The sequence below is a fragment of the Tinamus guttatus genome, unplaced genomic scaffold (genome assembly GCF_059628265.1).
Source record: "Tinamus guttatus ecotype Peru unplaced genomic scaffold, ASM5962826v1 Tinamus_guttatus_pri_ptg000446l, whole genome shotgun sequence".
In the NCBI taxonomy this organism is placed as follows: domain Eukaryota; kingdom Metazoa; phylum Chordata; class Aves; order Tinamiformes; family Tinamidae; genus Tinamus; species Tinamus guttatus.
Window position 1 is genome coordinate 722,784 of NW_028288980.1, and position 139,306 is coordinate 862,089.

Genomic DNA, 139,306 nt, shown 5'->3' on the forward strand with positions numbered 1-139,306 from the left:
GTTAATATGAGCAAGAGTCCGTGGCTTCTTATCGCTGCTAGTGGACCTTGTGCCTGAGCTGAACACCTGTCTGCAGCAGAACGGGGGACAGCTCCGGCACCCTCGCTGCGGGTAGCAGCGTCTCGTCCTCCCCTTACTGCTGTGGAAAGCTCTGCTCTCCACACAGAGCAGCCGAGCAGAAGGTGCACGGGGCTGTTCTCAACGCTTCTTTTTCTCAAGAGCAGCCCGCAGCCTCTCGTTGAGCTCCGCGGGGCGGGTGAAGCTGCCTCGGCGCTGCCACCGTGGCCCTGCATTAACCTGGCACACGCAGGTTGCTTTCTGCATCCAAAATTTCCTGAGCCAGTGTCGTGCAGAGGGGCTCTGGACACGGAGCAGTGGGCAGCTCCAGTGTGGAGGGAGCTCTCCCTCCGGAGCAAGGCGGCAGGCAGAGCCCACACGAGGCCTTAGGTCTGAAAGGTGGATGCTTGGCACCAAGCAAGGAAAAGCTCAGCCTGAGGGCAGCTCCTGCAGCACGGGGGAGTCTACCCCTGTGTAGTCAGTGCTGGTCACTCAGCCCTGTCCTTTCCACTCACCAGTGGGAGAGAAGCCAGTGCTCGGGATAAACATTAACCCACCGCACTGAACAACCTTCCCGGGAATGCCTCTTCCTGGGGCTGCATGCCTGGATGCAGGAGTGCCGGGAGTGGCTTTGCATTCTTGTGTTGAAGGGCTTAGCTGCAGGACACGAAGACGGTTTTTAGTGAGGTTATAACCATTGCTTGTAGTTGCTGGGATGGTTATGAAGGCCCTTCCAGCCCAATATCCGGTGCCCAGGAAACAAGCAAACTAAGCCATCCTCTTCAGCATCAGGCCTGGGATCTCACAGCTTAGGCTAATGCAGATAAGGCTGCATCTAAAAAGCAACATGATGCATGCAGCAGAACTCACCAAGGGTTTCTTCCAGGCTGGAAAGACACCCCTTCTATTCACGTGTGCTACCCCAGCAGAGAGAGCTGTTGGGCTCTGCAAGCGGGTCGAGCTCTGCCTTCCACCAAGTGACAGTTTTCAGAATTTCCCACTGGAGAAAACCTCCACTTCAGCAACTCAGCTATGTCTTGGAAAAGTCTCATTTATTTTTTAACAGGTCATTATATAACACATCTAGACCCATGCATATATTTATATGCTGCTTGGGTATGTCAGATTATGGCTTGGTCAGGTAGTGGATGCTTAAAGTGTCTCTTAAAAAAAAAAAAAAAAAAAAGGAAGCTTTTTAGCTGTTGCAAAAGGCTCTAAGAAAAAATATGCTTCAAACACACTTCTAATTTTCATTGCCTTCCTTTAAAAAATAATGCTTTTTGAATGTCCACAACAGGAACAAAAAAATTCTTTATACACGTACACAAACGTACATTATAGTATGAGTAAGTTAGATTAGCAGTATCGTCTTGTAAAAGCCTGCTGCCCTTCAGGCTTTTCTTTTTAGAGAATATCGCCAGTCTCCAGAGATGTTTTCATCTCCTGCACTTCCAGCGTGTGCAGCTCTCAGTGACAGGCAAGGGATCCACCTTGCTTTTGCCCAGGTAGCCTTCTGCAGGGCTTCCGCTCCTCCCCAAACCTAATTTCAGCTTTGATACTTGGCCTCCCTGTTTCTCAGCTCCAATTTCCTTGACCCCTTGAAATTGCCTGACTTACAGATGGCAGCCAAGGCAGAGCTCAGGCACACCTGCACCCACCAGCTGTGTGATTTCAGAGGCTGTTCCCCTGCCCGAGAACAGCGCAGCGGTCCATGTTCCTCCTCCCTCTCTGTGTCACAGGCGGTTTAAAGGGTATCAACCAGCAGTGGGGTCTCACTTCCAGCTGAGTCTAAAAACGTAGAGGCTTCCCTTACAGCGGGAGGTGCTGCACACTCCACGTGCCAGCATCACAACCACATGTGGAACAGAGCACCACTTCATAGGGCAGCAGAACCTTTTTGGGGAAAGGACGCTGTGTTGGTCAGAAGCACTAGCACTGCCTAGATCTGGGAAGCAGTGAGCTGCAAGCAGGGAAACCCTCCAGCCCAGGGAACGGGAAGAGCAGGTCTAGGGGAGACAGATATCCAATTCCTCTGGCAGAATGAGACCCCTCTGTGTACACGACACCCCTGGATGCAGCTGCCAGCCCCAGCAATATTAGCAGGGTTGGGTTTTTTTTTGTTTGTTTGTTTTGTTTTTAAGAACCTGAAGCTAAGTGTTTTGTTTTACAAGTGTCTTACTGTCCATTAGCACAAATCCCCATAACATGAGGCTCTGCCAATCAAGCGGGCTGCAGTTTCACATCAAGATGAGAGTTTCTTTCTAGAGCAAACTTGTCTCTGGATGGTGGAGGGCTGCCAGGGTCAAGCTAACCCATGGATGGCTCTGCTAGAAGCACAACAGAGAGGACAGGCAGCTCCAAGGATTTCCCACCCCAACAGGGAGTCATACCTAGTGCTCAATGCTCAGAGACCAGACTCCCTGGGAAACAAATTAACTAGGGAGGCAGCTCTTCCCTCCCACAACCATTTCACTTGTCCCAGCCTGAGTTACACAGGCAGACGTCTTTCAGCTCCTGCGCCTCCCTCAGGGTTCACTATCACCTGGAGAAGGTGGCATGACTCAGACACCTACTACAGTGTTACACACACACTGTCCTGGAAGTCTAGCCAAAGAGGTCAGCGTGCGCTCAGATAACATGTTCTCCCCCTAACCAGTTCAGAAGCTTTAGGCACTAGTGAGTGAGTGCTCTTGGTTCAGGTTTTAGTGATTTTACTTGTGCAAAAAGTTCTATTTCAACTCTCCATCAGAGAAAGTGGAAAAGACCTGCACTGTGAGTCATTTGCATCATGTGCACTTCTGACACACTACCACAATTAACACTTCCTATGGGTCTTCACCCGGAGTTATGGACTGCACAGGTCAAAGTGCACTTGGTGGGGGAGGTGTGAAAGAGGATTAAATCCCTCTGAAACCTTCCCATCCATTACAAGCCTGGCTAGGTCCCTAGGTCTCTACCACCTTCCCTTCAGGGGCCAGTGAACTCCTCCTGTGATCACCTCCCTCCATCTGCTGCTTCCCTCACAGAGGGCTGCTCCTGATGACCTTCTGCGAGGTGGGAGAGGAGCGATGAGGAATTTTGCTATATTTCTTCTTCCTCTTCACTGACAACTTCTTTCACATCTTGAGGTCCCTGCTCTGCTCTCTCTTTTACATAGGCTGCCTTGATCTGTTCCAGCTCACACAGCTCTGTCTCCATCTCTTCCCTGTGCATTGTCCGACGGTTCCTCAGCAGTTTCATGGGGAAGGGATTTAAGTCATTGAAGGCAATGTTCATCAGTTTCCTAAGATGGGAAAACAAACAAACAAACAAAAGGTATACTGAATCCATTTACTGCCAGAGTTAATCCATTTACTGTCAGAGATGGTACCAGATACCCACATGTTTTATGGGAATGCGTTTTCCCACACCATCCTGCTCCAGTGAAGCTTGCTATTCCCTACCACAGGATGCTGCATACCATCATCTCAGATGTAAGCTTTCTAAATTCAAGACTCACCAAGCAGCTGTGGTCCAAGTGAACCACAGGCAATTCCTTCTTATACTAAACATTGTCCCAAGCAGCATTTACAACAGCCCCACCACCCCATCTCCTAACAACAGGTACATCACTGTGCAGAGATCACCAGTCTGACAGGAGACGGAAGATTGGAAGCCAATTCTGATACATTGTGGTAAGGAAGATTCCCTATTTACAGCTCCTCTGGCAAAAGAAACTTTTCTCTCAAGTGCATGTTGACATTAAAGCCTGCGAGTGCTGTGGTCCTGCATTTCCCCAGAGCTAAAGCTGAGAGAAGCCCGAGAAACAGCAGTACAAGCTGCAGTTATTGCATAAAGGAAGGAGGCCTAGACCCTGTGACCTGCTCTGCTGCAACTTGCCTTCGACAATGCCAAACAGGCTTGAAGTAACAGCATGAAGGGAAAGTCAAGAGGAGGCATGTTGTTGCCTTCTGTTGAAGGTCTGGTTACAGTTCTCATTAGGCTGACATAACACACAGGCAAAATTAATCTAGGGGTAGGAATCTATTTACAAGCCACTGTCCTACCTGCCATCCACAATCATCCTTGTGAAAAAACGAAGGTACTGGTAGATCTCCACATTGTCATGAATCCTCAAGATTTCTTCCTCATTGTATTTGAAAATCGCAAGAGCATAGCGGAAAATCACCTGGAGGATTGAGAGGCATTTGAGTAAGCGGAGTATGTGGCAGTGGAGAGACTGGGCCCTCTTGGTGTAGAACAGAGGTGGGAGGAAACCACTGCAGCACAAGCTGGATGTAGGGCCCCTCCCACGATCTATAGCTGCTTGAGGGCATGCCTAAAAAACTAGGGAGTTGATTCCAAGGGAATGACCTTCAGAAAGCTGTTCTGTAACCCTGGAGTATAGCAGATGGCCCCAAATGACCACAAAGGGATTTTGCACAAGGTTCCTCCAGCTCTCTGTATGCACGGAAGCAGTAAAATACAAACATTTTGGGTAATGCTAACTGCCTGCCCATCTTATGTTCCCTGAATCTTTCACATTGAGGTGCATGTGGGTTGCAGAGCAGGGGACATCACGGTCTGTCACAGAGCAGTTCCATACTAAGTGGTGCCAGGCAGTGTGCATACGGTCAGCGACTATGTTTGCCTGCAGGCAGCAAGGACACACTCAACAGGGAGGACTGTATGTGGGGTATTGAGGCACCCCACTGAAAGGGGCAGAACAAGAGGCTCAGTGCCACATCTCTTGGACTCGTGTGCCTGACCATCATGCTGGTGTCATGTCATGGGGGTGATGCAGATGGTTTGAGAAAGGTCTAGACTTAGGTTTGCACCTTAGTTCCCTCATACAAGAAGGCATCCCACACTCGCAGGAGGATGTCGCTGACCAAGCTGTCCACGAAGGCCACCAGAAACCAATTGAAAGTGATGAGGGAGACATCAATCCGGTACTGTTCAAAATGAGCTGTGAGGCGAGGCAACTTCTCTGACAGGAAGTCTTTGAAGACTCTCTGATCTACCTAAAGTTGACAAAGAAGAAAACAAGGAAGAACCTGGCAAGTGCAGTCTTGGTTGGAGGAAAGGAGCAGTGCAATGGAAGAGTAGCCCACTCACATTGCAGTACTGACTGGTGTTGCCTTCTCCCTAAACAGACTCTAAGAAGGCCAGAGGATGCCTTGTCTCCCAACAGCTCTAAAGAACTGAGCGCTGCACAGGTACACTACAGGAATGCAAGAGTGTGGCACTAAAATAGGGTCTACATACATGCAGAGATGTGTTCCTCTCACCCAGAGAATTAATCATATACCTTAATGAGCTCAAAGGCAAGACCGAAAATGCTCCACATCTCCCCACATCAGCCTTATTGAGATTTGTTTGTAATGTCAGCAGTATCCATATGAATGACAGGGACTAAAAACCTATCTAGATCAGGATCTAGGATCCTTCTGTGACTTGGCAAGCAGGTGTTTATCTTCTCACTAGCTTCTCTTTGGGTGTTGGGCACTGCCTGCGCTTTACCTCTGGATGCATTGGCCAAGGTAAGGGAGGATCTTTGACTGGGTCATTGACTCAAGTTAATACAGGCTTTCTCTCCAGGAGACTGTGGTTTTATGAGGAGAAGTAAAGCAAGACTAGGGTTACTGCCTTTTCCCTACAGTGTGCAACTCTACTGCTCCAGCTCTGACAGCCTTTATAGCTGTGCCACTGCTTTCCAAGCCAGAGGACATGCTGGTTTTGCTCTTTAAAACCTGGGAGAACCAAACCTTAATTTTCTCAGCCAGCTCAGTACTTTGACTTGAGCAAGCCAAACCCACAAAGCATTTTCCATTTTCTCTTTGACCACCACTACGCGCTAAGCATTCATCATCGCTTTCTAAATCCCACTGCTAACACTACCTGCTCCACATCACTGCATCATACACATTTTGCTATATGCACAGTGATTTGGCTGCCTCCTAGGTCTTAGTGAGTTGGCCTGTGCACCATCACATCGATGTCCCAGTAAACATCAGTCAATACAGTGGCTCAGTCATTTATTTTGAGCCCAGAATTGTAATACTTTTCTCTATAAAAAGTAATAATGCTAAAGTTAGGGGCAGGTGCAGCAGACCGGGCACTGATGGTTGTTGGTAGTATAGTACACAATTACAGTTCCACTGAAGTATAGGAATTTATCTTGACTTGACAGTACATGGAATATCTGATACAACATTACACCCCTTGAAAACTATTAGAGTGAGTCAGAACCAGGAAGCCGAGTTTTCCTACTCAGATGGCTTTGTGATCTGGGGCAACCCCAAAGCCAGAGTAACACTGCATTTTATCATGAACTGAGGCAAGAACAACAAAGACAAAAGTTTCAGTATTTTCTTCTATCTGTCCATGACACTCAAGAGTTGAGGTGCAGTTTCTAAAGACAAGCCTGAAGACTAGCCTGAAGACTACCAGGTTCATACTCAGTTCTACACTGTACACATCAGTTTGTTGCTTCACATTTACTGGGCTCTCCTCACAGTTTATAACTATGCAATTAATTTGTACCTTCCTTCAGACTAACCTGACCCTCAAGTGGCAATTCAGTACTGGTGCCCAGTATCCTAGTGGTGTGGATCAGTTTCACTGCTGCTCTGTGCACAATGACTGTGTTCTCTAAGAAACCTCCACATTTTGATAATGAGAGGGACTGCAAGGTGAGTTCATCTGACCTGTGAGAAATCAGACACACTGCAAGCTGACTGTGTGCTTCTAAATCTTTAGTGTAAATCACTGCATCAAAGCCCAAGCAGATATGGGGGTGCCTGGCTTACCTGTGATGTTATCAGAGTGTTACTGTAGTAGTCTGCAGGCATTAGGTTCTCCACAATGTGGACCAGGCACCAAAATGCACTTTCCTCATCTTCAAGTACCAGGAGAGCAATAGCTGCCAATCTGTGATAAATGAGACATCATGAGCCAGTGACACTGCAGGAGGAGACATGAGCCACAGGAACAAAAGAATCCAAAATTCCTCTTGGCAAATCTCTAGCTCCAAAAGCATCCAAAATATCATGTTTGGCAGGACAGCTGCTCAGAGAGGCAGATGATCTGTTCTGCAAGTTTCTGAAGATACCTAGGGACTGTAATTTTCTTTCCTGTGCCATTAACATCTGTCATCAATCAATAAGCATCAAATGCAGAACACTGCAACAAAACAGATTATCTATCTGACACATAGCCCACAAATATGCTGTAGTTAGCAAAGTGTGCTGCCTTTTGCAATTTCATTACAGGAGGAGTATTTTACGTGACATGGGTCACCTTCTTCCCATTCATCCTTCTACAATTCTTGCCTTCTTTAGCTCTAACTGGCTGAAACTAGACCCCTCAAGCCTTTTCTTCTCCAGAACAAGCCCAGTATCCTCAGCCTCTCCTAATATGTCATATCCTCGAACACCCCACCTCTAGCACCTTTCAGCATTTTCTCCAAGTCTTCTGAGCAGAATGAATCATCAGGACATTCTTCTCCTGAGCGCATTAAACCTGTGAAATTTGCCCCAAGCTTCAGGTTATTGTTTCAGGACTGCCTCACCTTTCTCATTCTATCTTTTAACTGTGGGAATGCTGAGTAAGTGCATCCTATTGCTTGCCTGACCCCACCAACAACTTTGAGTGAAAAAGACAAAAACACCAAATGCGGAAGTCTGAAAGAAAGCACCCAGAGAAAGTGCAGATCTTTAGAGATACAGGAGCCTACATTGTAATTCAATCAATCCCAGAGTATATGTCTACCTCACTCCTTACCTGTTCAGTCCCTGGCAGTATCCAATAGCAGGATTGTGCCAGGAGAAAGCCAGCAGCACCCTGCGGAGTTTGGGGATGAGCGGGGAGGTAGGAGAAGAAAAGTGTTTGTTGTTGGTGAGTGTGCGGGGCAGGTCGAGCTCAATCTGCCGGCACGCAGGATGTTCGGTGCTCTCACTCTGCCTTAACAACCGCTGGTAGTGGTCAGGGGGGTGACTGCAGTGTCGGCTGACAATCCACCCCCAAACCCGCTGCCGGTGTTCTACAGGAATGCCGCTTCGGATCAGGCTCTTCAGCTCTGCAGAGGGGCTCAGCTCTCCAACACTATTCCACCTGTCACGGAGAGGCTTCTCCACTACCTCCTGGCTTCGCAGGTTGTTAGACTTTATCTCTAAGGCTTGGATTTTGGCCAGAAGTTTCCAGTCCTCAACTTCGTATTCAGGCACAGTCATAAATCCATACTCATCATACTCACTAGAGGGATACAAGGTAGAGGTTAATTCAAAAGACAGCTCTTGATTCCGCATCCGGGATCACTCAGTGCTTGGGGCCAGGCCAGCTGGAGCCTCCCTCTGTACTCCTGTCGCCCACCCCACAGCTCAGGTACTGCTCCTTTGCTTCTCCAGCAGTCACTGGTGAGAACCCGCCCACTGCCCCCAAGCCTTTGGGACAAATGGTTGCAAATAAGCTCATGTCCCCGATTACCTTACAGGATTCAGGTTAAGACCTTCCTCTGCTTCTTCCTTCACATCCCACTGGAGTGCTTCCTGGATGAGATTCCTCACCAACTCAGCATGGGAGCTGGGCAGAAGAGGCACAGCCTCTTGCAGCTTCCGCAAAACCATCAGGTATTTGCTCTCCATCTTACAATTTTGGGCTTGCAGGCAGGCACACTGATGAGGAAACAAGAGGGACTGAGCTGTCTCACTGATACCTGTATTGCTTCTGTGTCCTACTGAACTCCTGCACCAGTTCACAGCATCCAGCATACTGTTCAGGACAGTACCGCTGGTACTAAGGATGCTGACCCCAGATCCCCAAAAGTGACCACCCCTGACCAGCAAGGTACACGAAAGCACATTAACAGTTTTATTCACTTAGAGGAACCACAACCACAGATGAACCACCCTGTTCATTGAGCAAACACAAGCTGTAGTAGTTAGCATGCAAAAGAAGCTGCTTATGGCATGGGAAAGCTACTACAGCATCACACACAATAGTTATTACAATAGCGAGTGACCATATCTCAAACAGCACAAACAAACAGCGCTCATTCCAGCTGAGTTCTCTGCAGGTTTTCCCCCTTCTCCTCACACAAGTTCTCTACCCCATACTGAGCTCCACCATGTCAAAATACACTGTTGCTGGCACTGAACTGGGATCATGCCATTTCCAGGACACACAGTAGTACCAGAGACAACACAAGACACATGCCCCTAAACACCAATCGTATGGCCTTCGTGTACAACATTTCTTAGTGCAGGAGGCCCCAGTGAGCCACGTAATGTCCCTGTGCACACACTACCATACTCTTGGGATACACAAACCAAAGAAGCAGTGGGAAAGATTGAAAATCCCAATCACAACTGAGGCACTGCAGCCACCCAAGTGATAGGACTCACCCAGTGTCTCACAGGAAGCACAATGAAGACCCCTGCTCGGTGTGAAGCAACAGTTCAAAACAAAAACAAAAGAGAAACCACAGAAAGTATTAGGCTGCAGGAAATAAAAAGGATCATGGGATCCTGTAGCATGAGCACTTTGGTCAGCACTCGGCCTCACACTGAAGCATGTTGATCTAATTACTTCCCTTCTAAAGGTTACAGCAGCCATGGAATCAGAGCAGGATAGTAGGAAGCAAAGATACACAAGAACTGCAACACTATTTCAGAAGCAGCTATATGCCCTGGTCCAGAATCCAGAACAGTAGAGATATCGTCTGAAACCTTGGGACAGCTCAGGGAAAACCCACAGAACAAATGCCAGCATGCACCAGCAACCTAGGAAAGTGCTTCAGGACAAGAACACAGCACATCTGCCAGCAAGAGTTAGACAAGTCTAAGGGTAGCCAGGTTATCCACACACACAAAGTTGGAAGTAACACTAGAGCGTAACAAAATGTTTGAACTGTGAACTAGGTGCCTGTGAGTGCTGCTACCCTTCAGTGCCAGGCCTAGTAGAAAAATGTGGATTAGATGGAGCCAGCTCTTAAATCAATCTGGCAACTTCTAGGAAGCCTTTAGGATTTCCTAAGCATCGTATTGCTATTTTACTTTTATCCAAACCCACAGCTGAAATCCAGGAGGGCATGCTTCACCATACCTAAGAACGTGCTTTGCAGAAACTTTATTTTTACTTAAGAATTAAAATGATCATATCTAATTTGGGAGCAGAGAAACGGACATACTGAAAAGTAATCTTGTGAAGAAAGCTTCTTCCTGATGTGTTTCAGATCAAGGTCATTTTCAATGCCTGTTTGGACAGCATTAAATCAGAAACACATAGATTTTTCCAAGTGGAAAGAGTTACTCACCTTCATCAGAAGTGCTTTCTCATTCTCAGCAACACCTGTCCAGAGTCGAGTAACCTGGTGGATCTCCGAGTTCAGAAACTGATTCTGTGTTTTGTATGCATCAATATCATCCTGTCACAAAGCAAAATAGTGAAATAGGAGGAGTTCTTCAGGGGCTTGGAATTCCCTCTCAGTTTAGTTTTTATATAACAAGAAGGATGTCAGGCACGGAGTGCATTACGGACAAAAATATATCTCAGCAGAGAATACACGTCTCCAGGACAAATACGAAGGAAATCACTATATAGATGTGGCACATCTAAAGCATATATGTGGAATGTGTTTCACGCATCCCATAGGTATACACTTAGAAAACACAGAGTTTATATAGATATATGAAGCTACAGAAGCACATAAATAAAATGAAAAATATTTATGTTTTGTTCAATTTTCTAAGACAGCCATAGCTAGCAGTAAACAAGACTCTCCTATGACATGGTAAGGGGCTCCTCTGGCAATTCTCCACCTCATGCTGGTTGTCTATTATAACTGTGCCTACTCTGACACCATAACAGGCTGCATTTGAAAGAAACATGATGTTTTGGAAAACTGTTTACAAGTAGGAAAAACACGAGCACAGCCAGATAAGGCAGCAAGTGATACTGCAGCTGTGAAGCAAAAAACAGGAGTGAACAAAGAGGCAGGCACTGAGTGATGAGACCAAGTCTCATTTCAAGCAATTTGAAAATTGCTTGAAAAAATTCAAGCAAACAAAACAGACACTTGGCTTACGCTGAGACAGATGTAGATGCTTTTGAGCATCCCATAGGTATCAGGCCAGCAATCCAAGCTGCCTCTGCTTTGGAGACACATGGAACAACTAGCAGAGATATGTCCCACGCTTCCCAGAAGGAATATCCACTCACTGAACCAGGGAGTACAGAAATGGGAGCTGAGTGATGTGTGCCACACACCTTCAAGTGCTCAATCTCCTCCTGCTGTTTATACAACGTTTCTACAGTGATAGTGTTGGTTTCCTGCAGGGGATCAGAGAGCTCTCGGGCCATGTGCTCTGTCAAGGCCATGATGACTTGCTGTTTCGCATGGTTCTTTTCCATCAGAAGCTGCACATGATCTTTGAGTTCCTGGATATGGCTGTCTTTCAGGGTTAGTGTCTGCTCCAGCTCCATCTTTTCTTTCTCAAGAGCATCCAGTCGACTGGTTAGATCTGCAATTTGTCTCACTTTGTGGCGCACCAGCTCCAGCCTGTCCTTATCCTCTGCTGCAGTAAGGTACATGCTGGATACTCGCTTCTCCTGTTGGGCTGCCTCCAGAGCTTTGTGGAGAAGCTTAACCAGCTCCTGCGAAGGGAACGAGAAGTCATCACATCATAGTGGCACATGAGGCACTGGCAACACAGATTCCACTGATACTAAGCGAAAGAAAACAGCTGAAGATCCTCAGGATCTAGACACTGACTCCATTCAGAAGAAAAACTGAATTGTTGTACTTACCTCCTAGAGAAGCTCTGCTGCCAGAGCTAACTCTGAGAGGTCCTTGCAGTAGGCAACACGTGAGTTAACTTTAGGTGGATTGCTAAGAAGAAGCTTCTGCTCACACCGCTTGACTCCTGGCTTTCTAAAACCAGCTCTCCTGTGAGGCTCAGGAGAGATAAGAAAATCTGGAGATGTGATCAGCAGTCGGGCAGAATAGGAAGGAGGGGAATAATGAAGTCTGCATCTATCTGCGCTACCAGATAGAAACTGCTGTGTCTTTCAGAATCTTTCCTCACTCCTTCCCACACAAAAACTCAAAAACTTGCAGTAGCACCATGCTGCTTATTAATCTCAGCCACTTAAGGGAGCAAAATCAGGATGTAATTGATTACCCACCACAGCAATCTGGCTCTCCTGTTCCTTCTGCTGCAAGAGAAACCAACATCACTATTGGGGAGCCTTCTATTGCTACATGCAGCCAGAGAATAGCAACATGTATGAGAGACAACACTTAAGGCAACGTGTGGGATTTCTGTAGTCAAATTATCTCTTAATGGTGGCACACTGCTCGGAAACACAATTTGCTGCAACCTGAATAACTCAAAAAGGCATTTCTGACAGCACCACTGCAACAGTCAGCACTGTACCTCAGCCACACTCCCAGAAATAGAGCTGCACCAGCACAAAACTTGCAGAACGTCCTTGGATTTGCTCTTCCTCCCCTTTCCAGCCTATCTACTGCAGGTCATTCCTAGCAACAGCTGCTGTTTTCCCTTGTGTTGGACAGATAGCTTCACGTGCAATGGAGTAACACAGCAGCTTCAACTGCCCTTTCCCTCACCCCTGTGGCTGTGAGCTACACACTTCTTAACCTAATAACAAAATCTAGGGAGCCTCTGTGAGCAAGACTGTCTTTAGAAGCAGCAGATTCCTAGGCCACACTCACCTTCTGTGACTTGACTTCTTCCGTGAGTGTCAGCATCTGTTGCTGTAGGACACTGACTTTATCCACTGGGCTCCTCTCCCGGTGCGGCTCTTCAGCCAAGCCTGGGGAAGCACTGTTCCTCCACTTGGCCTTCCTAGCCCAGTTCAGTCTGGGTTCTATCCTCACGTCCTCCAGAGCCCCCTCCTTTGCTGAAGAAAATAAAAAAAATAAATAAGGCGATTTACATCAAAAAACGGGGCTGCTACTATGGACTCCTCTGTCTTGCTGTGGCAGGATTCACAACAACCTAGGCTAGAAAGCTGGCACACAAGACAAACAAAACTGACCTGATGGGATTCATAGGACCAGTGCACAGACAGTAGACAATAGACACAGGTACTCCCAAAATAAACAAAGTTATGGTCTTCTATGGCCCCTGCCTACCTAAACTGCACCCCACCTATCTGTCTTGCAGCAAGTACAAATTAGCACTAGTGGAGAGCAAAGGCTCACCAGCAGCTCCACTGTTTGCCTGGTAAGACAGGGTTAAAGAGGATGCAATTGTGCCTCAATTTAACTTCTGTTTCAAAGAAATATCAGTATGGACAGGGACCATGCTGCTACTTTTCCCTCAGGTATAGGTCCCAGAGCTAGGAGATACAACAGATCCAGCCTGAAGTAGAGTCAAAAGTGTCATTCCTGCATAAATGACACAGGAAGGGACCTGAGAAAATATGATAGGGGTTTCTATGTCCCAAGAGGGCTTGCTACCTGCTCCCTTTCTTTTCTGCTAGGCCCAGCACCCCACTACAAGGGTTTATTCTCCTAATACCTCACACAGAACAGTAATAGGCACCTGCACACCCTGCCTCCATTTCTGCCTCTTGTTCCTCATCCAGGTTCTCAGGATGCTCCTGGAATTCATCAAAATTAAAGACATTCCCATTGTTCCCCCACAGCTGCTTGGAGCCACAGATATTGTAGACAGTGTTTCTGAAACAAGAAATCAAAGACAACCTAGTGAACAGAAGTCACAATCACTTCAGCCAGCAACTTCAGGCTGTTCAGTGCCTCACTGAACTTTCTGCTTTGCCACGGGTCTGTGCTCAGTGGACCTGGACTATCTGTATGTTGTGACTGTGCCTATTTCTGTAACAAATTTTTCCCTTTCCCTCTAGTGTTGTCTATTGGCTAAAAGGAAACAAGCCTCTTGTTGTGATTTCTGGAAAGGGCTTGTTGTCAGCTACTTCCTAACTGTAAACAAGGATGGCGTTTAGATATTGCTCTCCTTTTCCGTTGTTACTGGGGGACTCTGCAGCAGAAGAGTAGCCATTTCTGACCACAGGGAAACTAATGGCACATAAAACCAGCAGATCTGAGTGGAATTGGCTGTGATCCTCTTCAGACCATGCAGGACATTTCTTCCTCTCAGCATCATCTCAAAGTCTTATCAGTGGCAGTGTAAGAGGAGAAAAACGACAAAAACTCCTCCAAAAATATTTGGCAGATATCTGTGACCACTTATAAGCTTACAGTTATTAAACAATTAGACAGAATAGAGTTATGAGATACTAAATGGGGTTGTCTTTGTGCATCTGAAAGTGTGACAGTCTTTAACTTGTAGCCTGAACTGTGTCACTCATTTCAAGTGCACACAGGGTGCCACTGGAGGCAGTGAGACTATTCGGTTGCTTGAAGCTCAACTTAAGCTAACAAGTTACACAGTAACAGGGTCATAGCTTTAGTCCTGCTGCTATGAGCTTAACCAAGCTCTAGTTCCGCTGTTATGACCGTTGTTAAGAGCACTAAACAACATGAAATGTATTGAAACATGGGGACAGAAGGCACAAAGAGACAGGCTATAATATCAGCTACACTGCAGTTTGCCCTGTGTACTTACTGTATCTCTGTCCAGGGGTGCTTAAGGGATATGTTCTGCAAAGCAGTGGATGTTTGGGGTGCAGGCAAAGAAGCTGCCTTTAAACCCACTGCTTCTGTTGGTGTTTTGACTGGAGGCAGAAAGTCTTCACTGTCAATGACATCTACATAAAAAATGAACCAGAACACAAAAGAAAGTGAGCAGGACAATCTTCCATTGGACTGAGACTCATTCATATGACTTAGAAACCACATTTTTCTTAGAAGTCAAAGTTCAGTGTACATAGGCCATTGGAAGAATGATAGAAAATCAGGTTTTCTTATCATTAGATCAAATAAAGCTCTATGCATAAGCACATGCATCTCTCCTGGGACAGTCAAGTCACCACAACTATTTGCATACTACAATAACTAACTCCAAACTTCAACCTTCAACTTTCAAAGGAATAAGGAAGAGAGCTGTTACTGCTCCTGCCCACCCTCCCAAGCAATATCTAATATTAGTAATGTGTAGACAGTAACACATTTTATTGACATATTATTGCCCACTACAATAAAGTGTCAAGATAATCAGAACTTTTTAAAGCAGCTACATTTTTGAGGGGGTGAAGGAGGCTTTTTTTAAAAAACAAAACCTGCATCTAAGTGGATGCCCTGTTTGTACCATGCACTCAACCACACCATGTGTGCTCACATTTCTAGCCACATACATCCTCATCCACCCATTCCCACAAATAACTTGTTTGCTGTAAGCTTAGCAGACCTGGCAAGAAGATATGCAGATTTGTCACATGTTGAAAATCAAAAGGGAACCCATGGAAAGATACCTGAGCATCCCAGGCATCATCCCGAGTGCATCTGCTGATCAGATATGGAGCAGTAGAAAGTCTGTTCCCCCTCACCCATAATAAGCCCAGAAATTCCATGTATCAGTCCATGCACTGATGACTGGCCCTTGCATGTAAAAACCCCTGCTCACTTACTGCCAAGGGACACCATTCACGATTAAGGGCTGAAAGCAAAAGAAAGGCGAACGTAGGTGACACCTACTTGTTCTGCCAAGCAGCGGTTCATTCACAAACTGGGAGCTGCCCACAGGAAATCTGGTCTGAGCATTGCAAAATTCCCAGCGTCTCATTTGTAGCTGCTGCAGCCAATACATCATTGCTTGCTTGCTGATTGCCTAATACAACACAAAACAGGAAGGGGGGAAGGAGGATCTTATCAGCACGAGGCACATCCTGAGGGTCTGATCATCACTGTGAGGCCTGAGTCAGCAGTTAATAAAGGTTTAGCTGTGTCATGCCTATGCTGCACCTTCTGATCCTAACCCTAATTTGGGAGAGAGGAGTAGATCCTCAGTATGGTCTCAGTCACAGGACCTCAGCAGGCAACTGATCTCATTTCAACACTTTTGTGGTTTACTATGCTCAAAGGCTAAGAGAAAACAGCAAGATTACTTTAGTTGAGAATCACTCATGGAGCTCCCTTAACAGTTACTTTCAAAGAAACAAATACACTGCAAGGGTTCCTGCTGGAGCAACCATTTGATAAAGGGAAATGCAGTTCTACTCAGAAAGATGTGTGTGGATTGCAGGACTCCTGACTGATTTTATTCACCTTTAATCCCACTGTGCCAAATAAAAACAAAACCCTTTTCACAGCAAATGGAGTACCAGTCTTGCAGAAGCAGTGCAAGCAATTCAGGACCAAAAGGTAAAAGTCTAGACTGGCACTAAAATGAAACTCAGGCAGTGTTATCTTAACACAGACTTGTCTATCCTAACTGGGACTGTTTCATAACAGCTTTCAAAAGAAGATATTGCCCTTTACCTTCAAAGTAAAAGCTCTGTTTGGTGTTCTGATCTCAAAAATCCCTTCCCCGTTTTCTAACTTGCAGTCAAGGCTGGCGCTGGAGATATCGATAGTCCCCAAAGGGTTGACATCCTGTGCCGTTCTGTAGTACAGTAAGTGACATTTGTTTTCATCGTAATAGAACCAGCGGGACTTCCAAGTCTTGATAGGCCCCTTGATGCCCAGTTTGTTTAAATAGCCGCAGAGTTTTTTCCTGAGTTTGTCTCTACTGGGTTTCAGCTGCATACTTTCCAGTTCTTCAGGAGAGGGCAGCATGTCTTTTTCTTTTGCTGAGGCTTCATTGCTCGTGTTACTGTCGGGATTTGACTCCACGAATTTGTCTGGAATTCCATCAAGGGAACATGATACACTTTCTGGTCCTTTATTCATCTCTTTCAGGAAGTATTTATATGCAAAACAGAAATGAAGCAGGAAACTCACTAGGCAAATGAGTAATAGAAGATTCCAACTATACCATCATTATTACAGAACCTGCAGCAGATAAAAAATGAGGAATAAGCTCAGGCTTGCTTTAGGAAAAAAAAAAAAAAAAAGAACACATTTCCTAGCTTTCAAACCACCCAGACAATATAATTGATTTTGTCATCACTCCATCCTTTCCTGAGCTCAGATGGCACCTATGCATCTCTTTTCTTCCTTTTCCATTCCTAAATCAGCTTGGAGTAGCAGCCAAGAAGCAGTATCACATCCTTCCAGGTGAAAAATTGACATGGTCTGTGGGCATAGCAAATAAATAGCCAAAATGGGGACATATGAAGCCAGGCAACAGAGTAAAGAGCTGCAAGAAACATGGCAAAGCAACAAGCTCTCAAGCTCTGTGGGCGACATACACACAGGTCAGAAAATTTAAGATGCAAATATCCTGACATTTCCCCACAGCGCAGCTGTATTTTAAATGATGTATTCCAGAGAAAATCAAGCCTAATGCAGCATCCTAATAAACCATTTGTGTCAGTTTAAGAATGCTGTTGGAAAGTATGGCTGTTATCTGATAGGGATCCATCCAGCAAGCCTCCCTTGCTGGATGGATCCACCCATCCCTTTGTAACATACATAATGCATAAGAAAGTCACAGAAAAGGGAGATATAGTGGTGGATACACCACTCAGGGAAGGGTAAATTTCAAAACTAGATCAGGCTCCTCTGGGCCACATTCAATTGGTTTTGAGCATATCCAAGGATAGAGACCCTGTGCTTAAACATGTGGCAGGAGTGATATTGCCCACAAAGCTGCCACCAGCGAAACCGGTGGCCCTTATAAAAAGAAAACAAACAAACAAACAAACAAAAAACCTAGCATTCAGACAGACACCTCAAAATGATTTTTTTTAAGTATAGTTTAAATCCCAGTAAACAAAATGATTATCAGAACCATCAGTTCTGATACTAACATAAGCAAATAAATTGTTCGAATAGTAAGTCGGCAAGAACCAAACTGCAGCCACAAAACCACTGAATAAGCTATGTTAAGACAACAGGTAAATGCAGAACACAGATAAGATTACAGACACACTGCCCAAGCTCCACTTTTAGCAATAACCTATCCTCATGACTGAAAGAACACTTATATTTCCTTGTGCACGTTAAACCTCATTAACTTTTACTGCTGCTTCCACTTGTTCCTCTTTTAGCTTCTAGAGAACTATAGATAATGCTCCCTTTTTTTGAAAGATACTGAAATGCCTTTAATCTATTCTTCTGAAATCCACCCATCCTCAACCCACCCTGGGGCTTTAATAGCAATATAAGCATAAAAACCTTCTGACTTCTTTGCCCATAGACTCCAGCAAGCATCCACCACCCACCAGCATGACAATCAAAGAACCATTTGGCTTCAAGTACCAGCTTTCTAGTCACAGCACCTGATGTGCATTGCGACTTACTGTAGAGACCTCCTTCAATTACCTCACCTCCTTCAGAGCAGCAGAGTCAAGACGCAGGCAGTGACAGTGACCAAAGCCTTGGAAACAAACCCAACAGCAGCACAAATAGGGACTTCTGCCTCAGGCTTGCCTATATCCGCCTGCTATTAGGGTACAGTTTAAAAAGGGGCGTTTTTAGCCCAAATCAGCACTGACGCAGGTCTAACAGCAAAAACGGAAGATGAGCATGGCTGGCACTGTCCCCAAGCCTGGCGCTGCGGAGGAGCCTCCCAGCCCAGCAATGCCCCACAGGGCGCTGGAGCCTGGCACCGAACAGCACCGGGGACACTGGCACCACTGTCCACTCAGCGTGGCAGGGGGGCCTAGTGCCAGGGAGGGCAGTGTGGGGGGGAACACGCTGCCAGGCTGGAGAATGGAGGACACACAGTGTCAGGAGGGACTGGGGGGGGGCATTCTCAGGCTGTTAGGGTGGAATATGGGGGACCCAGAATCTCTGACTGGGGAGAGGGGAGAAAAAGAGGTACACGGGGACCCATAGTCTCTGGCTTTTAGCAGGGAGAGTTTGGGGGACCCATATCCTCTGGTTTTTGGTGAGGAGGGTTGAGGGACCTACATCCTCTGGCTTTTTTTGGGGGGAGGGAATTGGGGACCCACAGATCTCTGACTGGGGAGTACACTGGGAGCCCATGGCCACCTAACCGGAGGGAGGACAAGAGGGAATCCACAACCTCCACTGCGGGTGGGACAAGGTGGTCGGGGGCAGCTGTGGTGCCTGGCTGGAGAGAGCGAGCCCCGGGGTAGAGGTACCTGCTCCAGCTGCACAGCAGGGGGCCGCGCCGGGGAGGGAGGGATGGACGGAGCGAGCACCCCTCTGCCGCCGGAGCCCTGGCAAAGCCCGTGGCGGTGCCGCTCCAGCCCGGAAAGGCTGCGGCTACGGCCGCGCTTGTACAAGGACCTCCCGCTTCCCGGAGCTTAGCTGCCCCTCCTCCCTCCACAGAGCCCGTCCGGGCGCCGGCCGCAGTCCGTGCGGGGCCGAGCACGCCGGGGCGGGGAGCCCCCTCCGCCCTGCGCAGACACGGGGGCGCCGGCCACAAAACCGCCGCCCTTGGCCACGGCGGGGCGGTCCGTCCCGGCCCCGTCCCGGAAAGGCTTTTACTATTCCAGGAGCCCTTTGAGCCCCTGTGGATGGGAGAGGAGACGCAGCAGGGCGGGGCGAGGCCGCCACCGTCAACGGCCACCAACAGCCGCCGCCCCGCGCATGCGCCGCCACCACCTTCGCCCCGCGCATGCGCGCGCGCTGCCCGCCCGCCATGGGGAAGATGGCGGCGCCGTGAGCGGCTTCAGCCCCCGCGCGCCGCGGCCATGAGGAATCTGCGGCTGGTGCGGGCGGCCGAGCGCCGCTTCGGACCCGTTGTCCCGGGCGCCCCCCAGTGCCTCTGCCTCGGCGCCGAGCCCGGTGCGCTCTTCGTGGGCTCGCAGCACGGCCTGGTGGAGCTGGGCCCCGGCGCGCGCACGGTGAGGGACTGCCAGGCCGGGCAGCGGCCTGCGTGTCGCGCTGCACGTGCCGCCGCCTCTGAGTGTCGCTGCATGTTGCTGCGAGCTGTTTTTTCTGGTCTCTTTTTTTTGGGTAGTCTTCTCAACTAATTTGCCTTTTTCTTTTTTTTCTTCTTTTTTTTTAATACAAAATTCACTTCCCCACACAGCACAAGTGCGTGTTTTTACCACAGGTTATTCCCAGGGTTTAATCTCCGGCATGGCCCAGCAAGCAGTCATGTCGTGGTCATGATTCACAGGACGGAAGCAAATGAGTGAAATGATGATGATGAAGGGAAGATGCAAGGGGCAATTTTTGAAACAACCTTCCTCAGTAGGGAGGATGGCACTGCTGAAATGTGCTCTGAATCCCATCTGGGGCTGGATTGCTGCCCTCTGCCTAGGAACAGACTGGGAAGCAATTGAGTCCCCTTGCTCTGTTCTGCTGCTAGTGTCAAAAATTAGCAGATAAAACAGAAATCACAGTATGACTGTTTATTGTTTGCTCCCCTGTGTGCGTTTTAGCTTCTTTAGCACATGAAGATCTTTGCAGTTTCCTGTGGGTAAATACGTTCTTGTACCTCAGCTGCTTCATGGGGCTATCCATGTCCTCACTTGTGCCACGCAATGTTTTATGCCTCTGCTATAGGCTGGGATGTGCCCTCACCCGTTATTCTGTTGCCTTTGCAGAAAGCCAAGTGAGTTGATAAACATTTAACCTTTCTGTGCCCAGGTGACCAGAGAAATCTCCTTGGTTGCGGAGGGTTTTTTGCCAGAGGATGGAAGTGGCTGCATCGTGGGCCTTGAAGAGCTTCCAGAGCAGGAATGTGTGTGTGTTGCTACAGCAGCTGGAGACATCCTGCTGTGCAACCTCAGCACAAAGGAGGTAAGCTGGCAAGGGAAGAGAGATCGGTACTGAGGTATTTCAAAGGAAAGGATGACTGTTTTAATTTCTGGGCCGTTCACAAGTTTATTGTATGTTGACTGTGGTTGGTCTCCATTCCCATCACAACAGATGAGCTGATTTCTCTTGGTGACGAGGGCATGATCAAGGGCAGAATATATACTCCATAAAATAACTGGAATCCAAATTAGCAGCCTAGTTCTGTATGTTTGCCCAGGGCAGGCTGGTGACACACGCAGCAGCAGGGGATCCACTGTATGAAGAGTCCCAAGGAACGGGATACGGCTGAGAGTAGGTACAGAGAAAAACTATGTATAGCTTGTAATTTAGCTACCTTTTTATGGCTTATTTTTATTATCAATTATTATGGAACGTTGTGCTGAAATATGGACTTAACTGCAGAGAGGAGAAGTTGTTGTATGTTATTTGAAGGCAGCAAGGAGAAACCAAAATATCTAAAAGTATGGCAGTAAGTGAGATATTTGCTTATTTGTACAATCTTCAGCAAGACCCTTTATGATCTCAGCAGCAATTTCTGAAATCTCTGTCAGCCCCCATTCCTGACACTCCCTGCGTGTGGGCCCAAGAGTGCCATTTACAGGGGGGTCTGAGAATAGTGGTCAGCATGGGCTAGCTATCAGGCTGTAATTATTTTCAGCTCACCCATGCTGAATTCTGCTTTGTGCAGATTCTTGGTTTGATTTGCCTACACCACTTAAATGTAAAATCAGAATTTGTCTGAAAAATATGCTCTGTATCTTGGCGTAATACATGTCACTACACTTGCACTGGCAGGTAGACTTGAGTTGGGATTTAACATCAGATCCTTTATTTCAAGACTTTTTGACTTGCTCTCAGCTTTAAATTTACATTATTTTGATGAAGACCGGGTACTGGGAAACAGCCCTGAAAGTTACTCAGCCTGTTCTGGAATTTTTTATGTGTGAGAGATGGTCATTCTGCCCAGTAGTGTCCAGGATGCCATTCTGTTTATCTGAATCATAGAATCACAGAATGCTGAAGGTTGGAAGGGACCTCTAGAGGTCATCTACTCCAACCCTCCTGCACACGCAGGGTCAGCTAGAGCACATGACACAGGACTGTGCCAGAGAAGGAGACTCTACAACCTCTCTGGGCAGCCTGTTCCAGTGCTCTGTCACCCTCACTGGTAAGAAATTTTTCCTTAAGTTCCTGTGGAACTTCTGGTGCTTCAGTTTGTGGCCGTTACCTCTAGTTCTGTCGATGGCCACCACTGAAAAGAGGCCAGCACCATCCTCCTCCCTCCCTCCCTTGAGGTACTTATAGACACTGATCAGGTCCCCTCTCAGCCTTCTCTTCTCCAGATTGAACAGGCCCAGCTCCCTCAGCCTCTGCTCGTAGGGCAGATGTTCCAGGCCCCTGACCATCCTTGTGGCCCTGCGCTGGACTCTCTCCAGCAGCTCCACATCCCTCTTGTACTGTGGAGCCCAGAACTGGACACAATACTCCAGATGCGGCCTCACCAGGGCTGAGTAGAGGGGCAGGATCACCTCCCTTGACCTGCTGGAGACGCTCTTCTTAACGCACCCCAGGATCCCATTGGCCATCTTGGCCACGAGGGCACACTGCTGCCTCATGGTCAACTTGTTGTCCACCACGACACCCAGGTCCCTCTCTGCAGAGCTGCTCTCCAGAAGGTCAGTCCCCAGCCTGTACTGGTGTCTGGGGTTATTCCTCCCCAGGTGCAGGACCCTGCACTTGGCCTTGTTGAATTGCATGAGGTTTCTCTCCACCCAGTTGTCCAGGTCCCTCTGAAAGGCAGCGCAGCCCTCTGGGGTATCTGAAGCGATTGGGAAAACCAAGCTTAATTCTTTGAACAGCTTCAAAGCTCATCTTCCTGCTTATACAGTTGCCCTCTGCCATGAGTGTCTGCAAATCAAGATTATGATGCATGGTAAAAGTCCTCTGCCCACTGCTGCTGCTTGACAGCTCAGTAACTTTTGAGTTGTCTTGTTTTTTTCCAAAACTTCACTGAGGCAAATGGAACAATATGCATTTTCCATGTTTAGCCTGCACAAGAAACTTGTGAGATCAGAACCTGAATGAATTTAGCATCCACTAGCTGCACGTTGTAGCTCTCAGGGCAAGACTTACTATGCCCATGTTATGTGGCACAAAGCTGATTGCCTGGTTGGATCTGTGGTTGCAGTGAGTATACTGATATTGAGAATGTATGTCCTAACATAAGACTGACTGCTGCAAAACAAAAGCTCTTTAGAACAAACGGTGTGAAGTCTGGCTTGTGGTTTTGCTAGGTATGAAAGTATTCCCCTGGCTTGGTGACTGATAGGTATCGTCCTGGGATGTTGCTGCCACTGGTGTTCCTGCTCAGCAGTGACCTTATTTCTGTCTTGTAGGTGGAATGTGTTGGCACTGTGGACAGTGGTCTGAGCACCATGAGCTGGAGTCCTGATCAAGAGCTTGTCTTGCTTGTAACAGGTACTAACAACAGTATGTAAGCCCTCTTACTTTAGGAGAGAGCTTACACTGGTGACTGAAATATAAAATACAGTTAACTTCAGGGTATTGACATCAAAATACAAGATACATCAGTCCTTCACATTCTCCAAGGATGTATACTTTGATTTTTGCATCTGAGAAATGAGGACTGGTGTTATATCTCCAAGCATTTCCTTAGTAATAAAAATTCCTTCTTGTCCTTTTTTTTTTTTTTCCAACTTTACCACAGATGTTTCTCCCCTAGAAAATGAACTTAGCCTCAAGCAAAGCAGAATCACAAAATCACTGAATTTAAAGGGTACCACTGGAGATTTAGTCCTCCTCAAAACAGGTTTAACTACGGTAGGTTGCTCCACATGATCCAGTCCAGGTCTAGTCAAGCTTTAAATATTTCCAAGATTGGAGACTCCACAACCTCCTTGGGCAACCTATTCCTATGGCAAACTACTCTCACAGTGAGAGAGCTTTTCCGTATATGTTAAGGGAATTTTGTGTCAGTTCTTCCAATGAACTTCAGAGGATGGACTTCATCTTCTTGATTCCCCCTCAGTTAGGTATTCGCACACATCGATGAACTCCTCCACCCTGCCATAGCCTTCTATGCTGCCTTAATGGTCCCAGCTCTCTCAGCCTCATCTCCTTTGAGAGATACTCCAATAATTTCATCATCTTCGTGGCCCCTCAGTGCATTCACTCCAGTATGCCCATGTCTCCTGGACTGGGGAGCCCAGCACTGGAGACAGCACTATTATCCACCAGGAACGTGCTGTTCAGCAGGACCCTCAGGACCTTTTCTGCCAAGCTGCTCTCCACACAGTCAGCCTGCATCCTGAACTGGTTCGTGGTGATACTTCTCATCACGTGCAGGAACCTCATGAGATTTTTCTGTCCGTTTCTCCATCCTGTTGAGGTCCTCTAGATGGCAGCAGCACAACACTCTGGTATATGAGATTTGTGTCATCTGCAAGCTTGCTGAGGATGCCCTGCCCTGGCCACGTCATTTTTATGAATGGTGTTCAGTGGTCTAGAAATTGACTGATGCATCAGGCTCAAAAAGTCTCAAAAAGAAGCATGATATAACCCAAGAGTTAAAAGGTTCCTCCAGTCCATCTCAACGACCACTCTCTAAGTCAGCTCTTCACCATTTGTCTGTGAGGTTGTTACAGGAGATAGTGCTAAAAGTCTTGCTGAAGTTGGGATAAACAGCGTTGATCGTTTTTTCCTCATCCACGAAACCAGCCATCTCACTGTAGAAAAACCCACAGGATGACTACTCTTAATCATCTTGTCCTTAATACGTCAAGAAAAATATTTTAGAAATGCTGGGTAGTATTTTGAAAGTGGAAAGGATCTCTTGAGAATAGGCCAGGAGGTTTTGTTTTGAAGAGGCTGCGAGGTGTTGTGACACTTTTCAACAGCACAGCTTTGAGAAACTTTAGGCTTTGAAGTCTGTGTTCTCTCTTGTATCATTTAATCATCAAAAACATTTCTATCCTAAAATCCGTGATAGAACAATAGGACAACACAGGGAAAAAGTACTTTTTACATCTGCTGGAGATACCATTACTAATATTATTTCATGTCTACCCTGTAGGTCAGCAAAGCCTCATTATGATGACAAGAGATTTTGAACCCATTACGGAAAAGCAATTCCACCAAAATGATTTTGGAGAAGGTGAGAGGTTGCACTGAAAGGAAGTTGCCCTAACTGATTTCATTGGTGTGTTACAAAATGTGTGTTAGATAAAGAAATGGAACTGAGTATTAGACCCCAGGGGCCATTGTAGGCTGTAATGCTACTCAATGGATGAAGGGAAGTGTCAGTAAATAGTAATTGTGAGCAGGAATCCAAGTAAATTCCCTGTCCTTGAGTGCTTCCTGAGCTATAAACTAAAATTTCCTGTGGCATTTAAGAATTAAGTCTGTGTGGAAGGTGTGGGTATCTTGCAGTTGTGTTTGTTTACTATGTTGTGTAGATTAACACTGTAAATCTTCTATTATTATTTCTTCTTCAGAAAAGTTAGTTGCTCTTGGATGGGGTAAAAAGGAGACACAGTTCCATGGATCAGAAGGAAAACAGGCAGCTCATCGCAAGCAAACGGTACTTTGCCTTTCTTTTTTGTTTTAATAATGTTGTGCCCAGGTTTCCCAGTATGGGGCTTATATAAAGTGAGTTTTTCTCTACTCACTTTAGAGTCTTCTACCACCTTTCCTCGTAGCTGGCCTGTGTGCCTGTCTCTTTCTCAAACTTCTTTCATTGTCATTTTTCATAACAACACTCTTGAAAGATGAAGCTTGAAAGAGCAGCGAGCTCTGTGTGAGCTAAACCAGCAGTTGCTTTTCTGAGCTTTGACACAACTTTCTTCCATGCAACTTTAGGAAGTACCACCTGTTTCAGCCTGGGATGACGGAAGGCCTCGAGTGACTTGGAGAGGAGACGGGCAGTTTGTTGCAGTGAGTGCTGTCTGTCCAGACACAGGTATGGGACAAACTACTTTGAAATACTAGCATGTGTAGGAGGTCTTTCCAGTGGAAGCCAAGCAAGCAAGACATAGCTGTTGGTCTATTAAAAGTAAACCATACTCCCTTGAAGCTGGAGAGTTGAACTAGTTATGTGTTCTAGTTAGGTCATTTTTTTTTTTTTTTAGATGATGTTTTGAACACTTCCTTGGGCGTCTGGTTCTCAGTCCACTGAGAAAGGCCATGAGTATGAGGCCATGAGGCCGACTTCCTTTTATTCCACCAGTTTTGAATCAGTGCTCGGGTCACCTCATAAGGACAGGGCAAGGATCTCCAATGAGCTCCAGGTGCCAAATGAAAGAATCTTTTTGTCTCCTAAGACACTGTCCTTCTTAACAGCAGTTTAGGCTTACACAGTTTTGTTTCAGTACTGATTATGTTTTTCCCTAAATTTTGCCCTAAAACCAAAAAGGTAACAATCACATTTTTTTTTTTTGAAAAACTGTAGTCGATACCTTCCATGATTAGGCTTATGGTGCACTCTAAGTGCATTTAATCAGCTTGCTAAACTGTACCAGCTGTCCAAACAGCTTGAGTTTTGCCTTTCAGTATTTCAGACTAAGAGGAATTTGCATTCTTAGGAAGATCTTAACATTTCAGCTGGGAAAACTGGAAAGGGAAATGACCGCCCATGGAGGTATATGGGATTGAAAGCTCCATATTAGATTGAGAGTCCTTTCAGTCACTTTCAGTTTAACTTTGGTTAAACTGCCTGAGACCGACAGTTGTGGTGGTGTTACACCTTGAAGCAAGCAAGAGAAGCCTACTCTCCATAAATGTGCACCAGAATTTCCTCCTCTTGACCGTTTCAACCAGCTGAAATTTAGACAGGTCCCTTTCTGATGTCTTCCTACACCATTGTCTCCCTGCTTCTGAAACCTGCAGGTGCTCGCAAGATCCGAGTATGGAACAGAGAGCTTGTGCTGCAGTCAACAAGTGAACCTATCTCAGGATTAGAACAAGCATTGGCCTGGAAGTGAGTACAAGCACTCTGCATGGTGGCAGCCAGGTGCTGGTTTTTAATCCCTGGCCACAGTCTTTCTTCATCATTAATTTAATTCTCTTATTTATTTTTCCCCAAACTTGACAAAAACTTTCTTCTTAATCCAGCATGAGCAGGAATACACCCTTAAACCCTGAAAAGCGTAATTCTTGCATTATGTTTGGAGGTAAAAATGGTTAATTCTTTGTGTGGTCACTGTCACCCATTTGAAGGCTCAACTCTATACAGAAGAGTAGTGGTATTTGCTTTGCCTCTGCTCAGACTTCCCCACTAATCTGAGTATAACAAGCCCTACAAAATGTTTGTATAGCACCCATGACTTTAAACAGTGCTGAAGAAAACACATACATTCTACTGCTCCTTTTCTTTAAGTCCCTTTTGTGTGAAAGCTTTGTTTCTGGATAATTTTGGAGTTGATTGTTGTTTAAAAAGACAGTGAATGTATTAGTAGCTACTTTTCATATATATTTTTTAAGGCCCTCTGGAAGCTTGATGGCATCCACACAAGAAAAACCCAACAGACACGATGTTGTTTTCTTGGAAAAGAATGGACTTCTTCATGGAGAGTTCACCCTCCCCTTCCAGAAGGGGCAGGTCAAGGTAATAGTTTCTTGTCTTCTTCAGTTAGAATGTAATGGTGAGGAAGGAGTAAGTCATTCCCCAGAAAGTAGGATGAAGCCTCTAGCTTAATTCTTATTGCTGTTTCTGCTGAAAAAGCTGGTCTTTTCATGGTGAAGAAGCCCACAGGTGCAATATCCTTTGTAAACTGTGGTATGGATAGAGAGGGCATTTATAGAGATGCTTCTGGCTGCTGCACAGTTTCTATTAGGCAAAAGCTTCACAACTGCTGTCCAGGATGTCAGCTAGTGCAGGAGTGAGCTGAAGTACATTATTCGAAACAGTGCAAGTGAGAAGGTAATGCTAGGTTGTTGTTTCAGCTTGTGCCTTTGAATGCTAAGAGCCATTTTGGCAGATGCTTTGTCAGTGCCAAGGAAAGCTGGAACTATGCGGTCATGTTGGTCCTTGTATCACCTCTCAGCTGTGCAGAACCTCTGTGAGGGGGCTTCTTGATTCAGTCTGTCAGGAGCTGGACTGCACATGGATGCTTTGTCAGCCCTTTAGCCCTTGCTCTTTACACTCTTTAAAAATGAGCGACTCAGATCTTGCAAGCTAATCTGGAGCAATCCTCCCTGTGCAGATGCAAGCATTGAAATAAGATTCCTGATTGTTTCTGCAGGTTAATGAACTGCTCTGGAACACAGATTCTACAATCCTGGCTATATGGCTGGAAGAGCTTAAGAAGGAAGAGAACTGCAACCCAAACTGTTACGGTGAGAGTGCTCTGTAAGGCTTCAGCTCTCACATTTGTCTGATAACATGGTCAGCATTGGCGTTCTTTGGCTAGTTCACACATGTGGAGAGCTTTGCCTACACCTCAGGGACCCCTTTGCAATGCAGGAAGAACTGCTAGTTCAGCTTGAGCCCAAAGCACCTGAAGGATTCTGAGGCTTTTTTTAAACAGAAGGTGCAGTTAACATTTTCTTCAGGTTTCTTGTATGAAGCAGCTCATTGATTGGAGGGTATGGAGTATTATTTCCATTGCATTTGACCCTCCTCAAGAAAGCAGTGGCAATGCAAAAGCTTTAAATGGGTCTCAAGCAGTAATCTCTGGTAACTATTTATTTTGCTGTAGTTCAGCTATGGACCACAGGAAACTATCATTGGTACCTGAAGCAAAGTCTGCATTTTGGCAACCTGGAGAAAAACCGTTTGGTATCGCTGCTGTGGGACCCAGTGATCCCATATAGACTCCACATCCTGTGCCAGGGTTGGCACTACCTCTCCTACGACTGGCATTGGACCACCAACCACGGGATGGGCGAGAGTGGCCAGCATGGGGCCAATGTGGCTGTCATAGATGGAGGTAAGCTTGGGGACTACTGTGGAGCTCTAGAATCAGAGAGGATAATGCAGCCCAGCTGGGCCTGCTGCTCTGCTTCTGTTACCTTCTCTTTCCACAAAGCTGTCAGTGAGGAGGACCGTGGAATTGGTGGAAACAGCTTGGTTTCTTTCTCTTTTCTTCCCCAGACAAAGTACTCGTCACAGCGTTCCAGCATGCCGTGGTGCCCCCTCCAATGTGTACCTATCAGCTCCAGTTCACACAGGCAGTGAATCAGATTGCATTTCACACCGATCCCAAGCACAGTGGGGACCTGGCTGTCCTGGATGCTGATAACAGGATCACCCTCTATAGACACGGTGAGAGAATATTGCAGTGTGCTGTCAGAAGAAACTTGCTCTCCCCGAGAACACGAGGAGGACTGTGGTACTGGTCACATGAACCTTCAGCAGTCAGGAAGCAGATATAGCTGGGTCAGACGTAGATCCCAACTCTCTCGTATTCCCAGCAGCTTGGGCAGCACAGGAGCATCTTGGTGGTGAGTTAACTTTGTGAGATGGCAGCATCCAGCAGTTGGCTGTGTGCTCATGCTGGTGACGTTCATCTGCCTGGATGCCAGTAGGACCAGAGGCTGTTATTGTTATCTTTAAGTTTTGTACTGTGACATTATGACGAAGTTACCTTCCTCAGTGTAAGTTAATGAGGGTTTTACATGTGATCATGCTGTATTGTAACATTTGTAGTAGCTTCCTGTAACTCTGCTTTATTTTTCTTTTTTTTTCCCTTTTTTCTTTTTTTTTTTTTTCCTTTTGCCAGGACAGAGCACAGGGAAGGACTCCACTGTCAGATTAGGAGCTGTAGGTGGAAATGGATTTAAAGCAGCTGTGGAAACACCATCCCTGGATAAAATATACAGGTAATACAGAACTAGCCCAGAAGGGAAGTGAGAGTACCTGGCTAGATGATTTGGAAGTCGTAGCTCTGACCTCTGCCTTAGGCTTTTGAAGACAGTGTGTCTGCATAACAGGCTGTGCTGGAAAGGCCTTGGCCTTTTCCAGAGCACAGAGTTTCTGGGATCGCTGTCTGAAATCAGGTTATTTTTATTTCTCTTTTTTCTCTTACTATGTGCAGAATTGATGTGGGCAGCATCACCAGTGAGGTGATGAATCCCCTGGGGCTTCGATTTCTCACCTGGCTGGCAGATGACAGCTTTCTGGTGGTTGGTCAGGACCAGCATGCTACTCAGTCTGTCCTTCACCATCTGACTGCACCTCCTCATGTGACTGGAGCTGAAGAGCAGTGCCTGGATTTACGGTACAAATGTGTCTGTTTCTGTTTCTGGGGTCTGAGACACCTCCATACTGTGCTTAGGTGCAATTAAGTCTCTCAGAGGTGCAGCCTGGAAGTTGAGGAGTGGGAGACCTGGCTCTGTTCTTGCAGAATATCCAAAACGGGTCATGAAACTGGCTACTGGACATCATCTCCCTCTAGTCCTAATGCCTGCATCCAGCCTGATGAGAGGTGGTATCCTAGCATGCCTGTGTTGATATAGGGTGTCTTTTTTCCTCTATCTGAATATCAGGCCCCCAAGGCAGCTTAATTCCTCTGTTCTCCCCTTTGACTACTGTTACCAAGGTCTAGAGGAGATTGTCGCCCTTGTCTTTCCTGTTGCCCTCAACACCTGCCAGGCTTTGTGTCTGCAGCTGAACTAAAACCAGAGCACAAAAGGAAGCCACCTGGGCTGCAGAAATCTGCTTGCCTCTAGAGGGATCCTGAGAGTCCCTTTCTGATGCACTCAGACAGTGGATACAGGTTTATTTGCACATGAACTATAGAGCCAAAAGTGAGCTATGCAGAGTGCAGCTAGCACAATTAGGCCAAATGCCTGTTAGCTGAGGTGGCTGGTTCTCTGTAGTGCCAGTATCAGCTTACAGAGGTGTGAAAAGACTTTGCAGAGACCCTTAAATCAGCAAGGTGTGTGTCCATTATAGAGAGGGGCAGCTTTCCACCTAGCTGCATGAAATACAGAGCATGGGTGTTACGTGTCTCCTGTCACTCTGATGTTCCTTGTCTTCTGTGCCCTGTCCCAGGCTGTCTGTGTCAGTAGATGGAGAAGTGATCAGCATCTGTTGCAGCCCAGTGACCCAAACCGTAGCTCTGCAGCTGGCTGATGGGCAGGTCCTGAAGTACCTCTGGGGTGAGCTGATCTCTGTTCAGGGTTCTGAACAGAGTATAGTCACAGATTTCTCAAAAGGTTTAAGGAGATGATTTTGCTTTCAGGGACATGGGTGGCTCTTGCTTTTATTTGATGCTGCATGTTCTTTTTGCTACCAGAAACAGGTTAAAATGAGTGATTTGTTTTCTGAAGGTAGTTGATGTTGATAAGAACGGTAGCTGTGACTGTGTGCTTTGAAAAGAAGACGGCTGGGTTAGTACTTTCAGTAATGCTGACTGCCTGCCAAGTCCTTGACAGTTGTCCCTTGTTCCATAGTGGAACAGTGGTACTGCTGGGCCCACAGAAGCTACCACCTTCCTTATATGCTGGTCTTCCTCTCTATCAGATACTGAGATGTTGTAGCTTCTGCAAGTGCATCTGGCTGCACTTCCCTTGTGGTACAGGTCTTCTGGTGTCATTTCTTGAGCTTTGGCTGGAAAACAATTTGAACATCCTTGTTGTTTAGAGGCTTCTACTCCAGTCCTTGAGCCCTGGCAAACCAGGAGTGGTTCTGCTGTTCGTTTCCCTCACCCTTGTGTGCAGACTTCTCTCACCAGGATCAATGGAGAAGTAAGTAAGATAGTGAGCAGTTTAAATGTCTCCTAGTCCCTGTATTAAATATCTGCTCTCATTCTCTGACCATGTTCCAATGATGCTTCTTAACTGTTTTCTTCATAAAGACCAATGTAGAGCTGAGAGATTATCTTTCCTTGTCTTGTAGAGCATTTGTCATGGCTTGTAGCTAACATGCAGTCTCCCCTTCACACTAATAATATAAATGTGATTAAAGAGTGAGGAATTTCAAATGTAAAGTTACCAGCAGCCACTGCTCTCCCATGTGTGAAAGTAGCATTCTGTTCTATTTTATGTAAAGTTACCTCATTGGCAATTATGACTGCACTGAATTAGAACAGATCTCCTATTCCTACTGTTTCCCGATAGTGATTCTTTTGTTGTTATTGCTCTTTATAATTGTAACAGCTTAGGAAATGGCTAGCTATTGCCATGGTAGTTCCATGATTTCTTTACTTCAGTGGGCACCTAGGTGAATAGTTTACTAGTGCTCTTCCCTTCGGTGCTCTGGAACCAATGCTGCTGAATGAAAATGCTGCTGTGATTTGGGGTGGCTTCTGTGCTGCTACTGCAGAACTGGTGTGACAGTGTAGAAAAGAAAACAGTTTTTAAACACAACACTTAAGGAAGAAGCAGCCCTGGTACAGGGATTGGGTGACTGCCTGTCCAGCTTCTAAGTAATTCACTGAATTCACAGTAATTCACAGTCAGGTGCTGAATACCGTATCATAAGGGTATTTCAGTCTAATGGTAGTCAGCTGGTGATAATGGAAGTAACACTGGCAATTTATAATTGTCATTCTTTTCCTTTGCAGGAGGTGATCTTAGGCCTTACAGATCGATGCCGATTTTTTATTAATGATACTGAGGTACCAAAGTGTGTGCCCTTTATTGCACCTCTTTGTCCTTTGCTAATTGTTCCTGTTCTGCTCTGCACAATGATAAACTTAATTATCTTTCTGCAGGTAGCTTCCAACATCACCTCATTTGCAACATACAATGAGTTTTTGTTGGTGACAACCAACTCCCACACCTGTCAGTGCTTCTCCTTGAAGGACACTACAGTGAAAGGTAAATGATAGCTCTGACTACCTGCTGCTGACAGCTTGTGGCCCTTGACTTTGAACCACAACGTATCCCTACTTTTCACTTCCGAACCCCCTGCCTTTTGGTCACCTAAAGCAACTGCCTAAAAGGCAGAAGAGAGAGACTGCTCTCGAAAATCTCACAGAGAGCAAAGAGCACACGTTTGTACACCATGTGCTCTTCTTAAGAGTGGTCCCCAAGTTGTTGTCCCTTTCTCCATTATTTTCAACAAGTTAGTTCTGCATTACCTCCCTCCCCTTCAGATTCATAGCCAAGGAAAATCTCTGTGCTCTTTGAGGATGCACAGTAGAAAAGGGTGACCAAGACACAGAGTTTCTGGTGGTATCTGGCTCTGGGAAATACAGACACCGTAGGAAAAGGAGAATGACAAGTTACTGGTGCAGTGTTGCTGTCATCTGGTCTCTTGAAGCTTTAAGTTCATGAGGCAAGGAGGAGGATGCGTTTCTGTTTGCGTAGAGCAGTGCTCGAGCCTGGAACATTTAAGCGTCACTGAGTCATTCTTGTCTGGATCAGTGTGTGGGAGCATCCGTACGTGCAGCAGGACTTTCCAGAGCCGCACGGTAGAGCCTGCTGGAGCACGTGCTGTGTGTGCTGATAGCTGTGCTGTCTGCAGCCCTGCAGGGTGGCCTGAGCAGTGCTGCAGTGCCCAGCAGCGAGACCCTGCGCCACGTGGAGCGGGGCTCCCGTATCGTCACCGTCGTGCCCCAGGACACCAAGGTCATTCTGCAGGTGAGTGCTCTGTCCCATCCTGCTGCAGGGAGCCACGTCACGAGTCCCCAGCTGTCTGGAATGATATCAACGTGTCTGTAGTAGCCAAGAGTTTCACACTGGCAGTTAGGGATGGCCAGAACTGGGGAGGGATATACACGTTCCTACTGGCTGAGGTAACTTAGTGCCATGTGTTGACAATGCTGCTTGTGAATCTCAGTCCCCCATCTTGGTGTTTGTGTGTGCTGACAGTCGTTCCTTAGTTTTGGCACCAGGTTAGTCTGGATCAGTGTGCTTGCTGAGAACCAGCAGAGGTTCCTAGCACAGGGAAGGGTTTCCTTCAGAAGGCATCTCTGGAGGTGTGTAGTCCAGTATCCTGCTCACAGCAGGGCTAATGTGAAGGCTAGATCAGATTTTGTCCATGCAGCGATACGTGTCTCAACGTGGACAAAACAGCAGACCATTCTTCTGTCCAAACAGAATGTTCTGTGTAACCTCTAGTTATGCCTCTTCTCCTTTCCTATGTCCTATCTCCAGGCACCTCTGAGAAATCTAGCTCTGGTTCTGATCCTCATTAAGTAGTTGAACCCAATTAAAGGATGCTCCATCAGTGTTCTCCAGACTCTATCTTGCTCAGAGAAAGCTCTTCTCTTAATGAGAGAATTTAAAAAAAAAAAATAGCTGTCATAGGAAAGAGAAATACTCACTTTGGCTGTAAGCTGATGTAAAATTAACAGTATGGATATCCTAGCAGATTATCTTCTGGAATTCGACTTTGCTAACAAAACAGCACAAAAACAGAGCTGAAGTGTTGTTGTTGTTGTTGTTACTGTTTTTCCTTCCTTTTTTTCCTGGTTTGGGTTTCTCTGCCATTCTCAGGTCTCCCCCACCCTCCATTTTCTACCAGTACACAATGCCTTTTCAGAAAGGCCAGAAACTATCTATTCCAGTGAGCCAGTGGGCAGCAGCCTAGCAGGAGCAGAGTGAAGGTTTCAAATAGGTGCCTCCCACCCGTTAAAATATGTCCATGCAGTTTGGCCCTTACTGTAGTATCTTGGGTCCCAGGAAGAAAATTCTTCAGAGCCTCAATTTTACAGTTAGAGGACAAGTTACATGCCTCTTGAATTCCTCTGCTTGAAGAATTCTCTGCTTTTAAGTGTCTTTCCCTTTCAGTTCTCCTAGGCTATCCCAGACTGTGAGGTCTTTATGCTTTGTGGCCTCCTGAGGACGAAATATTTCTAAGCTGAGAAAATATTAATATATTTCTCCCAGATTCATTAAAATGAGGAAAGAGACCCCGGTACCCACAAGACAGGTCTGGAAGAATTGATCTGTTCTTGCTTTGTCTTGGACTTAAGTAGAGTAATTGCAAGAAATTATTGCTTGAATCTTGTGTTGTAGATGCCAAGAGGGAATCTGGAGACCATTCACCACCGAGCTCTAGTTCTTGCTCAAATTCAGAAGTGGCTGAACAGGCAAGTGGCACTTGTTTATTCTAGTCTTCCCTTCCCCACTCAGAGCTGTTTGAGAGACAGTCGGCCTGTTTCTGTGGTGCTGAGCCATGGTGCTGAGAAGGGAGGAAGGCTGGATTCAAGGAATAGACTTTTCGGTGGAGATGAAAATGGTTCCTGAGGCTACGAGCCAAAATTCCAGCTTTCAGCAGTCCCATCTGACTGACACTGCCACTGAAGGGCTTACATGTGTGCCAGGACTGGGGGGGCAGAAGGAATACCTTAGTCTGCTCTCTTCTCTGGACATTTAGGGCATTTTACAAAATAACATACTTTTTTCATAATGTAGTTGTTTAATCCTTTTTACAATTAACTTTTCAGAAGTGGAAGTTGCCTCACCAGGTTGAAATGTAGTGACTTACTCTTTTCTGTGTTTCTTTTGGTTTTGTTTTTCTTTTATTTTTTCTTTGAAGTGAAAGGCCTGTCTCTCACTGTCCCATTGCGGGGTTTGAGAACCGACAGGACTATCCTTGCACATCTTATAAGGCAATTTAAATGGCTTCTTGCCCAACCTGTTATTCACATTCCGTCATGTTTCTCCTTTCCTCTAAAGGGTTGTCTTTATTTTTGGATGTTGTAGCTATCCAGTATGTAAACTATTTAATTTATTCTCTTAGGCTTATGTTCCGGGAAGCATTTCAGTGTATGAGGAAGCTGAGAATCAACCTCAATCTTCTGTATGATCATAATCCCAAGGCAAGTATGCCCAGCTCTTTTGTACACTTTTCCATATCCCTCAAGCCTGGAATCCGTAGACTTTTAGCAATAGACTCTAAAGAGCAGGTGGTGCTGACAGTTCTGCTTTCAGGAGGGATGACAGCTCTGAACTGATGTTCTTATACAAGCAGATTGGGTTTAGCATTTCTTTCATCTTGCCTTTTGAAAGAAGGTCCTTAAAATTGCTCTCCTTATTTCACTAGTTCAGAATAAGAGTAGTAATATTTTGTTTGTTTCAGGTATTTCTGGAAAATGTGGAAACCTTTATCAAGCAAATAGATTCTGTGAATTACATCAACTTGTTTTTCACTGAACTGAAGTGAGTATAATTCTGCAGATGGGGACATGCATATAGTCAGTGGTTTTGAATTATTTTGCCTACATAATGACAGCTCTGTGGTGTGGGTGCAAGGACTCAGCCAGAAATCTGGCATGATGAGTCTCAAACACCTCAATAAATTCAGAAATTTCAGGCACAATCACTGTCTTGTTGGCGAACTCCAGCTTGCAGACATTCAGTATGTTTCGCTAGCAGAAGATCAGCATCTGATTGATATGAGATTTTTTTTGTTTTATTTTGCTTTGTTTTCTTTCCAATTGCTGCACAAGGGTAAATGTGAACAGAGAAGCATCCTCATAAGGAAGGGAGAGGAAGACAGCATTTCCTGTTTGAAATCTGAGGGAAAGATAGTTTCTTGAGTTTCCTATAGGGGCACCCTTTACCTACTTTTTCTCTCAGAGACTTAGGAACAAGTGATGTTAAGCCATTGTTAGCCTCAGGATTTCTCAGGCTTGCTGTATTAAGTACTTTTTTTGGCAGCGGGAGCTGTCACTCGGTTTCTGTGTTTTATTCTCGGTTTTTACCTTATTTTTTATTCTGAAAGCCCAAGAAGTAGCTTGGTTTTCGATAGTGTTCTGTTTCTAGCATATCCACAATGCAAAAATATCCATTTCAGTGGAAAGCAGTTGTATCTTGAGAATCTTGCCTTCTGATTTTTTTGTATTCACAACTGAGTACACTCTGTTGTGGACTGAGATTTGGTTGGAAGGAATGAAAAACAGTGGAGACATGTTGGTTCTGCCAGGTAGCATGGCAGGTTGCCTATCTGCACTGAGTGAGTATAGGAACTATTATTGTTGTGTAGTCATACTCTGTGGTATGTGTCCTTTACTTTGTGGTGGTTTATATGATGCAATGTGGTTGTACTCACAGTATTTCTTTTTATTTAGAGAAGAAGATTTCACAAAGAACATGTACCCATCTCTGAATGGTGGCAGTCATGCTCAGCCACAGCAGCATTCAGGTCCAAAAAAAGTAAACCTCGTGTGTGATGTGATGAGAGCTGCCATGGAACGCATTGACCCTCATAAGTGAGCAGTTCCTTATTGTGGGTGAAGGAACAGGGACTTCAAGGAAGTCATTTCTAGAAAAGGGAAACTCTTGTTGCTGTCAGCTATTTTACTTCAAATCCTTTGAGGGGGGTTGTGTTCCACTAAATTTTTAGCCAGATGTTTTGTGTGCTGCTGCTACTCCTTTCCTGGAAAGCACGATTAGTGATTCCACAGGCAGCAAAACAATTTTTCCCCTAAGAACTACATAGGTGGGGTTATTATAAGATTTTTAAGAAATACTGCATGCAGTTTGAAATTGCAGTTGAAGTCTTTGTGTGATGGAGGGTAGAAAGACATGAGCAGGATCATCTTGGGGAGATGCTGGCTTTTTGGAGATGACCTTTCTGAAAAATCTCACATGCTTTCTCTGAAACTGGATTACCTCTGTAATCCTGATGTAAACCTTTTTGCTGCCTCTTTTTGAATACCTTGCTGAATACCTGAGCAGCTACCCCTTTATTGCCATCTTCCTTGGATAAATCAAGATTTTCAAGGGCAGAGTGAAATACATTGTTAAACGTTGAAATACATTGTTAAACCATTTTCAGCTTCAAATTTGAAACAGTGGGTAGTGAAGCAACAGGGAGTGGGGTGCTGCTGAACCCAGGTAATGTTAGATACCTTTCCCTGAAAACTTTCAGAAAAAAAAGAGAAAAAGGACATCCTCTTAACTAGAAAAGCTATAAGATATATGAAATATATGAAAGGGGAAATAAATTCCTGGAAGGTTTTCTCTTCAGAGAGAAGAAAAAAAAAAAAAACTATTTTCAGGCAAAACCTGATTTGGAAAACTCTCTTCCAGCAGGTGTTCTTTCCTTCATGCTAGCTGGCATGGTAAAGCAACTCACTGTACTCCAAACACACCGCAAGTCTTGCAATATGTTAGGGGAAACATGCTAAGTACAGTTTTCTTTGTCATGTATTCTGTTCTTTTCTCTTTCCTGTGGTCTGTGGTCTTCCTTGAAGGGGAAAAAATAGAGTAACTTGAGTATTTTTGATGCTAAAATAGGAATAAACAGAGTCTTTCTGACATGTCATTTTCTTTTACAACTTCCATTTTCTTCAGATACTGCCTGTCAATACTGACATCGTACATAAAGAAAAGTCCTCCAGAACTGGAAACTGCTCTCCAGAAAGTTCATGACCTTCGAGGTGTAGTATCAGGAACCTAGAAGTGTTGAAAATGAGTGATCCTTTGTGATAGATTTTGTATGGGGTTGGGTGATTCTGAAAATTACTTTAAAGTGCTTTTTTGTGGAGCCTGTCTTCAAACAAAAAACATGCTTGAAACTAGCCGTGTGATAATAGAACAGCAGCAGATCAGTTCATATGCAAGCGATGTACTTGCCTTCAGCTGATCCTTTGCTTTAGGAATGTCAGCAAATAGCCCTGGATTTGAGCTGTTCTCTCCATCAGGGCTCTTTTTTTTTTTTTTTTTCCCAGACAGAAATAGGAGCTTTCTGTTTTAGTTCCCTATATCTGCAACTGGCAGGCTCCGTTTTTGTCCTATCCTGATGCTTCTGACTTACCCTGGCTGCACACTTGACAAGTTACTGTGCTTGGGCACGGCCTCAAAGTTGCCAGGTTGCCAGGTGGAAAGTTCCTACAAGCAACCCAGGCAAAATAACCCTCCCATAAGACAGAATGAGTGGTTAGATGAAATAAGTTTGGTTCTTATCTGGTATTAAGAAGGTGTTAGTGCCATCCCTCCCTCAGAGAGGTGTTTCACTACTGGTGCTGTAATTAATCATAGGTTTTTTTTTTTTTCCTTTCTTGCTTTCTTTCATTACAGAGAATATTTCCCCAGATGCCACAGCCGTGAGTGCAGAGGAAGCCCTGAAATACCTGCTTTTCCTTGTGGATGTCAACGAATTGTATGATTACTCCCTGGGGACATACGATTTTGATTTAGTCATCATGGTGGCAGAAAAATCGCAAAAGGTCATGGTTAAATCACCTTGCTGGTTACCCAAAGGTTCTTTGTAGTCTGTGGGTGAAGTAGGGCTGTTCTAGAGCAGCACTAGCCAAGGAGGAGACTGTGATCCAGAGCGTTATGGCCCTTTGCCTTAGCATCCCTGGATCTGTGCTTTGTGGAGGGTATCGTTTGGTTGGATAGTGGCTGTGACAATAGCGAGTGCTTTCAGCAGGTTTAACTTGCAGTTTCTCTGTGGGAATGTCAGTCAATTTATCCATGTCTTCACAGAGATTCCTCATGTTGGAGAAGAGCTTGCTGGCCATAAAATAGAATATCCTATTTGTGTTAGTAAGGATGAGTTTTCGTGACCTTTCATTCAGATGAAATTGATCAGCTTTACAGCTGCAAGTATATAGAAAATAGCAGGTAATAGAAAACAATATTTGATAGATGAATTCTTTTGATACTTCAATTTAAAATATCATTGAACATTAGATACAACTGAAGTCCCCATGGAAGCCTGTTGATTTAAATTAGGCATTCCTGGCAAGAATATGTAGAATTGATCTTTTAGGGTGACTTACATTTTAACAAAAAAAAAATCTTTGTAGTGGACAGTTGCATATTAATTTCAGAAATGGGATTGTAAGTAAAACAAGGATGTGATCAGATAAGCTCAACTGCTGTTTTTAACTATTCTTGGCAGGATCCAAAAGAGTACTTACCCTTCTTAAATACCCTCCAAAAAATGGAAACCAATTATCAGCGATACACAATAGACAGACACTTGAAGAGATATGCCAAAGCTCTTGGTCACCTTAGCAAATGTGGTAAGTTGTCCTGCATGTGCAGTATCTCTAAGGAGAAATTCTGCAGTAGAGCATTTCTTTGTATAGGACCTTTGGAATAAAATAGCTGAAAAAAGGAGCTCCTCTTGGTGCATAGTTAACTGTATTCCGCTCCATCTTCTTATGATATAGTTAGAAGCAGGGAAAGAGTGATCTGAGTGATCTTGAACAAGTCTTGATTTGTTCTAGTTGGGGATGTGTTGTTAGTAGCTGATATTGTTGGCAAAAGTAAGGCAAATCTTGAGGAAATGGATCACAACAAATGTGTTTGTTACACCCAAGTTAAACTGAGCTCAAGATGCTTCTTCATGTAATGAACCCACACTTTCTAGCAAGCATGAGAACCATATGTATTCTTATCTGTTGCTACAGAAAAATAAATTGTTTCCACAGGTCCTGAGCACTTCTCTGAATTTCTGAACTTGGTGAAGGATCAGAATCAGTATCATGAAGCTTTGAAACTGTACCCACCTGGCACCCAGGAGTACAAAGTGCGTGAGCTAAGTGAACCTGCAGTGTGATGAGCAAGTTTTTAATTCCCTTGTGTCTATGCACGTCTCCAGCACCTGGAGTGAGGGCAGGAGTGAGACAGAAGCTGCTTGAATTCCAGCTCTGCAAGACGTTACTCTCCTGTGTGGGCTGAGATACCATGTGCATCTGCAGCTTCTCCATAAAGCCTGTGAGCTTTGAACAGCCCTGCAGCAGCTCAGCCTGTGCCTGTGTGGTTGCAGGGCCTGCTTCTTCCTTCATGCCACAGTTCAATTCCTGGGATAAGCTGTTCAGGAAGATGATATAACGAAAATTGCTCATCTGAGTAGGGGGAAGGGTTTGGTTCCATGCATTCAGATGGTGCCAGGGAGGAGCAGACCTTTAAAGCCAAGGGCTGCGGAAGGCAGATTTCCAGCCTCCACATAAACCTTTAAACGCAGGCTGCTCCAGAACTGTAACAACTAACTTGCTTTGCTGAAGATGAAAACATTACTTTGATAAAGAAGTGTAAAGTACAAGAGATAAGAGTAGCAGTTTGCCCAGCCCTTGGCTTGGAGAGTTAGGTACCTCCTCCTGTCTCTTGCTTCAGCTCTGTGTGACATGTTTCCATGGCCATCAACACTAGGGTTGATAAAAACCTAGAAAACCATAGGGATATTCTTCCCAGATTTCTTTTCTGTAGAAAAAGATAACCTGGGTTGAGAGCCAGTTTTATATATATATATATATTTTTTTTTCTTATGGACAACTGCTGCTAACTTTCCAGCTGATCTTTTTTTTTGTTCTGTCTTTTATTTCTGTCCCAAAGGACATCAGCGATGCCTATGGGGATTACCTGAATCAGAAGCAGCTGCATGAAGAGGCTGCACTGATATTTGCTCGTGCTGGCATCTTTGCCAAAGCGCTGGACTCCTTCCTGAGCAGTGGCAGCTGGCAGCAAGCCCTGTGCATGGCCTCACGGCTTGGTTACACAGCAGACAAGCTGTCCAGCCTGGCACAGAGCATGGCAGGTAGGGCTGGAGAAGAGGAAAGATGCAAAAGTCGGTAAAAAAGTCGGTGCTGCTTTGAGTTCAGTGTGATTTTTTTTTTCTCCCTTTTTTTTTATTTTTTAAGGAGAAAAAAAGGTCCCTGTTTCCCAAAGGTCTGTATAATTGTACATCACCTGCTCAGGAGCTGAGGTGCTGGGTACCCATGACTTGCCAGTGTAGTTGTAGCCTTTGCTGCCCCACACAACCTTGTTCTTAAACTTGTTCTTTGCAACCAGTTGCAGAATTGCTACTCCAAAATGCTTCCTGCATCAGAAAGAGGCCTGGCCTGATTAAACTCAGGGGATTGAAAGACTCTGTAAAGCATCTGATGTGACTAAACTCTAGACTTCGTTGATGTAATTTATCAACAAAGATTGATACACTAGACACTGTCCTTAAAGGCTGTTGGATAATTCAGTGCTGTGTTTTCATATTCTCTTCTGAAAGCTTGCTAGAAACCAGGGCCAGCTGGTACCTGCAGGGCCATGTTCAGTCCTACTGCAGGGTAAAAGATGCGTCATCTCAAAGAGTTTGTGCTCGCTAGGCACTGTGATCCACCTGCATAATACTTTTATCACAGACTTAGCTCGTATTTCAAGGGAAATGGTCTCATTTGGAGGCAGATTTTACAAAGCCCACTTTAAGCTGCGGGAATATGACTCCTAGGAATATCATCTTCCATATTTGGATATTCCAATATCTTTTTTTTTTTTTCTGTCATTTAATGTAATCTCAATCCTTCATATGCAATCAAGGTATGTAGTTCACTTTTTTTGTTAACAGTCTTACCTTTGACAACTTTCCCAATGCACATCTTAAATTATAAATGCAATTCAGTAAGATGAATCGATACAGACTCTTTTGGATAAGAGTGCTTTGCTTTGGAAGTGTTTTTTGTTCGTTCGTTTGTTTTCCTACCCTATGTATTAGTGTCCCACTTTTACTTACCATGACAGACAAGCAAGTGCCAAAGTTGATCTAGACTTTTAGGGCACTAGAGGCCCTGAATCCCACAGGCCTGATGCTTGTGATGTCTACAACACAGCGAGCAGGGAACAAGCTGCTCCAAGCAGACAGCAGGACTGTGACACCCTGAAGAGAAGTTTCTTCTTTATTTCCTTCCCGTTCACTTAAGAAACAAGCAAGCTTTCAGAAGGGCTTTGGGGAGCCCTTCAAAGGGAAGACTGCATAAGTGTGTGAACAAGTAGAATGTGCTTCAGTCAGGAGGATTTTCCAGTACCCCAGGACTTTCTTTTTTGGCATAAAACTCAGCAACTTTGCAAAAATTGAACTCTGACCCTGTTTGTTTATTTTTTGTAGTAAAACTGGTTGAACAGAGGAAGCACGCAGAGGCGGCCATACTTCTGGAGCAATACACTCAGGTAACGTAGCCACTCCCCTGCCTGTGTCCCAGGAATATGTGCTGTCCAAAAGCCAACCATCCGTGTGCTCTGTTGTCCTGGACCGTGTGTGACCGAGTAGGGACTTGACTGGTGTGAGTGCTGACCAGGAGGAGTCTGTGCAGTCAGTTCTGGGGAAGGCCGAGCTGGTCAGGCCATGCAGTGAGCAAGGAGTTGCAGGATGCTGTGTCCCTGCGTTGTCAAGTCCATGTAGCTGTCTTGGCTTTGGTAGGAAAAGCTTTTGTACCGGAGAGTGAAGCACACGTCCTGGAATAAGGAAGACTTAGTAGTCACAGCCCCTTAGCCGTACAGCAACCAAGCGACCTTGCTTTGCTCTTTTTTAGGGACTGGTGTGGGTTGCATGAATAGATGTTGGAAAACAGGCAGCTGTCATTGTATGCATGGATGAGGGGAGCCACAGGAAGGCTTGCTCAGAGCCGTTTTGGAGCAGAGCAGTGATTGCCGTAGCCATGAGCTCCATCAGACAGAGCTTTACTCAGGCAGTTGGTAATGCCTTGCCTCATGCCCTGCCCTGTGTTTGTGTCTGCTTGCCCTTGGGCTCGCGATGTGTGCCACGCAGGTGAGGCTGCCAGTGCAGCTCTGCAGAAGCTGTAGGACAAGAGGAAAGGGAGAGACCTGCTGTGGCTCCTGGTGGTCTTTGAAGAGACCTTGAAATTGGCCACTTACAAGTTGAAGACAAGAGTAATGCCCAGAAAGATGCACTTGCTGTGATTTTTGTTGCAGATTACACCCAAATTGCAGACTCTGAGAAGCTGGCTTCATGCTTCTTTTCCATATAGTGAGCTTATCTTCTTATTGCCCCTTTGAACATGCTGTGGGTGGCCAAGGCTGCATTTTTGCACAGTAGTTTTGAACAGAAGGGGAGAGGGAAGAGGAAAGAGGAAAAGTCTTGCTTTGTGTTGGTTTGTGTTGTTTTTAATGTCAGGACTTCAGAAGTGCCTGGCACAGTAGGGTTTGCCCATGCTGACTGGGGTACTGCTGTGTGGGAGAGTGCATCAGGACAGATGCTGCTTGAATGTCTGTCACCAGCATCAACAGGAGATAGTAAACAGCACATGGTTGCCCTTTCCTTCCAGAACTATGAAGAGGCTGTTCTCCTGCTCTTAGAAGGGGCGCTCTGGGAAGAGGCTTTGAGACTGGTAAGACATTTCAGAGCAGGAAAACTAACGTGAAAAGATTATTTAGAGTGCGGGAGTAGGGGAATGGGGTCTGGGTTGCGTCCTTAAGTAACCCCCTGCTTGCTTTTTCTTATCTTTGTTACCCAGATTCACAAGTATGGTAGGCTGGATATTCTGGAAACCAACTTCAAACCTGCCCTCCAAGAAGGTGAGTCTGTGCAAGAACCGAAGATTTGCTTGTGCTGTGGAGGAGGAAGGAGGTCCCTCGTGGGGCTGTGGGAACCTGCATCGCTCCGCTCTTGGAAGCTGTGTGGGTGGCTGCTTTCATTCCACCCTACTCACGCTGGCTAGTTAGCCACATTTGGCCATATTGAAGGAGGCTGGAGACTCTGAGGTGTCACGGATACTTCATAGCTTAGTTGTGCTCCTTCTAAGCTTTTCTAAGGCGCAAGATCACCAGCTGCAGTGGGATTTGTGTGTACGAGTCCATGAACAAGCAGGACTATCCTTGTTCCAGAGCAAATGTGTGGAGGCAGAGCTCTGGGTGGAGAAAACTCTCTGTCCTAGAAGCTTTTGTGAGAATGTCTTTTAAAGTATAATTTGATACTATGTTCCGCTTTCATTCTAGAAAGGCTGGTTTGATGCTCTTGGAGATTTTAGCTTCTTTGAGCAACTCGTGCTGTGGGCAGTAAGCTCTATGAAATGAGGTGGGGAGAGTGCTCATCCTGCTGAAATGCAAAGGGGTTGGCCACAGAGCACTCTGTTCTTCCTGTATCACAAATAGACTTTTGTTCTTCAGGTGCTTTTTGTCACCTTAGCTCAGGCTGCACCTGCGTGTGTCTTGTTTGATGGACTCCTTTATTGTAAACTTGGAATTTCCTTATATTTAAGAGTCCTTTTATGCATTTTGCACTTGATTTATGAATTTACTGAGGGAGAGTTCTGTTCAGAATGCTTGAAGTTGTGTATAAATGGTCTTCTAGCACACATGTTAAGATGTTCATACTCTGGACCTGATTGTCTCCTTGAACAGCTCAGAAAAGTCAGATGATGTTCCTGGATTCTCAGAGAACAACCTTCCTGCGCCATAAGAGCCGGCTGCAGGTGGTCCAAGAGCTGAAAGAGAAGGCCTGTGAGGGCCTGCAGGGTTCGTACCGAAATGCATATGACTCTCTCCAGCATAAGTAACTGCCATCATTTTTCCTTTGGGGTTTCTATTTGCCTTGTGAGTCTTGTTCCCTTTTAGCCTCAGTAGAATCCTTGGAACCTGCTGTGGGATTTTTAAATGGGCATTTGCCCTGTATAGCTTGGGGAGAGGGCGCAGGGACATGCAAAAAAACAGCCTTACAAAGCACTGTGTTCTCCCTCCATCCACACCTTGCACTGAGATGCTGTCTTCCCTCTGGATTTGCTCTTTAATAATCTCTGTTGTCAGCAGGGCAGAGCAGCAGCATTCTCCTCGCAGTTGCTGTTTTCTCCTGTGTGCTGGTTGAGCTTGGCTCAGAGCCATGAGGCTCACAAGTGGCATTAGCTAGAAAGACTCTGCCTAAGCTGCATCTCTAACAAGCTGCATAGATTACCCAGATTGAAAAAAAAAAAAAAACCTCTGAATAACTGTGGCCTTTTTCCATACTGTGAATATTGTTTGTGTGTCTTGCAGATTACGAAATGCCAAATTGCCCAGAATTGGATCTTATCTCTGAAACCAGCAGTGTTGTGACAGCCAGTGACATGAACAGCAAATATTCACACAGCAATTCAAGAATATCAGCGTAGGTATCTGCCTCCAAATTAGGCAGTGGCTGCCCTAGCATCAGCACTCGTTTGGGAGGGCAGCTTGCTCATGCTTGGCATGCTCCTCCCAGCAGCTGTGCATGCTTTGAATACAGTTTTAATGACAGTCATTTGGTGGTTAATTTGGCTCTTATTGGGAGGGAGAGAGCACAAACGCCGGAGGCAGAGGTGCAGCAGGAGCCGAGTGCCCATGTGAGCAGCCGCGGGCGCAGACTCTGGGCAGGAGCTTTGTCGGTGCCAGGCACGCTGTCAGAGTAGCTGCAGGAGGCTCCTCACTGAATGCAGGAGGAGTTCCTCAGGCAGTCACGGCTTCTGTGCCAGGCTTTTTGTTCTTTGACATGTTTTCTGTTTGATAGATGGACGTGGCAGCCCAGCTTCGTTCTGTTGCCTTTCCACCCGGGTTGTCTGTGTTGCTTTTGAGCGCTCTCTGGAATATGAGCGGTGTGGCATGGGGTGTGGGGTTGTGCCATAGGCTGGGGTGGTTTGCAGGGACACTCCTGGATTCAGACATGGTGCCAAGATGCAGCTGTGCATGAAGTATGGGCTTTGTAGAGCACCAGGGGTGTATTGGTTAAGCAGCACAAGAAACATTCCCACTGGATATGTCGGTTTACATGGTGCTCCCCCTGACTGCGGACAGTAAGGACTTGAGGAGTTATGTGAAAATGAATGCTGAATGAATGCAGGAATTAGGAGCAGGGAAGACAGCTAACTCCTCCCGATGAGGTGTCTTCTGCCCAGCCTTGTTCGCTTCCCTTTGAGTCTGCCCTGTTACAGCTCGTCTTTGGGTCTGCATGGAATAAATGTCCTCCCTTTCCAGACGATCATCAAAGAACCGGCGCAAGGCTGAGCGCAAGAGGTACAGCTTGAAGGAGGGGAGCCCTTTTGAAGATGTGGCCCTTCTGGAAGCCCTGGGAGAAAGTGTCCGTGCTGTCGAGACTGTAAAGGGTAAGGCATCTGGGTCATCTTAATCCACCATAGAGCTTACAAAACAGCCTGAGCAGTGGGTTCCCATCAGGAGACGGGTAGGCTGGGAAGATGAACTGCCTGGCCCATCTACACGGCTGCCTGTGGCAGGCCCTGGTTTGGTTCATCTGTCTGTGCTGCAGGGAAGCACCCGGCAGCGTGAGCTCTCCACTGCTGTCTGGGAGCACAGAGAGATGAGGCTTTGTCTGTGTTTGCTTCACATTTTCACTTGGGCACTGGCTAGGGGTAGAGAGCTGATGTTCTGAGTCACTGCTCCCCTGTTGCTGCCCTGACACCAGAGCAAAGCAGCTATTTATTTAGTGCACTTGCCTTAATTCCCACTGCTGGGCTTTTGTTCCCTCCTGCAGGAGAAATACACGTCCTTCTGAAGCAGCTGGTGCTGTTTGGGTATGATGAGCAAGCAGGGGAACTGCAGCGAGTCCTGGAAGAGGTTCTGCACCTGATGGAGACCTCACTGCCCGAAATCTGGAGCGCCGAGCTGCAGCAGAGCGCGCTCAACCCGGTCCGTGCTGGTGCCTGCCGCGCAGTCCCACGTGTTCATCCACTTTTGTCATTCCTCAGGAAACAGCCCCGAAACTTTCTCTGGCATTCCAGAGCCGACCTTTTCCGCAGAGATCAAATAGATGTGCTGTGCCATACGTTATAAGATGCACCTTCTGAGTTGCTATGCACTGGATACATAACAAGCCTGTTATGTTCCCTAGGGGTGGTTGGTTACACTGAACAAGGTCGGGTTTCATAAAGTTTGTGTCATCTTGTCCTGTGATTTCTCCTTGTACGCCCAATCTTCAGCAATTGGTAAAACACAGGAATGCCGTGTCCTTTCCTAGGAGTAGTGGTTGAAGTGTCAGTGCAGGTTTTATATACAGAAATAATGGTTTGTGCCTGCTGGAGCATGTGTGTTGCTTCTTCTTGCAGGTCCTGGGACCCAGTTCAACTGCAAACAGCATTATGGCTGCCTACCAGCAGAAGAGGATGGTGGCTCCTGTTGTACAAGGTTAGTTTAGGCTCTTGGTCAGACATGGGTGTTGGATATGCAAGTGTATCCAGTGCTGTCATGCCCTCGGGTTCACTAGTGTTGCTGGTCACCAGCAGCTGTAGCGTATCTTCAGCTAAAGGAGTTTCTTACGTTTTTTATGGTGTCTTCTCCCTCCTCCTGGCAAGCAAGTATTGGGAAGCTTTTGTTTTATTTACCTTGAATTCCTATGTAAAAGCTGTTGTCTGAAATGGATTCCTGGCTTCCTGTGTAGGCTGTCTCTCATAAGGGATTGGGAAGCTTTAATAGCTTAGTTCCACTAATTGATCAGCAATTTCTAATAGAAACTGTTCCTAACACTAAGTGATAGAACTTAAAATGTTTTGTTCTAGAGGGCTTATGGGAAATTTTCTTTGGTTCAGAAAACTCAAAGTCGTGAGTTTGGCGTGGCTGGAGGGCCCATAGAGTGATTGCTGTGAGCATTAGTGCTGGGCATTCTTCACTGCAGGCAGATGGTTGGTGGCTGAAGAGAACTGCTTCGTGTCTGAGACAGAATTCTCAGTTTCCTTGGATATGCATTATATGGTGAACTAGCTAGTGGGTGGTTCTTGAAGCTCTATCAACTGCTACCTTCTGCACTCACCCATTTCCCATTTGCCTTTCAGATCCAGAATTACTCATTCCACCAAAACTCAATAAAAATATCCAGTGGAAACTGCACCTGCTACAGTAATTAAAAGCCACGGATTCCCAACGGACTCTGAACTGTAGCTTTTCATTTAATTTCATTACATTTTTACAGAAACCCTTGTTGTCCTGGCCTTCATGATGCCCCCATGACTGGTCTCAGGGTTGTGCACATCTGTGGTCCCTCCAGTTGATGTAACCTAGCCCCACCTTCCATCCTGCTAGCAAGGACAGACACCCCTGCCAGTGCACGGATGGGTGTAGGGTTGGTGGATAACAGCATGCACAGTTCTGAACGCTGCTGTAGTAGCTAAACAAATGAACAACACTGTGTCTGCTGCCCTGAGTTATTGCCTGAACTGCAGGTTGTCAGTAGTGGGTCTTTACCAAGGGCACTGTGCTACATCAGCATGAATGATCTTGCTGCACTAACAGCAGCTGCTGCACTGAGAATGGTGTCTGTTGGCACTAGGATGGTCGGGGGTTACATAGTAAGTATAAAAGGGAGGAGAGAGGGGGGTGTCAGTTTCACACACTGCTGGGCAACGCTACCCAAATAGCTGTGACCTTAAGCAAGTGGGGGTAACTTTACTGAGTGCCAGTGGCAGCTTAGCAGCTGTAATCAGGTTGTACTGTAGTTACGAGGGAAGTGTTTCACCCGGAAGGTGGTCTGCCCTCACACCTGAGGCACACCTGAGTTAGTTTCTACCCCAGAATGCTTCTGTAAAGGAAGGGGACAAGCTCTGGAGCTGGAACTCTCAGTGGCTTCAGCCCCTCTTCGTGCCACATTATTATGTCCTGGCAGCTGTTGTGCTCAACACAAAACTCTTCAGCTGGCACTGTGGAAAGTGCCAGCACAAGGAGCTGCTTCCTGTCGCTTTCAGGTAGCTGTGCCTGTAGTTGCAGGTACTTCATTTCCATTAATGTGAGTATCTTGGTGGTTCTGTTTCTCCATCCTGTGATGGTTAAAGGAGAGGAGCCTTTAGTCTTAGGTATGTTTTGCTTTTCTCCCGTCAAGGATAAATCCCTTGCCTCCCCCACGGGAGATCAGTTTCTAAATCATTTATCTTGTAAACCATCTCTGGAATAGGTTGTCCCCTGCCATCTATCCCTGTTGTGAGGGAGCTTTGACAGAGGAGCACTAGAACTAGAACCAGTGTCTAGTAACTGTCAGAGTCCAAGGCTCTCTGAGCAGCTCCTTTTACTTGCTCCACGCAGGAGGGGTGTAATGTGCAACACCAGATTTACTTATTTGAAGACACTCTGTGTTACATATGCTTTTCATTGAACAGAGTGATCCAGCAGTTAGCAAGAGTCAGCAAAATAGGCCATTTGCAATAGTATGGGGAATCAATGTATGATTTTTGTTATATGTTCACTGTGCTGGGCACTCTCTGTTGCTGGGAAGAAAAATATGTGGGCTGAAGCTAGCTCAAGACTGCTGCTGTCTTCAGAATCTTTTTTTTTAAAGTCAAAGAAATACAGAGTCACTTACCACCCCTGCATACACGTCTCTAACTCAGGAAGAGAGGCATCCACACTCCTTTGAATAGGACAAAGAAAAAAATTAGACAACTGATGGATGTACTCAACTGTGATGCTGTCAGTTGATCCACTCAGGTGATACCACTATCCTTAGACAGTAGATCCTTAGTGGATAGAAAAGGGCAGCTCTGTTCCCCTCTGTGTGGAGGTGAGTTCAGCTCTGTTTGCAGCAGCTGGGGTCAGTCACTCCCTACATTATGCCCTGGTTTTCATGGATGCCTCCTATGAAGTTTCTTCTGTTACAGGGCCTTCTCCTTGGCTTATGATGACCCTACAGGGGAAGTCCTGCCTCCTGCTTCCCATTTTTCCAGTTGCTGGACCTTAGTTTCTGCTTCAGCAGCAACAGGTTAACTTTGGTGTCGTTTCTGTGAGGATGCTCTTTGGCTTCCTCAGAGATGCATTTCACCTCGAAATCTACGCCGCATTAGCTGCTGTCTTGAGAGGAACATGGAATTTGCTTTTTAAGTTTTGTGGAAGCTATTGCAAAGTGATGTAGTTATTGGTAATTGAGCTAAGCTACCAAAACAGAAACATGCATTTAGCTTAAGAAATGCCCCAATGCCTGAGCAAATATTGCAGTATGAAAGCCTGATTCTAATGAGAAGTGGAATGAAATGTACTCCTGTGCAATGTACTGTCCAGCTTCATTAAACACAATAAAAATAATTACGCGCAATGTTGTGGTTACAATATAGCTGCAGCAGAAGTCTCCTACTGTACTACTAACAGCTAAGCTCTTGGCTTGGTTCAGGTACTGTGTTCATCGTGGGTCTTTCTAAGGCTGTGCTTACCCAGTGCTATCCTCAGAAGCACTTACTAAAAATGCAGGAAGGGCCATATTCCTCATATTCCCTCCTGGAGACCCAGAGCTGCTGGAAGGACTGGAGCGAGGCCAGAATAGAGTGGCCGATCCAGACAGAAGGCTTCCTGTGGGGGGACGCGGCTACGGCAGCGCGCTCCCCTGGGCACATACAGGTCAGCGAAGCCAATGGTCATGGTGCTGTCCCCGCACAGCAGGACGTTCCCCAGCAGCCTTCTCCGGCGGGCATCGTCGCTCCTGCTGGGGCAGGTCACGGCCAGCTGGGAGAGCCCCGGCTGCTGGGAGCAGAGCAGCACGGGCTGCAAGAGCGCACAGGAACCTCTCCTTGCCCATGCGGACCAGTTGTCCCCCCGGCAGGTCGCTGTTGTTGCAGTAGTTTCTTCCTAAGGGGCAAACTCAAGTCCTGCTCAAGGTCCAGGGAGGTGTAACAGCATTTTTTTTTTAAGATCTTTTATGATTCCTAGCTGATCTTCTGTGAACTTGTTTCCTGACTCATTCAGCAGCTTCATGCGTAACGTGTGATGTCCAGGCCGGCATAATCTACCCTCCCAGTGATGGTAGGCAAGACATAACCCTCATAGACAGGAGCCACGTACGACGCGCCGTGGCCGCTCTCCAATACGAGCGCCGAGGTCCGTCCGTAGGCGTACGTGGATAAGCGGGCCTGGTTGGCTCTGTGGATGGCAGACATGCAGAGCCCTTCAAACAGCATCTCAGCGTATTTCTCCCTGTTCGTGCAGGGTCCCAGGGGAGGGTCTGACACCAAGACCACATGATTCTGGGGCTGAATCTTCATCTCTCTGTGGAAAACATAGTCCCACATGTCTTGGACACAGTTCCAGCCCACCACTATCCCCTGTCGTAATGGGCTGATAAGCTCCAAAGGCTCAAGGGTGGTTTGTATCTCCCTGCCCAGAAAGGTTTCCTCTCGCTTGGTCCCCATCCGTGTCCTGCATATACCTTCCAACTGTTGATGAAATCCCATGGGAGGGCCTGGGCTCCCCTGCAAGGCCATACTCAGAGCAACCAGTGCCCATGTCTATGATGACTGCTCTCATTTCCTTCACAGACCTGGGGCTTTGAGGGGGCTGCAGTTGCAGCTGTGATTCCCTCACGGCTGGTGCTGGACGTGCTCCTCATGCTGCCGCCCGCGCCGCTGGGGACTCCCCGCGGCTGCTGATGTGGCCCGTTCATGACAGCGGGGCCGTCTGTCTGAAACTGTTTCTTCCCCTTCTGTGCTCAACTCTGCAAAAGCACCTAAACTTCTGAATCAAAATAAATCCTTCTGCCAGATTCTTTTATCAGAACTTCTTTTCACCATATGTCACAAAGAAACTGCAGGTACATCTCCAATTTGAGAAATCACTTTTATTTTTCTCTGTAGTATTACAAAGATAACGTGCTGCTGCGTCCAGGCCACCCGCTGCCCAAATTACATTTGTCATAAAATAACACAAAACAAAAGACACCCACAACCCATAATATTTCTGTGTTTTAGCCTCAAATCCCTATACAAGTTTCTACAAAGTCATTTTGGCCAATGCTTAGAGAGATGAGTCTTTAACTGTGGGATGGTGGATAGCATTTGTTTGCAGATGTGACATCTGAGGGGCAATTTGAGGAGTTCAGCGGTGCGTTCCTTCACCGTTACTCTTCCCTTGCTTCTTACCATCTCTATCACATCTGAAATAAGAAGGGGTGATTGTAGCCACGTAGCACCATGCAATGCTCTTAATACTGTAGAACCTGTGCTGCTCTACAGGACAGCATAAGCATGGCATCCTTGACCTTTAATTTAAACCAGTCACAAAATATGAGTTTGTTTAACTTTTTCCTAACTTTAGTCCCCAATATCTGAGATTCTGAAATTAAATAAAACCTTTCATTTATTGGAATACAATTTGTGGTGTACACATTTGTTTTGGAGAGAAAAGAAAAAAAAGAAAAAGATTCAAAGCCAAAGCTTTGGTATTTTTACAGTACTGTACTTTTTTAAAAGTAATTTTATAGTATAATACTTTTTTAATCATTACCTGTGGAGTTTAGGAAGTATTCTGTAGTAAAAGAATTCCAGTGCTTTTTCGTTTTCAGAGCAGGGGAATCAAAATCCTGGCTGATGACATGCAAATGCAGCTGACTGAAACAATGCATTGTTTAAAAAAGAAAGAAAAATATGTGTTAATGCTTGAAGTTCTTTCACAGTATTATCAGCTGCAGACAAGGGAGTCTGCCTCATTTTGTCATGTTTGACCCAAAATCCTGCTACAGAAGGAACCCCCTCTGTGCTTTGGAAGCAGCCTACCCTACTCTGTGTTTCACCTAATTACAAGTAGTCAAGATTGTAGATCTACATAACGCACTAATGTTCAAGGAAAAGTCCAGCGTCCAAAAAGACTGACAGTAGCTTTAATAAACTGAAGCAAGTTCCAGAATGGGATTTTGCATCAGCGAGTCAAAGTCAAGTTAGGAGGATCAGTCGTGCTTCAAATTGTCTTAAAGATTTAACCCAAATCTGCGTGTCCAGAAAAACAGGTTCTACAGGACTGAGCTCTGGGGCCTGGTGACTCATTCGGGTCTTACCTCATGCTGGGGATGGCATGGTAGCCCAGTCTGAACTCCAGAGTCTCCTTTTCAGGGCACTGCTCAATCATTTTCTCCCCAACTGCATGCATATGTTCCAGGAGTTCAAGATGCTCCTTTGTGAGTGACTGCAGGCTTGAAATGGAGTCCCACGGTAAGACGAGCCAGTGGTAACGCGCTTTGGGATACTTGTCTTTGATGACCACAGTCTTGTCATCTTTGTAAACCTGTCAAAAAGAAAAGCTAGACCTACTGAGTGGAAGTTAAATGTCTTATTCTGATAAACAACATATTTGGTGGACGTTGGGACATTATCCAGTGAGGTTGCATAAGTCTCTGTTAACACAGAGGTGTTAATAGAACTGGAAATGCCCTCTGTGGTTGATGATGCTTGCGGCATGAAGAGAACAATCAGGTTATAAGGATTTTCCTTCCTCTGAATTACCCAAACATATTCCTACCTATGTTCACCTTAACATTCAGCGAGGGGCTAGCAGTGCAGGGGAGACTTACCCAGGATTCCTGGAGTGAAATGCAAATCTCAAGGGTAACAAATAACATGCACAGTGCTACAGATTTCCAGCAGCATCAGACAGATTCTGAGTCTGAGCACTTGGAGCTCATGTGAGCGCAGCACTGGGAAGATCCTTCCAAACAGATTGCTGTCATCATGCTGTCCTTGCCCTGTTTTCACCTTGCCTGCCTTCTGAAAGAATCTGATGGAGCTGATGGAGAGCCAAGCAGCAAAGCAAGTGGAGAGCAGGGGTGCAAGACAGTTAATTGTTACTGGATCTGTCAGTTCTGAAGCAGAGACTATGTTCTGTGTGTGTGATCTCTTAGCAGCATGTCTACCATTAAGAAATGGAAGATTTCTCTCTCATCTTTGCTAATTATTTTCCTAGGTTTATATACAGAACAGAGTAGTCTTGTTCTACAGTAAAGAAGTACAAAATTTTATTTTATAATTAAAAAAAAGAAATTAAATGGAGTTTTTTTGTGCACTGAGTTTCTACCAACACCTAATAAAGCCAGCACTCAGTCACAAATAGTTATTCTTGCTCTCACATTTCAAAAACAGATTTAAAACCCAATTATCTTTTAACCATCCTGGAACATTCTGGAACATCTGAGCTTCTGCTTAAAGAAAGAACATTAAACCTCATGTTTACAAGGTAAAACATTCAATAGCTTTAGAATCCCTCAGAGAAAGACATACTTGAAACTGCTTGCATTTCCTGGATAATGGAAGTTCAGTTCCCAAAAAACACTATACAATCTAATAATTTAGACTTGGATACATATCAAAAAAAATGGGAAATTCTGATCGGGTGTCCAGGGAAATATTTTCACTCTGCAGTTGGTCATGCTTTTGAGATATTCAGTAAGGCTGTGGATCTTCATCCTTGTAGATCATCACAACCCAAACAGACAAGGGCAACTTAAACCCATGCAAGTAATGGGGCTGCGTGACCGAAATTGTTTTGTGATTTTTGAGAACCGAGGATCACATGTTTCTATCTATCCTCTCAGACACCTATAATCGCTCAAAAGTGCAAACAAAAAGGAAAAAAAAAGCTCAGACTTCTCTAGTGCTAAGACGGCCACATTGAGCAGAGTCCTTCAACCCGAAGCCAAGCTGTGGGGACTCTGGCCTTGCTCTATGACACAGCCGGAAAGAAGTGACAGCTTCTCTCAACCAGCCAACCAACACTTGCTGAGGGTGGCCTGATCATATAGAAAGCTGGTCATATAGAAAGCTGCATCTTTATGTAACACTGTTGGAAGAACAAGTAGCCACCCTCCTTTCTGTTTTCCCAGACTGGTGGAATTTGAATGATATGACCTACTTACAAACACTTGAGAGGTAAACAAGGTTTTAAGGAACATTATATAGTGAATTACTGAACTCCCCTCATCTCTAGTACAACTTTCCCATCAGCCTTTAAAGTAGCCTGCTTCTCTCAAGTATTCCAGCAGGAGTGCTGCTCAATGGAGAGCATTCTGGAATTGAGCTGTAAGGCTTGTTTTGAGAAGATGCAGGCCAGGCATTAGTCCTAGGTTAAAAACAAAATTAAAGTAGCTTTTCCTCATGGGTAAGGATGAACTAAGAAAGCAAGCACGTGTGGAACAGTTCTGAGATTCATCTACCAAAACCACCCCCCCCCCCCAAAAAAAGGAGTAGGCAGAGTTCCGCTTCTTGAACTGACGTCTCAGAAAGGAGGTGTCAGGCAAAACCAGAGCTGAAGAGGAATAATTATGTAATGAAAGGAAAGCAGAGATACAGGGAGATGCATTTGGAGCCGCTGCAGCAGTCTAAGCAGAAACCACCCAGGAATTCCAGCAGGCAGAAAGGGTGGATCAGGAACCAGTGGTCACATCCTGCCAGCAGGATTACAGGTTTTCCTCAGTTCAGAGTTTACTGGAAACCAGGAAACTGCATCACGCTCAGAAACAAGATAACTGCTGGAAAAGAAAGCATAAACTTCCATTACGTGATCAGCTTCAACCCACACCATCCTTTTAGATGGTTTTCCCAAAAAAACCAAAGCAACCACGCTGTTCATCTATTTTCCCAATAACCTTTCCCAAATCTTTTGGCCAAATTTGACAGAGCTGGGAGACCAAGGATAATGAAGTTCTGACATCCTGTGAAGTCTGTACAGCAGACATCTAAACTCACAATACCACAGAGAAAAAGGCAAGCACAATTCAGCCCTTATGTGGTAGCCCACTGGTTCCTCAGCTCATTGAAGTATGCTCCAAAAAGAAAAGTATGATTTCACTTTGTTAAATGGAAACTACTGCTAAGTAAGTGTGTACATTTCCTACCTGCATATTTGGATCTTTCATGGAGCTCTTCAGGCCCTGACTCCAGTGTCCCGAGTGTTCCTAAGACACAGAAGGAAAAAACATTTTGAAAAGATAATTAGGAATCTAATGATAATAAGCATTCTGTTAAAATTTTTATTGGAGCTCTAATAAAAAACAGCTAAATGGCAGCTGATTTTTTTAAGAATGTGATCTCCTCTCCTCAAGGCTCCTTATACAAATCTCTAACAAGATACTGTTAAGATTCAAAGCAAATCTTTCAAATAGTGGAAAACATTCCCAAAGGGAGTCCTCTTATTTCCACAGAAATAAGAAAGCACTGCTGCAGAAAATAACCCTAGGAGAACCAGCAGAAGTAGTAATCCTCATACACTTACCGTTTTGCTAGAAACACCCTTGTTTGGAGATGCACTGGAACTGCTCAGTTTTTGATCTGCAGAACTGCCTTGTGCACCCACTTTCTCTGTCTTCATACTTTTTCTGTGCACACTTTGTTCATCACTACTTTCGCTGTTCTCATTTGGCCTCTTCTCGGCTGCTGTTCTCTCTTCTGTCACAGTTTTCCCTGATTCTTCAGAAAATTTCACCATGTATGGATAAAGTTGGTTCACAATATGCAGAACTTGGCCTGGCTTCATTTTTACCTCTTTATCCTTGCCAATATCAATTAAATCAACGGTAGTTGGGTTAACACCCATCTTCAATGGGAGATGGAGAGGAAAAAAAATAAAAGAGAGCACAGAGAACATCTTGTAACTGCCATCACCAGTAACAAACTCAGTTACCCTGAAAACATCATAATCACGGAGAGAAGTGTTTCATGTCCACTGCACCCCTCTCCTGGCGCTGACCCACTCTAAAGGAGTAGGGGAATTAGAAGCTGGAGGCACCTTCCTGTAACCCCCTCTAGCACAGCACCCAGAGGCACCGCCTCCCAGGGACCAAGCAGCACAGCTGGCCATGGGGTTACACCTCACTGCCTTCCTTCCACACAAAAACAAAAATAAATAAATTTTAACTACTAAATAATAGGACTAAATACAGAATTACAGAATGGTTGAGGTTCGCAGGGATCTCTGGAGACCATCTAGTCCAACCCCCCTGCTCCAGCAGGGACACCCAGAGCACGTGGCACAGGGTGGCATCCAGGCGGGTTTGGAAGATCTCCAGAGAAGGAGACTCCACAGCCTCTCTGGGCAGCCTGTTCCAGGGCTCTGTCACCCTCACAGGAAAGAAGTTCTTCCCCACATGGAGATGGAACTTCCTGTGTTTCAACGTACACCCATTACCCCTCGTCCTGTCACCGGCCACCACAGAGAAGAGCCTGGCCCCATCCTCCCTACAATCACCCCTCAGGCACTTGAGCATGTTGATTAAGTCTCCTCTCAGCCTTCTCATCTCCAGACTAAACAGGCCCAGCTCGCTTAGTCTTTCCTCATACGATAGATGCTCCAGTCCCTTAATCATCTTTGTGCCTCTCTGCTGGATCTTCTCCAGCAGCTCCATGTCCCTCTTGTCCTGGGCAGCCCAGAACTGCCCCCAGTACTCCAGGTGCCTCCCCAGAGCTGAGCAGAGGGGCAGGATCCCCTCCCTCGACCTGCTGGCAACGCTCCTCTTGATGCAGCCAGGATCCCATTGCCCTTCTTGGCCACGAGGGCACATCAATGCCTCATGGTTAACTGTTGTCAACCAAGAGTGCATGAAGTACATGGGAGTGCTCTTTCTGCTCATTTTGAGAGAGCAAGGAATCCAGGCTTCCAGCAGCGTGCTGAACAACAGCACATCACTGATGACACTTTGAATATATCTCCTTTTCCACAGGTCAAAAAACAAAACAAACAAAAAATCTGGACAAAAAGAAAAGGTCTACAAAAGTCCATCAGAGGCACCCAATACGAAGGAATGAAGGAACCAGCTCTTTGCTTCTCTCTTTCCCTCTTTTTTTCCAAGTCATGCCTCATAACCCTTCCCCAGCCACACAAGCCTGTGTTTAAACAAAGCTGGAGATAACACCACCTTTCTTCTTAGACAGGCTAAGCCTCTCAGGATGTTCACCCCAGCACACATCAGCCTAGGTAACCTGTGGTGTTTGCAGCGTGGATACAATTTGTTTGATCATGGGGGTGACCTCAGGGAAGTAAGGAGTCTCTAGCTTCAGCAAAACGCTTTTGGTTAATGTTTGTATGTGGTATAAACCTTAGGAAACCAGATCACGCCTGAGGCTGATGAACCCCAACAGTCTTTGGAAGTTTCACTGGCCAATGCTGCGCCTCTCCTCACTGTCCCCCGACAGACCCCTGGGAACAGGCAGAGACATTTTGGCTCTAAAGCCCACAAATCTCCGCTCGCATCGAGTGCATTTACACCCCGTTGACCAGAATGGTCCTCAGCCGCTGATTAAAGTAAACCCCTGGGGTAGCAGCCACAGAGCAGACTGTGAGAACACGCTGGCTGCTGCCACCAACGAATACTCTCTGGCCTAAAATTCCAGTACTGCAGAATCCAAACTGTTCTTACGGATGATTTCTGTGAAACCATGTCTATGGGTTTGTTGCAGAACTCCCCACATAGCAGTGGCACAAGCACTTGCTGAGCTCTTGGGACGTTCTGACGGAAGCTGTTGCTCACCATAAATGTGAATGCGGATGCTGCAGCACACACACATATGCAGCACCTGAAGCTGGAGAATTTTCCTTTCGTGTTATATCAGAGATACTGGACCCCATAAGTATGGGGCAGAAGGCCTGTGTTTGAGCAGTTGACAACAACTGAAATCTCTCAGCAGTGCTCCAAACCCCCAGAGGTGACAAGAAGTTTGGCCCTAGAAGCCTTCAAATCGAAAACCTTGGGGAACTGCCTATTCCCACCAGCGTAAGAATCATCTGGACCTTAAATGAAAGGCTGCCTCATCTTTAGAAGGGCAGTGGTCAGGAGGAAAACAAGCATGTTTTTCCCCTCTTGACTGGAGGAGGAACACTGAAATCTCCAGGACAGGCTGGGGATTTACAGCAGTTCCTTGGCTGCAGCTCCAGCTGTCTGGAAGGAGCCCTGCAGCTCTTGCACTGAGGTACATGAATAAAAGACATCATTTCTGAGGGGTACGTCACCTTCATCATAAAATAAACAGCTTGGGGCCCTTCAGATCCCATGTTCAGAGCCATCACTTGCAGCTTCTGTGCAGTAGAATCATAACAACCACCACGGTAAGTAACAGAATGTTATGCCTCTTTTTGAAAACATACCTGTTTGATGGTGACATACCCCTTGTTACAATCCGCTTTTAACTGCACTGGAGAGGGGAAAAAAAAAAAAAAAGAAAGAAATCAAGCAATGTAAATACAAAGGACCAAAAGACAGAACACCCTACTGCATTTTAAGCATGTGCGACTTTCTGAGAAAGATTTCCTTGAATATTTTTCAGAAGGCTTTTGCCATGTCGTCACAGTGTTTCCAGGACTGCTGGTAAGATGGGACCAACCTGTGTGACAGAGTCATAGCTGCACATTTGATATTATGGATCAGCAAAAAACCTACACTGGGATAAGGGCAAATTCTACTGAAATAATCTACAAACTCCTAGTATTCTCATCAGTGCTCTGTCACTACATGTCATGGGAAAGGGCTATATCTAGAAAGGCAAAAACGTAAAGTGGGAAGATGCAAAGGGAAGTATCTTACAGATTAGAGCTCAATTTCTCCCAGTGTATCTACAAAATACCAAGTCATACTGCAAGTTGGTTGGGGGAACACAGGGAATGTGACCACTGATTTCCAACAAGCAAGGACAAGACTGCCTCCTTTGGGAAGCACAAAGGGTCTTGGAGGACACAGGAACTGTTGTGCTTTGTAGATATTTTTTCTAAGTGCTTGCCAGGAACCCAGTGGCTCCAGGAAGGTGCTGGGAGAGGAGAGGTCAGACCCCCAGGCCCTCGGGATCGGGTCACCATCTCCACCTCAGTGCTGCACAGAGCAGGCCTAGAAGTGAGGCCAAAAGGACATTCCCCGGCCCTCGGCGCCGCTCGGCCAGGCGCCAGCTCACGGCTCACGGCCCGCAGAACTGCCGAGAGCGCCGGGCTGGCCCTTACCTTGCTGCCGCGAGCACTTCTTGTCGCGGATGCCCGTCTCCGGGCCGCGGCCGAGCACTACGGCACGCAAGTGCGGCAGCTGGATGCGGGCTCCGCCCGGCTCCCGCGCCACGAGCCAGCACAGCCGCATGGCGGCGCCGCGGGGGGGCAAGGCGCGCGCGCGAGCGGCCGCCCCGCCGCGCCGGCCTCGCTGTGCCGCGAAACTCGAGGCGAGGCCTCGCGGCGGCGGCAGGCCGCGACCCGGCCCGTCCCCATGGCAACGCCGCCCGCGGCCCTCGCCGCGCGCCGGACCCCGCGCGACCAATCAGCGCCGCCCGGCTGCTCACGTGACCTTGGCGACCTCGCCTCCTCCGACAAAGTCACCGGAAACTGAGGCGTGCGCAGGCGCGCTGGGCCGGCGCGGGCTATGTAATGGTGGGAGGGGCGGCGCGCAGGCGCAGTGAGTGAGCGCGCGCCGGCTGCGCGGGCCGGCGCAGCGCATGCGCAGTGAGCGCGCGCGCGCGCGGGAGGGCGCAGGCGCAGTGCGGCGCCGGCGGGGGGCTCCGGAGGCGGGAACAAACTTGTTCGTTTCGGCGGTTTCCCGAACAAAACGCAAAAGCGCTGCCCGTTTGCAAAAAAAAGTTAACCAAAATCCGCAACGCTGGCTCCTGAGCACCTTGCAAGTGAACCCATGAGCTTCCGCTGGCAAAGCGTTTCCTGCCAGAAAAGCCGCTGCCTCCTGGTTCGGAGCTCATCGGTGGCCGCACGCGTCATTCAGAGGGAATTGGCAACACATTAATTCGGTTCGCACCGACCTTAACTAACACATAGCTTTGAAAAATTAAAAAAGAACATGCAAGCATCACATTAGAACCAACACACTCACCATGCTGCAAGGCAAGTTGCTAATGCAGCGCCTGCATCTCCAGCAACACACTGGAGACGGTATTTTCTACACTGTATCACTGGGATACAGAGATTTTCTACACCCACTCTAGCACCCAGTGTTTGCTACCGTTTGTTTGCTGCTATTGTGTATCACGGAGCGCGGTAGCCCTTGTAACCGCTCACACGCAAGGTGCTAGGCTGTGCCGTGCCAGCAGTGGCAAGAGCTGGCTAATTGCAAAAGGCAGCCGTCAGCAGCTCCCGCTTGGTATCAGCGATCATGTCACACCTTCTCTCACCAACGTGCTTTTGCTATAAAGCAGGAATGATGGAAAAAAAAAACATTTCCCCACAAGAGAACCCTCTGAGGGCCGCAAAACGGCGGCGACCTTCACCACAGGATGTACCAGAGTGGTGTGCACCCGGAGAGGCCCAGCCCACGCTGCATCACCATGCGGCTCCCGCCCTCAGGATTTAACCTTTCACCCCGAATATTCTGATTAAACACCACATTTAACGGGAATAATTTAATGTCACACGGAGCTCTCCTATCCTCTCCTGCCTTCCCCCTTCCCCCCTCCCCCACCCCAATTGCTCGCCCTCCCCCCGCGGGGGAGCAGGCGCCGTCATGGCCGTTACGACCGTTGCGGCGCAGGCGCGGTGACGTCAGCGCAGGCGCGGTGCACGCTGGGAGCGGCGGATGCGCCGCGCTGAGCGGAGCGGCCTGACCCGGCCGCTGAGGGGCGGCTCGTAGCGATTGGCTGGCGGCGGCCCCGCCTCCCGCTTCCCATTGGCTGTCCTCGTCTTGAACGGCGGCGGGCCGGAGGGGCGGGACTTCCGGGCGGCAGGGCGGCTTGAAAAGGCCCCGGATGCGGGGGCCGCGCTCGGAACCTTCCAGAAAGGCCGTGAGGCGGGCGGGGAGGCGCCGCGGGCCGCGCGAGCTGCCACCATGGTGAAGGAGACCACGTACTACGATGTGCTGGGCGTGAAGCCCAACGCGTCAGCCGAGGAGCTGAAGAAGGCGTACCGCAAGCTGGCGCTCAAGTACCACCCCGACAAGAACCCTAATGAGGGCGAGAAGGTGCGTAGGGCGGCGGGCCGGCGGCCGGGCGCCCCCGAGGGGGCTCTGCGGCGGTGGCGGGGTGGTGTTGGGGGCCCGCGCCCGGCGCTCATGCGGCTCTCCCGCAGTTCAAACACATTTCGCAAGCCTACGAGGTGCTGTCGGACCCGAAGAAGCGTGAGCTCTATGACAAGGGCGGCGAGCAGGCCATCAAGGAGGGCGGCTCCGGCGGAGGCTTCGGCTCGCCCATGGACATCTTCGATATGTTCTTCGGCGGCGGCAGCAGGATGCAGAGGGAGAGGCGAGGTAACGCGCCCTCCCCGCGTGCTCTCACAAGCCTCATGGTCTGTTTCCTGTGCTAGAAGCCTCACAAGTGTGTGCTCACTGTGTAATCACATAGATAATGTTAAAATAAACCTACTTCTGAAAGTCGGGGCAAGCAAACTCTCATGGCAGGAACGGGCAGGGAGAGGTTCCTCAGTTCATACTGCAGTAGCTCAGTCTGTTTTGCCTCGTGTCATGTTAATATCTAACCAGGTCTCAGGTCGGGCAAACCTTTATCTAAGTGTAAGCCCAGCCCTGAATAACCAGGAGTGCAGATGGTAGTGTGTCTTGAAGTACTTTGCAACTAAGTTACCAGAGTTGCAGCTGTGCAAATGAGAATGTTTATGGGATTTATAGGTGAAGAGTAGCAAAACAGGCAAAGGTGTGTCACTGTGAAGGCTGCTGGTGTCAGTTCTCTGGAGGAAAATTCTTTTGTTTCAAGATGTCACTTTTCTTTTTTATCTTGGTGTTAAGAAATTCCTGGTAAGCCAGAACGTCTTATACTTTATGGAACTATAGTAGGTGCATCTCTAGTTTATTGCTGATTGTGGAATTTGTTAGTTCAATTTCCAGAAATCCCTTTGCTAGAGGAGAGTACTGCTTTGCTGTGTGTAAACAATGTCTCCTCTTTTCTTGTAGTTGAACAAATTGCTATATTCAATCTCTTTAAACAAAATTAAGAGCTTGCATTTAATGAGTTTCTGTTTTGGTTCTGTTATTGCTTGCACTTCATAGGAACATCTTCTAATTTAAGTTTGTAAAGATTTGCTTTCATGTAATTGGAGTATAGGCATGGGATACTCTGCCTTGTTTTAAGACTAAACTTTCAAATGTGAGTAAATGCAGTTTTTCTTTTACAGGAAAAAATGTTGTTCATCAGTTGTCAGTAAGCTTAGAAGACATGTACAATGGTGCTACAAGAAAACTAGCCTTGCAAAAGAATGTGATCTGTGACAAATGTGAAGGTAATTAACACTGATGCTAAACCTTGGCTACTTCTGAAGCTATTTTTTTTTCCTGTTTGCTTTCTTCTGGCAATGCATGGCAGTGTACCTCAGTCCCTGCTCTCCCCAGGTCGCGGTGGTAAGAAGGGCGCAGTGGAGTGCTGTCCCAACTGCAGAGGCACGGGCATGCAGATCAGAATTCACCAGATTGGGCCTGGAATGGTGCAGCAAATCCAGTCCGTGTGCATGGAGTGTCAAGGGCATGGAGAGCGCATCAGCCCCAAGGACCGGTGTAAGAGCTGCAACGGCAGGAAAATCATCAGAGAGAAGAAAATACTAGAAGTGCACATTGACAAAGGTGAGAGCTTTGTTACTGCAAGTTGCAGCACTAAAACAGGGCCTTTAGTAAATGCGTAGTATAGATTTATGGTAAGTAACTTTACTGATTACAAATTAAGAAAAGTAGCCTGTTGCTCCCTTTAAAAAGTGGGAGACTTATTTTTAGGGAAGGATGTTTATTTCTGTATTAATCTGTATTATGTTGAGCGGTGGCTTGTTTTGTGTAGTACAGCTTTGTAAGCAAAAGCCTTCATCAGTTAACTAGGCTTATCAGATAAATGACAGATACAGTGTTTGTTGGTTCAGCTTGCCTAAACTTTCGTTAGCTTTCTAGGAAACCCTGCAGACTCCGATCACTTCTACTGTGATTCAGTGTGAAGGGGAACCAGGTCTGCTATAGTAAAAGGGTGCAAAAACAGTGCTAAGCCCACAGTGCTTGGAACTGATCTTGCTGTGCAACCCTGACAGTGCTGCTTGGTGCAAGTGTTCTCTGAAAATGTAATTCAAGATGCAAACCCTCACAGTTGTGGGGTAATGTGAACTGTCAAATGTCAAATGCATCTCTTCCCAGTAGGCTGCTCGAAAGTTGGTGGGAGAAGTCTCTGGAATGGCGGGACTTCTAAGACATGCACATGGCTTGCTACAGGTTTATACCTGATTATCATCTGTGTTTTGCTTGTTTGTGTAAGCACACCTATATTTTGTGTGCATTTTTGCTTTGTTTCCTTCTCGGAAGGAAAAATCCTACAATGTTTTGCGGTACAATAGTAATAAATTGTGGTCACTTAAAACATGGAAATAATGAAAACAATCGTTTCCATTGTAGAAAACTAGATTTTACAAGCTAGCATGAGGCAGCTGGAATTTATGATGCAGTGATTTCCCTGTAGGTAAAATGTTCTTGAGTGATAACTCTCCTAGGAAGAGTACTTCCTACCCTTTGCAGACAGAGATCTTTTTTCATAAGTAGGATACTTAAAACTTAGGAAGCTGGTTGTTTATTCTCAAAGCAAGCGTTCTGTGCAGTGTTGTTTTTCTGTCTCCTTTGTAGTTCTTGTGTGTGTAATGGAGGCTGTTTTGATAATGTTTCTCTCAAGGATTTCATCTTGGCAGGTGGCTGTTTTGAACTGCAATTAAGCTTAATGGTCATGTGATTTAGCTCAGGTTGGCAGTGCTAATATTTTGGTCATGTGAGTTTACAAAAACATGTAATGTTACAAAGGAAGGTCCTGATGTTCCAGTTTTGAGATCTAGTGACAGCCTGTATTTATTAAAATAGTTCATGTTGTTGATTTGATTTTAAAAGGCTAATATACTTTTTTTTTTCCTGCAATAGGAATGAAGGATGGTCAGAAAATAACATTCCATGGTGAAGGGGACCAAGAGCCAGGACTAGAGCCAGGGGATATAATTATTGTCTTGGATCAGAAAGATCACCCAACATTTAGAAGGTAAAAACCACAAGTCTCTTGTATTTACTTCTGAGATGCTTGCCTGGAAGCGTCCAGAAGCTTCCTTGGTGACTAACTTTTTAGTCACTGGAGACTTCAGCAGTTAGGATGATATAGCTAGAGTTCATCTGTGAGTTTTTGTTGGTCAAAAGAATATTGCACCAGTGTGCCTGCACAAGTCAACTTACCAAATCCGAGAGCAGAAACCACCTTTGTGAGGCTTTGTGGTAGAATGAGGTGGGAGGAAAATAGAAAACATTTAATTACTGAGAGTTTACAAGCCTTGAATTTTAATGATTCCTAAGCGTTTTTTAATAGCTGTGAATATCTGCAAGAGTTGTTGTCATCAAGATTTCTTAATCTTTGTAAGATGGCTTTCCATCATGTAACTCAGAAAACTATCTTTCAGTATAGATAGCTGGTTAGTGCTCATCTTCCAGTGCTTAGCTTTTCCTCAGGGATGCTGTTTATGGCAAATCTCTGCATATAGCCCCCTTCTGAGGAGTCAGGTTGGTCTACCTGCTGGCAAAGGTAGTTCTCCCTATTCATTCATTACCTAAGTGAACTGGGGAGGATAGCCAGTTTAGTGTGCTGTTTTTTTGTGAAAACAAGAATTCTCCCAAGGAGAATCATCCATGTTTCAAGCATGTTGGTGCAAAATTGTTTCAAGTTACGGTCTGTGGAATTAGTTAATACAGTGGGTTTTTTCTGACAAAGACACTGGTTACTTTAAAAGTTTCTTGTGTGGCAGGTGCTTGGTATCTTAGTGTTTCTCTTTGGAGCAGTGACAAGGTCAATTGATTTGTGAAGGTGCTTGTGTCTTTAGGGTTGGGAGGAGAGCACATCTGTCAACAGCTGACTCCCTTTAGTTGTCCTGTTAAGTACAGATGAGGAATCAAAAGTTATTATGAAACGTGTATCTCCTCTGACTTTTCTGCACAGTGCTGAGCTCTGAAACACTGAGGTTAAAGAGTCAGTTCTGACCACTGATGATGGTTTTAGTGAACTGGTTTTCCTAACTGCATTAAACCAGATGCTGAATCAGATGTGTCAGGGGGCTGTTCCATGCCACACTTGTGCATGGTGCCTTATGGGACTTGAGCTTGTCTGTTGCTGTCTCCCTGCCCACTGCTGTTGGTTCCAGCGTCTTTAGGTTTCCCTTGGTATTTTTGGTCTTACAGGGTTATGCTGAAGTCATGCTGCTTCTGGGACAGATGGAATGTTAATCCTCTCCCTTCAGTCTAATATTATCTTGCCAGGCAAGTCTCCTTCCAGAGACCTTTAAAATAGGGTGCGTGAGGTAGCCTAGACCCTTTTTAAGAGACTTGAAGTTTTGTTGGCCCTTGAACACATAAAGATATCATTTGCACAGTCATACTGAAGTTAGAATAGGCAATTATAGTGATTGCGTTTACTGTTCTAGATATTTCTTGGTGTTATCCCGAAGGTAGTTGCATAACCCATCACTTTGTGTTGCCACCACCTATTTAATCTTTCCTGGGAGGTGAATTTTAAGTGGGAAGGAGCAATGAAATGGAACAATATAATTTCATTTAGTAACTTTAATATTTTCTTTGCTTTGAATAGGTGGTTTTGCACAGTAATGGCTCTCGTGTGGTATTATTTCTGTAATTGTAGACTTTTGGTGCTACATCAGTGTTTGATATTCTCTAACTGATCGTGATACTTAGTGGTAATGTCATCCTTATTTATTCTTGGGCATGGTCCTTTCTTTCACTGCTTCCCCTTGACTTTCTATTTGGTTCACTCAGACAAGATGAAGATCTTCTGTTGTCTATGGATCTACAACTCGTTGAAGCACTATGTGGCTTTCAAAAACCTATCACAACACTGGATAACAGGACTATAATCATTACATCCCATCCTGGTAAGTGTTGGCTTGTTTTCTGTCAAATGCCTCTGCATCCAGCAATTGTGGTCTGGAAAGTAAACAGCATATTTAAGGGGAACAAAAGCAACTCACCAACTTTGCATAAGAGATGTGCTGGTGCCAAGTATTTTTCCTAGTATTTTGCAGTACAGATTTTTAACAAATAAGGATTTTTTTGGATAGTTGTCAGCACTAGCTAACTGTTTTTTTGCATGATATAGTAACAACCTTACCTCATGGACATACTTATATCCTGAGGATACCTCATGAGAATTGAAGGTCTCTGAAAACTACTTTTTCAGCCTTGGAACTGATGGAGCACTTGACATATTTGTAAGTATGCTTCCCTCGGGAAGCATAATGAGGTTAAAAATGTAATGTAGATATCAGCCTGGTCTCCTACTCAGAAGTTGACAGGCAGCGTGTCCTTGATAGACTGTTACCAGTGTAGCTGTCTAAACACACTGTAAAAGGCTACCTAAATACATGCTGGAGGAGTTAATGTTAAAACTGCTTGTGTTCCCTGTGTGAATCCTTTCCTTTCTTGCCTTTGACTCTTTCCTTCAGGCCAGGTTGTCAAGCAGGGTGATGTTAGGTATGTGTTGAACGAAGGTATGCCGATTTATCGCAGACCCTATGAAAACGGACGACTCTTCATAGACTTCAGGGTAAGTGGGTTAACTTACTAGTTGTGGTGTTCCCTATCACTGAACATCCCCCACACATCTGATAGCAGTCAGATAGAATCTAGCAACAGGGTTATAGGCTACACCAAAGCGAGAGGCTTCCAAACAACCCTGTGGTGAAAATAAAGTACCAGGGGAATTTCTTTGTACACATTGTGAATTTCCATTTACTTTGATGTGTTCATTTCTAGGGGAAGTTAACTTTTTTTTGCGGGCATGAAAGAGTGACACATTGATGTAAAACCCAATGCTGAAGAAAAATCATTAAGTAATGTGTGAAAAAGCTGACTTAGGTTTCATGTCCTTTTTTTCTCCCTAATCTGTAGTGGGATGGAGAAAAGTCAGTTCTGGCAAATGTGAGTTAACTGCAGCTCTTGATTATTTCAGGTGATCTTTCCAGAGAGTGGCTTCCTCTCCTTGGATAAGCTGTCTTTACTGGAAAAGCTGCTACCATCAAGGCAGGAGATAGAAGAAACTGAGGAAATGGAGCAGGTGGATTTAGTGGACTTTGATCCATCCCAAAAAAGGAAACACCACTATAATGGAGAAGCCTATGAAGATGATGAGCATCACCCTAGAGGTGGTGTTCAATGTCAGACATCGTAAAAGAGCCAGTGAATAACTTGTGATGCTTGTTTTGTATGCATTAGTGGATGAGTGAAGGACTACAAGCAGTTAACCCTCACTTTCTGCTACTTGTTGTTTATTCAGCCATAGTTGTTTCTTAAAGCATAAAGAAATAAACTAAGTAATTAAACTGACTTTGCAATTTGTATGAAGCTCCAGGAGGCAAACTCAGATGAAGTTGAATTGCACTTCACCCCTGCCTGTTGGTCAAGAAAACTCCCCTGCTTGTCTTTATTTCAAGCCTAATAATTCCTGTACGTGTGCAATTGCCCAGGCTTAGACTAAGATTGTTGTGTTCCTTTTGGTATTCTAGATCTTATACTCTGTTAATGAAGTATGCACAAGTACTTATGGTAAGATGTAGTTAAAATTTTGTACTAATTAGAATAACTTGTTACTGTTCTGGGCTTGTACTGGTGTTTATCAAGTGAGGCCTGCCTCCAGCGCAGCCACATCGTGTGTGAACCTGAGAAGGATGTGGTCAGTCTCACAGGCCTCTCAAAGTCATGCAGTTCACCAGCTGTCTCAAGTTACTGCACTTAACCTTAAACAGTCCCTTGGTGGCCATCCTCGGTCCTGGTCCCGGAGCTAGATGTGAAGCCCTGTTTCGGCACTGACTGCTCTGGGGTTGCTCCTCTGGCTGCTTGGCTGCTGTGAGACCTTCTTTCCCCATGATGCAGGATTAAAAACCTCCAGGGCTTACTGACTCAGTGCTGCTGTTTGGAAGCGGTTCAGCCTGCCAGCATGCGAAGCTCGACTTCCCTCTGATTACTGAAATTACATATCCTTAAGTGGTATGGAAATGAAAGCAGCAGCATCCCTGCTGCTGGGAGAACATGAGCCTGCAGAGGAGAGAGCTGTAGATGTCAGTGAATGCAAGCAACTAATGCATCTAGCTTGTTTTTAAATTCATGTATTGTGCATTATTTTAAGCTGACTCTTGGAAAATTCTGTATGAATGTTCTAGTTATTGTAGATGAAACATTTCCAAAATAATTATAAAATTGTTGATTGTGTATTTTCTTAGACCAGCTGTTTTAAAGAAGCCAGCCTCTGAACTTGCATTTTAGACTGATAGTGACAGACAAATCCCCTCAAAAATGCTCTTTCATTAAAAAATGCTGATGAGACACGTCCAAATTTAACCACCAGTGTGGTTGTGTGGTCTTGTTGTGAATTTTGAGATGTCTTGGGTTGCAGTGTGTGCTTGTATTGCTCTAAGGCAGAAGTGTTAAAACTCTTCAGTTTTCCTTGTTGGAACTGGCTAGCACAAGGAGTGTCTGTCCCCTAATTTAAATCTCTACAGCTGGGAGAATTCAGCCTAGAAAGCATCTTTTTGGGCAGGCTTGTTCAGCCAGCCCTTGTTGTGAATGGTACAGGCTTCATTTTGTGGAGACAGCTCTTAAAATGTCTCTGGTTTCAAATGGCCTTCAGCTGAGAGATCCTGCAATTCACCTGCCTCTTCTCGCATACTTTGTCATAGCAGAAGTTACATTCTGTAGGCCAGGCCCCATTCCAGATTGGAGCTTGTTAGCCAGCTTTACACATGTGAATAGCAGGAGCCTTTGCTCCATCAGCCCTTCAAGGCAAGGATGCCCTTACAAGGCCCTCAGCTTTTTCAGAAGTGTCATCTTAAAGCCCAGTAACCACCCTGATACAGAACTGCTGTCTGCCTGTCATTAAGGTAACAGAAAAATCAAACTGGGACATGACATGGTCAAAGCAGCTAGTGCCAGCCAGGCTCCATGCAGGGCCTCAAGGGTCCCTGCTAGGTGCTATCATGTCACAGATAGCTGTCCACCAGAGCAGAACCCATTCAAGCCTTTCTTTCCCAGGGCTGTTTTCCTTCCACTCAACCTGTGGCTGGCTCACTGCAGGTGGGTAACACACTTCTCTGCCTTTGGAAACCACAGGATCGCACAACAGCTGAAGGTGGAAGGGACCTTTAAAGATCGTCTAGTCCAACCCCCCTCCTCAAGCAAGGTCACCCAAAGCAAGCTGAGCATGACCATGTCTAGTTGGCTTCTGAGTATCCCCAAGGAAGGAACTCAGCAACCAACCTCTCTGGGCAACCTCTTCCAGTGCTGTCACCCTTGCAGTCAAAAAGGTTTCTCCTTAGAATCAACCAGAACTTCCTGTGTTTCAGTTTGTACCCAGTGCCTCTCATCTTGGCACTTGCCCCTGCGCTGAAGAGTCTGGCCCAACCCTCTCTTTAGTTACTTACCACATTGATAAGGCTCCCCCACTCCCTGTCTTGTCTATGCTTATCAGTCCCAGCTCCCATCTTTTCCCTGTAGGCGAGACACTCCAGTCCCTTAGTCACCTTTGTGGCCCTTTGCCGGACTCACTCCCACAGCTCCATCTATCTCTTGCAGTGAGGAGCCCAGCACTGGACACAGTTCTCCAGTTGTGGCCTCCTATCGCCTCACACACATCTCAGTGGATCTTGGGACACCACTGGCCCTCTGCTCTAAGAAATGCTCCTCCCAGCTTCCTATCATGAGGAAACTCTCTGGGGGTTCACTCTGCCCCTATATCCACATCACTGATGAATAACTGACCAGGATCAGAGCCAGTATTGACCTCATTCCAGACCTCCAGCTCCGCTTTGTGGCACTGAGCGCTGCCGTTCAGCCAGTTCCCATCCACCTCACAGGCTGCTCATCTCACCCTGCTTCATCAACTTGCTTAGGAGGATGTTTGTTATAGGAGACAGTGCCCTACACTGACCCACATGGCTGTCCCCTCATAAAAGGCTACCAAACTGACTAAACATGATTCCCCCTTTCATGTTCTTGCCATTCATGGGCTTGGAAATGGCGTCTAGGATGAGGTGCTCCATCACCACTCCAAGGAGGGAGGTGAGGCTGAGGAGCCTCCTTCCTGCCCTTTGAAGACTGCCATGACATTTGCTTTCTCCCTTGCCTCAGGAAGATCATGACCTTCCACAGATGGTTGCAAGTGGCCTTACATGAGCCAGCTCCCATTGCTCACTGGCACCTATGGACTTGTCTGTGTTCAGTTTGCTTTGTGGAACACCCTAACTGATCCCTGAAACAGAACATCCCCACGGACGGAAATCATCCATTCTCAAGCCTTTCTGCCTGTTCTCCACAGCCTCGGATTCCTGATGGCTGGTCTGGTCTTACCCTAAAAGTGAAGAATTCAGCCTTCCCTGTGTCTTTGGTAAGCAGTGCTGCAGCCTCGGGTAACAGCAGGCCCGTGTTGCCTCTGCTCTTTCTTCCTTTTGTTAAGGAGACATTTCTAGGGGCCAGCAAATAAAAACACTCATTACATGTTAATCACAGAAAGCTTCTGCTGAGCAGTTATGCCATAACCATCTTAGCTATCTTTATAGGTAGTACTACTGGAACCAGAACACGTGTAGCTGATTTTTCAGCACCTCCTTCCCTGCAAGTCACTGCTAACAGATTCTGTCCATTCTGCTTGCAGGCCAAACCTATGTTCATATTTCTATTACTACTACTGGCTGATTCCTGACTTCCATAAAACACTCCTTTCTTACCTCATGAGAGTTCAGCTGCTTTAAAAAATAATTGCAGCTATTTTCCTTCCCAGGAGGAGTTTCCACAGAAGAGATCCAGTCTTCAGCTGATCTCTCTAACTCTTCTTACAGATCAAGAGTTGATTTAACAGGTCAACATGTCTGAACATTCTTCACAGATGGCAAGCAGGATTTAGCACCAGAGCAGGCCTACACATGATATCTTCTTGGACAAAATAATTGCCCATGAAAAAATAAAAATAAAATAGAAAACAAGTTCTGCCCCCACTTATAACACTAGGCAGGAAACAAAGGTTACTCATATTTTGTGGAGATGGCAGCAACTCTTCTACATTCTGCAAGTTCAGACAGATGCTGCTTCTTTAGAGATAGGCTAAAATTCAGCAATCCCCATTGTGGGTAGAGGGGAATTAAATCACTATGTAACATGTGGACCAACCTACAACACCTTCATTACATATTGCTCTACAGACACAGAATTTTGCAGACCTATATGGGTTAAAGAACTAGCTAGAAGAGAAATGATCCACCAATAAAGCAAGGCCAATATGCAAGCATTGAACAGTATTTTCTTTAATGCTAATTACAGCATTAAATATAGATATTCAAATCTTACAGATAAAACAACATGACACCTAGTATATTTTCCAGAGGCAAAATCTCTTCCTAAACTATGTTACAAAAATTTAGACCATTAAGAGTATCATTGTAATTGTGTCAAGTACCAGCTATTTTTTTTTTTTTTTTTACCAACTGTGGTTGCATTTGAGGAGGTAAAAATCTTTCCACCACATTAGTACATTTCCCTTTTCTATCTCTTGAGTACTTAAGGCAAGACAGACTCCAAAACAGGTAAAAAGGTAAAACATGCCACATTTTTAAGATTGAAATAAATTTTCTAGATTTAAGTACTGAGAATTTTGACAGACTGTTCTATCTGCTATAACTAATTTTGTTTTAAGGAGCAATATGAAGATCTTATTTACACTGAGAAATGCGGAGCTCCATGTAATCTGAAGCAGAAGTGAGCCACACGTTAGATAATACTGAAAATATTTTGTCAAGATCCTCTCCTATATGGAAAGCAGAAACTGCCAACAAAGCATGTGAATTATTTCTGACAAATCAGCATATTTTCCATGTAGAAGAAATAATCAGTTTTTGCTATCTAAAAAATAACTTTATTGCCATACCTCAGGAAATAAAATAAAAAACAACTGAAGAACTAAAACATCACAGCTTAAGCAGAACTAAAAACTACAGCCATAGTAAACAAGGAATACTATGTAAGAATTTATGCCAAAAAAAAAATTCTGCATTTCCTTAGACATGAACAGAGACCAAATATGCATACAGGTCAATGCTGAAAGATGTTAATGACGGGCATTAGGACCAATTCCATCAGCTGATATGGAATGGTTATTTAAACGGAAATTTATTAACTCACAAAGAAACTATCACTGTGTGAAAGATTACTGTTGCAGGAAAGCATTCTGCAAGAAATGAGGACAGAAAACAGCACGCAGGATTCAAATCCGCATGCATCTATCTGATCTTCACAGGCAAAATGTCGGTTTCAACTGCATCCTGGAAAAAACCATGGATGGATTTTAGAAGGTGCACAATTTTGGTGCACAATTGCTGCACAATTTTCCCTGATAGCCAGGATTGGGATCTCAGACAGAACCATCACCTTCAGCACCAAGGTAAAAGCTTCTTTTATCATAGTACGGGAGCTAAGTATCACTTAGTGTTTCCCTTATTTATAGCCATGGGTATGTGCAACTAAAACCACTTTACAAACATTATTTAAAGCTCTGCTGTCAAGTTCTTTAGGGAGAAGAAGGGATGAGGACAAACTTAAATATCAAGTACAAATGCAAGTGCCTCATCTCAGCACTGGGAACTATGTTAAAATAGGCCTTGCACATTCTAAAATGTTGCTCCTTTGAGGCCAGGTTTTGTCATAAAGCTGTGGCATAAATATACTGTGGAGACATAAATATACCGTGCATTCAGAGGAGGAGGGCTCAGATAATTCTTTTATCACATGGAAGAAAAATTAAAAGAAAAAAAAATTACAGCTCCCGCCACATCAGGCGGATTTTGAGAAGGAAGTGCTGGGTGATGGGAAAGAGGGTGAGGAATGGTTCTACTCAGAGAAAGCTGTATGACACTGCTTGATACGTGTCAGAAGAAGTAAGCAAAAATGACACACAGCAAAACACGCTGGACTAGCCTTAAAGCTTTCCTGCCTTAAAGCTAGTAACAAGTAGGTTCACTTACATCCCCTTCATTTTAGGGAAGGGACAGACTTCTTACTCCACATCATTCACCCAAAAAAAAAAAAAAAAAAAAAAAAAAACAGCATTCTAGGAAATCAGGGGCCACTTATAAATATGTATTGGTCTAGCTCAATCACTTAATAAACAATGTAAGACCTTCCGGAGTACAGACTACATGAGACTACATGAGACAGATTACAGGAGACATTCCCACAGAAGTTGTTTCAGCTACTCAGCTACAAGTATTTGAAATCAATCGCTGGTGTATGTAGCACCAACCTTACTAGTTTTACACCAAGAATTAAAAAAAAAAAAAAAAAATGTTTTCTGGAAACCTGAACTGAAAATTGAGCAAGTATCAAGCTCAGTGGATTTAGACCTCGTAGAAGCACGAACATCAATACCCTGCATACAACAGGCACGCATCACAGCTCACTGAAATGCAAGCTATGGCTTCCAGAGCTTGAGGAGCCCGTCCTCGCTGTAGGTGGCAATGAGGTTCTGGTGGGGGTGATGAGCAATGCCGATGACGTCTTTCTCGTGGACCTAGGGAAGAAGCAGAAAGAAGCACCAGGAGATGCCCCTCTCGGCAGCAATGCAAACCAAGTCATCTTTCCAAACAAAACCCAGATCTCTTCAAACAGGAGGAGAATGAACAAGAAAACAGAACTAAGGTTTAACATGCCTTATGCACACAACAAAGGCAGGGGAAGACAATGCCTCAGTATTAAGCTCTAGTTCCCCTTGCAATTGCTAGTCATGGGGGAGGGTGTGTAATGACCACCTACACTGACTGAAATGCACTACATCTAAGGGTTGCCTATCAAGCTCAGTCATTCCACTGGTTATCTCTCTTCAGTTTATTTAATCCAAGGCAAACTGAGAAGAGCCTGGATATGAGTTTCCATCAGCTGGAACACAGGTTAGCATCTGCTCTAGATCAACTAAATTCACCAGTTTTGAGCATATTCACTCAGTGGTCTTGATGGGTAAATGTTCTCTCAACTTATAAACTTCTTAATTTTAAAAGAAAAACCCATCCCATTCCACAGTTCAGGAACCTGTTTGTAAAATGGCTGCTTGAGATGACAGATGCATGAGCACAGAGCTTCTCCTCACAGGCTCTGCAAACACCACCACCACTTTGGTTGAGCCCGTATTTCTTTGGAGGCAGAAAAGCTCCAGCTAAGGACTTACTGTCAGAGTTCTCTCCAGCTTGCCAGTCACTGTGCTAAAGCAATAGAGCACAAAATCTTCACCAACACAGTAGATCCATTCACCACGGGGAGACAGGGCACAGCAGACAAAGTCACCACCTTCCCTCTTACCAGAGCTGAAGCTTCTCACAATCTGTAAAGACACCCCCACAGAAATAACTTTGCAGCCTATCAGTACTATGCTCAAGGTAAAAAAATGCAGATAGTACAAGGTCTGTTTAGAAATATCTCTCTATATCTGTAACTATATACGATAGCTCAAACTGTCTGAAAAAGCTGAGAATTTAGTGGTTTGCCATGAAAGTAAAACAGAGATATAGGACTTAACCCAAAATTAAGTTATGCCAGAAGTCTGGCATTCTTAAAAATGACCAAGGGATAAATCTGAAAGTTACTTGAAAGGCAACATACTTGTCCCTGCATATTCATAATGACAACTGTATTTGATCTGTTGCAAACGACGAAGTGTTCGGGGTTTTTAGGCAGCAGAATGACACTGTTCACAGTAATGTCTGTCCCAGCAGTGCTGCCAAGGGATTTGAAGGTGTTTGAGCACTCCGTTGTCTTCACATTCCAAATCTAGCACAAAAAATAAACACGAAAATAATCAGGATTAGAGAAATGGACCGTTTTTCAAGATGAGTGAAGATGCAGGATTAAGTTTTATTTAAGGCTCTAGAAGAGATATATGAATTCTAAATAGGGTAGTTAGAAACAGCGTTTAAAAACATAAAATTATCCCTCTTATTTTGAAGTATACATACCATGAATAATTTCGCTTATGATTAAATCAAATTTGAATTTCTATCACCACAAAGGCAGTCTGGATTGTTTTCACCAAGTCCCTGTTGCTAGGGATAAGTCCAGATTTGCCTTCTGATTTTAGGTAGCATCTGTAAATACCTATGTGGTCATCGCACATGCAGCCTACCCAAATTTAAATGAAAATCTGGTGAAAAAGTAAAGGCCTTACTCATACGAAAAGGAAAGATGTCCAAGCTTAAACCCATTTCAGGCACTAGAGCTGCGGGAGGCTGTTCCAGCAACTCTGAAACAGGAAATGGAACTGCTTGTCTGGTATTTAAAATAAAAGTATAACTAAACATCTGCAGAAGGTTTTTACATATTTCATTCCAGTGCCATCAAAATGATAGATACCATCTTCTTATACTATCCTCACAATCAGTGGCAGCCCAAAGAACAGTGCAAGCATGAAGTCATACAGTTTGAAGGTAGCAAGATCCGCTGCTTTCTCATTTACCTCACCCACAAATTGGGTATATTTACTCACCCCTCATACACTATATCAATGTTGTGCTTAATATGTCTACTTCTACATTCATCTATTTAGTCAGTAGTAGTCAGGTTAGTCAGTAAATTCTTATTCTATACTCAGTAGATCTATTTTTTTGGCTGAGATTATAAAGAGAAACCATCAGTTTCATTTTGAGTTTTATTAACGTTGGATTGCCCGTTTATACGGCTAGGGCCTCCTAAGCAGCAAGAACAGACAGGCAACAGTGAGTACAAGAACAACTAAACAAACAAGAAACCCTAATAATTCAGACAAGGCAGCCACTACCTTCTAGGAAAAGGGTCAATTCTACAGAACTGACAGAGGAACAGGCTGGTATTGCTCCTTTTCCTTTTCCACAGCACAAGCAGACTGTGCAGGACTGCTGAAGGAAACCTCACCAGTTCTCATTTAAATCATTCTACATGATTTATGAATATTATGAGATGAGATATTCCGAAGACAACTCCAAGAAATAGTTCTCCAAGTATTGCTATATATGTAACAAACCTTCTAGAACACACAAACACTTTACACACATTATTTACAAAGAGTAGATGCTGTGTTACCTTCACGGTGCCATCAGAGGATGCGCTTATAATATAGTGGCCATCCTGGGTAAAAGTAGCTTCATTGACAAAGGAGGAATGACCACGGAATTCCTTTAAAGTTTTGCCAGACTTTAAGCCATGAATCCTGTAACACAATTGAGGTCACAAGCGAGCAAGGAATGCATGTAGTGTGAACCACCCTGTGGTACACCCAGGTGTACCTGTATTTGAAGGCTGAGTTAAGTTTGAGAACAGGGGCAAGAATATTATATGCTAGAAATTGGTAAAACAGAGTTATTACAAGCCCTCTTTCAAAGACAACATGCATTTCTGTGAAAGGCTTAGAGAAACACCAACACATCACCTTAAAGGACAAGCAATCCATTCTGTACATATTATAAGACAGAATTACAAAAAGGGAAATCATGAAAATGTCAGAGGAAAAAAAATAATGAAAAGAAGGAGGAGGTCTGGCTTGGAGGAGGTCTGAGACTTCCTGGAGATTTCTACTTCAATAAGTGCCCAGTTCCCCAAAGCACAGCTAATATTTAAGTGAGGTTATCATACTCAGGGCTTTGTTGACCGGGTTCAGAACATGCACAGATAAAGATTTTCCCTGGGCACCTGTGTCAAGACTGTGATACCCTCATTATGAAAAATTCTCTGCTTGCACAAAACCAGATTTTTTCTTCTTTTATATTTTTTTTAATTCCCATTGCCTCCCATCCTTTTGCTGTATGCTTCTTAATTTATTTCAGTCTTAGCTTGCAGTATTTACTGGACACAAGACACAGTTTCCAAAGCGAGGTCTGAAGCCTTGAAAATGACATACCAGAATTCCTCCCTCTATTTGTAGCCTTGATTCAACCAGCCAACCTTCATAATCTCAATGAAAGTTTTTGTTACTGCAATCTAAACACACTAACATCTCCAAATAAAGTGTTTGTGTAATGTAGTCACTGCATAGTTGCTCCCAGATTCAGATACTATCTTCATTTTCATCTAAAGCAGTAAGGTAAGTACCACTGAGTTTTATAGCTAGAGGCTCCTGAATAGTATTTCATAACCACTTTCATTTAAACCTGAAACATACACCATTACTGGGATCCATCTGCTTTGCTGCACAAGCTCCATGTCCTGCAACTTCATGTTGTTTTCATGTTCATGAAACACACGGACAAGCCGAAGCAGTGACTAAGACAGCCAGAAAGCTACCATGAGCCCACACGAATGCATGAACAAAAGCTGAGGGGGGAAAGGCATGTCCAGCCCAGGAAAGAGAGCTGAGGTGGGTCAAACTGCTTCCGTCCTATCAGTAAAACCAAAAATTTAAATGGTGGTGGTATTATAAATCAGAATAAGCCTAAATAAAAAGAATTTGTAAACTAAAACTAATCCGAGTGGCTTTTAGCTGTGACAAAGTGCTTGTGTAGCAACAACAGAAGAGCTTTGCTGCAATTCAGAACCCAGCAGTGACCAGTTCTGCTTGGGAACAAGAACAGTGCAGAAGATGCCAAAGAGGTTTGGGGTCAGAATTACTACACGAGTGTTGAGAAAGGCCCTCCAGATGCCAAGAGCTCTAAGAGCCCTAGATCAGTTGCTGGTCATCTGCTACCTTGCATTAATACCGAGTTATGCCATTTCAGTGTCTAATTCTAGCTAGATAAATATTTTTTTAAAATGACAATGAACTTTCATTCTTGCTTTCCCTCACTCCATAAGGATCTCCGAAAAGGACAGGTAAGCTTGCCAAAATTTTGATTTCTCACTAGTCATCTGAAAAAAATGTAACAATTTAACACCAGCACCCAACATGGGCTTAAAGAGCAGATAGCCAGACTCTTCTCAGAAGTGAGCAGTAAAACAACATAGACCACTCTATATGTCCAAGCAAGAACTTCCCTACAAGCTCTATGACAAGGGGACACAGAGATGTGGTAGAGTCTCCACCTGTAAGGATTTTAAAAACTGAGATGGACTAGGCCCTGAATGAGCCAAGAGCTTTGCTGTGTTTCGAGAAGCATATTGGGCTAGACATCCCCAGAGGTCCCTCATGAACTACATTATTTAATAAGTGCATGTCAGGTTTGCCTTAAAGAAGGTCTCATAGTAACCTTTATGGAGAACAGATACAGCCTCACTTACCTTTGTGCCTGTCCCACACCAATCCATTCACCATGAAGTGCATTTGTGATACTGTACCAACTGATTATTTGCACCTCAGCTAACTAGCCTGCATTCCAGAGGAACTCTGAAGGACCTAGAAATCATCACTCCTCCTTTCCAGATTCTCAAGACACCAGCTTGTGAGCCTTTCATATCAGGAGTTTGGCTGCCCCAGATGACTGCCACAGCCATTGGGAAATTGAACTGTAAAGACTAAGTTTAAAGAAAATCATAACCCAGCACAGTACTGGTGCTGCCTAGGAGGACTGCATGAGGAAGGAAGCATCGTTGCCTGCATGAAGGCTTCAGAGATCTTATACCCGAAAACAGAGCTGTGGGGGCAGCCTACAGGAAAGTGGATTATATGTTGTAGTTTTAAGAAATGTGATTCTTTCTGTCTCTTTCTAATCATTGGAAGAAAATATAACCTGACATGACAGTTGTATAAGCAGCATAGCCACATCCCTTTCATGTAACAGCAATTCCAAAACAATGGTATATGGAGACCACAGGAAAAAAACATATGGAAGGGACTTCAGAAGCCTCAAAGCAAGACTTTCAAGTAGGATAATTTCACTCAGTCTTGTCAATTTAGTTCTGAATTTCCTCAAGTACATCACTAGTATGAAATCTATTTTGGAGAGACACTTAAGACAAAAATAAACATCCTAAAGCAAGGAGAGGGCTATGGAGGCTCTTCCAGATACAGATTGAAATTGTTGCCCTTGCAGCTCCCTGGTGTCGTCCTGGGCTGGATTTCTGGCAGTCCATGTTAGACTGCAGGGTAGGATGGGTGCTCATAAAATATTTCCTTTGGGTTCCTCCTCCCTTTGTTCCTATGCTAAAGGCAGGTTCTGTGTACCCCAGAGACACAAGGGAATGGATCTAGGGGCATGGATTTAAGGACAATATGGGCTCAGGGTGCAACGTGGGGCAAGAACCCTTTTACCACTATGGTAGTTACTGTGAGGTATAAAAAGCTAGCAAGTATTGGTGATCAGGCTGTTCAATTTGTCTTAAATAATGGCTACCATCTTGCTATCCCTAGATTGTTTTCTTTCTCTCTATTATAAAAATTACTATTTTTAAATGCACAACTCTTTTTCAAGCTAGGAGGCTTCCAGAAAAAAAAAAAAAGAAACAAGAAACAAACAAACAAAACAAACAAAAACAAACACCCTTGGCCAATTTGAACAAGATGCCACAAATGATGTATTTGGGCCTCAGCCTTGAAATAAAGCAAGTGAAAGGTCAAATGTTCCAGCTGATCCTCTGCTAACCTCAAGAGACTCTCCTGTTAAAATAAAACACAGAAGGATCAAATCTGTCCCAAAACAAAACACATCCAGAAGTCAACCGTCCAATACGAAACCTCACTTCTTATTTCCCTTGCAATATAGTTAACTTCTTCTCCATTTATTCTTACCTGATTGTTTGATCAAAAGAAGCACTAAGAATCTGGCTGCTGTCTTTTGAGAAACTGAGGCAGGTAACACCTTTACTGTGTGCTCGTTCAAATCTTCTCAGACATTGACCACTCTGGATTTTCCACACCTGAAAACAAGGCAGCAAACGACACAGGGATGGTTACTAACTTATGAGAGCACCGACATATAAATATCCAAGCCCATGTGTATCTTAGTTTCTGGATCACACTAAACTTCTTTCCACGTGAGAACACAACGTTACCATGATTGCAAGAGAATCTTTCTGACAACCACCACCTACCCAGTTCCAGAAAAATATTTGTACCTTGATCTTTCCATCCTGTGCTCCAGTTGCTAGCATTTCTGTATCTCTGCTGAAGCACATGCACAACACTGCATCATCCATCATCATAAAGTTATCCTGTGCCTGGTATTTCAGATCCTAAAAAGGAAAACAGAAGATCCACCAGTCACAAGAATGAAGCAGAGTGGATTTTAAGCCAATATGTAACAGCACTAACAGTTTTAATTTCAGCATATGCACTTTAGTGCCCATCCTCAAATAGAATAGGCAGTTTGGTCATTCTGGTCAGACTGCTGCTGCAGATTCTTTAGGCCTTGAATGCTGGAACAGGCAGGCTACAGTACCCTGCACAACATCATGTAGCATTTCTGCAATGGAATCCTAGTGCTCATGGCCAAACACACTCCCCAGGGCCTTACAAAAAGGAAAAAATAAGCAAAATCCAACAACAGGAAAATGTTACTGTCATCATTTTAGAGACAGGAATTAGAGACCCACAAGGGCAAAAAAATATTGCACAGGGAAACCTGTGACAAATCTGATAATTCCAGGCCTATTCTCCTGAATCACCAGGAGACAACCTCTTCAGATTCACTGTCCTAAAGGAATGAAAATGAACATGACATCTTATCTCAAAGAATAAAACCACGTACTCTGGCCAATGAGCTATCTAACTGAAACAATAAGTAACTTACCTTCCTGATCTTTCCAGTAGTGAAATTCCATACTTCAATGAAGCCATCCACAGAGCCAGTGACCAAATACTGGCCATCTGGGGAAAACCGGGCACACTCCACATGTGACTTCTGCCCAAACTGTTTCATAGAAGAATACAAATTAAAGTTTAACAAAACCACAGTTTAAATTCTGCAAGTTGCTTATTCTAGTGATAAAACCAGTATTTTCTAGGTTTCCTCAGTGAAATTTTGAGAGACAGCAGATGCTTGATATTCTGCCTTTTTCAGCAGGAGAAAAAAGATGAGTAACTATGACAACCAAGGATAAAAACTGTTTTCATTAATCAATACAAAAATCCCCAAATCATTTTTTTTTCTACTTCCTTTACCAGTACTAATGAAGTATTTCTGTCAAGTTGCCACTACATGCAACAAGGATTTCACACACACCAATTCATGACTCCTGAAAAGTGGCATCTTCCACGCACATGAGACCTGGCAGAGATACTACAGTGAACTGAAGTTTCTGGCTTCAGGGAACTGCTTGACCTAGATGCAAAACATTCAGAGGAAAACGCTGCCTACTCTGCATTGTAAGCAATGTGAAACCACTACGATGTTACAGCACTATTTTGTTGCTCTTTTGAAATGCGTACGGTAAAATTTTTAATGAAAATACAGATTATGTTATATAGGTTATTACCAAAACTTCAGGGGTTCTCGGAAGAAGGAACAAACAGCAGTAATACATACAAAGAGCAAATGAAATCTCACCTTTATGTGTCTGCTCAGCTGTGTGGGGAACTTTTCTTCCTCCACATCTTTCACGGCTGCTTTGCCTCGGAACAAGTCAATTGTCATACCAGGAGGAAGCAGGCCCTGATGCTGCTGCCACTTCAACGCCTTCGGAAAAGTGGGAATCCCGCAGACAGTTAGGTATCAGTTAACAGAAATCTCCACAAGCATTTTGGTACAAAAGCTAGAATTAAGCAGTATTTTCTTGTACACAGAAAGCGCACACTACAGAGTTTGTGACTTGACTCAACTACAAGTAAGATTTCTTAAGTTATCCTTCCCAAATCTTGACTGGAAACAGAATGGGCAACATTTATTCTCCAATGCTATTTGGGAGTGAAACAGAATGAGAAGAGCAGGTCTAAAATCAGCCTTTGATACTTAGTATATACTATGCACACAGAGTGACAAGTTTGATCTTTCTTTAACTCAAATTACCTGATCATTTGTCCATTTGCTGGTAACTCAAAGCAGCAAAGTTAAAAGGATATGTAAACTTTCTTTGAACACACAGTTCATCTTAACAGAGTCTTGTAAAGCCCCTTGAACAGATTAGCTGACTCGTGTCACAGGACACATTACAAGATAATTTATTCAGCATATATATTAGTTTTAAACCTTAAACCTTAAAATAACAAAGTATAAATTATCGCTTATGCAGAGCATAAGCAAATATGTTCTTAGAAACAGCAGTTACAAGCTTAACATCGTAAAATATCTTTCGCAAGCATTAATATTTGTTTTGAGAATAACTACTCTAAGTCTAAGCAATTCTATGAGAAGAAATCTGCCTTTACAATGATCAGTGTTCCTAAATTGCTATATTCTTGCCACTGGAATAGAACATTGTTTTTTAAATACAATATGTGTAAGTGTGCAGTATTCAAGCTTTATTTCTACAGAACTGTAGAAACAACCAGCTGTTACACAGTGAAATTATCACCTTCATCTACTGAAATTCACACGGCTACTAAAACTTTCTCTTTTTCTCTCCTTTCCTCAAGGATTACCTGGCCCAGCAAAGCCATAAGACGAGATGGAGGCACCACACTGACTTCTCCAGCTAAAGCCTGCGCGATTGCAGCTCTCCGCTTTTCTTTGCTACTTCCATCTGGGTATGCCTAGAAATAAGTTAATTTTTATGAAGTTATTCTGAGATACTTGATAAAGAAAGTTCCATTGCTTTCAGCTGAATCCCCTTCACTTTTTCGCTGAGGCCGTCAACATAGCCCTATTGCTTTTCTCCAGCCCTTTAAACACTTGGGATACGTTTTGGATTAAAAATGTCAGGCCTACATAGAGACACCGTTATTATTGTTATTAACAATATTATTTTAATTAACCTTGTTATTATTAATACTGTTTACATGACAACTGTATTATTGCTAGTATTATACTAACAATAGATGATTGCTAGAGATCCCTTCCAACCTCAGCCAGTCTGCTATTCTTTGATTATATTAAATAAATAAATAAATGAACAGTCTTTGTCACATGAAGGCCAAAAAGCAAGGCAAAGCTGTTGAATGAGGCCAGTATCACCCTGTGGCAAGATTCAGAGGTAAATCCCCAAAATCCTGGGTTCACTAGCCTTAAAAACCCTTGTTCTACCTTGTAACAGACCATTGGATATCACTCCCCAAACACGTCAGAAAACGTGTAAAGCCACCAAAGTTTCCTTGGAATAGCCCACTCCCGAACGTTCCAGTGAATCCCACAGCCTTACAAGGGAGAGGAGAGTCGGATGCTACGGGAAGCCCCTCTGAGCGCCAGGGCTGGTGCCACGTGGCGACAAGGGGTCCCCCCGGGCCCGGCCTCACCTCGCGCGGGTCGAAGTACGAGCGGGCCAGCAGGTTCTCGAGGTGGATGTAGCGCTCGGGCTGCGTCTGCTTCAGCATGATCATGGGGTCGGTCTGGCGCAGCAGGGAGCGGGCAGCACCCAGCTCGCGGAGCTCGATCAGCTCCAGCACCACCTGCAAGGAGAGCCCCGCGGCCCCGTCAGCACCGGGAAGGGCCTCGGCGCTGGCGAGGCCGCACGCAGCCCGCGGGCACCTGCTCGTAGAGGTCGATGAGGGTCTTGTCGGGCAGCTTGAGCGACTGGATGGCCTGCAGCACCGTGTCCCAGTGGCCGCTGTTGATGTCGGCCACGAAGCTCTCGATGCTGTCCACGGTGTTGAGCGACACGGTGGTCTCCTCCTGCAGCGTGGCGAGCGCGCGGTGCAGGCTGTTCTCCTTCAGGTACTGCATGATGAGGCGGATCACGCTGCGGGACAAGGGGCACAGACGCCGAACCGTCACCGCCAGCGCCAACACCGGCCGCCATCAACGGGCGGCCGCCGCGCCCGGCCGAGGCCTTCCGCCGCCCGCCGGCCCCGCTCGCCGCCGCCGCCGCCCGCCTGCCCGCCCACCCCAGGTGCCACGAGGCCCCGCGGCCATCTCACGCACTCGGAGGACTCGATCTCGATCGACATTTTGCCCCGCCGCCACCAGGCCTCACCGCGACGCAGCCGCTTCCGCCCTCACGCGGACGCTACTTCCGGCCGCCGGGCCGCCCCGACAGCCCACGTGACGGCGGCGGCGGCCCCGTCACGTGGTCGGGGAGGGGGGCGGGGGCGCGCGCGGGCCGCGCTGCGTCACAGGGGCCGCGCGCGCGCGATGGCGAGGGGAGGGGGAGCGCGGGAGTGACGTAAGAGGGGGCGGGGCTACGAGTGTGCCTGGTGTCACCTCGGGGCGTGCGAGGGTGGCGGGTGTCACTGCGGGGTGTGCGGGGTGTCTGGTGTCACTGCGGGGCGTGCGGGGGTGACGGGTGTCACTGCGGGGTGTGCGGGGTGTCTGGTGTCACTGCGGGGTGTGCGGGGGTGCCTGGAGTCACTTTGGGGTGTGCGGGGGTAGCAGGTGTCAATACGAGGTGTGCAGGGCTAATTGGTGTCACTGCGGGGTGTGTGGGGGTAGCGAGTGCTGGTTGGGGGTAACTGGTGTTTTTGGGAGGTGTGTGGGGGTAGCGGGTGTCACTGGGAGCCTTGTGGGGCTAACGGGTGTCACTGGGGTGTGTGCAGGGTAATGGGTGTTAGAGGGAGGCGTGCGGGGGTAATTGGTGTCACTGTGGGGTATGCAGGGGTGACTAGTGTCAGTTGGGGGACCTGCGGGGTAACTGGTGTCACTGGGGGACGTGGGAGTAACTGGTGTCACTGTGGGGTGTGTGAGGGTGACTGGTGTCATTGGAGGATGTTTGGGGTAACTGGTGTCGGTTGGAGGACGTGCGGGGGGGTAACTGGTGTCACTGTGGGATGTTCGGGGGTGACTGGTCCTGCTGGGAGATGAAATCCTCTTGGCTGTTTTTCTTTTTTTCTTTTTTTTTTTTTTTCGGTAATTTTGATTGCTAAGCACTGAAATTGGGACGTGACCGAAATTTGGACGTACCCCCGACAGTGCGAGCTCTGCCCTTCAGGTCTGTGATCCAATATTAGTGAATAACTTTGTATAAATCAGTCCTTCCTTAGTTATTATTAGCATGCCTCGACTGCGTTTAGTTACGGCGTGGAAGAACTGCAGTATTCTGCAAAATGAGTAACGTAAATAAATAAATCCGGAAGCCCTGTCCCAGATATGCCCTTGGAGAGCCCTCCAGCGGTGCCCGAGCTCCTGCTGCTCGTGTGTTGCCAGCACCTGCGTGGAGAGTCGGAGCTTGTGGTTTTAGCACCTCTGCAGAAATCATGATCCCATTGCAGAGCACTGCACGAGAGGAGATGCTGCATGGCCAGGGGCCTCGCAGACCTGCGGGGACTTGCGCTGCCCTTTCTCCTCATTGCTAATTAGGAGCTGCAGAAACAGTTTTGGTTTTCTCGCCTCTCTGACCGCAGGGCCGGAAGCGAGTCCTCCTGTTGAAGCACGTCTAAATCAGTCTCGAAATAAGGCGCCTCCCTCTGAGGCCACCCGCTTGGGAGAGACTGTAAGGGGGAAAAAATCTGTGTCATTTCTGTTTCTCGGGTCTTGAGAAATTTTTTCTGAGTCCTGAGAAAGCCCTGCAGAGAGAGACAGCATCTTGAATCTGCCATTTAAGCTGCTCTCGAACCTCTATAAAAACGAGCTCTGCTCCTTATGCTTATCAAGGGCACTCGTCCTCGCTGCTGGTGGTGCAAACTGGGCTGCGGTGGGAGGACTGGGACCTCCAGGGATGTTATCCTCAGTGCTGGGCTCCGAGGAGGGCCCTTGCTGGAATACTGCAAATGTCCCCAGTTCAAGAGGGACACTGAGAAGCTGGAGAGGGGCCGACGACTTGGACTAATCAGACCTTAGGTCTCGGGAGTCTGTTCCCGTTGCCTGGCCTCCCGTTCTGACCCGTCTTCTCTTTGAAGTTCATGGAGAAGAGGGGAAAGGAAATGAGAGCAGAGGCCCTGCTTTTCCCGCAAAATGCCTCATTCCTTATAAAATCATTTGGCAGAAATCTCTTTCAGCTGGAGGAGCTGGATGCCTCACAACATGCCTGCAGCCATTTCTCCTCCTGTCCAGCTCCTCCGCCTGCTCAGCCCCTCTGCAGCAATAAAGCCAGGGAAGTGCAGATGGAAGCATCCCCTGGAGAGGTAATTCCCCCAAAGTGTGTTCTGAGAGGCAAACCAAACGTCCTGGTACGTGCTCTGCTGTCCTGCAGCGTGGGCCGTGCCACGGCGACCCTTGGAGCAGCGCGAGCTTGGTGTGTACGTGCTAGATTGGGCTGTTGGTTTCATGGCAGCTACTTAAATCAGGCTGTGTGCCCCTTTCATAACGATGGTGCTGAGCGAGCAGAGGCAGCTGCTGTGCGTGGAAGGAAACAGAGCAGAGCGAGAAGGATGGAGCTGAAGGGCACGTGGTGATCTTCATCCTGAGGATCCCGGTGTCCAGCAGAGCAGAGACCTCCCCCGTGCAGATCTCTCTGCACCGACTGCCCTCGTCGATGGGCTGTTGCATGCAGAGGGTGGGATGGTGGTAGGGGCTGGGCGAGACACCCCAAGATCCAGTGTTTCCTCCTCTGTCCAGCACCTCCTTGTGAGCCGGGCTCATGCATCGCTGCCAAAGGCGCCCGGCCCGCTTCGGGCTGCAGCCGCTCTCGCTTCCCCTTTGGGGAGGTGAAAGGAAAACACGAGCGCGGTCACAGATTTCCTGCGCCTCGAGCTGGCTGCAGCCACCTGCAGTGCTGGGCCCGGGGGGTTTCACATCCCCTTTGGGGCCAAACCTACCCCGCTGCTGTGCGGTCGAGGCCGAGTCTTGCCCCAAAGCCTCCTCCACAAGCGCATGTCCTCGTTGAGGAATGCAATAGAGCACCCCACGCTTGCAGCGGAGGAGGCCACCTGAAACAGTGTGACATGATGTTTGGGCTGTGTCATCTTCTTATGCAGGTGCTTGGGCCAAGAGGCCACGTTACAGCTTCGTTTCTGAAGCTGGACCTTGCGGCCAGTTACCGTAACTTTAATACATGGCTTTAAGTCGGAATTGCCTCAAGGTTATAAGTGGAGTTAGAAACTAGAATTTGGGGCGAAGGGCTTTTCTTTGGAAACGTGCGCCTTTCACTTCTGCAGACCGCAGGCAGGACGAAACCCCGAGGACTATGAGAAAAGCAACTTCTGTATAACTGGGAACTAATCATGAATAATGACCCTCTCTGGTGACGTTAAACAGAATTAATTCTATTTAACTTGCAGGCTGTGTTGTATTTCTAGGTTGTAATCTTGGGCCGGACTCTGGGGTACTTTTACACGAGGCAAGATTTGATAACATGAAAGGTAACCAGAAAGAAAAAAAAAGTGTTATAAAGCAGTGCTGTTGACTTGGCAGGTGGCAGCCTTTCCTCAGAATTAGCACCGCTAGTCCCTCCCTGGGGATCTTATCACCAAAGCAGCTGTAGCCTGTTCCCTGCCATCCTGGCCAGCCGCAGGATGAGCAGGAGTCCTCTCCTCGGGCAGTTTCTCCCTGATATTCCAAGTAACAGCTATTTCCTTGCCTTGGGAGATGTCTGACCTGGTTTCCGTTCCTCCGGCTTGTGTCCCCTCCCGGGATGTCACTCGGAGGGCGCCGGCGCTGCTGTCCCTTTGGACGAGCTACATCCCCCCGGAGAAGGGGGAGAGGAGCAAGGACCAAAGACACTTGGCTGTCTCTGAGCGATCTGCTGTGTCTGCACAAGACTCCCAGGCCCGGCCAGGAACATCACAACTGTCTGCGTGGATCAGCTTTCACCCGTACCCTGGAAGAGAGGGGTGTTTTGCCAAAACTTGCACTTGAGCAGTATTTTGTTTTGTTTGTTGTGACATAAGAAGCTCTAGGCATTACTTGTTGACTTAACCGGAGAATTATATGTCACAGACCTTGTTTTGCTCTTACTCTGCTGCCCACAGCCCTGCTGCTCTCTCCATCCTTGTGCCTGCACCTCCAAGACCACCATCTGCCTTTTTTTGCTCTTTCTTGTAACAACTGACACTACCAGGACACATTTGTAGTTCTGGGCGGATGCTGGGTCCTCCCCTCGCCTCCCCTTTGCCACCAGTCCTGTTTGTACTTCTCCCATGACAAGTATTAATTGAGATTCCCTATCATGAAGGACAGTTTTCCTGTCCTAAGGTTGCTTAGGAGCCTTATCTAGCTTTAAATTTATCCTTGCTTTGAGCAGAGGTTTGAACCAGACATCTCCAGAGATCCTTTCCCAGCTTTTCATTTTTCCTTTTCCTGTGATTCCATGATTGTTTTAGGTTTGCTCTGCTTTTGTTCCTTTTTTTCCTCTAGAAGGGAGATTTGCCATAACTCAGGTGCTGTCGCAATGGTACAGCGGGATCGTGCAGCCAGGAAGGCAGCCGAGGTTGAGGAGGAACCTCCACAGCTTTCCCCAGTCCCACTGGGGAGCTGCGTTTCAGCCTGGCCTTTCCTGCCCATTGAGATATGCTGTCGTGAGCCTGTGCCAACCACTCCACTCGGTGCTCCAGACATTCATCCTGCAGATACCTTGGGGTTGAGGATACCATGGGGTTCAGGACAACCATGGGGTTAAAGGCCAAGACTAAGCTACTTGCATCCAGTGCTGATACTTCTCAGTTGTAGGCTGTCTTTGGACGCACAAGAGCAAATCCTGGGAAAACAATTATGGTAACCATTTTGCAAACAAATTTGTTGGTTTTCATAACTCCCCAACAGCGTCGCATCTCGGAACAAACCCAAAGCTGCTGAGGGAAGTGCTGGGCCGAGCAGCTTCCTTGCTGGACGGCACTTGGTGGTGACTGTAGACGCGAACTTGAGCAGGGTCAAGGAGTCCTTCTCAGGGCACACTGCCTTTGGGGCTGGATGAGGAGGACAAGGCCAGCCTCATGGAGGGGTGTTGGGACCCTGCTCACCAGCAAGGTGAGGTGCAGCAGGGTTATGGAGCGGTCCTCATCCTCAGCGCGTTTCCTCTCACTAATTTCACCACAGTGGCTGCCGGCGTTTTAAGGCCTGTGCCATGTAATATCAGCCGAGACGGAGGAACGAGAAACATGGGAGCAGCCTCCACCCTGAGCTGCTGGTGCTGGGGCAGCCTGATAAATATTAGCAGAAGTCAGTTATTTCCTGCAAAGGAGGGTTGTTACTGCTCTGCCCTTATTTTGTATCGTAGTCCTAGCAATGCTGTAGCTCTGACAGCAGGGGTTAGAAATCAGATTTGTTAAAACATTGCAATGTCATTATGTCTAGTACTTTTTCAGAGTTTCCTGGATGTTACTTGAAACAGGATAATCACTTACTCATGTGCAACAAAAGACCACATGGAAGCTGCTCACAAAAGAAGCCTCAGCTCTTGTAAACAAATGAGCTCCTCTCTGTTTTAATTTTCCAACCAAAATTCCATGAACAAATTAATTAAACATCTCCCTTTGTTCTGGCTTTCGTGTTTGCTCTTGGATACAAGCGGCCACAGTGGGGGGATGGAAGCTACGGGACTTTGCTCCTAGAATAGGGACGCTTGTCTGCATTTGTTTCTGTAGGTATCTGTTTCTAGTCCAAAAATATCAGAATAAAGAATATTTTTGCTCTTTGGTCTCATTTGTGCAGTGCATTCACATTACCAAAGATGGAATACTTTGGAGAAGATACAAGAGGAGGATTTCAACTTAATCAGGTCCAGGCACAAGTTTTGGACCCATAGCTAAAGCAGCCGAGCATCAGCAACATCTGTCTCCTTTCTGCGCTCAGATCCAAGAGGAGTGAAGAGCTATCCAGACATTTTTATGACAAAAAAAAAAAAAAAAAAAAAAAGCTATTCAAGAAGGACCTTGCCTTTTCTCATCTTTATTTTTCCTCCTCCCAGAGACAGAGCAGTAACCTTTATTAACACTAAGTCTGAGAAACGTGCCTATGCTCAGACAAGAACACAGAAGGGAGTTTGTTCCTGTGGGGTTTTCCTTCGGGCAGGAATGTGTAATCAGTGTGTGCAATGGATTACGCCCATCATCGCCGTTGGTTGGGACAGCTCCGGGAGCGAGGATCTGGGTCGCGTCAGGATTCCCAGAAATGAGAGCAGGAAGCCGCCCGCGTCCCGCCAAGCTCCTGCAACGAGCTCTTTGGAGGGGAGCCTGCAGAGAAAGTGGGTCATGAAGGTGGGGAGCAGCCCATGAGCCAAGGTGCAGCCTTGGCCATTGACCACCCACCTCTTGGTGGCCACCTCACCTCTGAGCTGAGGTCCCAAAGCTGGGGGACCCTCTGGATCCTGCTGTTGCAACCGCTTTTCTCGCTGTGAAACGTTGCACCATCCGGGCTCACCTGGTTCGGGAGCAGGGGGTTCTCACCTGGACACTTTGCAAGCCGGGTCCTGGGGTGACAGTAGGGAATGGCTGATGCTCCACGGGACTTGTGCTGTTCCGTGGGACTGTGACCATCTGCTGGCTCAGATCCGCAGTGCTTACGAAATCAGAGAAAAGCTGAAACCAGAAGGGAGCTCTGAGGGCCTCTAATCCAGCCACGTGTCCAAGCAGACTAACTCCAAACCTGCATCGGGCTGCTCTGGGTCTTATCCGGCTGCCTTTGGAATATCCCCGAGAGCAGAGATCCCCCTGCTCTCCCTGGGCACGTGTGGGCTGGTGTGACCCGAACTCGTGACGTGCTCGGCGGGTAGATGCGAATGGGGGAGCAGCAAACAGAGTCCGTCCCATGGTCTGCTGTGGGGCTGGAGGGCACAATGTGCCCAGGACAGGGAGCGGGGCCTGCGGAGGTGTCTGACCACGCAGGACCTCTGATCAAAAACCTGCGGCACCAAGGAGGAGCAGGGCGGACAACTTCCCAGGTGCTCCGGGTGGGCAACAGGAAAACTGCCTCCCTGGCGCTCCTGTGTGCCTGGCTCTCTGGACAAGCGGCCGCTGCCGCCCTGCTCTGCTGGGTGCCGAGGGGCCGTGAGGGAGGAATCTCTCAGCAAAGGGGTGTTTCTCAGCACCCCTCGCTGGCAGCGGTGCCAGGAAGAAGCTTTCCCTGCCTCATCAGCTGCTGGCAGCGCATCCAAGCAGGACGTTAAGCGACATGGTTTGATCCAAGGCTGATTTTTGCTTTTTTTTTGTTTTCTTTTTGTTTTCCCAAGGTCGGCAGCGGCGTGGCGCGCAGCGCCGCGCACGGCGGCGTTTCCAGCGGTGACGAGCGCCGTTTCCACAGCAGCGTGAGTCAGCGTCTCCGCGCCGCCGTGCCCGGCAGCGCCCGGGGCTCGGCGCAGGGTACGTATGGTGCACGGATAGGCAGTGACGTGCGGGTGTCGGGAAGGTCGGAGGCGCTCTGGGAACGGGAAATGCGGCCAAGAAAGCATCGAGTCAGCTTTCCTGCCAGCTCCGTCCCGGCATCCCTTGTGCAGAATGGCAAGAAATGATGCCTGCAAAAGCGTCACATGAAACTGAAGGGCATAGACTACATTTAGTGTTAAGCTCTCCTCTGAGCACCCTGCAGGCATATCTGCAACATCTGCTTATCTTCTTGCCATGCACTGCCTGCCCCTGTGTGAGCATGCGAGTTGCTGTGCCTGGGCACGCGCTGGGTCAAAGCACGAGGCAAGGGCACCGTGCAGCCATCACCATGGCCCTCCCCATGGCGTAGAAGCAGGGCCTCTCTTTGACTCAAAAGCAGTAGTGAGGGCTGTGGGGGAGCAGTGAGCACCCCTGTGTGCACTCCATGCACAGCCCCAGCCCTGCACCCGCAGCAGCAGAGGATGCCGACTGCCCTCTGCTTTCTGCAGCAGTCAGAGGGCACAGCGCTCGCTGGTGCTCATGTACCTTGTGTTGACATAGTGCAACCCAGCGCCGACGTGCGAGCAGCCCCACGCAGGGACAGAGCGCGCGGGTCAGCAGAAGGCCTGGCCAGAAGCTCCTCGTCATGGACCACCAGCTCAGCGTGCAGGGAGCACCGCGGGCAGCCCCAGGGCCATGCAGGGTCTGATCCTCACGTGGATCCGTCTTCCTCCACCAGCAGCAAGCGCAGACGCCCTTCCTGCTGCTGGCCAACGCGTAGGCACCTTCAAGTCACTGGCTCCTGGCCCCACCTGGGCAATAAACAAAGCTGGCAGGATACGGGGAAGTGCCTGGGTGTTTGTTCAATGCTCTCTTTTGAGAGCTGTGTAAACATCAGCGTGCTCAGAGCAGGCTGTGTTTGAAACATGATGCTCCTCTGGGAAAGGTCACACATTTCCTAGGTGCATCGCAGCATTACCGGCAGGAACCAGCCCAAATAAAGGGCAACGTGTGAAAAACCTGCCCCTCCACGTCATTGCTGTCCCCGTGTCCCACTGCCACAGCCGGCAGCTCCGACGTGACTCACGCGTTTTGGCCAGGCTGCCCGGCGCTGGGAGGAGACTCCGGGGCTGGCAGGCCCTCTCCTGCAAGGCGTGAGTCAGCACCGCTCGCTTCCCAGGGAATGTCACCCCCGGATTAGTGGTTTTCCTCATCCTGCTCACGCCCGACGTCCCAACCCGGCTGCTCTGTGCGCCGCATTCCCACAGCCAGCGAGCCCTGTCCTGGGCCGAGGCAGGTCCCCTCCGTAGCACCACGAATGTGCCATCTGCCTCACCATGCACCTGTGAAAAACTGTGCTTGCAGTGAGGGGTTTCTAATGTGTTTATTGCCTGAGAAATGTCACAGCTCAGGATTTCTCTGCCATAGCGTTTCCGTACTGAGCAGGATGTTGCTTCCCTAATACATGCTGAGGCGGAGGTCTGGCCCTTCGGAGTGCGAGTTTTGCCCTCCGTGGTTGCCCACATTTCACAGCAAACCTCCTTTTCTGCCCTGCAGCCCAGTGCAAGGCCGCGTCTGCCGGCTCTTCATGTGCAAGAAGCTTGGAGCAGCCCTGGAGCGGACGTGGTTGTCCTCGGTTCTGCTGGTGCTGCAGAGCTCGGTCCAACACGGACCACGAGGTGAGCATGGGTGTGATTGGGGCTTCCTTGCCCTGAATCCCTGCTCCTGGGGGCTCTGCTTCCCGTCTCCTCGAGTTCTTCTGGCGGGATCAGCCTGCCGTTCGAAGCCCTTTGCCCCTGTGGTCCTCCCTGATGGATGAGGTGCCTACGTGACCCAAGAAGCCCCCGCTGGAAGCAGCGCGGCAGAATTCCCGGGGCCTGGCGGGCGCATGTCCAGGCTGCTGCAGCGCACGGATGTCTGCGCTGCGGCTGCCAGCCCGGGGCATGCGCCCAACGTGAGCGTGCCATGATGCAGAGCTGCATCTCGTGCAGCTTTCCGAGGTGTTGCACGTGCTGTGGCGGAGCCCTGTCCATGCACAGGCAGGTTCTGGCATCTCCTGCTCACGGAAGAGGTCTGCTCTCCACTCTGGCAATCTGCTGCCGGTATCAGCCCAAGAAAGAGAGCGCGGCCGCCAAGTTCTGTTCTCTTATCCCTCCATCCAGTCTTCTCTGGGCCAGCCTGCTCCTTGCATTCTTGATTTGTAGCCATCTCCCAAGCAGAACATGATGCTACATAAGCTATCTTGGTGTGAGAGACGTGCAGACACACATCAGCCTCCCCACTTGCTTCGTGCTTTTTTTGGGCTCGTTCTTGAGCCCAAAGACTGGTCTCCCCCTGAGGTCGTTCAAACACCATCTGAATCCTTAACTTCAGAACTCACAGGCTCCTCATGGATTGCACCGCATCCTGCAACAATATATAGGCCCAGGAAGCTATAATGAGAGGTATAGCATGGTGATCCTAGAGAACAGCCACACTGAAGTGATCCCCAATGCTGAGCAGCATCTCTTCTGGGGAAGTCATTCCTGCTGGGGATGTGCTTTTTCCCCCCTTTTCCCCAGAAAGCCTGCCCAGTGCTGTATGCTAATCCCTAGGATTTGGGGTGTTGGGCATGGGGGCTGCTTGGACGTGTCGGTGCTGCTGTGCACCCAAGTGCTGGGTGGCTGAGGTGATGGATGGTGGGTGATGGACCAAGCGTTGCCTGCTCTGTTACCTGCATGCGGAGGAATACGGGCAGTTTGGCACACGGGACCAGGACAAGCGCAACACTTTCCCACAGATTTCGAGCCTGTCCAAGAGGGGAATTTCCAAAACTCGTGGTGCTTTCTGAGGAATGCAGGGGGAAAACAACCGCAACAGAGATAGGGACAACTTCAGGCAATTTGACAGCTGCACCCTGGCTCTTTTAGGATGCTGTGCACTGTATCCCCACTCCATTGCCCCCAGGAGCATCAGCCCAAGCTCTAGCGATGGAGGTGTGAGGCCGTCTCTGCTTCCTCTCTGCCTGGCCTCCCAGCACGCCTCTGGAAGACCATTTAAGTTCCCTCATAAATGAACTGCTGGAAAACTTCCTTGTTGGGGGGCATCAGTTTTTTCCTCCTCCACCATTTTCTGGAGCAGAGAAAATAAAGAAAACAACAGTTCTTGGTTTGGAGCACAGGAAAAGGAATCAGCTTGCTAGAAACAGATGTCTTTATCCACTTCTGATCCCACAGTGAGTCTTTCCCACCTGATGCTGGCAGATGGGCTGCCCCGTTGGATACGCGTGTTTCTGTGTCCCCCTTGCAGCACAGACAGCAGCCGTGCTCCTTTGCCACCGCGGCAATGCACAGGAGCCAGCACTCCGTGTTCGTGATGCTGTGTCCCACCTACACACATCCGCGGGCTGCGTTAGCCCCGCTGGCCGCAGCACAAACAGCCCACGGTGCTGCCCGTGGGCACGCTGCAGCCGCCGCGGGACAACTGCTCCCTCAGGCAGAGCTCGCATCTGGCAACACCGGCCTCCAGGTGCATTTCCATCGTTTCATCAGGTATGGTTTATTCAGCAGTGCAGTGGTTTATTCAGATTCAGAGCCCCCTGTAGCAGGGAGCTATTCCGTGCGAAGGCACCATGTTCCTGCCATCTGCAGAATGCAGGGTGGTTTCGTAACAGCTATTTTTTGAAAGGTCATTGAACTGCTTTAAGCCCTATTTCTGTTTTCTTAGGGCATGAATCTTACCAAAGCATCAGGTGATATTAAGTAAAAAATGCTTTGGAGGAAATCTTATTATGTAACAGGAACTATTCCTCTTATTGGGTTGAAGCAGTAATCCTGTTTTGGTTTTTCAAAGGAGAAAAATAAAGAAAAACAAGTTTGACAACACCGTGCCTCAAGGATGACTTCGGTAATAGTTTTCAGCCTCTTTGTTGATCCAAGTGCTATTATTTACCCAGGCCTGAAGCCTGCATAAGTGGCCCACTATTCCCTTGCCCTTCTATCTTCATGCTGGAAATACATGGTCAATTTTCTTCTGCTGCAGAGAGCTGTGCTAAAATGTTAAGACCGGTGTGGACAATGAGAGCCTGTGAGTGCCAGGTATGGGGGCTCCAGCGGGAAGCAGTGGTCACCAGACACACAGGAGGAGACGGCAACTGCAGTCATAGGACACGGGGCTCCTAGCACTTCCCAAAACACCCAGCTCCGGAAAACGAGGGATGGCCTGGAATAGCCCCAAAGACATCAGGCTGAAGCTCTTAGAAAGCAATGACAGGAAGGCAAGGAACAAGGTAGGAGGAGGTAAGGAGTCAAAGATAAGGAGATGGAGGACATTGGACCAGCTGCTTGGATTTTGGGGCTTGCGACCAGGATAGACCACTTGGACGCTCCTCTCTTAGACCATCTTGTGAGCATGAGGATGTGGGAGTGAGTAAAACTGCCCTCATCTTAAAATGAAACTTCCCCATTTTGTACCTCTCTGGGTGAGATTTGGCAGTTGCTGCAGTGTCTACTTTGACAACCACCCGGAATATTTTCTCTCCATTCTGAGATTTCTGGGTTGTTTTTCTGCCAGCGCCACGAGCAGACCTGGTGCCTGGTACTGCCTATCTCCTGTTATCAGTGTGGTGTTGCACATGGGGTAACAGGAGAGGCCTTGAAAGCCTTGGAACCGGCCAAATCCAGAGGCTCCAGGGCTATAAATAGCTCACCAGTTAGAAGTGCAGCCTCAAAAGCTGGAAGAACGCTATGTTATGGGTAACAAATAAAGAAAGCTGAGCAATAAAAAGCACATTGGAGCCACGGGATAAGGCACCTGCTGTAGTGTGGGAAAATAACTCCAAAGGTAGGGCTAGGGGTTGCCTAGAAATTCAAACATGGAATCAGATCAGATCACAGAATCATGGAATCGTTATGGCTGGAAAAGACCTTCAAGATCATTGAGTCCAACCATAAGCCCTTCTAAACCATCCTGCATCTTAAAAAAAAAAAAGATTAAAAAGTCAAGATTCTGAATTTGGTGCATTCCTGGGGATCGTTGGTGCAAGGGCGAGAGCATCAGTGTGGGGCTGTGGGACCCGCTGTTCCTGTGAGAAGCCCAGCTGCCCACTGCAGCCGTTCACAAACCCTGGCAGAACATTTCTGAGCTTGCACATCGTTCATTCAGCATCTCAGTACAAGGTCATGCTGCAGCCTGATATTCCAAAGAAATTGGGCCAATCACAGGAAAAAATGTCTCTTTTTTTTTTTCCCCTCCTTTTCCCTTTTAAAGACAATTTTTTCCAGTGCTCGTTTTCTTCTCTGGTCACACACTGCAGAACTCTGAGAGTATTTCTGGAAATGGGAAGGACAATAGTTACCAGAGACATCACGGAGAAGTTTCTGACCAGTCTGCTAGATCACATCTTGCCCAAGGAGTGATAATGTAAACCAAAATCCTCCTTGATCGGCATTGCTTTTGCCTTGAGAGGACTTGCCAGTGAATTTCCCTAGGAAGGACCACTAAATCCCACAGGAAATGGATTTGGTGATGATGACTTCTTTTGTTTTGTATTTTGTTTCAAGTTATTATTATTATTCAATTTCCATCTGTGGTTTGGAAAGAAAGTTGGTACATTTGATCAATGGGGTATTGCTGGATGACTGATTTTTTTCTGCCCTTCTCTGTTTTGCATGGGAGTCTGCCAACACTTCGCTTTTTTTGACCAAGCTATTTCTTTCCCTCTCGAGAGAAGGTGGGAGAGGGGAAAAAAAATCCAGCCAGCGAGCTCTTATTGCAGTGCCCTGCATGCCAGCAGCCAGCATCAACATGGACCCTGGAAGAAATGTTTCCAGACATGGGCTTAACGTCCCTTTGCCAACCGCAGCTGAGTTGGACCCGAGCGTGGAAAACGTTACAGCTCCTCCCTTCATCCTTGCAACTGGACAGACTCTCTCACAGCGGTGAAAAAAACACATGAAGCATCATGAAAAGCGGGTTTGCAAAATATAGGCAGCGGTTTGGTACTGTGCTCTTTCCCAGGCCCTGCCTCGAAGGCTTCTCCATGTTGGCATCACCTGGAGACCTATTTCTTGGCAAACCAAGCCAGCTCTGTCCTTCTGCTCTGGGAACACTCCCTCCCGCTTTCTACTTCTCTTGCCACAGCATCCATTACACAGCTGGGAAATGGTGGCCTGGGGCAGCGAGCTCCTTTTAATACAAGAAATTCCATCTAAACATGACGATAAAACCTCTCTGTCAAAGTGAGAGTGGTCTAACACCCCAGAGTGGTTGCAGAGCCTCCATTTTGGTGACATGTAATACCCTGTTGCCTCTTGGCCATAGGGAGCACTCCAGCTCCAGCTCCTCTATTCACTGCCATTGGATATTTTCACACAGGGATGAGATCTGCCCTCAGGCCTTTTCTCACCCAGGACGAACCACTCCAGCTCTCTCAGCCTCTCCTCATATGTCGGATGCTCCAGTGAGGCTGCACTCCTGCACTCTGTCCCACCACGCAGGTTGCTCGTGAAGATGCTAAGCAGTACCGGCTCCAATGCTGACACTTGGGGTGCCCTGCTGTTAACTGGCTAGACTCTGTGCAGATGAGTGCAACCTTCTGAGCTCAGCAGTTCTACCAATTTTCAATTGGCTTCAGTGTCCAATAATCTGCACTTCATCAGTTCCTCACAGGATATAATAAGAGACAGTCTCAAAAGTCCTACTAAAATCGAGATGAATAACATCCACTCTCCACTCGTCCTCCCTGCCAGTCATCTCACTATCAGGTTGGCAAGGCATCACATCCCACTCATAATTTTAGGCTCGTTACTCCAAGTGACATTCTTGTCCTTCACGTGTTTGGAAATGGCTTCCAGGAGGAATTTCTTTCCAAGGCATCAAGGTGAGGCCGACTTACCATAGTTCCCCAAATCGTCCTTCCTGTCCTTCTTGCGAGTAGCATTTGCCTTCTTCTAGTTCTCAGGAACCTCCCCTGGTTGACATGGTCAGCATGACAACCAAGAGTGGCCCCACAGTGACACTGGCCAACTCCCTCAGCACCCCTGGGTCATAACACATGCATTAGGGCCCATTGACTTGTTCATGTCCAGTTTGCTTGTTTAATATTCCTTAACCTGATCCTCCTTCTCCTAGTGTGAGTCTTGCTTGCCCTGGATTTCTGCTGATCTTTGGAACCTGTGATTGCTGGAGCCCGGTCTGACCAGTAAAGATGAAGAGACCAGTAAAGCAAAGAAGACACTGAAGACCTCAGCCTTCTGCACGTCTTTTGTCTCCTCAGTCCCAGTCACCACTTAATGGCAGGGCCACTCACTACTTTTATTTTGGCTTGTGCCGTACCTGCAGAAGCCTTCCTTGTTGCCCTTCATGACCATCACTATATTCAACAGCAGGTGGTCTTTGCCTTTCCTGTGCCCACTCACACTCGGACGGTGTCTCGATATTACTCATGAGTTGTCTGTCTCGTCTTCCACTATGGTGAACCCATTCTTTTTATGCATGAGTTTAATCAGGATCTTCTTGTTTTCTGTGCAGATCTTCTGCCACATTTGCTTGATTTCTTGCTCATCAGGATAGATCATTCCTCAGTTTGGAGGTGGCTGAATACCAGACAGCTCTTCTGGAGCCCTCTTTTCACCAGGTAGTTTCCCATGCGGATTCTCCCAAGTATTTCCCCGAGGAGCCCAAAATCTCCTCTACTGAAATCCAGGTCTGCCATGCTACTTTTTGCCTTGGTCCATCTTCTTGGGATGGGGAACTCCACCAGCTCACAGTCACTGCAGCCTTCCCCTGACTTCCACATTTCCCATCAGTTCTTCCTCATTTATAATAATCAGGTCCAGCAGAGTGTCTCCTCTTGCCAGCAGCTCAGTCACCTGAGTTAGGAAGTTGTCACCAATGCACTTCAGAAACTTTCTGCATTCCTTGTCCCCTGCTGCCCTTCCACCCATCCTGGCATGGCTGAAATACTCCATGAGGGCCAGAGTCCACCAGTGTGAGGCTTCCTGCAGTTGTCTAAAGAAGGGCTCATCTATTTCTTCTTATTGGTCAGGCATTCTCTGTCACAACCACAATGACATCAGCCAACGAGACTGCAGTCCTGCAACAGCACAGAACTCTCTAATTCCTCCTGAAAACCTATCTGGGGCTCTCCAGATTCTTGAAGGACCAGCAAAGAGCTGCCAAGACTAGCAGGGCTCTGGGCACAGACCTATGAGAAGAGCTGGTGCCCACTCGGTCTGACCAAGGGGAGCTGAGGGGAATCAAACAGCACCAACAACACAGAGCTAAACGGTTCCTGGCAGTACCATGTGAAAAACTGGTGAAATGCTGCCCAGTGCTGTAATTTGGCCCTTGCGGAACCTCAAGTGAAGCCACAGCCACTCTCATCTAGCACTGGGGATGGCCTTGCAGTGAGCAGGGGTTTGGCAGGAGACCCATCACCAGTGTTGTTCAGACACATCACTCCCTCCCTCAGACAGAGGTTCAGGGTTTCCAGTTAGAGAGAGATTAGAAATACACACAAGTGTATTTAATGTTGACGGAAGTATTAGTTTGGTGATGAGAACTTAGCAAAAAGAATGATTTCTGACTCCAGAACTGGGTCGTTGCCACTGAAACCAGCTGTTTGAAGGAATACAGGCTACACATATGCCCCTACCTTAGAGGAGACTTTGCTGACGTCCTCCCAGATGTTTCTTGCTGCTCTAATGTTCCTCTTCGCCCACTCCCAAGCCTAAAGCAAGGAGGTTCTGGATGTCCAAGGATTTCTGTACAGCTTCTAATACATTTAGACATGGATAATCATAGACACAGGTGTTATTTTAGCCTGTTGCTCATCTTGTCCTGCATATCTGTGTTTTCGTAGCTCTCTGGAGGAGAAGTCATGCAGATCAAACATGAGATCATGTAGGGACTACAACAGAACCAGAAATTTAACCCCCAGCCCTCACTAGTCCTTGTACAGCTTCTTCTTTGAAAGATCTAGACCAGGCTTGAGAAATCAGTCACTAGAGGCTCCACAGAGATCTCGTCTGTATGCACTAACATCTGCTTTGCTAGCAGTGAGACTCAAAAACAGTGAATGGGAAAATAAAACAGACTCCAGGGGTAGAACGGCTGTCTCAGCTCACACACAAGAAGAGGTCTCGTACGGGTGCATCACCCCGAAGAGCACAGACATCCTGCAAACGTGACACAGGCAGATAAGCACAGATCCGATGCCCGCACTTTTGTACTGAGCAACACGCAGAGCAAGAGCAAAGGGCAAGCACGCCCACTTCAGATTCCTTCCAAAAGGGTGAAAGGGGTCAGCAAGCTTCAGCTTAGTCCTTTTTTTTTCCCCCTTTTTTTTTCTTTTAACAACAGCCTCCCCTTTGTTTCCTTAGGCAGCAGAGAGGAAGGTGCAGCAGGGTAAACACAACTGTGATGCACGTCAGAGATCCCCGCTCACCCCTCTTGGATCTTTGGCACGCAGGGCAGGCTGGAGGTGGGAAGGGAAACTGTGCTAGAGCAAACATGTTCTCACAACAACAAAAAGTAATGGGATCCTTTGCAAACACGCACGCCAACCTGATCCAGGAACGTCTGGCAGCACTGGTGACCACACACAGTGCCCAGGACAGAGAGAAGGGTGAGATCCTAGTGATACTCCTCAGCTCTCCTTTCCACCAAAGGAAAAGATTTCCAGGTGGGACATCTTAAAACCTCCATAACTTTTCAAGAGCTCCATAACTTTCTTATGTCCTTCCTGGATCATTTTCCTGCCCAACAGCACTCAAAAAAAGAGAACCTGGGGAAGAAAAAGCCCATTATTGCTGTGCAATGCCTTTGAGGACACAGGAACTAACAAAGGATGCCATAGGAGCCAACAGCGCTCTTCCCCTTCACATCCTTACCAAGCCTTGTACAGACTCAGCTCCTGCTGAGCGACATCCTGAACTGTCCTTGCTCCCCCACGGCCATCCCTAGAGACACGACGCTCCTTCCCCTCGACTGACAAAACAAGAGAGAGGGGTCGGTGCCCCCTGCCAGGACTTGCTGTGGCTGTGGTGTGCAGACAGGTTCAGGCACGGACCAGGCTTCCCTCTCCTATTCCAGGAATGGGAAAACCTCTCCGGAGAGCTACAAGGACCTCAAGCTGACTGGCCTGCCTCAGCCACTGTCTTGCAGCCAGGAAGATCTCTGGGGTTTTTTTCTGTTTTGTTTTGTTTTTCATAAAAAAGTGCCAAGTAACACAGGCGACCTTCTTGCAGTCGCACTTGCATCAGTTTACCCAGAATGATTTCTCCACTTCCCGACGCCGCCGCCAAACCCACAAGCAGCGACCTGCCTCCCCGGAGAGCCGACAACCCGGGGCTTGTGTCCTCCCTCTTTGCATGCTGTCCCCTGGCCCTGAGGGAAATGAACCAACCCTGGGGATTTTCGGGGTTGTCTACAGGGTCAACCTCTTCTCTCGGATCCATTCGCCTCATGGCACCAAAGAGTTCACAGGGCAAAGAAAGAAACTGTTTCTAGCCCAGTGGTTCCCCAGCAGTGATAGGTTGGATTTACAGCAGGGAACGGGTGCAGACACTTTCCCTAACATCTGGGGAGGAAGCCAGACGAGGGAAAAATGCTGGAATCGGTTCCAAGACAAGGAGGCAACGGCCTGGCCCAACCCCCTCACCAGCCAGAAACCCAGCCAGTGAGAGAGAACAGATGGAAAAGCCTGTCTCTTTGGAGAAAAGCTGCCAAACACTGTAAATGAAAATACTTTATTTGACATTGACAGTAAAGTAGGAACATCAGATTATACATCTGTTGATATATAAATGATAAAAAAATGCAAAGCAAAACCATCTTTAGGAAACCCATAAGCAGTCCAGTAAATAAGTAACATCCAGGGGAAAAGCTGTATGCCAGGACCCTCTCTTATTCTAAACAGCAATTCCAAAGAAACCAACCATTAGCATTTCCTTTGCAGCTATTTGTTCTGGATTTGAACCCTTACACACAGTATCACTGTGTGTTGCTGCCAGTACTTAAATGGAAAAACATCACCCAGTTTAGGTCATGGTCAAAAATTTATTTCTGTATAACATGAACCCCTGTCGCAAAAGCTCCTCAAAATCCCAGAGAGAGAAATTTCATGATCTGGTTAAATCAAAAATATTTCACAAGTTTGACCTACACAGTTTACACAGGGACAATGAGCTCAGGAGATCATGGGTCAGCACCAAAGGGTGGAACAAATAAGGACAGACAGCTTCAGCTTTTAAAGGGCTTATGGCTTTAGCATTAGAAGAAAAACTAAGTGAGGGCTTCTTGCACCACTGAAGTTTCCATGCTGAAAATGGTTTTCAGGTTTCTTTTCAGGTTTTCCAGTTTCCATTTCTCCCCTCTTTCAAGGCACATTTGCAGAAAACTTTGATTGCAACAGTGTTCATACCGCCTGGATGATATTCAATTATTTCAGCATACAGCAGAACAAAAACTCACTACACTAACCTTTTCTGATCTTCAGAAAATCTTAAGGCAAGAAAAAACAAACAAACAAACAAACATCAAATATGATAGATAACCCCTTTGCACAGTCTGTAGAGCAGACAGACGTGAATATGCTTGAAGGTCCCAACTCCTCAACTTGCAAAAGGCTCAGAATGACATCAGGGGTGACCTCTGCAGGGACCTGGGCTTTTCACTGGAGCCTTGATGATTTTTGGTACTGATCTACAGGAGCCCAGTTTTTAAGGCACCTTTTGAAAAAAAAAAAAAAAACCCTCACCTGTGTCTTGGCTATTGGCACAGCCTCGGTTGCACCAAGGTTGGAAATTCCAAGTTAGGAATTTAACCTAATTTCTGGAACGCATCCTATTCTTGTAGCCCTTTCTGCTTGCCAGAGCTGGGGCTTGGTTTGCCCAAAAGGAGTCTTTTTTTTTTTTTTTTTTTTTTTTTGATGTGGCAATGAGCAGAAGAGAGCAGCTCATAAACACAAGCCCGCTTTCTCAATCCTTGCTGTTGCCTGCTGCCAAGCTCAGCAGATGTGCAAGCCCACCTTCGTGAGCTCCCAGCAAGGCTTGAGCCGTAATTCCAGCTTCCAATAGCCTTTAAGTGAGGTGGGTAAGCCCGTTTTAGAAACAAGGCATACCAGGCAACTGGGTGTCTCTAATAGTTAGAGCCTGTCTTGGTCCTTGGAGCCATTATTAGCTTAATAAGAAACTTGGAGGCAGTAGCCAGCATGCCTGACAAGTCTGGAAAGCAAGACCCTCATCCCCTTGCCCAGGTCCCCTCCCCTGCAACGCGAGAGTTCGGCAAAACCTTCAGGTCGTGACAAAGAGCAGGTAGCGCTGAAGACGATCCCCAAAATATCAAGTGTCCCTGATTTCAATAGCCTTCAGCGCAGGCCAAGGAAGTGCAAATTGCTGTGGTCAGAGCTGGTGGCAAAGTGCTCACCGAAACCCAGAAGGGATTAAGTTCTCAGTCCTGGCTGAGAGTTTTAAATCATTTAAAGGAGCTCCGAGGGAATCAGCACGTGAGGCTTTCTTACAGTTACAAGAAGGAAAAGCGAGGTGTTCGTACAGCTTCTGCTGGTGCCTCGGTGCGTTGACAATAAGCACTCCAAAAATGTGCATGTTCCTCGCTGCTGGAGAAAATTAAAGGGAGTTTCCCACTAAGGGACATAGGTCACAACAGGCTTCTGACAAAAAAAGTAAAAAAAAAGAAAAAAAAAACCTGCTGGATGTCAGCCATCCTACCAGCATCTCAGCAGTGCGGGAGATCTCGTGGACAAATATGCAGAGAAAATACAATACATGGCTTTTACATAACGATGCACTTAAAATGCCTACTAGTCTGAAGATAAAGGAGGCTTTGAAACATCCTATTATGCTGCATCCTAGTTTACTCAGGTATTAAATATACTGCTTATGATAAACAAATTACTTATAAAAGTTACTAAAATGTTACAAAAGTAATAGTGAATTCAAGTTTTTACGCACAACCGGGCAAGCACAAATTTGTTTTTGGAAGATTCACACAATGGTTAAATAGTGTAATAAATTTTCTACCACTGTCAACAAGTGTCAGCAAATTTCATCACGCAATTACACCTATTTGTTTTTACTACAGAGGAAAAAAAGCCCTGGGTATCTTGTTAGGCTGGGGCAAAAAGTCACCATTGCATCCAGAAGTAAAGTTATCTGAAGCCAGCAGTTTTGCAGATGACAAAATAGATACCATCTGTGTAGCTTTCAAGCAACATACAGAGCTCACTGGCAAAGGCTGGCTCAACTCACTCAAAGCCTCCTTTGAGGCTAGAAGAAATATGATGTTCACTTAATCCAGACTATATTTTTCAAAAACTTGCTCTGCACACAGACAGAGAAGGTGTTTGTTTTTGTCACTATTACAGAAAAAAATACATGATATTCTCTCTGTTAAAAAATGTTATGCAAAGTGTAAACTTGTACAATTTCAGCAGCATTTTACAGTCCTTCATAAAGTAAAACCAGGCACAATTTAAAAGGAATGTTTTCATCTACCTAATTTAAAACATCAGAATAACATGGGCAGTAATTGCTGATGCATCACAGTTGTAATCAATAAAATTTCGGTCCAGCAATTAACTTAACATGGGGAGCACTGCAGCAAAGGTATCAGATTCAACATTATCTGGTAATGTGATTATCTACAATGCTCACGTACAACTTCTGGAATTACAAAGCAATGGAGAGCTAGAAAGTTGTGTACAGTCAAGTTTGGGATATAAAAAACCTGCATTTGTCCAACCAAATTGGAGAGGCTTTGGCATACCAGAAGAGGCCCTTCTTTTTCTTCATTGCAACTGCAAAAGAACCAGTAGATACAAAACACTGGCAAGGCCAGATGTCCAGGGCAACACATACAAGGTCTCTCTTGTGTCTGTGATGTTAGCTATTTGGCGAGCCAATATCCACTGTGATCTTTGTGTACAAAGGGTATTTGTCATTTTTTATCACCTTGTATGATAGTGTATTTAAGCCATCAGAATTCATTGTCTCCCTTGTGTGAGCAATTCGGTCAAACCTGAGGAGGAAAAGAAAGAATTGTGTTTGAGCAACCCTAATTCCACATTTTTATAGCCTCGCAGGCTATAGAGGCTTCAGTGTTTTAAGATCAACTTGAACGTCACTGTGGATCCCATAAACTTGGCCAGACTGAGCAGCAGGCACATGCATGTCTGAAGAGGCTCTGAAGGAATAGCTTTTAGCTAGGAAAAGCAGCCAAGCCTGTAGGCATGCAGATTCTTTGTCAGGTCTGTAATAAACGCAACGGTTTTGAACACCAAAGGTAAGCTGGGAACAACTGCTCAAAGTTTGAAGCAATATTTATCAGTTATGATGCTGCAGAAAGAAAAGGTAACTGGTGTTTCTGCGAAGAAGAAGCTTGGGGGTGACAACAAAGATTGCTAATAAGGTAATAAATTATTGGGTATGGGAGGGGGGACAGTTTATAGCCTGTGGAAGGAAGAGAAACCACAGCAAGAAGGGGTTGTAGTGGACTTGCAATCAGTTTTACATCAGCAAGAGAAAGCTAGGCATTTCAAACGAGCAAGGACACCTCCCTTGAGTTTGGAAGGAACAGAGAGGCTCATACACACACCTTTCTGGATTGGGCTCGTTTTTACGGTCCCTGGAATGACGAATCATTCTGCATTTCCCAATGGCTGCATCCGGCCGAGATATCCCCATTCCTTTAAATACCAGCCTGTAAAAAACAAAATGAATACTTTGAAAATTTACAACAAGTGGGCCATTTCACCAGTAATTCTACAGCCTGCTGGGGACGTTGTAGAAGGGATGGGCAAAACCCCCAGCTCCCCATCCATACAGTAAAGCCAGGATGGAAAATGTGATGTGCAAGCAGAAGACTGGGACAGTGAGAGCAGGTCAAAGAGCTTCTCCTGCAGCTCATTCTACCAACAACTGCATTTTCAAAACCATTTCCAGGTTTCGTTATAAAAACTACCTCAGAAGATGAGTATTAAAGCACCATCACCACCCTTGGGCCTCAAGTTCAAAATTCCTGGTACTTGCAGCTCACGAGCAACCCCTCTTGGAGACCACCTGGGGATGGGAGACACTCCAGGGCAGGTCAACACACTTGGCCCTTTCCAGGCCTATCCAACTGAGATGTCCAGAGCATAAGGGATCCATGTAAGTGACCCCAGACCCCAGGACAGCTCATCTTCATCAGTGTGTACGTGCCACATGCAACAAGGCACCTACAGATTGTGAGCCCCAGGGCTGAAAACGTGCACCATTTCCTCCCCTTTTGGCCTCCCTAGCCTTCAAAATCATAATGCCATTAAAAATAATAATAATAATAATAAAAGGCCGTCACTTTTCTTTCAATGCCTTGTTGCCTCTTACTTGGTTTATTTTAGCACAGAAGTGCTGAAAATCCACATCTACCTCAGGAAGGCACAAGCATTTTTACGGAGTTTTTTTCCTGAGTTCAGGACAATTTATAAACCCCAGACAGAAAAGACCACAGAAGAGTCCATTTTGCAGCCAAGAAACTCAAATAAAAGCTTCTGAGGTCCAAGCTGCCATTAAGGTTTCTCAAAATCTACCTCTTCCTGTCCTGCTCTTCCAGGGCACGTAACCCAGCTCCGCAGTTGTATTCTCCCTTGATCTTTAGGCATTAATGGATCCAGCCCACACTGTGCAAATACCTCCTACCTGCAGTTCTGAGCGCCGTGCACTCACCTTTGCTCCAGGTAGGAAGCAAAAGTTCATGGTGATATTTAGGACTGGTTCAAACTTGACAAACACAACCTTGCTAGGTAACAAGCCAAGCTGCAGAGCACGTTTCGGGCTCTCTTTTTGCAATGGAGAGGCCTCTGCTCCAGTTTGAGGAGCCAGTTGGGCGCACTCTGCCCTACCAGACCTGACACGGAGCCAGTCTCGCTTGCCCCATGCAGGCTGAAACATGGTGGCAGCGCCGCGGTGGGCACTTACCGGTTGTAAATGTCATCGTCTTCGCCACCCCAGCCCCAGTAGTTGTTGGGGAACCCGTTGATCTTCGTAAACTGCTCTTTACTCAAAGCAGACACACCTCCGAAGTACTGGTTGTAAGGCAACCTGCGAGCAGGAGGGACAGGCCATCAGCGGGCCAGCTGGCTAGCGAAACAGCAGATGTCCCCACCACCGAGCGGGCCTGTCACACTGGGGCCCATGCTGCCTCCCGTCATGTCAACCCAAGGCTAGGCCATGCCAGCGTGGTGGGGGACCACCACGTTATCACCACGTACCAACCCAGCTACGTAGTGCGGGGGCACCAGGGCAAGATGTGGGACCGTTGCCTTTCCCACATGAAGTGCGGCCTAGGAGATGTGTGTGGCCATGCGCCCAAGGGAAGACTTGGCTGCAAATATGTCCGGAAAATACCTTGTCATGGGCAAATCTTTGCCAAGAAACACATGGGTCCTCAAGGGACAGGCAGGCAAGATCCACAAGGCCCAGCCAAAGGGCATATGGGTAAAGACCAATGGACCCCGTGCCCCAACTCATCAAGGTGTCACTCCTGAGACACCTGGCACACCTGGCAGGAAATCAGCCTCCTTCAGCTTCACCTTCCACTCGTGCTGCCCCCCAAATTAGCTTGCAACACAAAAGTGAGGTGATGGAGTAATACCTCGTGAACCTGGGATGACTCACCAGGGGGGTAAGAGTTGGAAAAAATATAGACCCATAGCACCATTTATCTTGGGAAATTTGGGCAAAGAGAGAGAGAGAGAGAGAGAAAAAGAGAAAGACAGAAAGAGAGAGAGAGAAAAAAAGAGAAAAAGAGAGAAACAGAGAGAGGGGGAGAAAGAAAAAGAGAGAGGGAGAGAGAGAGAAAACCCCCTACTTTCATTTGTTGAATGCTGAACCAAAACATATGCTGAAAGGCATTTAGTTTTGTGTCGCCCTCAGATACCAGGACAGATCCCTGAGTGGCCCAGAATCAAATAGACCAAAAAAAAAATTGTTTTGAACTTAAAATAACATCTGATACAGTCTTTTTAAAGTTGCAAGCCACTCTTACTGTGTGTGAACGTCTCATTCTTTGAGACAAACAGAAAACACTAGCTGTCTTACAGTTTCCAGCTTGAAAACAACAGACACACAGGTATCCGTAAAGAGACAGCCTATGGTTTGCCCTAGACCTACTTTTCACTTTTCAGGCGCTGTGAATTTTAATAAACTGCTTAGCTCTGTTTTCCCCACTTCCTCCTCCTCCCTCACAGCTATCCATTCCCTGCAGGAACGTGCATGCCAAGGCAGACTCCTGCCAGAGACATTTTCCCAGGCTCTCAGTGCTGGGTGGGGATGCTGTAATCCTGTGCCTGCTCTGGAATGCTAGCAGCTGTATTAGGAACAAAATGCCCCCTCAAATGGCATCTCACCGAAATCCAAATTTGTCCATGGACACAGAGAGGTGCCTCGGCTGGCTGTAACATTTGTAGGTGTTCCTGTCATCCATTGGGATTAGGTCTACATCACTAAACACAAAGCAATCATAGTCATATTCTTTCAAAGCCTCTGCGAATCCTATATTCAGCAGTTTAGCACGGTTAAATTCTTCTTCTCCATCCTAATTCAAAACAAAGAGAAAATGTTAAGTACCTTGTATTACACGGGTGGCATCAGCAGTTTCTTACCTGTTGCACCGGGAGCAGGCCAGGGAGAGGGCGACAGCCGGTCCCAGCCCCATGGAGCCAAGGCAATGCAAAAACTCTCCTACCCGAGATGGGTGTTTTGTGCAGGGTTGTTTCTCCTCATTGGCATTTCAGGATTTAATTTTACAGGGGGAGGGTTTTTTTTTTTTGCCCCTACAGGTTTAGACTGAAGCAGTCTCAGCTGAGGGCCATGGGTGGAAAGCAGGAAGGCAGGCTGCAGGGGATCACTATCTGGTGCTTCCCAGAACAGTATGGGAAAACAACAAACCCAAAGAAAGTGAGACTAGCCAAACAACCCACACGGAAGAGACCCTTAGCATGACCAACACGGAGGGAAACCTTGGCAATGCTTCTGGTTGTCTCCAGGACAAGGAATGGGTTAAAAAAAACGTGGTTTTGGGGGTCCAGGTCTTTGATACTAACCTCCTTCACACATGGCTCTGAGATCCTGTGCTCTCAGCAACATGCTCAAGCACACACAAGACCTGACTTGCAAGGCACGTGACAGCACCGCAAGCCAAAGTCTCCCTTCCCTGCTGCTCTCTCCTACTCCCACTCTGGAGTTTGCACCAAACTCTGCGAGGCTGCGCACGAGCTGAGTGAGGAGGCTGACACCCCAAAGCCGTGACATCTGCATTCATTGGCTTGTGCCAAGACTTGGGATGAGGTGCACTCCGGGAAAAGGACTACAGCTCCTCTGCCAGACATCGTGCACTCAGAAGTCCCATGGGAAAAAGAAATGGGGAGGGCTCTCACCATGAAGGGAAGGACCTGAAAAAGGCCAGTACCACACTGATCTCAGGGCAGGCTCAATTACAAACTAGTCTGCAGAAATCAGTGACCTGGGATGGAAATTCTCTGCTTTCCTCCCCAAGGGGTGAGGAGTCTGAGGAGAAATAGGTTTGGCCTCTCTCGAGCCAAAAAGCACACCTGGCTCTGAGAACAAGTATGGGTTCTCTAATCACCCACGTGTTTCTTCAAAAAGAGTAAAGGCAAAAATATACTCAGAAATACTGGAGTACTAGTGGCTTGAGTCTAAGTATTTCTGACCCAGAAGCTCATCTTGCAACTGCAGCTTCAAATCCAACCCCTGCAAGAGTAAAACAGTGCAGGGACAAGAGGGACATTACTGAAGGAAACTGAAGCTTTTACCCACTGAGAATCAACCCTTGGAGATGTAGGAAAACAGAATAACCAAGGCCTCCCTCTTCTGTCACAACCCATCTTTCTCTCTCTGCTCCCTAAGAGCAATTTTGATCCACAGGATCCCCCTGTTGCCCTTGGCTCCAGGGCTCAGGAATGTGCAAGCATGTTGGCTTGCGAGCGTGCTACATGCTCCAGACCTGGCACAGGGCAGCTGGGTTGGATGCACACCAAGAACAGATAAAATACCGTCCTCAAGGAGCAGCACTTCAAAACATCCCATTTACCTCCTCCCCCAAATGGTTTTGCCTGATTAATAAATAATCTGTCTGGAAACTGATTGATCCAGACTGGTTAATGTATCTGTGGCTTGAGAGCCAACGCAGGTTCTCAAAGCAACCGCAAAATATTTTTCAAATGAAGGATTTAACATGCGAGTGTCAAACCAAGGTTTTCAAAAGCATTCAGCACCTGCCTCAGGCTTAAATGACTTCACTGGGAGGAGAGAGTCTTAGTGGAGGTGGATCTGAGCAAATTCTCAACACTCACACCTGAAATAAAAGCGTAACTGAGGCACATGATGATCCTCATCATGCATAAGCAAGAGCAGTGAAGATTTGAGCATAGAAAAAAAATCACGAAGCAAAGTTGAACCAAAAGGTTGGGAAAGGGAGCAAGAAGGGAAGCGGCACAGCTGCTGAGGCCACGGGAGCAGGAGATAGTCTCATCAGCAAAGGGACCCCTGATTCCCAGCTGGAGGGCACCCCACATCCTCGTCCCAGGAAAGCCCTCAGGAAAAAAATAAAACAAAATTAATGCAAAAAAGGCTCAAAATGAAACTGTTCTGGACCATGGCAGAGGTCTTGAAAAGCAATGCTCAGGGAGGGGGAGGTTTCCAAGGGCTCTAACAGCACCAGGAGTCACGCTTGCTTTCAGGCTACCATCAAACTGCAAACGAAGGTGCAATTGCTCCTGCAGCAGCTACATTCCTGCAACCCGGCCTCCTCGCCCCGGAGGAGGTTCTTCCTGGTGCTGGCACGGAGAAGGCTTTGTGGAGGGCAATGCGCTCAAACCTCAAAGCATTTGTTGGCCAGGCTCTGGAAGGGGAATATCTTCATTTTATACCCTCTGGCTGCTATTGTTGTAACTGGAAAGGTGAGAAGAGTTCTTCACACTGATTTTGTTATCGGCAAAGACTCAGTCCTATCTATCCCATACCCTTTAGTAGACTCTAAGTCATCTAGGTAACAGTATTTTTTGTAAGCAATGCTTAGGGTTTAATGCTGCTGCAAGGAGTGCGATTTTTGGCCTCTCCCAAATAATATTTTGAAAAACAAAATGCTATGACTGGGTATCAGTGCAATACCACTTCACCCACCGGATCTCCAGCAGCGTCCACACCTCTGGCCATGGCAGGCAAGGACTGGTTATGTGGCAAAGAGTTAACACGGGCGCTACTGCTCTCTTCCCATACAGCTCCAAACCATGGGATCAAAAGGCAAGGAATTCAGGAGATAATGCATCAGAAAGACATTTGCGGCAAACTGCGGAGTTGGGAATCTCCTTCCTCGGGCACTGCCCCTGCCAGGCCAGGACGGGGCACCAGGACACGGGTGATGCTCAAGAAACAGCTTGGTGCATCGCTGCGTCGGTGCATCCAGTGACACGTGGTGACACAGGCGAGCCCAGAGCAGCTCAGCCCCACGTGCTCCCCACGAGGGGCAAGTGGGTCTGTGATACCCGGCAACTAACAGGACACACGTGATGCTCCAGTCACCCCCACACACAAACACACACACACAGCGTGGGAAAAAAGCACCACTGAGGATGCTGCAGGTAACGCCAGGGGCCCGTGGAAAAACAGCTGAGCAAACCACACTGTTTCCGCAAGAGTTTACCAGATCCGCTCTCTTTTTCCCCAAAAAATCTTTCGTTTTGGTGTGCCGCCACACAGGTGTTTTGTGCAGGCGGGAGCGCAGCGAGTAAGTTCATCTCCAAACACGAGCGCGGAGCTGCCTGGCTGCCCCGCTGACACTGCTGCTCACCTGAGTGTTACGGGCGGCCAAACACGTAGGAGAAAGGAGATTTTGCAGACTCAGGGACAAAAAGGATATTTTGCAAACTCACGGGGAAAAAAAAAACAGATTTTGCAAATTTGATACTGCTCTTTAAATAGAGACTTCTGGTTGTTACTGAAAAGGTGCTACCCAACTGAAAAAAAAAAAAAGCATTCAGCTATTTTTCATCTCACATTAAAAAAAAAATCAGAAAAATCCCAAAGCTGCTACTGCATGCAATGGGTTCTGCCTGGAGGGCGCAGGAAACATCCTATATGGTATTTTCCACGGGCTCCTGCCACACACTGGGCATTTTCAGAAGCCCCGCTCTCCTGGGCTCAGTCAAGCACTACTCATTGCACTCAGACACACAAGAGCAGACTGGCGAAGGGAGTCACGACTGAAAAGCATTGCGCTGAAAGGAAGAAGTTTGACATTACCAGTGTAGCAGTAGCAGGGCTCAGCACTCCTCTTTCTTTCTATGAGATGCAGAGTACAGAAGAGCACGTAGGCAGCGTGTAAGAATCAGATCACACAGTAATTCTCCTCGCTTCAGTGATTGCTTTGCTATAGACAGGATTAACAAGTAAAGGTAATATTTCCCCACTAGAAGGAAAAATAAAAAAAAAAAAAAAGGGAGGAGAGATGCAAAGGGAAGGACAGACAAGAGAAACAGAAAAGCAATTGTCAAGAGAGCAGAGAAATAAGAGCATTTTCCTTCTTTTCCTACTGCACTTCTGGCAGAATTAACACATTTTCTGCAAATCTCTTCATTCAGCGTTTCCACTCACCCTCAAGAGAGGCACCTGGACACAACTTTTTAAAGGCATGCAGAAGGAGCGCACATCGCCTAGCCTCACTTGCTAGCCTGCATCCAATTGAGAACATTCCTAGGACATGTGTGTGTATGCACAAATATATATATACGTAGGCAACACACAAACACACCATGTGGATGGGGCATCCCGCCCCCCTCCAAACTTGCTCAAGCAAACACCAGAGAAGAGCAGAGCTGCACAGGCAGGGCGATGCAAGCCGGCATGCACGGTCGCAGCAGCAGCGGCGGCGGCGGCGGGCTCGGGGGGACGCCTGCACCCACGGGCACCTGCTGGCACCGCGTCCACCAGGGCACCGGCACCGTGTAGGGCCCTCTGAGGAATAAGCCACCCATCGGTAGCAAAAGCAGCATTTCCAGCCGTCGGACCACGGGGAAACTTGCATTCCCGCTACTGCCCCATTTCTAACCAGCGCTTGGGACACGGAGGTGCGTTGTTCTGCCACCCCATGAGCTACGAGCTGGTCTCTGCAGGGCCCACGGGCTCGTCTGCACCTTACAGGGATGCATTCGGAGGGACTGCTACCCACAAATGCTTTCAGTGGCATGTATTAGCACCTAGAATACTTCAGCTTCTGTTCCTAGAAGCTATCACTGATTCCCCACAAACCCCACTCTTATTTTTCCTTTTTTTTTTTCCACCAGTTCTCTGGAACCCTAGAAATGAGCAAAGTAAGAGAAATGGCAGTAACCGAACATTGGTTTTCTTTCTAGAAGAAAAAAACAAAAAAGTCTCCCCTATTTTTCATTTCTGTATCAAAATTCATGACTTGGGCAATAATTTTGAATATTCGACACACCTGGTACACCCAGACACACTGGCAGATCTGAAAATCTACACAGCGTGACGTTTCAGGAAGCGTGTTCTTTCTCAGGTTCATAAAAACTGAGATTGAGTACGGGTTACGAGTACATATTCTCAGGGAGAGGAACTGGGCTGCAACACCTTCCAGGCAGAAGTCTTTGCTGGAAAGGGCAATTATTATTCCCCTTTCCAAGCGGCGATCTAAACATTTCGAGTTCCTCCATGTACAGAAAGAGAACACTGCTGTTTAACCACCATGGTGGTGCAAAGTAAGACCGAGATCATCTGGAGAGAATGTGCCGTTTTTCAAAGACAGCTCCAAAACCATCAAATACAGAAGAAAACAAACAAACAAACAGCAGAAGCAAAAACCTGTCACTATTTTCTGCTCTCCTTCCTAAGGGCAACCACTTACCTCTTCCACCATGACTGCTTTGCCCATCCTGGTGCTTTGTGCACTACTGCTCACATGGACAGAACTTGCTCAAGCAAGGGAAACCCTATGGCTTTATGGCACACGCAGTGCCAAACGAAGCATCGGTGTTACCTTCTCACCTTTAAGACCTGCGTATGCACCACCTGGGGCAGATTAGGTCACGCACTTAGTAGGATTTAATTCCCCTCTCACCAAGTGACTTCTCTAAGCAGAAGCTCTTCACTTTAGCCCTGGTTGACCGGGTAGAGAGGATGCCAAATCTTCAATCAAAATCATCTACGCAGAATTGTTCACCTGCACTTCCACATCCTCTCACTGCGCTACAGCTTTTATTTTATTTTTGAGTTTGTTAAGGGACCTTACCCATCTCCACCAGCCCACTGGCATCCAGGATAAAGACCCCAGTCCTCCGTTACCGAGCAGCATGGGCACGCTTACACGAGTGCTTTAAAACTCTGCATCCGCAGCCCCTTACCTGATTAATCACATACACTCCATAGTCCAGCTGCTGCCTTTGCAGAATTGGGTGCAGGTAATAGAGCCAGTATTTCAGGTGTTCCTCGCGATTCCTGAACGGTATAATAATTGCTACTTTCTGAAGTGCTGTGCAGTCCCTGGGAGCAAAACGACCTCCTGTTTTCACCTCGGGGTTTGTTCTCGACACTTCTTCCAGGTTCACAGGCTGGGAAAACTCCACCCGCAGCGTGCCGACTGCAAGGAAACACAACAGAGAGCCACTCAGCAAGGGCCCCAGCATGCAAGCAATTTATTTCACTGGATGGGCATCCTTTACACAAGCATCAGTTCTTAGACACAGGCAGCACCCGGAGCAACCACGCCATGGAGAACGTCGCTCAACAAGAGCCTCTTGGTGTCCAACCCTAAAAATGCCACAGATGCGCCACGGGTCTGGAAAATCCTGATGTTTGCAGGGCAATCGAATGGGTGCATTGCCACCGGCATGCACGCCATGAAACCAGCCATGCCCTCTTCCACCCAATGCAGCGTGAGGGCCCGGCTCTCCGATCCACGTAGGCACTTAACGCCAACGCTGGCCACATGCAAAGCGAACGAAACCCCCTCTATCTTGCAGATGCTTCCAGTGTTTTGTAGGCATACGCGTTATGTGTCTTTTTTACAAAAAAACAGTCCTGTGATAGAGCTGCTTATAAAAAAAAAAAAAAGAGAGAGAGAGAGATCCACATTTGCATGCAGGTTGGCAACTCCTGTATTCGGTTTCAGCAGGGCAGGTATTGAAACTGCAAAAATAATCTCTGCCAGAAAGGGTGTGCAAAACTGAGAGGTCCCCAGTGGCACCCCGGGCAGGACAAGAGCTTCAGAGCTATTTAAAGGCGAGCAACATCCAGGAGGGAGCAGAAAGATGTACTGCTGATGTGCCCATCTGCCTTGAGCGAGTGCCTAACACTGTGTCCTGACAGGAGGAATCCAAGGGATTTGGGGGACATCAACGGCAGAGCGCAAGCTGGGAGGCAGGAGGTGGCCACCAAGCCCATGGACACGCAAGCAGTGGGGCTGATGTGGCCTTGTGCTGGCGTTTGCTCACATAAGGTTCATAAACCAGGACCCTGAGCAGCTTGCCATCCTCGCTTTGGGCTCCCCTGCTCCTTCGCTTTCCCTGCTTCCTGCTGGACAAATGTCCTCTGCGCCAGCAGGAGCAGAGCCCACCAGGCTGCAGAATAAGCCCGTTCATTGCCCCAAGCTCAGCTGAAAACCATTCACCTTTTGCAGAACTTGGTCCCAGACGCTTGAACCGGACAACCTGGCGTGGCACAAAACCTTGAGGAGCGCCGTGGCTCTTTAGAGAAGAATCTCAGCTCTTCAGAGAAGAGCCTCCTGCTCCGCCACATGCCGTTCCCAGCAGCGGCGAGCTCATAAATCCGTTTACGGCTTCTCATAAAGCCGCGCTCTGCGTGCCCGCCCGGCCACCGATAAAGAGCAGCCTGTTGGCAGCAGATGGGAGCGCTGCAGCCTCCCCACGGGCAGTGCCAGCTATAAAACAAGGAACCTTCACCCAAAAACACTGCGCCGTGAACCAGCCCACGGAGATTGGGCAGCTCCTCCCTCTCCCCCTGCTCCGTAAGGGTGTGAGCACACGCAGGTACCCGCGTTGCGTCTTGGCGTGACTGGTTCCTGTTTGCACTTGCTGACGGTTCTTCCAAGCCCTTGGAGAGGATGTGCGACATACAGCGTGTTTTTATGTATTTACACACCAGCGGCAGGCATGCATGAACTCACAGCCACTGTGACACGTAGCACAAATCAGGTGTTTGCAGGGGGACAGGGAGCCCACGACGGGGCTGCACGTGGCAGAACGCATTACCAGGAGCCTGGCTATGGACATTAGGTTGTGGACCCTCTTGAGAAGGAATCGTAGAGCTGCTTGAGAAAGTGGCTCTTGCAAACAACGCTGTACACGCTCCAATACAAGCCTATTAATATAACTAGGAAGGGGAAATAATGCTGGAGGCTAGCGGCCTTTTTCTTGGTTATTCATCTAGAAGAAGACATGTTAGTGCTACTCTTCAAACTTGTACTTGCTCTGGCTGGAGAGGAGAGGCCTGCCAAAGCACACAGGAGTGCCTGATGTGCCCCAGAGGCAGCATGATGTGGTTATGAGGAGGGTTTGCTACCCAATTCGCCCACAGAGAGCAGCGGAAATAAATTATGCTCATAAATTGAACGTATCCGGAGCCGTCCTGAAGCAGCTGAGGACAGTCTTGTTGAGAAAGACGCCTGCATTGCTCATGGGAACCCTGTCGTGAGCCAGGGGAGGCTCAGGTCAGACCTTAGGAGGAATTTCTACATGGAAAGAGCAGTGAAGCCTTGGAACAGGCTGCCCAGGGAGGTGCTGGGGTCACCGTCCCTGGCAGTGCTCAAGAGCTGTGTGGATGAGGCACCTGGGGACACGGATTAGCAGGAATTGTGGGGATGGGTTTGTGGTTGGACTCGATGATCTTGAAGGTCTTTTCCAACCACAATGACCCTATGACCCCTCTGCCAGATGCGTCCCGGTGCCGTTGGCCGGGCTTTGGACTCATTACCATTGCATGGGGCCCGGCCAAATCCCGGGCATGCCTGGCCTATGACTGCAAGGTAGGGGCTAAATCCTCCTCCTCACGCAGAGCTCAGGAGGGAATTTTTTTTTTTTTGCATTGGGAGGAAGAAACAAGAATGGGAGGAATTCAGGCAGGAAGCGACGCACGGCAGCGCGATGGGAACCGCGGCCGGCGGAGGCAGGAGAGGACAAGAACACCATGTTTCCTCCCTAAAACGGTACCGCATCCTTGCAGCAGCCGTGCTCCCTGCCCACTTCCTTGCTCTGATACCCAGCGATCCGCTTCCCTCGCACTCTCCTACCCTCAGCTTCCTGCCCATCTGAAGATGGTGCACCATGGAGCGAAGGGGTAGGGAAGCGTTGCTGTTGCTAAAATGCTGTTTGTTGAAAAAAAAGCAAAACACACACTAGGTAGGAAGTCAATTTTAGACTGTCAGCACACGCCAGCAGTCGCCCATTCGGTAGCTCTGGTGTCTGCTCGCCCCACAGCACCGCAGGGCCGAAAGCCTCTGGAGCCAGCCTGCCTGTGCCCTAGGAAAAACTGGGCAATTACAGGGTTTCACCCCCAAAGGCAGGGGCAACGGAGAAGCATTCACAGCACCGGTGTTTAAAACGTGGAAGGAAAGAGCCAGGCACTGCATCTGAGATGGAAAAAGGAAAGTTTGTGCACAGACTTGGGGAGTCCCTTCCCTTTCCCCCACACAGCAGAGTGGCGTTTCAAAAACCGGCATTTCAAAAACCAGCGTTTCAAAAACCAGGCGCTTTCCAGGCTTGGCGACTCCGCCTGCGTTGGCTCTGCAGGGAGATCCCACCAGTTCACAGGATGTCGCGGGAAACCGAGGGACGGAAGCGCCGGATCCCTCTGCAGCGCTTGCAAACCGAGCCGGCTTCCACACACCAGGTGGCCGCAGTCCCACCTAAAACCCCTTTCCTGTCAAGGCAAAAGTTCGCTTTTTGTAATTGTTTCTCAAGAGAAACAGCTTGGAAGCACAGCCCGTCAGACCAGGGACGCTTTCTCATTTACACACAAAAGCCCTTTTAATGGCTCACAAGAGATCGTACAAAAATGCCGGGAACCCAAGAGTTTGCCAGTGAGGCTAATGTAAGCGGAAATCTCTCTTCTGCAGCTTGTGTGCCCCAGACGGACGTGGACAACCACAAGCATTTGAACATTGCACAGTGTTTTTACAGCCTGGCAGCCACCAGCCCCCATGTCAAACCAAGGCCACCCGTCACACAGCACGTGCGCAACACGATGCTTGTTTCTTGTTTGCCTTCAGGGGACTGGGAGATCACAAACAGAAACACTGAGAGAGAGAAAAAAAACACATTTATAGCAAAAAAAAAAAAAAACAGCAAAATAAAATGGTAGAGGTGGAGGTTTAAAAGTCTGAGATTCTTGAAGAATGTATTCTTGTGAGCGCTCTCTTGCTACAGCGAACTTTAAAGCATTTTAGATATTGGTTCTGCATATTTTAATCCGATTTTTTTTCCTAAGAAAAGCCTGATACAGTTCACCCCATTAATAAATTCACTGGTGTCAGAAAGAATGTAAAATCATAATAATTTGAGTAAGTGCATTTTCAGACACTAAAGAACTAGACTAGGTCTAGACTTCATAAAGCCACCAGGTTAATAAAAAGCAATGCTGAAATCCTAGCCAATAAAAAAAGAAAAAAAAATCACCCTTTTCAGTTCATTTCCTCAAGAGAACAAGACTAAGATCAAATCTGTAAACGCAGGCCTTCCAGCTGGTGGCCAGAGTCATGACTCCAGCTGCTAATTTTAAATCATTTTGACTGAAATTTGATTACTTGGACATCAGCCTCAAGGCTATTGCCTCCCAAGGACATATCTTGGCGATGTACGGACAGGCCAAGTGCCTGTCAAAGCTGCATCCCTGTCCATGTTTAACAGGCAAACTTCCCAGCTTGACTCGCTCCATCTCCACACGTTTGGCCCTGAGATCCGGGATTGCTTAGGATCCAAAGTCACAAAGCTTTGCAAACCTTAGTCTGCGAGAATATAAAGTCAAAAAACAACAACAGCAAAAAGGAAAGAAAAAAAAAAGAGAGAGAGAAAGAAAAAAAAGAAGAAAAGGGAAAGAAGGGAGAGGAGGAGAGGAGGAGAAGGGGGAGGAGGAGAAGGGAGAGGAGGAGATGGGAGAGGAGGAGATGGGAGAGGAAAAGAAAAAAGAAAAAAAGAAAAGAGAAAAAGAGAAAAAAAACGAAAAAGCAAAAAAAAAAAAATAATTACCCTGCAAACTTGAACGAGCAATTGCTGCAAGTTTGTGAAGACCCAAGAGTATCACGACACATCAACACCCAGCAGAGCATAGGAGGAGGTTTGAGGTGTCTCTGTCGGGATAAGAGAAAGAAAAGCATCTTTCTCACCCCAAAGCCCTTGCACGCGACCTCGGCGGAGCGGTGCGGAGCGGAGCGGAGGATGCTGCTTTGCGGAGCAGCAGATGTCGGAAGAGCCGGAGCGGCTCGCGCGGCGCAAACAGGAAGCCGCTTTGCAGATAAAAGGCAAAAGGTGAGGCTTGCCAAAAGCGACATGGAAATGAGGGGCCACCTGCAGAACACGCTCCGGGGCAAACACGTAGGAGCCCCTCTCTGAAGAAACCACATGAAATCAACGCTTGCTGGGGGGGAAAATAAAATAAAAAATAATTTTAAAAAAGCCCCCAAAACAAACCAAGAAAAACGCACAACAAAAAAAACGCAATAAATGAACCTCACCCTGCAAGACGATGGGGCAAGTCCCCTGCCAGCCCCCACTGAGGCTGTTGCACCCTGGAGCGCTCAGGACATCCCCAGTGCAGGCAGGGCCCTGCATCCCACTGCTCAGGGGGATGCCCACCCCTTTTCAGGGAAAAAAGAAGAAAAGAACAGCACCTTTTTTAAAAACATGTTTTATATACACGTAAATACATAACTCCAAGGTATCACCAGCTCCAGCACGAGGCCTGTCTCTCTTGAACAGCCAAGAGTGCCTTAAATAAGTAAATAAATAAACACGAGAGCACTTGGTTATTTCCACAAGAAAGCGCTTTTGAGGAGAGCGGGGGAGTCCTGAGCACCGGCCCAGGGCCGGCGCGCACGCGACGAAGCGGCTTCGAACGTGCCCTGTTGGAGCGGGGCAACCGGCGCGCGTGTTTTAGGGCTTGTTTATTCTAAAGCCAGCTGCAGAGTGCGGGAGCGAAGCGAAATTCCTCAAGCAACAAAGAAAAAGAAATCCCAGCTGCCTTGATTAAAAAGAAAAGGGAAAAAAAAAGAAAAGCTACAAAAACGAGACCTCGTGTCTGCCAGGAGCCCTGCAGCCCGGGACAGCAAGGCGTTTTGCAGCATCCCCATGGAGCATCCTCACTGTTGCCTGTCACCAGGAAAAAATGAAACACAAAATCCCCCTTTTTCACCATGGGTTGAGGGCAGGGCTCTGGAGAGAGATCTCAGAGACGGGTGCAAGTTGGACATTAAAACTGCTCCATCTGCACTTGGGGCAGGGGGAAACTAGCAAACAAACATAAAAACAGCCTCAAACCCCTGACACAGCAGCACCAAAGTGGGGTTTGTGACCGACCAGCCCCACGCACCAAGCGGCTCCATCCTCTGCCCTGGGATGGAGGGGAAGGGATGGCTGCATTGCTCCAAACATGAACTTGGCCACATTCCCAAACAAGTTAGAGGCTGCACTTGATGGGAGACTCTCCTGCTCCGTGCTCCGAGACGGAGCGCGTTTTGGGTCCCTCCCGTGAAGGGATGGAGAGGTTTCTTCTCCGGGGGACACGGGCACAGCACCCACGTCTCCATCCTGCCTCCGGAGCAGGGCGGGCTCCACAGAGCAGCCAGGAGCAGCCACGTATCCCCCGGCAGGCACCCCGGAGCATTCCCTGGAGAAGCCTGGCACGCGTCTCCAGCTCTCCTCGGCAGCCGAAGGAGCATCACACACGGGAGCCATCGGGTCCACGTGGCGGCTCCCTCCTCCTCCTCCTTCTCCCCCCTCCGTCCCCACGCGCTTCTCTCCACAAGTTTCTATTTTGCTTCTTGGCTATGACGCTGCCGAGGGGCACATGACGGCCAGGACACGGCTCTTGCACCAACTTCCTCCTCGGGATTGCACATCTTGCACAAACCGCTTTTCCCTCCCTCCCTCCCTCCTGCTGCCTCCTTTCTAGGGAAAGCTCCCAGTGCCGGGAATGCAATAAGCTTGTGGCAAGCGAGCAGGATCCCTGCTGCATGAGGTTAAAAAATATATATACAGCCCAAAACAGTGAGCTGGAGGAGAAACAGGCATGGTGGGGAGATGCAAATGCATCCATTCCTACCAGCAAAAATCCCCACCATGACTCTTCCTAAAAGCTACTGGAGTTGTGCACCTTTCAGTGCTTAGCTCTCCCACTCCAAACTATGCTCAGCTAGGCCGCAATGTTTGTAAACACCCAGGCCTCCAACTAGGGGGTTATTTGTGCGTTGTTGACTTTTCAGGCCACACATAACCCGTAAGGGCTTCTGCAAAGCAGGCAACCAGCATCACCACCCGTCTGGCACGGTTTCCATGCCCATTTCTGTCTCCTCCAGACAAACCTGAAAGCGTCGGGATACTGTCAGTTCTTATCTCCGGCACTTACGGCTTAAAAACGCTGCTTGCACTGACCACCTGGCTATCAGAAAAAGTGCATTAAAAGAGAAGGCCTCATCCCAGGCTTTGCTCCTCCAAATGGAAAGCGCTGATTGCCAGCAAGGCGTCTTTATTTATTTATTTCCTTCTTTCTTTCAAGCCAAGCACGCTTTTCTGACAGTGGAAAACATCAGAGTTTCTACCCAAGACACTGACATTTGGAAGAAGCGGTTATTTTTCTGGTATGCCTGAGATTCTCTACGAGAGGGGCAATGGATCAGAAAGTGCATTCATTTTTAAACGCTGCTGAAATATAAGCACATATCTAGCGGCTTGTGCTTCGGAGAATTCATCAGTTCATACGGTACTGTTGACTTTTTTTTTCTTTTTTTTTTTGACAACGTCCATTGACTTCAATGTCTGATGCTTTCTCTCTCCACCCTGGGGGTAAAAAGCTATTGATCCAGGCACGTTCCTGCAGTAGGCATAGGGCACGTGGGTCGCCCTCGCCATGAGATGCCTGAGGGGCTGGCAGGGATTTGTCACCTCTTTGGTTCTCGACCATCACACCTGGCACCTGAGCGAGGGCCAAAGACGGCCAAAGCGAGCAGCTGTCTTCTAAAATAACTCCCACAACCAACACGTGTTCTCGATCAGGCAGGACCTGAAAAGTGACATCCTTGACATACAGATAAGCCTTTCCACAAGATTCTGCTCTACAGATTTCCGGCGCCGAGAGAGATACGAGCTGCTTTCGCATCAGCTGCTCTGCTGTTTATGGAAGTTATTTTAGAATACAGCTGTTCCGCAAGGCCATATATCCGCCCCCCTTTCCTGCTAAAAGCAACAAGTCAATAACAACACCATCACCTAGACTCTGATGGAAAAGAAAGGTCAAAGAAGATCACTTGACCTTTTAAAAAGCACTTAGGCGGAGATATTTACAACTACTTGAGAGCATTTTCTTTTCCACAGTGTTGTTCTCCAGCTCACAGAGAACAACATCTTGGGGAAAGGCCGGGCACAGAACGCAGCCGGATTTACTTTGCTTTGGTCTTTAAAGCTCCTCAAAGGCTGAACTTTCACAGTAGTAAGTGGTCCCTGCCTCTACGCACACCCATCCTATTTAAGATATTCACTGGCATGCTGCTCTTAACCAGAGCATGCATCCAAAAATGCATATATCACCCTACACTGGAGGACTTTCATAACTACTAAGGACTTTTAATTGAGGGTTGATTTATGCTATTATTTCCCCAGGCCTGATTTATGCTTTTAAATTATAAATAAGGATAATTGAACCATAAAAGCATTTCAACTTTGGCAGTTGCTTGAAGAGATTAAACCTCATTCAGCTAATGCATTTGTTCCAGAGCCAGGCAGCAGGGACCGTAAGCTGCTCTCTCAGAGCTTTGCTAGAAAGAAACCTCCGGGCCTCTCAACACCATCCGACCGTTCAGAAAGACAAGCCACACAGACCCTGTATGATTCACCACATTCTTCCCAATGACACTAAAAAAGAAGAGATTGCGTTTCTCTGAATTTAGGTTTACACTAACGAAATGGAGGAGACAAAGCTGCCTCTCCGTATCAGACTTTGGGAAGGTGGGAAGCGGAGGGGGATTCCTGCTAGCTCCAGCCTGCTGCATTTATACCGATAGGAGGATCTGGGCACCCCAAGAAGAATTTTCTGAATTTTGGGTGGGTGAATGAAGCGCCAGAAGCGCCTGCAGATAGCAAACATCTCCCAGAGATGCGTGGGAAGTTCACAGAGTGGAGTCGGCTCTTGCCAGCCCTTGAGGAGGGTTTTCTCAGCCCCGTCGGCCATCAAAGTCGGAAAAGGCAGAGAAATGAAGCACCCCAGAGCAGCCAAGTTTCTTACCTACGTGCAGGCTACAAACCCTCAAGCAGTAGCATTAACAGCCTGCACATCCCACACACTAAATCCACCTCAGCTAAAAATCATTTGCCTTGGGTACCTTTTAGGAATGACCTTCTGCGCAACTCTCTGACCAGCTGCCATCACTCCCGAGTGCCTCATTTGCTCTTGGACAGACTTCACAAACTGCATCAAAGATGATAAAAATACTTTGTTCAATTCCCTAGGCTACTCATCCTGGTATTGCTTTGAATCCTGGAGACACGAGGCATATTTCCCTGTACTGCAGGCATTTCATAGCACATGACTTGCTGCGGAGAGGATAGGGGTGAGTGGGGATTTTGCCTAGAGCAAAACCACATTCACAGGGGGCTCGCACACGCGCCCTGCGGCACGGCCTCACTGTCAAGTTGGAGCGATCAGGGGCAAGAAAAAGTGAAAGATACAAATCAAAGAAACAAAACAAAACAAAAAGAGACCTCAAAACCGCCTTCCTGCAATAGCAAACCAGTTGTTTGCTATGCAGAGGCATCGATCCATGAAAAGCTGACCAGCGAGTATCGAGAGAAACTCTGAATTTCTGTGTCAGTTTCGAGACGTGGAAACCACACGCAGCGGCTCAAGAGTCCCTTCCTCAGCTGGAAGTCTCCTGTGATAGAGGAGCCTGCGTAAATGCAGCGCACCCACAGCGCCTGCAGCCTCCAGGACACAAATGCCTATGGCCAAGTCAGGGATGCCCGGGATGCCATCGGCTCAGCAAAACACTCCCTGCTACTTGCTTTGCAGGGAGTGCCTATCCAAAGAGCAGCAGCAACAAACAGCAAGTTTTGAGAGGCTGGTTTGGGTGGGAAGGGGGATGAAAATCTCTTTTTTTTTTAAAAAAAAAAAAATCTCTCTGTTCATGGCGATGCAAAGCCAGTAGCTCAAAACAGCTACACCAAACCAACCCCAAAACCACATGGCAAAGCTGAGAGCGGCTTGTTGGCCCCTGGGCACCCCAGCAGGCATGGGGAAGGCCTCCGGAGTGGGACTGAAGCTTGCAGAGGATAAAATCCAGGCTGCCACGTATCATCGCGGGTCCCAGTGTGCGGGAAGCGCCGCCTGGGCACATGACAGCTCTGTTCCTGACCGAGATGGAAAATCCATACCGCTCGTGCAACGCTGCCCGGGACCACGGGGAAATCCACACTGCCCATGCTACAGATGCTGCTGCAGCACGCAAAGGGTGTCAGGAACCCGTGCAAAGCAAACAGCCCGCCCGATCCTTCCCGTGAAATTGCGCAACTCGGGGAGCGGAGCGGGGCGCATTTTGGGTAGGTCTCCCGCAGGAAACCGCCCAGAGCACCCGCAGCCGGCCCCGCTCGGCGCCCGCGGCGAGGCAGCGCGGCGGGAGATGCGCAGGAAGCGCCGCCGCCTCCGCCCCGGGGGCCGCGACGCCCCGGCGCGGGTCGGCACTCACCGAGCAGCGGCGACGGGTCGGGGCAGGGCGGCGGGCGGCCCGGCGAGGGCGACGCGGCGGGCGGCGCGGGCGGCGAGGCGGGCGCGCGGGGCCGCGCGGCGGGCGCTCCCGGCGGCGGGCGGCGCGGCGGCGGCTCCGGGCTGCGCGGCGGGCCCAGCGCGCTGCCCGCCAGGTAGTAGAGCAGCGTGGCCGAGAGGTGCAGCGCGCAGAAGGCCACGAGCAGGCGGCAGGCCCGCTGCAGGGACGAGCCCGGCAGCGACGGCTCCTTCATGCCGCCTGCCTGCCTGCCCGCCCGCTCGCCCGCCCGGCCGCGCGGATCCGCGCCGAGCCGAGCCGCGCCGCGCCGCTGCCGCCCCGCTCCGCCCCGCGCCCGCCCTCCGAGCCCCCCGCCTCCGCCTCCCCTGCTTCTTTCCTCCTCCCCTTCTTCCTCCACGCCTTCTTCTTCCTCCACGCCTTCTTCTTCCTCGTCTTCCCCTTCTCCTCTTCTCCCCCTCCTCCTGTTCTCCTTCTCCTCTTCTCCTCCTCCTCCTCTTCTCCTTCTCTTCTTCTCCTCCTCCTCTTCTCCCCCTCCTCCTCCGCTCCCCCTCCTCCTCTGCTTCCCCCTCCTCCTCTTTTCCTTCTCCTGCTTCTCCTCTCCTCTCCTCCTCCCCCTCCTCCTCCTCCTCCTGGAAGATGCCTGGGGGCTCGCGCGAATCCTGGGGCCCTCCCTTGTGGAGGCTCCTTTGCCCTCGAGGCCCTTCTCTTCATCTATTTATCTGGCTTCTTCAAGCAGCTCTCGCTTTGGCGTGGCTGGGGCGTTACGCTTTAGCTGCCTGCCAGTGTGTCTGTGACAAAGCAGGGATGCTTTTTTTTTTTTTTCTTTGGAAAAATCACAGGAGCCTAGGAATGATGCTGGCAGCATCTTGTGGGGGTCTCCAGCCATGTCCCACTTGGTGCGAGGCTGTCTTCACCATTAGGTCATGGTAGCTGTGGCTTTGTTCAAGTGAGGCTTGAAACCTCACCAGAGGTGAGGATCAACCCCTCTATGGTGCCCATTCAGGGAGGCACCAGCTTCCTGGGAAAGATTTTTCCTAATGTCCAAAATACATCCGTGAAATCGCAATTTTTCGTTACCACCCCTCATTATATTTCCTGGCATCACAGAAAAGACCTGGGCTCTGTCCTTTGTGTAATCGTGCCAGTAGTTGTTCCTAGACGTCCGTTGGCCTCTTCTTCCTCACATTGCTCACACCCAGCCCCCTTAGCCTTTCCCTGTAGTTAATTTTCCACAGCAAATGCCAGGTACTGCTTATCTTCCTCATCTGTACAGCATCGGCAAGTCAGTGGAAGCATTTTGGGCAAGCAGCTGTGGGCCTAATCCAAAGCTAAATCACAAGCAGGCTCAGCCCTTGTACACAGCCTTTAAAACTGAGATCCTTGAGGATGCTGAGGGGGAACAAGTTTCCCTGCAGCAAAGGTGCTCAAGTTAAGTCTCCTCCTTCTTGTTTTCACTTTTATTGGCATGTTTCCTCCTTGTTTCTGACACCTTCTGCAGGTTCGTCCATTGATCACCTAAAGCTATAGTGGACCCCGATGTTGAGAGCATCAAGATGGCAACACAGATGTCCATGACACTCGTGCTGTCACTGCCGATGCTCTCAGCCATCATTTGACCGAGGACCATCTCATAAATCGCCCTCCTGAAGCAGGAGGGCAGTTTCACAGCCCCCAGGGCCCCTGGACAGCTCTCATGGATCGCTAGCATGGGGCCGCACAGCAAAATGGCTGCAGGCAGCGAATCTAACGCGGAGTCTCCGTGACTCATTGCTGCCAGCAGGTATATACCTCACACTGCTAGTAAAATAAAACTTTCATTTCTTTGTGGTTCCCAGCTGGTCTATAGGCTCATATGGAAAGTTCCCTGTCTGGAGTCAAACTTCCAATCACGACGCAAGGCCAGGTCAGCTGGATTTCCTGTGACTCTGTCCTGTACTCAGTGTGTGAAATTTAGCAAGCAATAGCTAAGGAAGTTAGCAGGGGGTTCAGGACAAACACATCACAGAGTTAGGAAGTGATTAACACATATGTTTGGAGGCCTAGTGTATCACTGTGCCATGAATTCATGCTGTTTTCGAGGTTAGTAGTAATAAAATATTGCCTTTTTTTTTTTTTTTTTTAAATCCTATGGGACCACTGTCTTGCCGGGCTCTGGAATTAGAGCTGGGCTTTGTGGTGAACGAAGACTGTTGATGTGGCCAGAGATCATTTGCACTCAGTACCGAGGTGTGCAGTTGTGCAATCGTGTGCGTATCAGTAAATATAAGTATACAAATATGGGCATACAATGGCTAACTTTTCTTTTTTTCCTGACATAGAGGTAAGATGTTTTGCTGAAAGAGAGAAAAAGAAAATAGAAATACATGTCTTAAACGAAAAATACATGCTTGCATGCTCTTAGCCTTTCATACTGCACTTCAGCTCTCTCCAGGCTTTCTCCTGTTAAGAACTATGGGTGAACTTGCTTTACCAGCCATAACCAAATCATCTGGCTCCCTGCTTTGATGGTAGTGGTGTTCTTCCCTAGTGAAGGTCATATTTACCCTTTGCTTCCCTATGGAAGCAAGTCTGGGAGTATGCTGCATTTTATCGTGTCTGTCCACCCTATCGTGTCTAGCAATTTCTAGGCGTGATTGTGATTAAACTTGGCTGTTGGGAGAGACCTTAGATCCCCAAGCTCCCCACTGAAACAAGCCATCAGGGTGCAAACGAGTAAAACGGCAGCAGCACATGGCGAGATGTTTTGCAGCAAGAACTCGCCCAAGAACGAGGAAGAAGAAGGAAGTCCAGGAAAGTCCATGGGTACGTGTCAGATCAGGGGGTGTCTGAATCCCACGGGTCGAGGAAGGATTTGCCGCGGTATGACGGGAGGGACGATGACGTAGGAAGGGGATGGTGGCGCGTGGCACAGCAGGGGAGCAGGGTGCCCTGCTTCACAGGTGCCCTCTGGTGGCACCCCGCGCTGGAGCTCGACGTGCTGCAGGCCCCTGTGCTCCTCAGGGTGCTCTGCTGCTCGCTGGGCCCAAACGCTGCTTCCAGGAGGGCCTGGGAGACGCAGCAGAGCTTAGTGGCCACCGCTGACCCCAAGGGGTGGCACCGTGCCAGCAGCTCCGGAGCGTGTGCCCAGGGCTGGGTACGCTGCAAGGGTCATAGTGCTGCCGAGTGAGGAAGAGGGTGATCCCCAGCAGGGCTTCCCTGATTCACCGGGATGGCTGGGAAGAGGTGGTTTCACCCGGAAGGATGGATAGCAGGGGAGGCAAAGGAGCAAGGTGAAGAGAGGCAGCGAGTTCCGTGGATCCAAAAGTTACATGCAGGATTTTGGCCCTCTGCTGAAGACCCTTGAGGAGTCGGATCATGGATAGCGTTTTGGGAATTGTGCCGGGGCAGCCCTGACGTAGCAGGTGGTGGCATAGACGTAGACCAACTCCTGCTACCTTCCTTGCCTTGGCAGAAATGGACACATCTCATGCTAACAATCAAAATAGGGTCAGAATGGGGCTTGCAGAAATAAGCTGCTCACCATCCATCTAGTGCTGCTCAGATTTATTACAGAAACTCAGGACGGTTAATGAGACAGAGATGGGAGTTAACTGTGAATGTTACTATCTCAACATAAATTGCACGCTTTGCAAACAGCAAGGTCAGCTCTGCAAATATTAATAGGAATGGAAGTTGCAAAAACGTGCTGGAAGGAAGGACATGGGTCTTACTGGTAGTGAAAGTGCACTGAGGACATCTGATAAGGCTACCTGTTGGTGTTAATTTGTACATACCCGAGTAGTTAACAGGTCATTTTTGAAAAAAAAAAAAAAAAAAAAAAGATTATTCACATAATAGGTGATTTCTGGAGTCAGAAATAGCAGGCAACCTCAACCACACACAGTTCTGCTTTCCTTAGTGCAGAGAAGCAAACTTGGTTGCCCAGATCTCTTCTTTGCATATATTCATCCTGGGGTGAGTGGTTGCCACCTACTTTTCTCCAGCATGGTGCTCAAAGCAGGATGGTGGGTGGGTTTTAAGTAAGTAAGTGGTGTGTTCAGTCCTGCACAAGGTGGAAGCAGCAACAGCTGAGAAAGAAAGAAGTGCAAGCACCCATAGCTACCTCCTGCTATGAGGGAAATGTTTTATTATTTAGCATTACATTATGCTTAGTGTTTGGTCACATTCAGTGGGTGTTAGCACTGAAAGCCCATGGCTCTGTACAGACATAGTCTTGAAGATGGAGAATCCAGGAAGAAGGAGACTCGGAACTCTGTTGTTGTTTATTTCATTTCATTTCATTTCATTTCATTTCATTTCATTTCATTTCATTTCATTTCATTTCATTTTTTAGTAAATTTTGGTGGGTACGAGTTCCCACAAGCCAATCAACATGGAAGTACAACTTCCATCAACCTGGAAGTACCTACCCTGGTGCCAGCATCTCTTATCTCACCCAGATTACCTCTTTGGAGTGAGAATGAACTGTCAAAGGGCCCCCCATGTTTCCCTCCTTGGTTTCTTTGGAAATGTGCTTGGCCTCTGCACTGACACAGGTCTGAGGGCTCCAGCCTCACCCTGGTCTTCCAGGGTGATTTGAGGCACAGTTGGGTTCATGCAGCCCTGCTGAAGGTAGCTCAGCTGGGGCACTAGGAAGGGACAGTCCCACGGCCGTTTCAGCCCAGCTCTAGCAGAGCTCTGCCCAGGAACATTGTCTCATCCTCCAGGACCACCAGGTGCATTTTCACCTTTCCTTCTTTCCATTATCTTCGGTTCCCTTCATCTAGAGCCACAAGGAGGACCTCACCTTGGCCAGCCATCTAGGGAACAGAAAATGCTCCAGGTACTAACTAAAAGCCTTGCAATTTTCTGGGGAAAAAAAAAAAAGAAAAAGGAGATAATAAGGGATACAATCAGGGTTAGAAAATTATGAGGGAGCTACAGCTGTTGAAAGCAGAGCTGCTGCTCACCAGACCCATCATACCAGAATGAGGGCATTAAGTGACATTAGGAGGAGGTTGGCTTAAAGGAGGCAAAAGAAAGTGTGTCTTCACCCAGAAGGGAGGGAACTCACATCCCTGGAGATCCAAGGCAGGGGTGATTGGGAGCACTAGACCAAGTCCTGGGCATCAGCCCCAAACAGCTACTGCAAGGAAGAGACAGGGTGCAGGGCAGCCCTAGCCCAGTGGCATGGGGGTGTCAGGCAGTGCTCGCATCTGTGGAACTTTGGTCTGAAATGCAACATTTCTAACATTCTTCTGATGTTCTAGCTTTTTGTTTTTCCCACTTGCCCAAGGTCCTGTATAGGAAAACATGTAATTGCCTATGAATGTGTTTATTTGCATCCTTTAGGTTTATGATCTGATTTCTCTGGGTCAGCTGGGTAAGTCCAACCTCTTTGGACAGTTGTTCCCTGGCACAGGAATTTCTCTGGGCAACAAGAGCAGGAGGGGAGATGCAGCTCTCTTCATCTCAAGGGTGAGCCACATCAAGTTGTGTCCGGCTGCACTTGGTAGTCCAACCAAGGCAAAGCTGTGGATGGATCCACAAGCAGGTCCCCCTGCTTCTCCTGCACTGTTGAGAGCTACAACATGACCTGGCTTGTCCTGCTCACTGGCAACATGTCTCTCCCCTTTAGCTGTCACAAATGGGAGAAAATGGGAGAAATAACGCCTATATTGAGTGCATTTTGTGCCCCTGCAGATGATGGCATCACTTGAAATGCTTGAATCGTTAGAGGAATGAACAGCTAGTCACTGCCTGGCACGTGGGAACATTACAGTAATAGGGAGAGGAGGGAAGCAGCAGGAGCTGTGGACTAGGTCTGACAGATCTGGCTAAACCACACATTTCCCAGGAAGTGGTGATGACTGTTCCCATCCTTCCCCATCCTCAGTTATGTCCCCTAGGAATTTACTTGCCTGTCTTCCTGGTAAATCCAAAGGAAACCTTTGAGGTCCTACAGGTCTGCTCTTCTCTCTGCAAAGGGAAGAATAGATCAGTTCATCCTCCTGGTGCTCATGGGGAGATGTCCTCCAGGAGAAGAGCCCAGACCAGCTCTTTGCAAGACAAAGTGCTCCCCAACTGCCCCCACACATCACAAAGGCCCCTGTGTCTCCAGACCAGGATGGCAGCCCTATCAAAAATGGTCTGCACCGGAAACACCCCAAATAAGCATTTCTCATTTGTCTGAATTATTTTGTTTGGTTTGTTTTATTTGTTTTGAGGAGGGGGCTAGGGCGAGAGGAGTGGAGAAACTTCCATGCAAAACCTGGGGCCTTGGTGGTTTTGCATTGAAGTTTGAAGCTGTGATGTAATTTTCTCTCTGAAAAAGCATCTGTAGGCAAAAGGGGAGCTAAGTTTGAAAGCAGCTGTGATACTTGCTCTCCATGTATCTTAATTTACTACACTGTGCCAGGGGAATATCTACCATGAGCTATGGGCTTGGGCTGCACGATTGAGGCAGCGCTGCCGTCCTGGGGTGGTGTAGGTGTTTGTGGATCCTGGTGTGTGTTGGTGGGCATAAGATGAGAGAAGAAACGTGCAAAAGTGCTGGGATAAGCAGCAGAACAGGGGTTAACAGGTTGGTGTGAGCATGGCAAGTCGGGAGGCTGTGAGCAGCCATGAAATCCCAGGAAGGCTCTTGATAACAGCAAGGAAATGACAGGTGCTGGGTGGAGCGGTGACGACACCAAGGCCGCACCACAGATAAGGCGTGAACACAAATGTGGAGCAAGAGCAGAGTGATGCAATTCAACCTGCTGCTGTGTCTGCTGTGTCCAGAGAGCAGGAAGCCTGCAAACAGCACCACGGTCACTCACCATGCCCGGGTGTGATAAGGATGTACCACACCACAGGTGTGGTAGCCACCAGGAAACTCTCTGTCCGCCCAAGGAAGAATTTCCACATCTTTTATTTGGGCTTGGCGATTGGCAGGGCTGTAAGAAGGGCCTCTGGAGGAAAAGAGAAGATCAGTTCACAAGAGGTGATTTCCCTTCATTATATCTTTGTGCTTCATTTTAACTTGCGCTGAGAAGATGGCAACATTTGACCACCACCGAGGAACGAGGTGGGGGAAGATCAAGCCCTAAATTGACCATTTTTAAAATTTGTCCAGCTTTTCCACCTACGCTCTACACACAAAAGAGATGATATGGGCATTTTCTGTTGCTCTTTTTAGAGAAAGAGACCCTGAGAGCTTAAAACATCCCAGATACACATCCCTACCCCATAGCTCCTGCCCCTTATGAGCTGGATGAACCAAGCCATGTTCCCAGGCCTGGCAGTGAAGCAGCATCCTCTAAGAGTAGCTCCATGAAGATTTCTGGAGTCATAAGATATGAAGTTTGCTTTTGTTTTGGTAGTAAATACCTTGAAGGACTCTGTAGAGGTCCGTAATGCTGTGTGTTGATGGGATCATCTCACAGGATGCAGCCTAGAATTTCACTGCATTCGGAAACCCACCAAGGGTGGAGAGCTCCCATCCTGCCTGCTGACCTGAACTGCTCAGTCTCTGGGGGAATGATTCCTTCCTAGCACCCAGCTGGAAAATGCCGGGCAGCAGTCTGTGCCCTGTTGCTTTTCATGACTTCATCTGGCACTACCAAGAAGAGGCCAGATCCATCAGCTCTGTAAATGCCCTTCCAGCAGTTGTAGGCTGCTATCAGATCCCCCTCGGCCTCCCCTTTACTAGACTAAACAAGCCCAACCAGCCCCCATGTGCCTCAGGGAAAAACTGCTAATGCAGTTAAATATTTACTTTAGTTGAGGGATTTCCAAAGTGGAATAATAATAAAAGCTAAAGGTTATTGAACTGTGTAATCTCAGTGAGGAGGGAATATAAAACATGTGCAGAGCCACCTAAACAGAGTTGGTGAACAGTCCTGCAAACAGAGTTTTTAAACATTTGCATTTCAAACTCATTCAAAACCCAAATTGCAAAAACCCAATTCAAATCTTACCGTCAGATATCGGAGAAGGTGAGAACGATTGGTGGTCAGAGCTCACTACCTGCCCTAGCTGAGCTTGCCTGGCTGAGGGCTCTCCTGAGTCCAGATCTTCTGCCCATGATATATGCTCTGGAGGAAGTCGAGTCAGAGCAAAGGCATCCTCTGGATGGGGAAGGATGCAGTCCAGTGCTGCACATGCCTGGAATTCTCCTATCCTGCTGGAGGTCTCTTTAGGATACCTGCCCTGTGCCATACATCATTTCATTGCCCTTCACAGTGCAAGAAAGACCTCCCTTGACTTTTACCTCAGCCTTAATCATGGCAAGTCTCTCCGCGCTGAGCTGTAGTGAACAGTGGCCTTCAGCTGTGACATGGACTTCCCGAACAGTGGCCCACTTTTCCATGGCTGTCTATGGCTCTTGGTTAATGGTTGATCTTGATCCACCTGAGGAAGGTGATGACAGATGATGAAAATGTAACTTCTCAGAAAAATGCTGTGAAGACACTCACATGAGAGGACTGACCTCAGGGTGAGGTAGCAGAGATCGTTCAGAGAGGGGACCTGTTTTGAGAAATGCTTCTCTGAAAAGCCAGCATCAGTCACCACTGAGGATCCTGCCTTGTTGCTCCTTCCCTGCTCCACGTGCCACTGCGTATTTAAAACTGCGTATCCATGTACACGGTCCCCTCGTATTACACCAGGTCACAGATCATCCTGGATTTCCTGATTTTTTACCCCACAAGTCCCCCAGCCCACAGGGAAATACCTCTCACACATGAAGAACGGCAGCTGCGCTGATCCAGAGAAAATATTCCTGGGAGCAAGCTGGAGGGAGTGAGAGAAGAGGGACAGCAGAATTTCCCAGTGGGACCACAGAGCACAATGGTGTTAAAGCAGCCCCAGTTAAAGCTGATGGGTTATCAGCTCCGGGGCTGGCTCAAGGGGAGGCGAGGGAGCCCAGCTGTCTCTCTAGGTGCACAGTCCTGCTGTTCCCAGCACACACCAAGCTGCTCAAAGTGCTGGTTTTCCCAGCTCCAGAGAGATAAGCCAGTGCCCTCCCCTATAAAAGGGAGAGCAGAGCAAAGTGTACGGGTGCACCTGAGTCAGCAGCACCATGGCCGTGAAGGAGCTGCTGCTGGTGGTGGTGGTGCTGGTTGCTCTCATTGCTCCAGGAGGTAAGTCCATTCTGCTGCCAGAGGCTCTCCCCAAGGTCATTTTAGAGGGACAGAGATGGAATGTGCATGGAAACTCCCATTTGGAGAGAGGGAGATGGTGGGGGTACCATCACATTACGAAGCTGGGAGGAAGACAAAGCTGGTGATGGCAGGGCTGGGTGCTGCTGGGCTTGGAGAAGAACACTTGGTGCTCCTCAGCCCACCAGGAAGAGCAGTCCCTGTCCTCATGGGCAAACAGAAGGGAGAAGGGCGAATGGAGCAGCAGGGCGGAGAAGGACAGAGTAAACACTCCACACGTTATTAGCAGCGTGGGGCAAGGGTTGCAGGCAGCTCATAGGCCACATTGCACTGGAGAGTGGGTGGACGGATGAAGAGAATGAAGCGAGAAGGGGAACCAGGATCCGGCAGACACAGCTTGTGCAGGCTGTAGCATACATGGGGTTGGCAGCTACTGCTGTTGCTGTCTCCAGGGAGAGGAGACGTGTGTGGCTTTGAAGCAGCACCCCACACTTAGTATGTTCAGGTAGGAGGCAGCGGTGTTGTAGGCTCTGGAAAATTGATGCTGCCTGGGTGCACACAGAGATGGTCTGTGCATGGCCACCTGGCTGCCGGGACATTCGTGCACCCCTCGCTCTGTACAAGGACTGTGAGTTATTGCTACTGTCTGGCCAGCAGCAGGGCAGAAAATGAACTCCCCAAACACAGCTGACAATAGCGATGCCAGCTGCATGGAGCCACCCAGCCTCCCATCATTGCAGAGGTTACTTGTCCCCATGCAGCCCTGCACCCATTTGCATTTCTGCAAGTATGTTTGAGATTCTGTGGAGCTCCCAGCCCAAAAACTGTGAGGAAGGGTTGTGGGGAGAGAGGGGACCTATGCCCACCAGCTCAGCCAAGCCAGGGAGGATGGGGCTGGCATGCAACCTATGGGTCTCCACTAATGAAATCCACAATGCTTTTCCTCAAGAGGGGCCCTAAGTGTGCTCTGCAAAGCTCTGCCTTCCCTCTGGTTTGGGTATAATCCCATATTAGTGCCTTATGCTCCTACCACCAGGTCTCCCTAGGAAGGTTGATCACAGGGGTTGCTTTATTCCCTTGCGTCCAGTTCATGGCACTCTGCTCTGTTTCAGGGGCAGAGCTGAATGAAGGAAATAGCCTGAGGAGGGTAAGACATTTCTGTTCTCTCTTGTTAAGGAGCTAAGAATGAGCTTTAGCTGCCTTAGCGCCCAGCACGCCTGGGACAGAGGCTGCTCTCGGGAGCCGAAGGGAGACGAATGCCCCTCACGGCAGAGGCGGATGCTGCTGGCACTGAGGTGGTTGCTATGGTTTCTCCTTTCCAGCCCGTCTGTGCAGGAAACCTGGAGGCATGCCCCTTGCTGCACCTGCCCGTCTGCGGGACCGACGGGAACACCTACGCCAATGAATGCATGCTCTGTGTGCAGCAGAGGTAAGCTCCTGCGCCTGGTGAAGAGCTCCCGGGGTTGGGTGCATCGTCCTGGCTTCCTCTGCAATCACAGTGCTTGGGAAGCGGGCTTGTTCCTGCTAGCAAAGTGGAAGAGTGCACTTGTGCACCAGCCGGGCCCCACACTGGTCTGCAGAGCCCATGGGCTTTGCCCTCACATGCTGCTCAATATCCAAGGGTAAACTTGACTGTGTGCCCGCCTCTTGCCTGCTGTTTCTTGCCCCTTCCCTGGCACTGTTTTTTGCTGCCACGCAGCCAGAGATGGAGTGGTTTAGCTCATTGCACAGGCAGAAAACCAGTCTCAAGAAGGAGCAGAATATTTATGCACTGGATAAGCTTGCTAATCAGCTCAGCCTGTGGCCACATGATCAGGATATCCAAAAGAAGGGATTAGGAGTTGCTGGTCAGGAGATCCGCCAGCATGAGTGCCTGCAAACTGGCAGCAAATCAGAGAAAATAGAAGGTCCCCCCCGCAACCTGTACTGCCTGGGATTAGAGAGGGGAGAGCTGCACTTAAACATGTAAAGGGGTCAACTGAGCCTCCAATATGAATGTTGGGCACCACGCACAGAAGTCCTCGGTCAGATAGGAGTCCTGAGTGTGAACATTTTTGAAAACTCCTGCTTTCTTTTTCTTACATTTCTCTAGGAAAACCAGGCAGGACATCCGGATTTTGAGGAATGGGGAGTGTCAAGGAGTCTGAGCTTGCTGGCAGCTTCCTGAGCCATGGAAACAGGTGATTAACTGATCCTGTGTGCTCTGTGTCGATTGCACGCCTCAGTCAGTGATGGTGAATAATAAAATAACATGCATCGTGCTCACAGGAACATATTTATTTCTGCAGCATTATTTTATGAAAGGCTGAGGGAAAGGAGCAAGTGCCAGTTCTCACAGAGGGATGCTAAGAGTTTACAGTCAAAACGTTACTTTCAGATCCACATCACGTACAAGGGAACTGCACGGTATTTGCACCCACATTCATGTGAGAAGTGCCATATGAAAGCAGCAAGAAGCAGGCGGAGCTTTGAGATGCCAGTGAAGAAGGTGTTGAATGAAAACAGTTTTTCTGTAGGAAGCAGTTGCATGAATGGAAATGTAAGGTTCAGCAGCATGGGAAAATATGACTTTCTTTTCCCTAGTTCCCTGGTAAACACCTTGCTTTCCAGAACTGATTCATACTGACAGCAGGAACCTCTGCACTTCTCTTATTAGATGCTCTTCAGCTTTCCAACCAGAATGGCTGCACAGGAGCAATCAGAAGACAAGGGGAGCTCTGACAGAGAGCCCGAGGGGACACTCTGAACCCAGGGACTCCAGATCTCCACTGCAGCTCGGGAGGGTCCTCCAAACTGAACCAAGGTGCTGACTCCCCAGAATTGCTCTCTGCCAATTGCAGATTCTCAGGATCAACCATCAAGTTTCAGGCCTAGGTTGCTCCAATTCCCTTGTCTTATTTGGGACAGTGGCCAGGTGTGTGAGGAGTTCCTTTTGCTCACAGCAATGGAGATCAGAGGACACTGGCTAAGCTAGAATTCTTGTCCTGAACCCAGTTCAGGAAACTGAGTTTCATCTGCTCCAGGTGTTGTACATCTGGACAGCAACTGACTGAGATTTCTGATCTGCTTTAGCAGTGTATTAGATGGCCTTGAAAAGTGCTTCACAGTGAATCAGAACACTTGAAGGACAGGCCTATGCTCGCCATAAGGGATCAAGCTGCTATCACTTGCTGACTGTACCCACTCAATTCATCTACAAGCACCTGTGGGAGGGTCCTGGTTGAGTTGTACGGTCAGATGAGCTCCCTGTAGTCAGTGCCCACCCTGTGAGTCCAACATCATGGCCATCCTACTGGGCCAGCTGGTCATGTAGTCCCCCACCACCAACCAAAAAACACCTTTTCCTCTTCAGCACCTCCCTGTAGCCACTGTCAGGGATGCCTCAGTTCTGCAATACAAGGCAAGGCCATCATTGAGCAGTTCAATGTTGTGGCTGAAAATAGGATTGAGGACCATAAAAGCAGCTATGCTTGGTCAGACTAGGGATCCATCTGACCTCAGTTCAGTACTGAGCAACAGCAAATACCTGGAGAATTAGGTGATAACAACGCAAATCTGCAGAATTCCTCAGGATGCCAGCCTTTTTCTGGACCAAAAGTACTTGTCTTTTAAAATCTGTCTCAGGTCTGTCCCTCTGGGCCTCCCTCAGTCAACAGGCATCGTGTTTGCCTGTTGTTTCAGCGCCCGGGTTGCGAGCGGAAGAGCAGAGAGTGACGGGTGTGTTTGCTGTGGCTGGGGTAGCCAGTCTGTCCTGCTGCCTCTTCTCCGGACAGCTCCCCATGTCGCCACATGAAGGAAGCTCCTAGGTGCAGCCACCACCCCTAGAAGGCCCCGTGGTGAACTCAGGTGCCACAGGCCTGGCATGGAGAGGTCTCAAGCCTGTGCTGGGACAGGGGCCAGCTGCCCTCCGGCATGAGGCGGCAAGTGCCTCTCCATGCAGGGCGCAGCGGCTCCACGCGGGGCGGCGC

General features: G+C 47.4%; 8 protein-coding genes across 8 annotated transcripts; 3 read left to right on the forward strand and 5 right to left on the reverse strand.

The window, feature by feature from the left end:
- Positions 1-3,108: 3,108 nt before the first annotated feature.
- Positions 3,109-16,936, reverse strand: TBC1D2 (TBC1 domain family member 2). Its single transcript, XM_010226183.2, has 13 exons — positions 16,463-16,936; positions 15,680-15,812; positions 14,652-14,793; positions 13,608-13,744; positions 12,773-12,960; positions 11,305-11,691; positions 10,352-10,462; positions 8,524-8,711; positions 7,822-8,292; positions 6,849-6,969; positions 4,875-5,060; positions 4,104-4,225; positions 3,109-3,340 (listed from the first exon to the last, which is right to left on the reverse strand). The coding sequence occupies exons 1-13, from the start codon at positions 16,871-16,873 to the stop codon at positions 3,139-3,141; spliced, it is 2,799 nt and encodes a 932-aa protein (XP_010224485.2). The 5' UTR covers positions 16,874-16,936; the 3' UTR covers positions 3,109-3,138.
- Positions 16,937-19,716: 2,780 nt separating this feature from the next.
- Positions 19,717-48,350, forward strand: ELP1 (elongator acetyltransferase complex subunit 1). The gene is made up of 36 exons (XM_088532001.1): positions 19,717-19,902; positions 20,654-20,806; positions 23,221-23,302; positions 24,918-24,998; positions 25,339-25,424; positions 25,703-25,802; positions 26,729-26,819; positions 27,323-27,446; positions 28,084-28,177; positions 28,540-28,770; positions 28,935-29,105; positions 29,563-29,662; positions 29,878-30,060; positions 30,837-30,943; positions 31,428-31,531; positions 32,350-32,403; positions 32,500-32,605; positions 33,255-33,370; positions 34,751-34,824; positions 35,478-35,556; positions 35,817-35,896; positions 36,808-36,948; positions 38,036-38,121; positions 38,762-38,910; positions 39,591-39,714; positions 40,126-40,223; positions 41,030-41,231; positions 42,570-42,631; positions 43,747-43,809; positions 43,936-43,996; positions 44,822-44,935; positions 45,449-45,560; positions 46,403-46,530; positions 46,917-47,071; positions 47,488-47,566; positions 48,211-48,350. The coding sequence occupies exons 1-36, from the start codon at positions 19,750-19,752 to the stop codon at positions 48,276-48,278; spliced, it is 4,011 nt and encodes a 1,336-aa protein (XP_088388127.1). The 5' UTR covers positions 19,717-19,749; the 3' UTR covers positions 48,279-48,350.
- A 2,230-nt stretch (positions 48,351-50,580) lies between these two features.
- ACTL7A (actin like 7A) lies at positions 50,581-51,944 on the reverse strand. Its single transcript, XM_088531998.1, is given in 8 exon segments — positions 50,581-50,749; positions 50,751-50,906; positions 50,908-50,966; positions 50,968-51,042; positions 51,044-51,108; positions 51,111-51,537; positions 51,539-51,668; positions 51,916-51,944. Coding segments are annotated over 8 exon segments (1,110 nt in total).
- A 114-nt stretch (positions 51,945-52,058) lies between these two features.
- APTX (aprataxin) lies at positions 52,059-60,360 on the reverse strand. The gene is made up of 7 exons (XM_088532002.1): positions 60,092-60,360; positions 59,249-59,295; positions 56,384-56,704; positions 56,007-56,066; positions 53,178-53,404; positions 52,631-52,734; positions 52,059-52,280 (listed from the first exon to the last, which is right to left on the reverse strand). The coding sequence occupies exons 1-7, from the start codon at positions 60,219-60,221 to the stop codon at positions 52,126-52,128; spliced, it is 1,044 nt and encodes a 347-aa protein (XP_088388128.1). The 5' UTR covers positions 60,222-60,360; the 3' UTR covers positions 52,059-52,125.
- Positions 60,361-61,880: 1,520 nt separating this feature from the next.
- DNAJA1 (DnaJ heat shock protein family (Hsp40) member A1) lies at positions 61,881-68,670 on the forward strand. Its single transcript, XM_088532003.1, has 8 exons — positions 61,881-62,036; positions 62,144-62,321; positions 63,200-63,304; positions 63,414-63,641; positions 64,959-65,073; positions 66,846-66,961; positions 67,532-67,632; positions 68,038-68,670. Exons 1-8 carry the CDS (start codon positions 61,905-61,907, stop codon positions 68,254-68,256), a joined length of 1,194 nt encoding a protein of 397 aa, XP_088388129.1. The 5' UTR covers positions 61,881-61,904; the 3' UTR covers positions 68,257-68,670.
- Positions 68,671-74,397: 5,727 nt separating this feature from the next.
- Positions 74,398-85,074, reverse strand: SMU1 (SMU1 DNA replication regulator and spliceosomal factor). Its single transcript, XM_088532004.1, has 12 exons — positions 84,965-85,074; positions 84,572-84,782; positions 84,340-84,492; positions 83,530-83,640; positions 82,499-82,627; positions 81,743-81,862; positions 81,069-81,185; positions 80,743-80,870; positions 77,169-77,295; positions 75,717-75,884; positions 75,286-75,438; positions 74,398-74,634 (listed from the first exon to the last, which is right to left on the reverse strand). The coding sequence occupies exons 1-12, from the start codon at positions 84,988-84,990 to the stop codon at positions 74,536-74,538; spliced, it is 1,542 nt and encodes a 513-aa protein (XP_088388130.1). The 5' UTR covers positions 84,991-85,074; the 3' UTR covers positions 74,398-74,535.
- A 20,526-nt stretch (positions 85,075-105,600) lies between these two features.
- Positions 105,601-126,454, reverse strand: B4GALT1 (beta-1,4-galactosyltransferase 1). Its single transcript, XM_088532006.1, has 6 exons — positions 126,181-126,454; positions 115,622-115,857; positions 109,598-109,785; positions 108,168-108,290; positions 106,807-106,911; positions 105,601-106,230 (listed from the first exon to the last, which is right to left on the reverse strand). The coding sequence occupies exons 1-6, from the start codon at positions 126,449-126,451 to the stop codon at positions 106,095-106,097; spliced, it is 1,059 nt and encodes a 352-aa protein (XP_088388132.1). The 5' UTR covers positions 126,452-126,454; the 3' UTR covers positions 105,601-106,094.
- An 8,805-nt stretch (positions 126,455-135,259) lies between these two features.
- SPINK4 (serine peptidase inhibitor Kazal type 4) lies at positions 135,260-137,486 on the forward strand. Its single transcript, XM_088531999.1, has 4 exons — positions 135,260-135,320; positions 136,451-136,485; positions 136,661-136,767; positions 137,431-137,486. The coding sequence occupies exons 1-4, from the start codon at positions 135,260-135,262 to the stop codon at positions 137,483-137,485; spliced, it is 258 nt and encodes an 85-aa protein (XP_088388125.1). The 3' UTR covers position 137,486.
- The last annotated feature ends 1,820 nt before the right edge of the window (positions 137,487-139,306 follow it).

Excerpts from the sequence above, each read along its gene's own strand:
- TBC1D2 (XM_010226183.2), bottom strand. The coding sequence starts at position 16,873 with ATGAATAAAGGACCAGAAAGTGTATCATGTTCCCTTGATGGAATTCCA. Across the intron at positions 11,692-12,772 it reads AAGAAGTCAAGTCACAGAAG|GAGCTGGTTAAGCTTCTCCA; the intron begins GTGAGTGTGGCC and ends TTCCCTTCGCAG. Across the intron at positions 8,712-10,351 it reads AGAAAGCACTTCTGATGAAG|TGTGCCTGCCTGCAAGCCCA; the intron begins GTGAGTAACTCT and ends TTTCCTCATCAG.
- ELP1 (XM_088532001.1), top strand. The coding sequence starts at position 19,750 with ATGAGGAATCTGCGGCTGGTGCGGGCGGCCGAGCGCCGCTTCGGACCC. Across the intron at positions 25,803-26,728 it reads TGCTGTCTGTCCAGACACAG|GTGCTCGCAAGATCCGAGTA; the intron begins GTATGGGACAAA and ends TGAAACCTGCAG. Across the intron at positions 30,944-31,427 it reads GGTCCTGAAGTACCTCTGGG|AGGCTTCTACTCCAGTCCTT; the intron begins GTGAGCTGATCT and ends CTTGTTGTTTAG.
- APTX (XM_088532002.1), bottom strand. The coding sequence starts at position 60,221 with ATGCGGCTGTGCTGGCTCGTGGCGCGGGAGCCGGGCGGAGCCCGCATC. Across the intron at positions 52,735-53,177 it reads CATGCCATCCCCAGCATGAG|TCAGCTGCATTTGCATGTCA; the intron begins GTAAGACCCGAA and ends GCATTGTTTCAG. Across the intron at positions 52,281-52,630 it reads ATACTTCCTAAACTCCACAG|ATGTGATAGAGATGGTAAGA; the intron begins GTAATGATTAAA and ends TTCTTATTTCAG.
- DNAJA1 (XM_088532003.1), top strand. The coding sequence starts at position 61,905 with ATGGTGAAGGAGACCACGTACTACGATGTGCTGGGCGTGAAGCCCAAC. Across the intron at positions 62,037-62,143 it reads ACCCTAATGAGGGCGAGAAG|TTCAAACACATTTCGCAAGC; the intron begins GTGCGTAGGGCG and ends GCTCTCCCGCAG. Across the intron at positions 63,642-64,958 it reads AGAAGTGCACATTGACAAAG|GAATGAAGGATGGTCAGAAA; the intron begins GTGAGAGCTTTG and ends TTCCTGCAATAG.
- SMU1 (XM_088532004.1), bottom strand. The coding sequence starts at position 84,990 with ATGTCGATCGAGATCGAGTCCTCCGA. Across the intron at positions 83,641-84,339 it reads CGTACTTCGACCCGCGCGAG|GCATACCCAGATGGAAGTAG; the intron begins GTGAGGCCGGGC and ends ACTTATTTCTAG. Across the intron at positions 81,186-81,742 it reads CTACTGGAAAGATCAGGAAG|GATCTGAAATACCAGGCACA; the intron begins GTAAGTTACTTA and ends TTTCCTTTTTAG.
- B4GALT1 (XM_088532006.1), bottom strand. The coding sequence starts at position 126,451 with ATGAAGGAGCCGTCGCTGCCGGGCTCGTCCCTGCAGCGGGCCTGCCGC. Across the intron at positions 109,786-115,621 it reads GAGTGTATGTGATTAATCAG|GATGGAGAAGAAGAATTTAA; the intron begins GTAAGGGGCTGC and ends GTTTTGAATTAG. Across the intron at positions 106,231-106,806 it reads AACGAGCCCAATCCAGAAAG|GTTTGACCGAATTGCTCACA; the intron begins GTGTGTGTATGA and ends TTTCCTCCTCAG.
- SPINK4 (XM_088531999.1), top strand. The coding sequence starts at position 135,260 with ATGGCCGTGAAGGAGCTGCTGCTGGTGGTGGTGGTGCTGGTTGCTCTC. Across the intron at positions 135,321-136,450 it reads TGCTCTCATTGCTCCAGGAG|GGGCAGAGCTGAATGAAGGA; the intron begins GTAAGTCCATTC and ends GCTCTGTTTCAG. Across the intron at positions 136,486-136,660 it reads AAGGAAATAGCCTGAGGAGG|CCCGTCTGTGCAGGAAACCT; the intron begins GTAAGACATTTC and ends TCTCCTTTCCAG.